The 144,179-nt window shown below is 42.6% G+C and overlaps 7 protein-coding genes, 1 long non-coding RNA gene and 2 pseudogenes across 9 annotated transcripts; 3 read left to right on the top strand and 7 right to left on the bottom strand.

Moving 5' to 3' along the window:
* Positions 1 to 744: 744 nt before the first annotated feature.
* On the bottom strand, positions 745 to 6,498 carry LOC129831233 (antigen peptide transporter 2-like). Its single transcript, XM_055894414.1, has 11 exons — positions 4,992 to 6,498; positions 4,778 to 4,892; positions 4,476 to 4,606; positions 4,019 to 4,224; positions 3,420 to 3,617; positions 3,081 to 3,209; positions 2,634 to 2,822; positions 2,319 to 2,492; positions 1,917 to 2,076; positions 1,691 to 1,827; positions 745 to 1,531 (listed from the first exon to the last, which is right to left on the bottom strand). Exons 1-11 carry the CDS (start codon positions 5,515 to 5,517, stop codon positions 1,325 to 1,327), a joined length of 2,172 nt encoding a protein of 723 aa, XP_055750389.1. The 5' UTR covers positions 5,518 to 6,498; the 3' UTR covers positions 745 to 1,324.
* Positions 6,499 to 7,540: 1,042 nt separating this feature from the next.
* On the bottom strand, positions 7,541 to 11,696 carry psmb9a (proteasome 20S subunit beta 9a). Its single transcript, XM_055894415.1, has 6 exons — positions 11,375 to 11,696; positions 11,048 to 11,115; positions 10,798 to 10,929; positions 10,464 to 10,593; positions 8,104 to 8,245; positions 7,541 to 7,954 (listed from the first exon to the last, which is right to left on the bottom strand). The coding sequence occupies exons 1-6, from the start codon at positions 11,426 to 11,428 to the stop codon at positions 7,827 to 7,829; spliced, it is 654 nt and encodes a 217-aa protein (XP_055750390.1). The 5' UTR covers positions 11,429 to 11,696; the 3' UTR covers positions 7,541 to 7,826.
* Positions 11,697 to 12,586: 890 nt separating this feature from the next.
* On the bottom strand, positions 12,587 to 16,339 carry psmb12 (proteasome 20S subunit beta 12). The gene is made up of 6 exons (XM_055894421.1): positions 16,218 to 16,339; positions 15,616 to 15,686; positions 14,081 to 14,212; positions 13,542 to 13,671; positions 13,309 to 13,453; positions 12,587 to 13,009 (listed from the first exon to the last, which is right to left on the bottom strand). The coding sequence occupies exons 1-6, from the start codon at positions 16,248 to 16,250 to the stop codon at positions 12,882 to 12,884; spliced, it is 639 nt and encodes a 212-aa protein (XP_055750396.1). The 5' UTR covers positions 16,251 to 16,339; the 3' UTR covers positions 12,587 to 12,881.
* LOC129831237 (proteasome subunit beta type-7-like) lies at positions 16,338 to 20,380 on the top strand. The gene is made up of 8 exons (XM_055894417.1): positions 16,338 to 16,488; positions 16,856 to 16,949; positions 17,160 to 17,257; positions 17,445 to 17,585; positions 19,145 to 19,260; positions 19,407 to 19,465; positions 19,674 to 19,825; positions 19,972 to 20,380. The coding sequence occupies exons 1-8, from the start codon at positions 16,427 to 16,429 to the stop codon at positions 20,081 to 20,083; spliced, it is 834 nt and encodes a 277-aa protein (XP_055750392.1). The 5' UTR covers positions 16,338 to 16,426; the 3' UTR covers positions 20,084 to 20,380.
* Positions 20,381 to 21,203: 823 nt separating this feature from the next.
* psmb8a (proteasome 20S subunit beta 8A) lies at positions 21,204 to 26,865 on the top strand. 2 transcript variants are annotated; one of them, XM_055894420.1, is made up of 6 exons: positions 21,204 to 21,625; positions 21,913 to 22,054; positions 25,263 to 25,374; positions 25,822 to 25,951; positions 26,161 to 26,365; positions 26,684 to 26,865. In XM_055894420.1, the coding sequence occupies exons 1-6, from the start codon at positions 21,500 to 21,502 to the stop codon at positions 26,770 to 26,772; spliced, it is 804 nt and encodes a 267-aa protein (XP_055750395.1). In that variant the 5' UTR covers positions 21,204 to 21,499; the 3' UTR covers positions 26,773 to 26,865. The 2 variants fall into 2 exon arrangements, with proteins under 2 accessions (XP_055750395.1, XP_055750393.1); XM_055894418.1 differs by lacking the exons at positions 21,204 to 21,625; positions 21,913 to 22,054 and adding exons at positions 24,044 to 24,460; positions 24,748 to 24,889.
* On the top strand, positions 22,083 to 23,215 carry LOC129831240 (proteasome subunit beta type-7-like). Its single transcript, XM_055894422.1, has 4 exons — positions 22,083 to 22,095; positions 22,242 to 22,300; positions 22,509 to 22,660; positions 22,807 to 23,215. The coding sequence occupies exons 1-4, from the start codon at positions 22,092 to 22,094 to the stop codon at positions 22,916 to 22,918; spliced, it is 327 nt and encodes a 108-aa protein (XP_055750397.1). The 5' UTR covers positions 22,083 to 22,091; the 3' UTR covers positions 22,919 to 23,215.
* A 1,016-nt stretch (positions 26,866 to 27,881) lies between the features above and the next one.
* Positions 27,882 to 60,433, bottom strand: LOC129831236 (BOLA class I histocompatibility antigen, alpha chain BL3-7-like). The gene is made up of 8 exons (XM_055894416.1): positions 60,052 to 60,433; positions 56,606 to 56,857; positions 30,728 to 31,003; positions 30,187 to 30,501; positions 29,842 to 29,955; positions 29,505 to 29,522; positions 29,176 to 29,253; positions 27,882 to 29,050 (listed from the first exon to the last, which is right to left on the bottom strand). Exons 1-7 carry the CDS (start codon positions 60,098 to 60,100, stop codon positions 29,204 to 29,206), a joined length of 1,074 nt encoding a protein of 357 aa, XP_055750391.1. The 5' UTR covers positions 60,101 to 60,433; the 3' UTR covers positions 27,882 to 29,050; positions 29,176 to 29,203.
* A 6,397-nt stretch (positions 60,434 to 66,830) lies between these two features.
* Positions 66,831 to 81,932, bottom strand: LOC129830595 (zinc finger BED domain-containing protein 4-like; annotated as a pseudogene).
* Positions 81,933 to 94,218: 12,286 nt separating this feature from the next.
* LOC129830596 (class I histocompatibility antigen, F10 alpha chain-like) lies at positions 94,219 to 103,779 on the bottom strand (annotated as a pseudogene).
* A 505-nt stretch (positions 103,780 to 104,284) lies between these two features.
* On the bottom strand, positions 104,285 to 119,662 carry LOC129830562 (uncharacterized). Its single transcript, XR_008755551.1, has 3 exons — positions 119,413 to 119,662; positions 106,255 to 106,344; positions 104,285 to 106,074 (listed from the first exon to the last, which is right to left on the bottom strand). It is a non-coding gene; the product is annotated as an uncharacterized LOC129830562 (long non-coding RNA).
* Between the last annotated feature and the right edge of the window lie 24,517 nt (positions 119,663 to 144,179).

A 144,179-nucleotide genomic window follows, 5' to 3' on the forward strand; every position in this document is an offset into this window, starting at 1 on the left:
ACTCGATGATGAATGTCTGCACCACTCGATGATGAACGTCTGCGCCACTCGATGATGAACGTCTGCGCCACTCGATGATGAACGTCTGCGCCACTCGATGATGAACGTCTGCGCCACTCGATGATGAACGGCTGCGCCACTCGATGATGAACGTCTGCACCACTCGATAGTTGAACGTCTGCGCCACTCGATAGTTGAACGTCTGCACCACTCGATGATGAACGTCTGCACCACTCGAGGATGAACGTCTGCACCAGGGGTCCTGTGGGGCTTAGTTGGTAGGACATGGTGCTTGCAAAGCTAGGGTTGTGGGTTTGATTTCCATGGGGGACCAGTACAAAAAAAAAATGATGCACTCACTACTGAAAGTCTATCTGGATCAGAGTGTCTGCTAAAGAACTTCAATGTAAAACATGTAGTGCTGCAGGTGCACAAAACGTGAAGATTGGTATGACAATTGACTGCTGCCATTTCATGGTGATAAAATGTTTGCCATTATCTGACCTGAGGTCTGTGTATATGTGTTATTGTTCTCCGATGGCGGATTGCTGACATCTTGTTGTGGTACAGCCAGGCAAACTGCCATAAACTTCGGCAATGAACAAGGGACTGGACTCCAGGGACTTTGTGCTCTGTGTGGTAAAATAACATTCATCCCGTAACACAACAAAATGTGCTCACGTATACACTCATGTGGACCAGACAACACCCAAAAGGTACATAAAAACTCATGCACAATAAAAATACTGGAAAACATTTAATCTCTAAGCCAATGCTTAGGCTACACTTTGCCACAAAATGGCTGTAGACAAGTCTGTCACACTGATACATACTACAAAAATACTATACTATACGACAAAAGCATTCACAACAATGGGTATGGAAGTGTACAGGAAATGTAAAACAAGCGTCAAATTAAATTAGAGGTGGTTTAGCGAGAGGTTAAAATGTTTAATAGATCATTTATTCCCTTGGGTAGACAACATAATAGACCTTTGCTCCAGAATATCATAAATGGTTTTATAATGTGGGTCACTCATTGCCCTTCTATTTCTTCATCGAACATTAAGAAATAGAAGAATAGTAAGAATACAATAAAATAAAAAATAAAACACTCCTAGAGTCATACAACATAATAAAATGTCACCAACAGAAGTGTCCATCTCCTATGAAGAAAAAATATATACCTAACTATATTCAATATTTAAATACATTTTTGATGTACATGTAATTTACAGTATATTGGGAGGTTGTGAGTATTGGTCAGAGTGAAAGTGAGAAAATGACATCAATATTTACAGTTCAAACAGTAGGATTTCTTTGGTCAATGTGACGTGTCATCTTCGGTGAAGAGTCTCTCTCTTAGTTTGTAGTAGCCCCCCTTCCTGTCCATCAACTCCTGGTGAGTGCCCTGCTCCAGGACGGTTCCCTGGTCAATCAGAATGATCTGATCTGCCCTCTCGATGGTCTTCAGCCTGTGAGCAATCACCAGCAGGGTCTGGGCTGGGCAGCTAGCCAGGGCCTCCTGGACCTGAGACAGAGGGAACATCTGAGTGAAACCGCTAGCTAGCGCTAACCCTATTGAGAATGTCAATGCTAGCTATTGCTACGTACGTGAAACGGCTAGCACTAACCATATGAATGATGGAAGGCTAAAGCTTTCTAGTTTATGTGTGGAGGGATGCCGTACCATGTGTTCGCTCTCAGTGTCCAGTGCGCTGGTAACCTCGTCCAGGATGAGGACCTGTGGCTCTCTGATCAGAGCTCTGGCGATGGCAATACGCTGCTTCTCACCACCGGACATCTGACCACCCCGCTCTCCTACATCTAATAGATGGACAAACAGTATATTTATCGAGTCTCGCCTTGTGGTCATCCATTAGTAATATATATAATATTCCTATTTGCCAGTGTACCTGTGTCATAACCCTTCTCCAGTTGGCTGATGAAGCTGTGGGCATTGGCTCTGCGAGCAGCTTCCTGCACCCTCTCCAGAGAGCAGTCTGCCAGGCCGTAGGCAATGTTGTCCTTGATGGACCCAGAGAACAGAACAGGTTCCTGGCCCACCATGGCCACCTGGTAGGGCAAAACCAATCATAGGGCAAAACCAATCACCAATCAGCCAATCAAAACCAATGCTATGTTTCTTCTCAAGCAAAAATGTCTATGTTGGTAGCCATACAGGCACGGTAAAGTAGGTTATCTTGACTGCTATGCTTTCCCTAGAGATGTAAATGTGTCAATATGTGTGTAGGTATAGTCTTATGACTTTGCTGTGCAGGTGTGTTGGTGGTGGTGCTGGTAGCTTTCTATATTACCTTCCTGTGTAGGTAGTGGTGCTGGTAGCTGTGCAGTGGCTGTCCATCCAATAGGATCTCTCCCTGCTGAGGCTGATAGAACCTCTCCAGCAGACTGACACAGGTGCTCTTCCCCCCTCCTGACGGCCCCACCAGAGCAGTCAGCTGACCCGGCCTCAGCTCCAGAGAGAATCCCTAAGACAAGCAGAGAGCCAATGACACACTACCTTAGCAATGGGTACATGTGAAGTCAAAAATGTGGTGATGGCGAAACTGCCAGTTAGGGTTTTCTCATGTTTCTGGAATTTTGCCACCCTTCTCCCAGGTGAGCTTTACCTGCAGTACTTTGCGCTCCTGGCGGGTGGGGTAGGAGAAGGAGAGGTTGTGGAAATGGACGTGTCCAGACAAGGTCTCTGGTTGGAGGGTCCCCTTGATGCTGACCTGGGGCTCTCTGTCCAGATACTCAAACACCTTACCAGCCGCCCCCACCGAGTTCAGCATGTCCCCAAAGATGTAAATCAAAGTCTGGAGAGGGCAGATGTATTATACAGATGTATAATCGTAACTCAATAAACAATAGTTTGACAAACTTTTCAACAGTATTTCAGACATTAAACATGTTTATTTTTTAATTCCCTAACATTAGTATTACTTGTCTCTTTAATCAAACTTTTCCATTACTATGTACTATGTAATGACAATATTACTATTGGTTTGTTAATATATTTGATTTGTGATTCTGTGCCTCGCCTTGCTCAAACAGTCACACTGATAGTTGCCTACCCTGATGTTGGTTCCCAGGTTAGACTGGTAGAGGATGAAAGAGACCAGGTTCCCAGTGCTCATCTGACCTCGCTGGATAAACAGTCTGCCATAGTACAGCATGGCCACCTGCATTACCAGCGCTGTTAGCTTTAACACACACACACACACACACACACACACACACACACACACACACACACACACACACACACACACACACACACACACACACACACACACACACACACACACACACACACACATAAGTACGTACACTGAAGATCACATGAAGATCACATCAGAAGCATTCAACTCTTCTGAGCCTAAGGGGATGGGGAGTGATCCCTGCATACTCACTCTTCTCAGGAGCAGGTACACTGCCCTGATGGTGTCCCGCCTGGTCTTGAGATTGTGGGTGTCCATCAACCTGTGGTCATAACGACCAGCCTCACTCCGCTCTGTGTTAAAGCTTCGCACGGTCCGGATTCCTGCTACTGTTTCTCCCGCTGCCTCGTTCGCCCTGGCCATGGAGTCCTGCACCTCCTTAGAGAGCCTCTGAGGAACAGTCAATACACAATAACATTTACTAGACTTTATTTTATAAAAAAATTTGCGGTCACCATCTCATGTACTGTATTTTCACACCAAACATGTCAGGGCCTTCTGCATTAGATCATTTCAGGGATTTATTTCAGGGTTCGCAGGGACCAATAGATCAGTTCAGGACCTTCTGATCTGGACACAAACAGGTCACTCTTAGAAAAAAGGGTTCCAAAAGGGTTCCACGGCTGTCCCCATATGTTAACCCTTTTTGGTTCCAGGTAGAACCCTTTTGGCTTCCATGTAAAACCCTATGTTGAAAGGGTTCTACCTGGAACCAAAAAGGGTTCTTCAAAGGGTTCTCCTATGGCGACAGCCAAAGAACCCTTTTAGGTTCTAGATAGATTGTACTATACCAGGTAATAGTTGTCATAGACGCGTTGCAGCAGGCCGGTGACGGGCGTCTCCATCAGCATGAGCAGAGTGAGCTTCCAGGACAGGCTCATCATGAGCGACAGCATACCCACAATCTTAATGAGGGTCCTCAGTAGGACGTTGACATTCAGGGCCACCGCCCGGGCCATCTTAGTGGTGTCTGTGGACAGCCTGGACGTGATGTCACCTACGAGAGTTCAAAGGTGAAAGTAAATTGTTGCAACTTCGTTGAATAACCAAGGAGCATAGAAGAACCAACTGATGGGGTGTTCAACAGATATTCAGCCACACATCGGAAGACAGAGGAAGTTCAATAGGAAGTGCATTCCAGTTACAGTCATTTCATGAACAAACAAGGAGGCCACACATTCCAGCAAGACAACAGATTGCATACTGATCATTAGTTCTTCTTTGGGGTAATCATAAACGTGTCTCTACCTGTCTTGATGGTCTCAAAGAAGCCAATCTCCTGCTTCACCAGGGCCCCAAACAGCTCTACTTTAATTCTGCAGGTGAAGCTGTTGATGGCACACATGAAGAGGCCTCCTCGACAGCCTGCACTGAAAGAGCTGAAACAGACACCATAAATTGCAGCAGTGTTGAAATAATCAATCTGATGTTGATGTTCACTTACAGCTTTACATACATACATTACACAAACTATAATATGTAATGTGCGAAATTGATGAAGGCCGTAGTGGTGAAAAATAGATAGGAAGCTCTCTTGTGTATCTGCTTACCTTCCCAAAGAGCAGAGGCCCATGAGGATGATAGCTGTGAGAAAGTCATTCCACTTGTACTGGGAAGCCAAGATGTCAATCACTTTTCCTGTATAGAATGGGATGAACATTTCACCTGAAAACGCACACCGCCGTCATCATCGTCGCCATCATCATCATAATGATCATCATCATATAATACTCAGTCATTTTGTCAAAACAATAAAATACTTACAGACGACAGCCAGTGACAGGAATATAAACGCTCCAGCCAAAAGGAGGGTGTCAGGTCTGTAGAAGTGGAGGACTCTCATGAACAGCACTCGTGCCTTCTGTTTCTTCTCTTTCCCGTTACTTTCTTCGTTGCTGTCAGGGGATGTTTTCTCCCAAAACAGGGCTGCTGCAGCTGCTGCCGCGGTACACAATAGCCACAAACTTGGACCCCCCAACGATCCATACGCGCTCTCCGGTGAACTTCCATGCAGCATCAGTCGCCCGGTCTCGTAGACCGGGGCAAGGAAACAGTGCACTGCTAACCAGCGCTTCAATACGGGTTTAATCGATCCTAGTGTGAGTAGCGATACACCAAATAGTAGAACTAATCGAATCCCCGCTACAACCCATAGACGCACCAGATTTCCGAAAACATCAAAACTTATTGGTCCAGTTTTGGAAATTGATGCGCCAAAACCCGTGGCGTAAAATGTGGTTATGTCAATGCATAGACCTACAGCCATGACGAACACGCACGTTCTAAGCATAATTTTTGTCGTCTATAATTGTTTTTAATCTACAACTTATTAATTAAACGGTGAGCGATGTCAAACCAGCGAATTCGCGGAGATCTTTCCACGGAATGGATTGTTTCAGTTGTTTTCAGTCTGCGTTTTAGTTTCAATTTCACATATGCCTTAAACAGAGGGGAAATTATTCTCCACAATATCAAGCACCTTTCCATTTAGCGTTTATTCTGTGCCACAATAAATACCAGACAATAATGCTTGCACACTTAGCATAGTGGTTAATAGATCCCCACAGTGGAGGTGTCATAATACCCATAAAACCTAGCATCGAACAGCATCGTTTTTCCACCATTCATTTTTTCAACCTGGTCTCATAGCATTTCATATTATTCTGTACATAAATCCACAACACTCAAATGGTATGTATTCATTTGTGGATTTCCATCACCCATTTCGTACTATATGTTACGAATTTGCTAAACGTATGATGTTACTAATTCTAGCTAGGTGGCTAACGTTAGCTGGGCTAGGGGTTAAGGTTAGGGTTAAGTTTAGGAGTTAGGTTAAAGGGTTTGGGTTAGGGGAAGGGTTAGCTAACATGCCAAGTAGTTGCTAAATAGCAAAAAAGTAGTAAGTAGTTAAAAGGTTGTCTATGAGGCCAGGGCAGTGTTTCCTGTAGGCTTACCCTGGGGTTACATTTTGATAACCATGTAAATCTCTCTTGGACAAGGTGACTTTTATCGATATATTCGGCTCTATTTACTCTCATATTTGAAAATGCTAATCAGCATTAAAGTAGACATAATGCAAAACTACAAATCCATGCAAGCTCCTGCACATCATATCTACCTGACACCTTTGTTTACAGGTATTATGTCAATTTAAAACTTGCACAAGACAGTTTACAGAATTGTCCCATTTAAAGAAATGTAGCCAATTTATTAATTACTACATTTAACTAACATTAGATAGATAATCCAGAGATTCTTACCTTTGCCTTGAATCGGAAGCCTTGTCCAGATCATCATGGCATTTGTAATTCTTTATGATAGCCACATTAGGGGGGGGGGGTAAATACACGTGAATACAGTATATTGATAAATGTCCCCTTGTCCTAGAGAGATTTACACAGTTAAAAAAACGTCCCGCCAGGGTAAGCCTAAATGAAACACAGCCCTTATTTTAAGTGTTTCTAAAATCCCCTATGGGAAATATGAATGGGGGAAAAGCGATTGGAACAATTTCACTGTTTGACCACTAGGTTTTATGGGTATTATGACTCTACTGTGGTACTCTATGGTAACAGGTTTACCCTACATTCTTAGAAAAAAAGTGCTATCTAGAACCTTAAAGGGCTCTTCGGCTGTCCCCAGAGGAGAACCTTTTGAAGAACCCTTTTGGGTTTCACGTAGATCCCTTTCCACAGAAGGTTCTACATGGAACCCAAAATAGTTCTACCTGGAACCAAAAAAGGTTATACCTGGAACCACAAAGGGTTCTCCTCCTAAGAACCGGTCGTGGCTTGAAGGAATCCAGCTTTTGTCAAATGAACGTCAGATTTGACTTTTCGTAGCAGGAGAACTTACGCAGCAGGTTAGGATAATTATTTTAAGCCCGGCTTCATATCCACTTTGTAACTGATGACTAATCACCTAAAATTAATACAATTTGCTATGAATATTCCCATGGCCTCACCAGTGCAACTGGGAACTCAGAAAAATACGAGGTGAAATCATGACGTCGGTGATCTTCAGGTCAGAAAGTTCGGAGCTCTAGAAAGAGGCCAGAGTTCCTGAGTTGGAATTCCGAGTTGGATGAACATTCAAAACGATTTTTCCCACTCGGAGCTAGTTTTTTTCCAAGTTCCCAGTTGTTTTGAACGCACTGAAGTCGGAAGTCAGAGATATCCGAGTTCCCAGTTGCTTTGAACGCGGCATTATATATGGTAGACATAATCATAATAACTCAAATGATCATAACTTTTGATGGTGGCAGAAGACTTATTGAATAGTTGTTTTGGGGTTGAAAAAAACATGCTGAGAAATATCCAAGGGAAGTTTAATTTACTTGTGAATCACCCAAAGACAGAATCACCCAAAATAAAATCAGTTGTTTTCAACAGAGGACATAACAATTATGAATAATTTTGAAAATGGCATGTGTAGTGAGAATATTTGACATTGTGCCAGCATGATTCATACCCCTATGCAAACATTCTATATCCTGTGTAGATTTAATAGTACTGTTTGTTCGTAAGGTGGCCATATGTCCACCCACTGTTTCATAACTACGACAACTTCAGTGTTACTGTTTTCACAACCCAGTTTTCACTGATCATAAAAAGTGGGCAACTCGTTGCCCAGGATGCATTTCTCCTCTGCACCCTTTTCATCAATAGTGACAAGGTAGGCCACACCTCCGCTGGAACCATCTCGACCCATGGCCAATGAAAGTGCTGAGAGAGGAGAGGTGAAGAAAGAGAGCGAGTGAGAGCATATTATTGACAAATGACACATCTTAATAGCTTCTAATTCATGCTGTTTAGGTTATACCTGTATATCAACACATTTATTTTATTTTAAAAGTACGCTTTTGGTCACTCACTGTTGACAACAAACTGTTGGCAGTCCTCTTTGCTCATGGCCTTCCGGTACTCTGCATCAACAAACCCATAGACATAGGAGCTTCCGGAGCCGCCGACCGCAAAGGGTTGTCTGGACAACAGTCCATTCAGGGTCACATAGACCTGGGAGGGGTCAACGAGAGGGGAATGCTTGAGCACAGCAACCTAGCAAACTCTGAAAAAGTTCAATATTATGTTGACTAGTGAAGAACTGTGAGTTTGGGGCAGCTGAGTTTGATTCTGTAATTGTACTCATGGTACATTTTGTTGAGCAAACATTCAAAACTATTACAAAAAAATTATATTTAAAATGACCTCTTCTAAGCTTCAGGGATCAGTTAAAATGTTCCAGATGCAAGAACATTTCCTGAAAGGGACACAAAAATCTATTAATACTGATTGGACTAGTGTTTATATTCTATTTAATCAGCCTTTTACCAACCCTTAGTCAACTTTTAGAAAGATTTGTGTTTGACCAGATACAATGCTGTTTTACAGCAAACAAATTGACAACAGACTTTCAGCACGCTTATAGGGAAGGACACTCAACAAGCACAACACCTACACAAATTACTGATGATTGGAAAAGAGAAATGTATGATAAAAAGATTGTGGGGGCTGTTTTGTTAGACTTCAGTGCGGCTTTTGAAATTATCGATCCTAGTCTGCTGCTGGAAAAACATATGCGTTATGGCTTTACACCCCATGCTATATTGTGGATAAAGAGTTATCTGTCTTTTAAAAAATATATATATCTTCCCTTTATTTAATTAGGCAAGTCAGTTAAGAACAAATTCTTATTTTCAATGATGGACTAGGAACTTGTTCAGGGGCAGAACAACAGCGTTTTACCTTGTCAGCTCGGGGATTTGATCTGGCAACCTCCCGGTTACTAGTCCAATGCTTTAACCACTAGGCTACCTGCCGCCACAGAGGGTGTTCTTTAATGGAAGCTTCTCCAACATAATCCAGCTGTTTAGGCCCCATACTTTAAAAAAATCTTTACTAACGACATGCCTCTGTCTTTGAGTAAAGCCAGTGTGTCTATGTATGCGGATGACTCAACACTATACACATCAGCTACTACAGTGACTGAAATGACCGCAACACTTAACAAAGAGCTGAAGTTAGTTTCAGAATGGGTGGTAAGGAATAAGTTAGTCCTAAATATTTCAAAAACATACAGCATTGAATTTGGGACAAATCATTTTGGGACAAAACCTCAACTAAATCTTATAATGAATGTGGAAATTGAGGCCTCCCGGGTGGCGCAGTGGTCTAAGGCACTGCATCACAGTGCTAGCTGTGCCACCAGAGACTCTGGGTTTGAGCCCAGGCTCTATCGCAGCCGGCTGCGACCGGGAGGCCCATGGGGGGTGCACAATTGGCCTAGCGTCGTCCGGGTTAGGTGACGGTTTGGCCTGCAGGGATATCCTTGTCTCATCGTGCACTACGACTCCTGTGGTTGGCTGGGCACAGTGCACGCTGACCAGGTCGCTAGGTGTACGGTGTTTCCTCTAGCACATTGGTGCGGCTGGCTTCTGGGTTGGATGCGTGCTGTGTTAAGAAGCAGTGCGGCTTGGTTGGGTTGGGTTGTGTTTCGGAGGACCCGTGGCTCTCCCGAGTCAGTGAGGGAGTTGTAGCGATGAGACAAGACAGTAACTACCAGCAATTGGATACCATAAAACGGGGGGATAAAAAATAATAATGTGGAAATTGAGCAAGTTGAGGTGACTAAACTGCTTAGAGTAACCCTGGATTGTAAACTGTAATGGTCGAAACGTATTGGTAGCTAAGATGGGTAGAAGTCTGTCCATAATAAAGCGCTACTCTACCTTCTTAACAACATTATCAACAAGGCAGGTCCTACAGGCCCTAGTTTGGGCTACTAGCACACAGCTCAGACACCCATGCATACCCCACCAGAGGTCTCTTCACAATCCCCAAGTCTATGGGAGGCGGACAGTACTACTTAGAGTATTGACTACATGGAACTCTATTCCACATCAGGTTACTGATGCAAGCAGTAGAATCAGATAAAAAATAAATAATAATACACCTTATGGAACAGCAGGGACTGTGAAGAGACACACACAGGTACAGACACACACATACGCACACAAATGCTAACTCAGGCACTCTACACACACGTACACTGTAATATTCTACATTTTGTAAATCTACATGTAGTATTGTAGATATGTAGTGGTGTAATAATGTAATATGATGAACTGTTTTATCTTTTGTGTTATGTGTGATGTAAGTGCCTTAATGTGTTTGGGCCCCAGAAAGAGTAGCTGATGGATCCCTAATAAATACAAATACCAATGTAATGACTAACCTGTCCCCCTGCTCTCTTGTCCCACCCGGCAACAATGAGATGTGCTGACAGCTCTTCTTTGTACTTGTACGAGATGTTTTTCACCAGAGTGGCAGCTGAACGAACTTGGGGATCCTCTCCAACCTCAATGCTGAGTTATTAAAGAGGTCACAAGTCACAGCTCAATAGCAGAATTCTTTAACTGCGTCTATATAAGCAAACCCCCATGAGAACACGTGAAAATGCACATTGTAAGCATAGAAACCTTTTCCATACATTTAACTCAACCAAATGTGTTACACATAGCACTAGAGCTATTGCCGACCACAATAAATAGCCATGCAGTGGGTAATACCTGTGCACATCCAGCTGGTAGTTGACCATCTCAGCGATGGTCTGGGCGTCCGCAGCCGAGCCTGACAGGGCGCAGTAGATCTTGTCATGGAGGAGAGAGAGCTTGTTCATCACCCGGTTCACCACAGTCTCCCTGTGAGGGATGGAGGGAAGAGGGAGGATGGGTGGAGGGAAAACTGAGGTTTGAGGGAGGACTTTTTTAATGTTCATAGTAAATGGTTGGCTCTCTAAGACTTGGAACAGCGACTTACCCAGCAGACACTCGAGAGTCAGAGCCCAGCACCACACCTCCATCAAACTCAATAGCAATGATGGTGGTCTGAAAGCAAAGCACAGACACAATTTTGATTAAGTGCTTTCCAAACTGGCTTGAGGGCCTAATTAAATGACTCAATTGAATGACTCAACACAGTTAAGTTCACTTTGACACTAACCATTTGGAAAAGGCAATAGACTGTGTTTATACGTTAATAAAAATAAACAAAAAACAGAATGCACATCCCAACATTTTACAATGAGAACACTTCTCTAGGCTAACATCAATTCCAGGTCCAAACATGTCATTAAATTATACTCACCCCAGTTTTGACTTCTTCGGATAGCCACCCTGGCTCTGATGATTCTTCTAACATATTGAAGCACTTTAGTTTTGCAAGCGATAGATAATAAGTGGCTGGTCGCGTTGATACCTGTGCTGTGCGCACGGTGTGTTAGAAGCCTACTGAATCAACGCGAAAAGAAAAAGAAAACCCCAAACGACGCCTCATTTAGGACATACACAAATTATTACTATTCAACAGTACTGTTGTATTAAGAATCAACTCTTAAATATATTTGAGCAAGGAGCCGTCATTTCTTTCTGTCTGGTCCACCATTTTCTGGAATAAACTGAAAATGAAAGTTACGTTGTCAGTCACAAACCTGCCGGTGAGAGGCTGATATAATTTCGCAAGAAACGTTTTAGTTTTTGGTTTGGCTCTGTACTCCAACAATTTGTATTTAAAATGATACAATGACTACGAGGCTAAAGTGTAGACTGTCCGCTTTCATTTGAGGGTGTTTTCATCCATATCGGGTAAACCGTTTAGAAATTACAGCACTTTTTGAACATAGTCCCCCATTTTAGGGGACCAGAAGTATTGGGACAAATTCACTTATATGTGTATTAAAACTATTAAAAAGTTAAGTATTTGGGCTCATATGTAATACACGCAATGACTACATCAAACGTGTGACTCTAAATGTGTTGGATGCATTTTCTGTTTGTTTCGGGTGTGTTTCAGATTATTTTGGGCCCAATAGAAATGAATGGTAAATAATGTATTGTGTCATTTTGGAGTCACTTTTATTGTAAATAAGAATAGAATATGTTTATAAACGTTCTACATTCATGTAGATGCTACCATGATTACAGATAATCCTGAATGAATCGTGAATAATCAGTGAGAAAGTGCCAACCTCCCCTGTTATTGTAATGGTGAGGGGTTAGCATATCTTGGGGGTATATGCTATTTTGTGCATCTGTAACTTTCTCACTCATCATATAAAAGTTTTAAGTTGTACCAATATGTATTAATTGTAATGATTTGTATGTTGCTGTCTTGTAAATATATAGGTTTAGATACAGACAGTTATGCATTAGTTATAACAGGCTTATAATATTTACTAATTATCTATTGCTAATGATGCCTCAAATTAAATAGGGCGCATTCCCTCAGACATAGCCTACTCAATTATAGTGGGGACCGTCAGATTTACATACTTATAATCAAACACACTTACATGCTGTGTAAACATATTTTTTCTTAAGATTTTATTGATTCCACCCAGAGGTCATTAAGTAAACAAAATATAATGCACATAAACAAAATGGACACCGTGTAAATTATGAAACACATAGGCAGAACCAGAGAAGATTTTCACATTGGTCTCTTGGAAATCATGACTGTTTTTCAATCCGCAGTCCCAAAACTGATGTGAATAGTCAGGCATATGAACACCAAGATCTGCATGTATGAACAACCGTGAATGATTGAGTGAACATTCATCTCACAGTGTCACTGATTGGTTGATTGTAGTGTCACTCTACTCATCGTGGAACTTGGGTAGCTTGTCTCCAGGGATGACCATATGCTCCACCCCCTCCTCGGTGATCACCACCAGGTGTGCCACGCCTCCGCTGACATTGTCTCTGCCCATAGCTAGGGCCAGAGCTAGGTGGGGTGAACAGGAGAAAAACAAAGGGGAGGAAAGAGAGGAAAATAGATCAGAAGGCAGATAGAGATGGGTATGAGACCATATCTGTCCACTTTTTCAGGAACAGCTCTCTTGTGTTCCAGTGCCAATAATCCCATAGCAAACCCATCCTACAATCACTCTCCTGTCCCACCGGAAGACGTTTCCAATAAAATAAAATGTCTTATCTGACGTCTTTTATCCTATATGAAAACAGTGCCATTCTAATAAAACAATGAAGCCTATGAGATTCTACAGGAAAAAAATCTACTTTTACCATTTGTAGCAAACTGCAGGCACTCCTCTTTGCTCATGTCAGGTTTGTATTTGGCGTCGGCGTAACCGTAGATGTACGTGCTCCCTGATCCTCCGATGGTGAACGGCTGACTGAGTAACATACCGCCCAAGGCCACCGTGTAAACCTACAGGTGAAATAACGGTTAGAAATGGTGTGTGTTCTATTCTATCGTGCTCTATTCTATGTCTGTTTGTTACGCCCCATGGCGTCACCTGTGGCCCTTTCTTCCTGTCCCAGCCTGCAGTGATGAAGCCGGCCTGCAGCTCCTCCTTGTTGTTGTAGCACAGCTCCTTCAACACGGACGCTGCTGCCTTCACCAGAGGAGGGGACTCCATCTGGATACTTACCACACAGGATAGACACAGAGAAGACATGTCATCATTCAGGATCAGGATTATTCCACAGTTTGTTTCTATGTCTATTGTAGTTCAAGAGGCAGTAGCCTAGAGGTTAAGAGATTTGGGCCAGTAACCGAACATTTGCTGGTTCGAATCCCTGAGCCGACTAGGTGAAAAAAATCTGCCGTTGAGCAAGGCACTTAACCCTAATTGCTTTCTGGATAAGAGCTTCTGGTAAATGTAGGCTGCACATTACTACTAAGACCAGTTCTAAAATGGAGGTCTCCCTATTGCTGTTAATAATACAAATCAATCACACATCAATCAAGCTTCATTCGTTTGATATGAACAATCATGAGCTATGTTGAACCAGACAAGGACAGAGACAGAGACAGGGACAGGGTGGTCCATACCTGTGAAAGGAGATCTGGAACTTGGCAGCCTTGGTGACAGCCTGAGCGTCTGCCAGGGAGCCGGCGATGCAGCAGAATATCCTGTCATGAACCTGGATCAGCTTGTTGATGGTCTTAGAGGACACGTAGCTCCTGTGGGTGAAGTGGCGATAGAGACACATTAGATAGAGACTCCTGGAGACACATTAGATAGAGACTCCAGGAGACACATTAGATAGAGACTCCTGGAGACACATTAGATAGAGACTTTTGGAGACACATTAGATAAGAGACTCCAGGAGACACATTAGATAGAGACTCCTGGAGACACATTAGATAGAGACGCCAGGAGACACATTCGATAGAGACTCCAGGAGACACATTAGATAGAGACTCCTGGAGACATTAGATAGAGACTACAGGAGACACATTAGATAGAGAATCCAGGAGACACATTAGATAGAGACTCCAGGAGACACATTAGATAGAGACTCCAGGAGACACATTAGATAGAGACTCCGGGAGACACACTAGATAGAGACTCCTGGAGACACATTAGATAGAGACTCCTGGTGACACATTAGATAGAGACTCCTGTAGACACATTAGATAGAGACTCCAGGAGACACATTAGATAGACTCCTGTAGACATATTAGATAGAGACTCCTGGTGACACATTAGATAGACTCCTGGTGACATATTAGATAGAGACTCCTGGAGACACATTAGATAAAGATTCCTGGTGACACATTAGATAGAGACTCCTGGTGACATATTAGATAGAGACTCCTGGAGACACATTAGATAGAGACTCCTGGAGACACATTAGATAGAGACTCCTGGTGACATATTAGATAGAGACTCCTGGTGACACATTAGATAGAGACTCCTGGTGACACATTAGATAGAGACTCCTGGTGACACATTAGATAGAGACTCCAGGAGACACATTAGATAGAGACTCCAGGAGACACATTAGATAGAGACTCCAGGAGACATATTAGATAGAGACTCTTTGAGACACATTAGACAGAGACTCCTTGTGACACATTAGATAGAGACTCCAGGAGACACATTAGATAGAGACTCCAGGAGACACATTAGATAGAGACTCCAGGAGACACATTAGATAGAGACTCCAGGAGACATATTAGATAGAGACTCTTTGAGACAGATTAGACAGAGACTCCTTGTGACACATTAAATAGAGACTCCTGGAGACACATTAGATAGAGACTCCTGGAGACACATTAGATAGAGACTCCAGGAGACACATTAGATATAGACTCCTGGAGACATATTAGATAGAGACTCTTTGAGACACATTAGATAGAGACTCCAGGAGACACATTAGATAGAGACTCCTGGAGACACATTAGATAGAGACTCCTTGTGACACATTAGGTAGAGACTCCCGGTGACATGTTCCAATGTATATATTGCTATAAGTGATGGCTGATTTATTTAATATGTTGCGTGTCACAGACTTGTATTTGATCATAAAGACATAGAGGAAAGGAGGGGCAATATGATTAATTTGGAAGATCCTCCTTACCCTCCGATGGACGCCCTGGAATCTGAGCCAATGATAACCCCTCCATTGAACGTCACCGCCAAGATGGTGGTCTGTAGGAGATTTTTTAAAATCATTAATAAATGAATAATCAGTTAGATGGGGTGAGCATACAATTACAATATAATATATAATAATATATTTGTAGGATAATATATTTATGACATATTTATAATACATTATCTAAGGTTAGTTTTCCTTATGATAAAGTTTACAGTCAATGGATAAACTATGGTTGGGATTTGGGAGGCTAAACTGATCCTAGATCAGTGGTAAAGTGTGAGCTAATTTCTACCCTGAGCTTGAGTTGCAGATGAATGACTCGAAAACGAAAGTAAATTCAGCACTTTGTTCGTCGGAAAATATTAAATACGTCTATTATTATCAAGTTAAATGTATAAACGTTTTCCTTGAAGGTTCAGCTTTAGGCGACTAAGATGAATCAATGACAAAATCAACAAGGCAACCTAGAATTAAAAGTGTAAATTCGGCTACGTGCGTCCCAAAATGTACTGTTAATCGCAGCTTCAATTTATGAAAATGTAACATTATCAGGTACAAAATATGAAAAACAATTAACTTACGCCTGTGCTAACTCCTTTGATTTGAGAGTCCATAAAGTGTCTTTCCAGTATTTCCCGAAAACCGATGAAAAATACGGATAAAACTGCGTCCCTCAGTCACATACGGTCACACAATGTCAAGAAAACAGCGACCTCTTCAGGGACTTGAAATGCGCGATTGTAGTGAAGTCAAAATCTAAGCACTGAGTGCAAAATAAGGTTCTTCAGGTATGGCGCTATCAAATGTTGTCGAAACACCTGCATCGGGATTTAATTTTGAGAACGTCTCCAGGTAGGATTTCCCTTTTATCTTTTAAGGATAATAGCATTTCGTATTTTTTGGGTAAATAGTAAACTTCGTATTTATTATTTATCTCTTCTCATACCAAGCCTATATCAAAAGTGAAAGTAACGTATCTTGTATAATCGTACAAATATTTTTTCTAAAAAGACCAGCAATTCTACATAATTGTAAAGGTTGAATTTGATTCTTTCTGCATTTTCTTCTAATGAAAGTCATACTTCTATGTGTTAATCAGCTGATTGTAATTTTATTGATCTGGTCATCATTAGATAGGGCTTTTCTTAGTAAGAATTTGTGGTACACTATTGGTATTGTGTTAAAGTGTGTTTGATTTGTCTATATCTTTATCAAACAGAAATGTTGCTCTGAAGGGTCTGCTGGAGGGAGGACATAGCAAGGCACCTAAGCCTATGAAGACAGGGACCACCATAGCTGGACTAGTGTGCAAGGTGAGAGCGATGTCCTCTGATAAAGGGCAGGCATCTCTAACAAGTGGAAGATTCCACATAGTGGGAGCATTTCAGTTCCTTTTACACAGTGATATATTATTATGATCCTTGCCTGTCGTTATGTGACTTAAAAAAAATACAATAATTATGGAAATGAATTGTGTTTACTGATAGTAAAATGGAGTGTTCTTTGGGTCCTTGTTTGTGCAGGATGGAGTGGTTCTGGGAGCAGACACGCGGGCCACCTCGGGTGAAGTCGTGGCTGATAAGATGTGTGCCAAGATCCACTACATCTCCCCCAATATGTAGTGAGTAGGCCTACACCTGTTTAAGGGATTGTCCATGTGTGACATGTTTAGAATGGAATTGATTGTCATGTGTGGAAGAGAGAAGTGAAAGAGTAGTGAACAAATGTAGGCTGTCACTTTAATTTGAGATAGCCATGCCCACACATCCATTGTTCTCCTGACCTCTCCTGTCTACTCCCTCGCTCAGCTGCTGTGGTGCAGGAACTGCAGCGGATACAGAGAAGACCACCGACCTGCTCTCCTCCAACCTTACCATCTTTTCTATGAACAGCGGCAGGAACCCACGTGTCGTGATGGCAGTAAACATATTACAGGACATGCTATTCAGGTGTGCGTGTGTGTGTGTGTGTGTGTGTGTGTGTGTGTGTGTGTGTGTGTGTGTGTGTGTGTGTGTGCGTGCGTGCGTGCGTGCGTGCGTGCGTGCGTGCGTGCGTGCGTGCGTGCGTGCGTGCGTGCGTGCGTGCGTGCGTGTGTGTATATCTTTAACACTCTCCATTACAGCAGTGGTTCCCAACTCCGGTTCTAGTGTATCCCCAACAGTATACATTTTTGTTGAAGCACCAGACAAACACACCTCATTCAACTTGTCAAGGGGTTGATGATTAGTAGAATCAGGTGTGTTTGTCCGGAGCCACAACAGAAATGTGTACTGTTGGGGGTACTCAAGAACCGGAGTTGAGAACCACTGCATTAGAACAACTGCAATCTGCAGTTCAAAAAACTAAAAAGCGGGCACCCAGCCGCTGATTTGGTAAACAGCTGGGGGATGGGGCTGGAGAAATGTAACCACTCTCAAATTCATACACAGAGCTATGGATGGAAGAACTGACCAAACCGTGAGGTTTTACCATGTCCTAGATTCAATCAGTTCAGCATTAACCAGCGATAACCAACAATCACATAGCATATAATTAAGGAATAAGTTCAGAGAAGGTGTGGTATATGGCCAATATACCACGGCTAAGGGCTGTTCTTAATCACGACGCAACGCGGAGTGCCTGGATACAGCCCTTAGCCGTGATACCGTATATTGGCCATATACCACCAAACTCCAAGGTGCCTTATTACTATTATAAACTGGTTACCAACATCATTAGAGCAGTAAAAAAAATGTTTTTGTCATATCTGTGGTATACGGTCTGTTATGTCAGCCAATCAACATTTAGGACTCGAACCACCCAGTTTATAATTGCAGAGCAATTCAGGCGATGTCAGAAGTGTAACTGCGTTGGAGCTGTCAAATCGGTGAGCAGCTGCTCGTGTGGTCGAATAGAAAATCACTAAACAAAATAATAAGGATTTTTATCAGCCTAATCAAGGAATAGAATAGATTACATCACACATTCCAGTGTTCAAACACGGCTGCATGGTATTTCTACTAATGCATCCTGTGGCAATGTCTGCCATATGTACAGTATAACGCCCGGTGCCGCTTCTGGGTTTGACAGCTCCAATGCAGTTACACCTCTGACATCGCCTAAACAAAAACAATGATATGCTATGCAGTTGTCGGTTATTGCGGGTTAAAGCTGAACTGATTGAATTTAGGCCCATGTTTTGAGGCTATTCAATGTTTATTTAGAATTACATTGTTTACAAACATTGGAATAAAAAAGTATTCTATTTTGGGTTCTGATACGGGTACGACAGTTGAACTAAGCTCATGAGGCATTTATAAGTTATATTCTTCAAGAATCAATGGGTACATATCATTGATTTAAAAGTCCAAAAATGGATGTAGCAAATGCAGATGGCCCCTTTAAACAAATAACTCACCTCATCCACCACTATAGCCGCTCCAATGTAACCGCCTTTCATGTCAGATAGGTTTGATTCAAAATAGTCATTCTTGTTTGTTCATAATGTATCTCATATGTGTATGTTTAGGTACCGGGGCCAGATAGGGGCCAGTCTAATCCTAGGAGGGGTGGACTGCACCGGCAATCACCTCTACACAGTGGGGCCCTATGGGAGCATAGACAATGTGCCATACGTTGCAATGGGTGAGGGACTGCTACTGTGTCAAGCATACATAAGCATACATCCATATACTGTTATTGTGTGGGCCATTATTAGTTGATTAATCGACTAGTCATGAATAATCTATAAATGATGACATTTAGTTGATTCCGATTTGTGTTTTGTGTAGGGTCTGGTGACTTGGCCGCTCTGGGGATTCTGGAGGATAGATTCAAACCTAATATGGAGGTGAGTGACTTTTCCTTAGGCAGGCTAGGGGTTGTCATGCATGTAGTTCATATGCCATCACATCGATAGACTTCAAGTCTCAAGAGTTAAGTCATTGGACTCACCATAAAGAAGGCATCAGATTTGTTTACATTAAGCTGGATGTATTACAAACCTACCTCCCCCATTCCAGTCCCTTCACTCACTCCTCATCCCTATGCCCTTCTAGTTGGAGGACGCTAAGAAGTTGGTCCGGGATGCCATCCACTCTGGCATCATGAGTGACCTGGGCTCAGGCAACAACATAGATATCTGTGTCATCACTAAACAGGGGGTGGACTACATCAGGCCATATCAGGAGTCAGAGTACAAAGACAAGAGGTAAATGATGTCACCATCCTCAGATTCTGCTTCAACAATTATTCTAGACAGCATATTTGAGAAAACTTTTTTTTTTGACAGAACAGTGATTCATTTCTATCTTATCTTCTCTCTCTCTCTCTCTCTTCTCTCTTTCTCTTACTCAGGCAGAGAAGATACAAGTATCGCCCAGGGACAACGTCTATTTTGACAGAGAAAATAGTCCCTCTGGAGCTGGAGGTAGTGCAGGAGACAGTCCAGCGGATGGATACCGCCTGAACCTGACCACTCAGAAACAACAAAGATACGGTCACACAGAGAGGCTTTTCACAATATTCAGACATAAAATCAGTGAATACAATACACCTAATAATGACTAGATGTGACTACTAGGTGACACTACAATGCAAAGCCATAAAAAACATTGTCACATAAAGATCTTAGTTCAATGAACTGAAGTCACCAATACATGTTGAACAGGTATAGTAGGTCTAGGCTATAGCTGTGTCTATAGGCACTGGGTGAAATATTGGAAAATGATTGATTGAATAAAAGGTCTACATTATTTTTCATGAATACGTGTTTGAGTTTTCCCTCCTCACTTTTAGCTTTCCACTTTCCTTATAGCAGTTTCAGCTCACAGAATCTTAATGTTTAAAAAATATATTATTTCCATGGTTCACCAATGAAGAATATGTCTGCAATTACAATCCAGGGGATTTAGATATTTAAAATGTAATACAGCATAACATTTATACTGAACAAAAATATAAATGCAACATGCAACAATTTCAATGATTTTGCTGAGTTACAGTTCATGTAAGGAAATCAGTCAATTGAAATAAATGCATTAGGCCCTAATCTATTGATTTCACATGACTGGGCAGGGGCGCAGCCATGGGTGGGAAAAAGCTCTGGTGGACATTCCTGCAGTCAGAATGCCAATTGCATGCTCCCTCAAAACTTGAGACATCTGTTGCACATTTTTTGTGACAAAACTGCACATTTTAGAGTGGACTTTTATTGTCCCCAGCACAAGGTCCACCTGTGTAATGATCATGTTGTTTAATCAGCTTCTTGATATGCCAGATGGATGGATTATCTTGACAAAATATAAAATGCTCACTAACATGGATGTAAACACATTTGTGCACAACATTTGAGAGAAATAAGTTGGACATTTTCTGGTATCTTTTATTTCAGCTCATGAAACATGGGACGAGCACTTTACATGTTGCATTTATATTTTCGTTCATTGTAGTTCTCTCCCTGACTCTTTGTGAGTGACTCCTTGAGCACGGTAAACCTCTAACAGGTAAGTCTTCATATTTACTGATGACGACCCACAAATGATGCTCTGCGATTGGCTAAATGTGTGAAACGTTTTCAGTCTGTACTGTACATTGTTGTGAACAATCATGTAAAAACGTAATGACTATTAACAATTGTTTATCCGTATGACTAGGGGTGGTTAGGCTATTGTCAAATAATAGTCGGAATGAGTACGCATATTATAAGCAACAGTTGGGTTACTTTTTCGATTAGGAATGAAAATGTGTATTTAAAACCCTTTCGGTTTCGTTTGCATTAGGACATATATTTCCTTGACGCGTCAGAACGAAGTCAAGTTGTATTTTCGCTTTCAAATTGTATTATTAAGATACAGTCTACATTCTTATATTTTATTTAATCATTATGGCACTTTTCGACGTAAGTGGTTATAAGTCCCACGCGGGACTTCGTGGGCAGATTCTTGGAACAGGAGTAGGGCATCTTATTGACCGACCGAATCAGGAATTTGCTGTCCCAGTTGGAGTGGATGTGAGTATTTTACGCGTCTTTCAATCTGCAGTTCGTTTCTGTTTCTTTTGTGACAATGATATGGTGATCTAATGTGTCCTATGTGAAGTGAACTATACCTTACTAAAACATGGTTCAATGGAGACTCACAACTCACCTCAAGCACATTTTTACGCACGCACAAACATACGCGCACACGCATGTATACCACCTGACAAAACGAAGACAAGAGCTGCTCTCTCACATTTTTAAAAGATTGGATCAATCTATTTCTCAGTCCCCCTCTATATTGCGCTCTTTCTCTCCAGCCTTCAGGGTTCCTGAAGTCATGCAGCCGTGAAGGTGGTGTGTCCATTGATCTGAACCACGGAACAACTACACTGGCTTTCAAATTTCGCCATGGCGTCATTGTGGCTGTGGACTCCAGGGCCTCAGCTGGCAGCTACATTGGTAAGATGTTATAGATGTTAGCGTGCCATACGTTGCAATGGGTGAGGGACTGCTACTGTGTCAAGCATACATAAGCATACATCCATATACTGTTATTGTGTGGGCCATTATTAGTTGATTAATCGACTAGTCATGAATAATCTATAAATGATGACATTTAGTTGATTCCGATTTGTGTTTTGTGTAGGGTCTGGTGACTTGGCCGCTCTGGGGATTCTGGAGGATAGATTCAAACCTAATATGGAGGTGAGTGACTTTTCCTTAGGCAGGCTAGGGGTTGTCATGCATGTAGTTCATATGCCATCACATCGATAGACTTCAAGTCTCAAGAGTTAAGTCATTGGACTCACCATAAAGAAGGCATCAGATTTGTTTACATTAAGCTGGATGTATTACAAACCTACCTCCCCCATTCCAGTCCCTTCACTCACTCCTCATCCCTATGCCCTTCTAGTTGGAGGACGCTAAGAAGTTGGTCCGGGATGCCATCCACTCTGGCATCATGAGTGACCTGGGCTCAGGCAACAACATAGATATCTGTGTCATCACTAAACAGGGGGTGGACTACATCAGGCCATATCAGGAGTCAGAGTACAAAGACAAGAGGTAAATGATGTCACCATCCTCAGATTCTGCTTCAACAATTATTCTAGACAGCATATTTGAGAAAACTTTTTTTTTTGACAGAACAGTGATTCATTTCTATCTTATCTTCTCTCTCTCTCTCTCTCTTCTCTCTTTCTCTTACTCAGGCAGAGAAGATACAAGTATCGCCCAGGGACAACGTCTATTTTGACAGAGAAAATAGTCCCTCTGGAGCTGGAGGTAGTGCAGGAGACAGTCCAGCGGATGGATACCGCCTGAACCTGACCACTCAGAAACAACAAAGATACGGTCACACAGAGAGGCTTTTCACAATATTCAGACATAAAATCAGTGAATACAATACACCTAATAATGACTAGATGTGACTACTAGGTGACACTACAATGCAAAGCCATAAAAAACATTGTCACATAAAGATCTTAGTTCAATGAACTGAAGTCACCAATACATGTTGAACAGGTATAGTAGGTCTAGGCTATAGCTGTGTCTATAGGCACTGGGTGAAATATTGGAAAATGATTGATTGAATAAAAGGTCTACATTATTTTTCATGAATACGTGTTTGAGTTTTCCCTCCTCACTTTTAGCTTTCCACTTTCCTTATAGCAGTTTCAGCTCACAGAATCTTAATGTTTAAAAAATATATTATTTCCATGGTTCACCAATGAAGAATATGTCTGCAATTACAATCCAGGGGATTTAGATATTTAAAATGTAATACAGCATAACATTTATACTGAACAAAAATATAAATGCAACATGCAACAATTTCAATGATTTTGCTGAGTTACAGTTCATGTAAGGAAATCAGTCAATTGAAATAAATGCATTAGGCCCTAATCTATTGATTTCACATGACTGGGCAGGGGCGCAGCCATGGGTGGGAAAAAGCTCTGGTGGACATTCCTGCAGTCAGAATGCCAATTGCATGCTCCCTCAAAACTTGAGACATCTGTTGCACATTTTTTGTGACAAAACTGCACATTTTAGAGTGGACTTTTATTGTCCCCAGCACAAGGTCCACCTGTGTAATGATCATGTTGTTTAATCAGCTTCTTGATATGCCAGATGGATGGATTATCTTGACAAAATATAAAATGCTCACTAACATGGATGTAAACACATTTGTGCACAACATTTGAGAGAAATAAGTTGGACATTTTCTGGTATCTTTTATTTCAGCTCATGAAACATGGGACGAGCACTTTACATGTTGCATTTATATTTTCGTTCATTGTAGTTCTCTCCCTGACTCTTTGTGAGTGACTCCTTGAGCACGGTAAACCTCTAACAGGTAAGTCTTCATATTTACTGATGACGACCCACAAATGATGCTCTGCGATTGGCTAAATGTGTGAAACGTTTTCAGTCTGTACTGTACATTGTTGTGAACAATCATGTAAAAACGTAATGACTATTAACAATTGTTTATCCGTATGACTAGGGGTGGTTAGGCTATTGTCAAATAATAGTCGGAATGAGTACGCATATTATAAGCAACAGTTGGGTTACTTTTTCGATTAGGAATGAAAATGTGTATTTAAAACCCTTTCGGTTTCGTTTGCATTAGGACATATATTTCCTTGACGCGTCAGAACGAAGTCAAGTTGTATTTTCGCTTTCAAATTGTATTATTAAGATACAGTCTACATTCTTATATTTTATTTAATCATTATGGCACTTTTCGACGTAAGTGGTTATAAGTCCCACGCGGGACTTCGTGGGCAGATTCTTGGAACAGGAGTAGGGCATCTTATTGACCGACCGAATCAGGAATTTGCTGTCCCAGTTGGAGTGGATGTGAGTATTTTACGCGTCTTTCAATCTGCAGTTCGTTTCTGTTTCTTTTGTGACAATGATATGGTGATCTAATGTGTCCTATGTGAAGTGAACTATACCTTACTAAAACATGGTTCAATGGAGACTCACAACTCACCTCAAGCACATTTTTACGCACGCACAAACATACGCGCACACGCATGTATACCACCTGACAAAACGAAGACAAGAGCTGCTCTCTCACATTTTTAAAAGATTGGATCAATCTATTTCTCAGTCCCCCTCTATATTGCGCTCTTTCTCTCCAGCCTTCAGGGTTCCTGAAGTCATGCAGCCGTGAAGGTGGTGTGTCCATTGATCTGAACCACGGAACAACTACACTGGCTTTCAAATTTCGCCATGGCGTCATTGTGGCTGTGGACTCCAGGGCCTCAGCTGGCAGCTACATTGGTAAACATCACATTCCATAGGGATTCGTTTTTAGTCTCTCGTTTCTGTCAGACACTTGTGTTCATCCGACAATACAGTGCCTATACACAGTAAGAAACTAGTAAACTAGTAAAAGCATTCTACTGTTAACTGCCTACTGTATTGTGAGTACTAAAACATCTACAAGTGGTAATTGTAAGATCATCCATTTGGATGTGATTTACCTTGGAAAGTTGATGTGATCAGCCTTGAGTTGGTCCATTAGATTTTTGTTCCAGCAGCAGTCGTAGACACATCCGACACGTCAGATGCAGAATGGATCTCGGAGATCTACAACCAAACATAAAGCAATCATTCTCTAACCCCTTTGCCATGCATTTGTCTTTCCCTGCAGCCTCGAAGGAGGCTAACAAGGTGATAGAGATCAACCCTTACCTGCTGGGGACCATGTCTGGCAGTGCTGCTGACTGCCAGTACTGGGAGAGACTGCTGGCTAAGGAGTGCAGGTCTGTTAGAGCTTGTCTCTGTTGGATTGAGTCCCGCTATACAGTTACATGGTGTTAATATCATAATCACTTATGCCTGTCTGGGTAAATCTGTCTGTCTGTCTGGCTTTTGCACAGGGGGAGGGCCAGCGGGGGTTGGATGGCCATAAAATGTACTAATTAATGTAATTTCTATACACTCAAAACAAATGCATGGGACATAAAGTAAGCAGCATACAACCAAATCAGTATCAACCAGTAACTTTGTAGTTACCATCTACTTTACGTTTTGGCCATAACGCTTATCTAGACTAGCCCTCTCCTGTATTGAACTTCTTGGTCTGCTTCCAATCCAAATGAATGCCTTCATGTCTCTGGGGTGTTAAAATGTATCTGGATGTAAACCACTGTTTCAGCACTCTGACTGCCTTGTCTCATACAGTGACTGACCATCTCTTTGTGTCTCAGGCTGTACAAACTGAGGAACAAGCAGAGGATCTCAGTGTCTGCAGCCTCTAAGCTGCTGTGTAACATGATGCTGGGATACAGAGGCATGGGCCTCTCCATGGGCAGCATGATCGTTGGCTGGGACAACAAGGTACAGGGAGGGAGGGAGTGGAGTTTGGGTGCATGTGTGGTGTGGTACGTGTGTGTGTGTGTTTGTGTGTGCGGATGTTTATTTGAAAGCCTTGTTTTATAGATTACATTTTCATCCTGATGCTACCCAAGATGTTTGAGTACCATTGGAGTGTCTCCAGTTCACATGTCTGTTGATGAGTATTGATATATTTGTGTCTTGCTGTCCAGGGCCCTGGTTTGTACTACGTGGACGATAACGCCACACGTCTCTCTGGTCGTATGTTCTCTACTGGTTGTGGTAGCAGCTATGCGTACGGAGTGATGGACAGCGGCTACCGTGAGGACATGACGGTAGAGGAGGCGTACGAGTTGGGCCGCCGTGGCATCACCCACGCCACGCACAGGGACGCATACTCTGGAGGAGTGGTCAACCGTGAGTGACCTTGTTCTGAACCTATACTCATTCTGTAACGATTCATTTGATTGGACTTAACTAAGTCAGTTCATGTGAGACCATGTGAAGAATAGATAGGTGCAGGATTGAGTTTGATGTATGTTGAGATATTGTTTGTTGTGTAAATTCCAGGTGTGAATTCCATTCAAGAGGTTATAACTAAATATACAATTATAATCTAATCTCATAAGGATTTATCCATATTAAAAAGTAGTCATATGCTGAATCCATAGGAAATTTAAATGTAAACAATACCTTTCAAAATGTATTTGTGTAACTGTGTCTGTGTTTGTCCAGTGTACCACATGCAGGAGGACGGCTGGATAAAGGTGTGTAAGGAGGATGTGTCAGAGCTGATCCACCGCTACAGGAAGGGCATGTTCTGATCATAGATCAGTTTCTACACCCACACAGACACACTGTGTTCTCTATCAACTGATCCCAGCACTGCTCCAAATAAAGACCGTTTTCAAACTGCATCCTCTGGATTGTTTAACCTGAAGGTCTTACATGCTGTCACAACTTGCTGCAACTGTTACCAGTCCTATTCAAATGTACAGTATTATAATCTACTAGTTATTTAGCAGTGCCGGTCATTGGAAAATATTTGTAGGATTGTTTAATACAATACTACAAACCCTGATTTTAATTTTCTCTGTAAAGTCTGTTGAGACTTGTGAAATACACTTGACAACTTTGTGACTTGAAGCGTTTTAGTCAAATGTTTTAGCCTACTAAACATTCAAATAACATAACCTCATAACCGACAGTTGGAGGAAGTAAAATGCAGAGTCCTTATTGTTTTGTCTGGCGTATCTGCCTCCAACAAACTGTTTCCTGAAACACAAATACATGTCCCAAACCAGTCAGATGTTTGCCTGGGTATCTTTTGGTTGGCATAGTTCTGTAAATGTCCACCTCAGTATAGGAGTTCACTGTACAAATTAAATTCTACAACCAAAATGTTTGTGATATCAGAGGAAGTTTTAAATTAATGGAATGAATTTGCCAAGAAACCTGAAGAAGCCTATTTTGCCCATATTATGTTCATTTTCTCAGCTTGATAAATGAGTCACTGGATATGAATAGTGTGTGCTGTAGTTACATGGGGAGTACTCTACAATTCCCAGTGGGTTATTATAAAGAATTACATCCCTTACAGAAACTACATTCCATAAAATAGTCTACCAACATAAATATCTGTTGCCAGGCAGGATTCTGTGCAACAGGTCTTGGTGAATACCATGATACATTTCAGCCCTAGAGGGCAGAAGTACTACTACAGCTGCTCTGTTCTCCCTGGCAGTTTATTGATCAATAAATATAATTGATTCATAGGCCAGAGTTCACCCACCTGTTTTTCCAGGTCTGAATCAGTCCCTCATTAGGAGAATGAACATGAGCAGTGATGTGGACCTCCAGACAAGTAAAGATACTGAACATGATTTATTCTGGTCTCTATCATATGATCATGTTCAGGACAAAAGAGACAGTGCAGAGATTATGCCCTATTTTAATAAGCATTTTATCTTTCATACAGGACAGCAACATTGTCTAGAATTACCTTTATTCAAAAGCCTATTATATCGTTACAAAATAATTATAAAAATAAATGTAAACAGTACCGCACCCAAAAGGAGTATTGACACCTAGACTCCATCGTTTTTCATACAGGTCATCAAAATATATATTACTTCTTAAGGCCATATACAAAATTCTATTGTTCCACTTCAAGACCTTTGCTGTTTAGAAAATATCTTACTGCGAACATTATTAAAAGGCCCAGTATGACACTTTCATTCCAATTTTGTGGACTTTATTGAGAAGTGTAAGAACATACAGAATACATGAATTTAGTCTCTAATATGTTTTGTTTGGCTGGTTGATTATGTAGCTCTTAAATGGGTCACATTTACAATTGCAATAAAATACTTGATCACTTGCCCCATCACCAACTTATTTCAACAGAACGTATAGTCAAAAAGTGTTATGCCCCATCAAAAATATCATGAAATTAAAACAGCTAGAAAAATAACACCACTTTCAGTAAAAGAGAAAAATGTACAAATTAAACATGTGGATAGGCCTTGACTGGCTTATGGCCATGCAATTAAACAAGTTATTGTGAGCAAAGTTATAACATGTCACACAATTACTGTATCTTATACCCCCAAAACCTACACGTGTTGCTACACTACACATTCAAACAACATAATTATGTTTTTCCAGTTTACATTGTTTTGGTGGCTTCAGTTAGGGGAAAATCAAGCAAATGTATGTTTTATTTGTATAATAATATACATTCAAATTTTTATTTAACATCGCACAACGAATGTATCCTTTCCATAAACACTTTCATGTTCCATTGATTCTAATATACCTGTAAGACTGAGATATGTCTATCACACAGTGGAAATATTTCATTTTATAATTCAACAAAATTACAGCACAACTTTTCAAAAGCAAAAAAAAAGGAATAAATGAAAGTACAACTGTTTCAAGGAAATCACCAAAGAACATTTCTGACAGCAGATATTTTTTATATATGGATTCTGTGTTTACATTGTCTGTGAGACTGATGTGTGTGTATGTACATGAATGTGTTATGTTTTCGGGAAGTTTGTTTGTTATTTCCATTTTGTTGCTGTCCTCTTCAGCTCCTTCCTAAAACACATGAGAAGAGAGGTTACACACATAAACACATTCCAAACAGTAGCAGTGTGTTCCAGTGTGGTAGTGGTTGTTTCTCTAGTTTGCTCATTAATATGAGGACACCTTAAGTGACTTACTCTGATGTTACAGAAGTGCAAAGGTTTATCAAATCTTCTGGGCACCTTTCCCAGAGTTCTCAGAGTCAGTGTCAGAAGCTAAAACAGAAATAAAACCTCAATGTTAGAAAGAGACTGATTGAAAGATAATGAGTCCAGGTTCATTATCAAGTTCCAAAAGCATAAATAAAACCTTCCATATTAACTAAGTAGCTACATCAATTCACATCTAAATTAGAACAAGCATCACAATCTACAAGGAATAGAGACACAACCACACTATAAAATGGATACAGTCAAAAACATGTAATCTTTTCAGAATAATGAACAATATTAAGGTCCCCACTTACTGCTGGCCGGAACAAACCCTGAAACAGAGATAAACATTGTGTTATTATTGATTCTGCTTTGGTGGAATATTACAAGAGAACATGTTTGACAGTATTCAGAGTCTTGTTTTCCTACTGCAGACATCACACAATATGAGTGACATGACTCTTTATTTACATGAATCAGATCAAATCAAACATACTTCTACCATCACTAACTTCACTGTACAATACTATTACTTGTAAACCAGTACTATGACTACTACTTCTAAACCACTAACTATATCACAGCTGGTAATATCTAAGATGACAGTGTAAGCTACATAGGACAATAGGAAGATTATATATAAAGATACACCTTTCTCGCTCTTCTTCTTCTTCCTCCAAATGACGACCCCAACAACAACAACAACGGCCAGGAGGAGAGCTACAACGACTCCAATGATGGGGGCGGAGCCAATGGTGTTCACACCTGTAATCATCAGAACAGAGCATTCAGACTACAGTTCTAGATGGTACATTTTCATCTAAAATGAACTCCAAGCAGCATCACTCAATGACAATAAAAGGTCAGGAGGTCAATGAGAACATGCAGTCAGAAAGGTAGCTTTACTAAGCAGATGAGTGAACTTAAATTAGGAATATTGGGCACATTCAGTAGGAGGTTGGGTATAGTGTATATTTAAATCTATATCCCTCTTACCCCTGTTGGTCTTTCCCCAGTTGGTCTGGATCTCAGACTCAGTCAAAACCGTGTTGAAGTCCTTCTTGATACCAGTGACCTGAACCACACACTGATACTTGTTGTTCTTCCACTCCTCAGGCGTCACTGTGAGGTGGGCGCTTTTCTGGAAGGTTCCGTCATCATTGGGGAGAGTCTCTCCATTCTCCACATCTTCATGTTGTTCTTGTCCGTCTTTCTGCCAGAACACCATGACTCCACTGGGGTAGAAACCTGTAGCGTGGCAGGTCACTGGAGAGGAGGGGTTCTTCTGGAGCAGAGACACTGAGGGAGGGACTGGAGAGAAGGAGAGAGAGAGAGATAGATAGAGATAAAGAGAGACAGATAAAGTGAACATTTTAATAAATACTGAATATACATAAATATTTGTCTATATCATAGTTCTACAACCATGTATGTAATGGACACCTTATGATGAAAGGGAGATATGTTTCATATTTGTTAACACTACCCAAGTTGTGTTCAGCTAAAAGGAAGAAGTTCCAAAGTGATTATACTGTACCTTTCCTTTCCAAAGTGTCTTTGCCGTAGTTGACATACGTCTTAATCCACTCAATGCATGTGTTTTCTAGATAATTCTTATAGATGTTAGCGTCAACTCCAGTTGCATCCCACTTAAGCTTGCTGATGACAGCTTTCTGGTTGGCAGCAGTCCAGGTACGAGAGCTCTTGTCCAGACTGAGGAAATCTGCGCCATCATAACCATACTGGAAGTATCCTCGAGTGATGCCGTCATCATCCAGCTCACAGCCATACATCTGCTGGAGGACGTGAACTCCTAGAGGGAACAAACAGGCATGTATGAGCTCACAATGTAATACACTCTAATAGTTAGCTGGCTGTAATTTGGGGTTGCGTTCCTGCCGGTGAAGCCTTCTCTTAGCGAGTGTTTCAGATCTGTGATGAGTCAAATGACTACAGGTCACACTAACCTAACATGATAAAGAAACTGATCCATGTGCCTCTGTCTGTGTTTGTCTCAATTTACTTGTACATTTTGAAGGAAAAAGGGGATTTCCGTGCTCAGATCCTGAGGACTACCTAAAATAAAAAATGTTACTCACAAATACAATACTAGTTATCTTAATGAATGCCACCTTGAGGAACAAAACGTTTCCTGTGTGTGTGTGTTCCCCTGATCCTGAGGGTGACAGGTGAGTGTGCCACACCGGCAGCCAAATTCCCATGTGACCGTTTAGTCACGGTAATTAGTCTTATCCAAGCTCTGATGCTGCTGCTGGTCATTAGTAGCCTACCAAACTTGCTAACTGCCTGGTACTCAGCACTCTATTGTCCCTGTAATCACTCTGACATCAATGCAAACATAATCAAAAATCTAATCAAACACTTAATGAGAGCCCATGTTCTCATGTTGGGCAACATTTCTATAGGCTATGCAATTAAACAGAGTGGTGGCCTCTATTAAAAATAGGATCTCATCAGCTTTCTATAGGCTAGGCTACTATATTTATTTCTCAACTTTCCTAATATTAAGCATATTGCTTCAATTTACAACAGGAGTATATCCTACCTGGCTGGCATGAAAATAAACCATGGGGAAAAGCGTCCTCCATTCACAATTTAAGTGCATAAATGACATTTCATAAGGTTTGTATCACAACTAACGTTGCCAAATAACTTCTTAAAATTAAGCACTTTAATCTGCTTTACAAGGGGTGTAGAACCTAACTGGCATACATAAGCAGCATGTGAGTTTCAAGTTTTGGGGGAAGATAATTTTCACCATAAAAATGCACCTTTATTATAAAAGCATTACATGCATACTTGCATTTGCGGTCACTTTTGAGAATGGTGTTTTCCAACTAATTGATTGCATTTTGCTTTTAGCCTACTGCCGTGCGCATTGCTGCGCTTGTAATATGAAGAAATAGCCTCATAGTTTATCAATATTTTAAGCTAAACGTTCTGATCTGTTGAGTCAGCCTCATTGCTTAATTTTTTTTTGTTATGCTAATGGTTGTATTAGTTTGGGATCTATCGCATCCCACAACTGTCCCAGACTCCGTTGCAGTTCTAGACCATTTCAACTGGGGGGGCCAAGCCGGGGCCAGTTGTACTGTTAGAGGGGCCAGTTGTACTGTTAGAGGGGCCAGTTACATTAGACGTTATTGTTGTCATATTGTTTTCTTCACTGCATTGCAGGCATTAGCAGGCAAAATACCATGTTCATAATCATCATCGTTGCCACTGTCTAATAACGGATGTAAAAAAAGAACGATAGCAAAAATTAGTTGATTTCATGATTTGGTATGATTTCATAACCACATTTAGGGGGGCCACAAGGGGGTCCAAAATTGTTGTCAGAGGGGCACTGCCCCCCCCAGAACCACTAGTGCCCAGATGTTTGGAATATTTATTTATTGCACTTAATAAAATAGGTCGACGTTTGTACTATGGGGGATAGTAAATTGACAAAGGCTAGTGCGTTTGCTGTTCGGGAAGCCTACTCATCTTGTTGACTGAAGAAATGTAAATGACGACAGTTCTTCCAATATCTTCAATATGCGCCTCGGAATTGGATAAGGACGCGTGCCGTGCAGTTGTGTCCCCGATGTGTCTGTCTTCACTTGTAGCCTGTGAGAAAGACCCGATCACGTGACGGGTATTGGCTAAGGAGAATTGAGCTTTCTAAGAGAGCCATGTCAGAGCCATATCCTTTCTATTTTATTCAGCTATGTTCAATTGTATTCTTCATACTACAAAATTATATCAAATAATGCCACGGAATTCTAAGCAAATCTTGTCTGCTAAGTGAACTAGTGTAGCCCACAGCCATATGGCATAGCCAGATCAGGACCTACATAAGGACAACTCAGAGTATGCTATTCTGTTCTTTTGAAATACACTACATTTTCTTCATATCATGTTTCTTTAGACCTGTCTAAAATAAATAATGGATTTTTTTGTGAAGGTGTATGCTATATTACATGGAGTTATTAGATGTTTTAAAATGTAGATGTTCCAAAGGTCTGCATCAGTGGCTTGTAGTCTGTGTGGAAGCCAGGAGATGCTGAATGTGTTTATGTTAATCAACGGTCAATTACCGTGCGACGGGCAGTTACGTGCTTGACAATCACCGGCTGACAAAATTTCATGACCGCCACAGCACTAGGCCTGATCAGCTCCAGCAGCAGACCCCACAGGGAGTCACTGGGAGCTTTGGTCCATTAGAGCAGAGAAGACCAAACATATCATCATTATCATCAATATCATCATCACTATCATCAGCATGTTCTACTCCTCTGCTTCACTCAGAGAGTGTGGATCTATTCTACACCAGCTGGTGTTGACTTGGTTCTATCTACTGTGTTGAAGATACACATTCTGTACAGTACAGTAGTGTTATTCTGACAAATGGTCGTTGTGTAGGACTGTAGTTCAGTGAGGTGTGTAAATGAATAAAACACTGTTGATAAATGAAGACTGTCCTCGAACTGCTTTGCTTTATTTTGGCCAGGTCGCAATTGTAAATGAGAACTTGTTCTCAACTTGCCTACCTGGTTAAATAAAGGTGAAATAAAATAAATAAAAATGTCAGAGATAGAGGAAGTGAGAGAGGATCCTCTGTTCAGTCAGGAACAACAGGAGAGATGGAGAGACTAACATGAGGAAGATTATCTCTCAATAATGTGAGCCTGCTGGAGCTATGTGTGTGTGACACCCAGATCCTGAAGGTGACAGGTGTGTGTGTGTGTGTGTGTGTGTGTGTGTGTCTAGAGAGTTGGGCTGTCCCCGACTAAAAACAATCTTGGTCGACGAGAGTAGTTTGATGCTTTAAACACACTGTTTGATGAAATAATTAAGACAAACAACTCAAGAGGGAGTCAGATGGCCTCCTCATCTGAGGAGGAGAAGTTTGAAGGATCGGAAGACCAATGCGCAGCGTGGTAAGTGTCCATAACGTTTATTTTAAAACAAACTGAACACTATGAAATACAAAACAATAAATGTGACCATGAACGAAACCGAAACAGTACCGAGTGGCAACAAACTCTCACACGGAAACAAACACCCACAAACCAAAAGTGAAACCCAGGCTACCTAAATATGATTCTCAATCAGGGACAACGATTGACAGCTGCCTCTGATTGAGAACCATACCAGGCCAAACTCAAAACCCCAACATAGAAAAACACACATAGACTGCCCACCCCAACTCACGCCCTGACCATACTAAATAAAGACAAAACAAAGGAAATAATGGTCAGAACGTGACACTAATGAATTTATTTGTATTGTGACTCAGTAAAATCTTTGAAATTGTTAAAAGCTGCGTTTATATTTTTGTTCAGTATATAAAGCCTTTATTACAACAAAGACTAAAAACAGTTGCATGCATTCGTGAATTGTGATTCATTTATTGTTTAGGCTAATTAATTCAAAGCTCCCTTTGACATTTAGTTTAAAAACTAAAACGCTTGATTGCATTTCAAAGCATGTATGACTTGTCTGTGTGATGACATGAACAAATTATTGATTGATACAGTAGCCTATATTGAAATGTAAGCCTAAGTAAGTTACGGTATTAACACATCTAAACAGGACGCGCCCTTAGGTCTACAGCTTGATGGAGGTTATACAATGTTGCTATACTAAGCCTACTAATGATAATGACTGTCACGCCCTGACCTTAGTTATTTTTTACGTCTCTATTTTGGTTGGTCAGGGCGTGAGTTGGGGTGGGCATTCTATGTTTGTTCTATGTTGTCCTTTTCTGTGTTTGGCCAGGTGTGGTTCGCAGTCAGAGGCAGCTGTCTATCGTTGTCTCTGATTGAGAACCATACTTAGGTAGCCTGTTCCCACCTGTGTTTGTGGGTGGTTGTTTTCTGTTTTGTGTTGTTGCACCAGACAGAACTGTTTCGTTTCGTTCACTCTCTTTGTTGTTTTTGTTGTTTCAGTGTTCAGTTTATTTATTAAATTTAAAATGAACACTTACAACGCTGCGTTTTGGTCTCCTCCCTTAGACGATCGTTACAATGACATTACTTATTATTATAATGATCACCATAATAATGCTTCAAACTAATTGTCTGCAACAGTGAAATGGGCTACTTCTATGTGAATTAATGAGGAGGTGGAACACACCTCAATTCAAACTGTTGTTACAAAATAAAACTTGTTAGAAAATAATTAGAAATTTGAAACAAGTTGTAACAGCCTACAGATAACGGGCAGGCAGCGTGCCTTGGTTTGAGGGAGGCGAGGGTTAACGCCTTGATCACACCAACAGCATCAATGCTGCGTAACATTTTGCGCAGCTAGGCAACTATATTGAATGCAGGTATCTATATACACACGTGTTGCAGACGGTCGCATGCCGTTGTTAGACACATGGAGGAGAGAATCATTTTCGCACTATCCACAAGACCATGTCTTTTAGACACAACTGCTGACAGCTACAGGGACATAAACACACGATTAGATTGCCAGGTCAGTTTAGTAGTGAGCTTGTTCTAGATGTGGCCAGCTAACTAACCTAGCCAATTAAGTCTGTGTGTGTGTGTGTGTGTGTGTGTGTGTGTGTGAAAAATAGTAATATAAATGATGGTAGTTACTACCCATGATCATTTGGCCAAATAACCATTTGTGTGTCTGTGTGTACAGTAGGTGACATGTCCATGACAGCTATCTAATAACTGTAGTTATGTTAGGTGGTGGTTTGGCTCATCATTGTCTATGTAGAAGAAGACAGTAGGAGGAAGTAGAGAGGACTCAGGGACAGGTATCAGAGAGAGAGAAGAAGAGGTCTGGGTCAGCAGCTTCAGGCCAGCAGTCTTGGCGCTTCTGCCACATTCTTTCTTTTCTGGATCCATTTATTGTGCCTAGGACAACAAGTGGCAATTTTACAGCCAGACCCTCTATGTCATCCACAAGTGGGACGCCACCGGTGCATCAAAACCATCTATGTCATCCACAAGTGTGACCAGCACCGCAACCGGTGCAGCGAGGCCCTCTACGACGTCTACGTCCTCCACAAGTGTGATCATCGCCGTCACACAATTGGCAGACCAGAAGGTTCTATCTGGACCTCGAAACATTTCTCAGAAATAATTGTTAATTAAATACTGATGTACACGTACTGCACTGGCTCAGCACAGTTGGGAAGGTCCCAGATAGCGGCCCATACTACTGTGTGTTGTCCAATCACGTGAGTTATTTAAATCACTTCACGAAACTCAGCCAATCAAAGTGAATGTTTAACATGCATGTTAGGAGACTGATGTTGTCAGAGAGAGAGACAGCGAGAGAAGCAAAAATGGAAGCGAGAGGAGAAACTAATGGCGTGCACAAAAGTCAGGACACCCGATACAGAAAACCGAGGTTTCAAAGAGGAGTGGACAGACAAATATGCCTTTATCCTTCCCGCAGCGAGTGTCAAACCACTCTGCCTGATATGTTCAGAGACCGTGGCTCTAATAAAAGGTGCCAACGTGAAGCGCCACTACGAGACAAAGCACAGATCTTTTGAACAAACATATCCACAGCAGTCTGAGGTGAGGACACGCAAAATAAACTAACTCAAAGCCCAGTATGATCGGTTCACTAGAGTCCTCTCCCATGCATTCACTGCCCAACAACGTGCAAGTGAATGTTCACTAAAAATTGCTTGGATTTTGGGTCAACACCAAAGGCCATTTACTGACGGGGGAGTGGTGATGGAGTGCGTGAAAGCTGTTGCTGAAACTTGACGGTAAACAAAAAGACGAGCTGTGTGAAAAGATCAAGCAAATCCCAACGTCGCGTACAACAGCAGCAAGAAAGAGTGAAATACTAACAGAGGACGTATTAACACAGCTTGATGGAGCTATACGGAGTGCACCATGCAGAGCATTATGCTGTTGATGAATCTACTGATGTGAGTGATAATGTCCAGCTTCTGGTGTATGTTAGATTTTCTTCTTCTAATTGAGAATCCATTCCTCATCACAGATGTCAGGTGATTTTCAAAGGAGGTGACACAGACCTTCAAGTGGGCCCATGCTGGATCTCTACAGATGGAACTGATTGATCTGCAAGCAAATGTTGCACTAAGAGAGCACTTTCAACTAACTGATCATTACACTTTCTGGGTGCAGGCCGTGTCTGAGACTGTGTTCCCCTGGTCGACCCAAAGTAGCACTACACACCTTGATCATGTTCGGCTCCACATACAGTTGTGAATCTTCTTTCTCCACTATGAACATCATTAACAATAAGTACTGTTCTAGACTCACCAATGAGCACCTACATATGTGCATGACAATGACACTGACTCCATTCCAGCCAAGGTTCAAATGACTGGCAGGACAAGAAACAGCCCATTTCTCTCACTAAAGAGAGATGGAGAAGTGAAGTGGGAGAGAGTAGGAACGATAAATATTAAACCTGTGGTTTCTTATTTGTTAATTTTTTTGTGAAGATGCAGTCTTGTTTTGCTTGAAATGAGAACATTTGTGATTGGCCTACTTTTATTTATGATTAAGCTGCATATTTATTTTACCTCATGTTTAATGTGTCTGCATTGAAAATGCGCAATACATATTGTTGAAATGTTATTGAAATGTAGTACTTTTGTTTATTAGCTATACATTTACAAGAACTACATATGCCCCCAAATCATAGCGCACGTTAGACATTTTAATGGTTTGGACCTTTTCGGGGGAGAAAATGTTAGTCACTGGACCTCTTTGAACTCTAATTGTGCACCCCTGCTCTACGTCATCCACAAGTATGACCACCACCAGTGCAGTGAGACACTCTACGATCTCTACGTCATCCACAAGTATGACCACCACCGGTGCAGTGAGACCCTCTACGACCTCTACGTCATCTACAAGTATGACCACCACCGGTGCAGTGAGACCCTCTACGACCTCTACGTCATCTACAAGTATGACCACCACCGGTGCAGTGAGACCCTCTACGTCACATATGTCAGAGTCAAGGCCCGCGGGCCACATCCGGCCCGCGAGAAGGTTTTTTACGGCCCCTGGGATGATCTTGATTTATTATTAGAACCGGCCCGCAGACCGCAGCAAGCCGGCAGCCCGCAGATCTTTTACACGCACCAATACTACATTTCCCACAATGCAACGGTGACGCACCGAGCAGTAGGCTGCTTCATTTCAATATTTATTGGCACAGCAGTCGTCAGCATCACAGTAAAATTAACTTTCAGATACCCATCAAAAATGGCAAAACGGAAGGTGGACACTGAGAACCGGGGGTTTCAAACAAGGTGGGAGTCGGAGTATATGTTCACGGAGGTAGCTGGAAAACCTGTGTGTCTTCTGTGTGGAGAAAGTGTGGCGGTACTGAAAGAGTATAATCTGAGACGACATTATGAAACGAAACACGCGGACAAAAACAAGAATATGGACATGGAACAAAGGCTACAAAAGGCAGAGGAATTAAAACGAGGCCTCAAATCTCGACAGGCTCTGTTCAAAAAAGCCAAATCACAAGGCCAGGCTGCTGTCAAGGCCAGTTTTATTTTGGCAGAAGAGATCGCTAAATCAGCCCGGCCATTTACGGAGGGGGATTTCATCAAAAACTGCATGATTAAAGTTTGTGACGAAGTTTGCCCAGAAAAAAGGCAACTCTTTTTAAATGTGAGTCTGAGCAGAAACACCATTGCCGAGAGAGTAGACCAGTTGTCCATCAATCTAAAAGAGCAGCTTGTGAAAAAGGGAAAAGATTTCATTGCATATTCCTTGGCTGTGGATGAGAGCACCGACATTTCTGACATTGCCCAGTTGTCAATTTTCATCCGCGGAGTGGACTCCAGCCTAAGCGTGACAGAGGAGTTTTTGGCTTTACGTCCTATGCATGGCACAACTACGGGGCATGATTTGTATGAAGAGGTGTCAAGATGTGTAAATGAGATGGAGCTGCCTTGGGAAAAACTCGTGGGTTTGACAACCGACGGAGCACCTGCGATGTGTGGACACAGGAGCGGACTGGTGGCGAAGATACGGGAAAAGATGCAAGAGGAAAACGCGACAGGTGAGCTGACAGCTTATCATTGTATCATACACCAGGAAGCGTTGTGCGGTAAAGCCTTGAAAATGGAGCATGTAATGAGCATCATCACGCGCACAGTTAACTTTATCAGAGCCAAAGGTTTGAATCACCGCCAGTTCAAGGCATTTCTGACGGAGTTAGAAACGGAGCATGGTGATTTGCCTTATCACACAGAGGTGCGATGGCTAAGCCAGGGAAAGGTGCTTCAAAGATGTTTCGAGCTTCGTGAGGAGATTTGTCTGTTCTTGGACAGCAAAGGGAAAGACACAACACAACTCCGAGACGAAATGTTTCTGTGTGAAATGGCTTTTCTGTGTGACATTACGAGTCATCTGAATGCAATGAACTTGCAGCTGCAGGGTCGGGATCATGTCATCTCTGATATGTACAGTACAGTGAAGGCATTTAAAACCAAACTGACTCTGTGGGAGACGCAGATGCGGAAAGAAAATTTGAGCCACTTTCCCAGCTGCCAGACCATGAAAGAGAAGCTCTCTACCAGTGCGTTCCCGAGCGCACAGTTGGCTGATAAAATAGGTATGCTTGCCGCTGACTTTCGACGCCGATTTGCTGACTTTGAAGCACAAAAAAGCAGGTTGGAACTGCTCGGTAACCCATTTGCTGTTGACGTGGAAAGCTCACCACCAAACCTCCAAATGGAGTTGATTGACCTCCAATGCAATGATGCACTGAGGGCAAAATATGCGGCAGTGGGTGCTGCGGAGTTCGCCCGTTTCCTCCCCGACACAATGCCCCAGCTGCGCATCCAGGCTGCTCAAACGTTGTCTATGTTTGGCAGCACATACCTGTGTGAACAACTGTTTTCTTTGATGAACCTGAACAAAACATCACACAGAAGTCGACTTACTGCTGAACACCTCCACTCAATTCTGAGGATTTCCTCAGCTCAGAGCCTTACCCCGAACATTGATGAACTTGTGGAAAAGATGGGACACCACCAAGTATCACCCTCAACCTCAAACAAGTGAACATTACTGTGCAATCACATATTTAGAGTTTTTACTCAGTTCAAGTTTAAAAGTTAAAGTTTAATATTTGTTTTCACTGCATGTTACTTCTCCTTAAACAAAGTGTTGTTTTTGATTAATAGATTTTTGCACTTTATTTTATTGTATTTCAATCCAATTATATTTTAAAAATATTTCAGTTGAGTGGATGATAGAAAATTGCTATTATTGTTTTTTTCTTTGAAGTAAATTTAGCCCACTTTTGCTAAAATAGAAAATATAGGCTACTGATGGTGCCTTGAATACCGGTTTCTTTCATTTAATGTTCATGTTATGGGGATTTTTATATAAAGGAAATTTGTCTTTTGTGTCTGTTGAAAATTAAAGATTACTGACAGAGCCATAAGAAAATATTGCTTTATTTATCTGATCATATTGGAATATATTTGTTAGGTTTTCAGTAGGTTCAATTAGGTTCACTAGACTATATGCGTCATTTAAACATTTTTCAATGAACATTCGAACAGTCCGGCCCTCGGCTTGTAGCTAAATTTTTTATTTGGCCCTCCGTCCATTTGACTTTGACACCCCTGCTCTACGTCATCTACAAGTATGACCACCACCGGTGCAGTGAGACCCTCTACGACATCCACAAGTATGACCACCACCGGTGCAGCCATGGAAGATGCTGAAATGGAGGAAGCACCTGTGGATCGGAGACCCGGTGATTATTAAGACCCTCACGGAAGTGACCACTGAGGACCTTGTTGAACAGGATGTGGCCGTGGAGACAAATGAGGAAACAGGGAGAAACGAAGAGGAACAACGTCACACCAGGCGTCATCAGAGGTATAGTACCAGCCCCCAGATCCACTCAACTCATTTCAGCAGAGGCTCCTCCAAGCCGTCGAGAGGGATGCAGCCCAACCTGATGCCCAACCACAGAGAGGAGGGTGAAGAGACCCTTGTTGCCATGCCAACCCTGACGAGGCTGCCTCAGCCAAGAAAAGCAGCAGTCAAGGTTCAAATTCATCAGCTGCTTTTCGAAGCCGAGTTCAACGGTTCGTTTCCCCCCCCCCCCCCCACAACACAGGTAGTGTCATAAGTACTGAGATAGTGAAGTGAAGGGGGTCATTTTTACAGTATACTCATGTAGGCTAATTGGTATTTCAGATCAAAGTATTAATATGAGGCAAATGTATAGCTGTTGTTTCTGGGTTAGAAAATATCATAAAACAACAGTTAGCTGTCTAAATATTTGCCTGTCATATCCATCTTTTGATCTGAAATACAAATTCCTTGAGTAAACCGCAAGAATGACCAAATTTACCACACTGTTCCAATATTTATGCCATTAACTACACTATACAAGCAGTATTTAGTTAACACACATCTCACCTTCTATGGTGTTATACTATGTAATGAGATGGAGATGGAGTCAAATTAGCCGAGCAGCTCACAGGAAGGACAGGAAGAGGAGAGGTGTCTGGGTGTTGTTTAGACCTCCCTTACTGTACCTTTCCTTTCACACGTGTCAATCTGTTTCAATTCAGTCAATTCATCAAGTCAATTGTAACAACATATTTAGGATAGCATTCATTATTAGTGTTACATAGATTTCTGAATTGACTGAATTGAAACTCACACACCGGAGAACTCACAGATGCTCTTGTTGGTCTCTTACAAGACTAAAGTTGAAAGTATTTCTTTCATTTAAAACCACCTGAAAACCATGGTGTTGAAACGTGCTGTGAAGTTATGTTCCATGGACTGGTCCATGACGTCCAGGGACTATTCGTTTGTTTAGCTGTGTTATGGCTACACGTTATTTTCTTTTTTTCAGAGACTGAGACTCTGTTCTTCTCCTCGAGGCACCTCACATGTCCAGTGCCCCGCCCTTTTATCTCCCTCTGCCTGAGGAGGCTGTTGACATGAATGGTGGTGGGTAACCATAGGGATGGAGCAGAGGCAGGTAGAGGGGAGAAGGCAGGCAGACTGGTGAGGGGGTAGGTTGACTGTCTGTATTACTATCTCTCTCCATGGGAGAATCTAAACTGTATTTCCTTGACTCATGTAAGCTCTCCTCGCCTCCTTCTCAAAGCCCATTTGAGGAGAAGGTCAGAGAGAGGGAATGTCAGGTTCCTTCACGCTGACCTTCTCCTCCAATGGGTTTTGAGCGGGAGGTGAGGAGAGAGGACGTGAGGAAACAATGAAATGCAACTGAGTTTTTCCAAATGTCCTCAATTGAGATTTTCCAACTGTCCTTATTCTGCTTATTATGTCCTTATTATGTCCTACGTTTTTGAGTACAAAATTCATGGAATTCATAAAGTAAATAGTTACTCTATAGTATAGCATCCATTATTCGTTGTACATAGATTGCATGAAAATTGACTGAGTTGAAACTCACACAGCAGAGAATTCAGATGATCTTGTTGTTTTTCAAAAGGTGACATTTGACACACACACACACACACACACACACACCTCTCCACTCATCTCTCCACCTCAGATCTCCAGTGCCCTGCCCTCTCTCTCTTTATGTCTGAAGACCCCTACTACGTCTAGGCTTTATGAGTTGTCCCTGTATCTGTCTGCAGTTGTGCCAAAAATACATGATCTTGTTGTTCTCTTACAGATTACAGGTGATTTGTGTGTTTAGCTACACATACATTTTTGTATTTTTAGACGCACATACATGCACACACACACACACACCTCTTTCAATACTTTTTATTTTTTGTAAACATTTTGATGAGTTCTGACCAAAACCTGGAACACTGTTAATTATCAGGTATCCTATTGAAATATTGAGGGCTATAGTCTAGGGTCTACACCAGAAGTGAATGGGTATCTGTAGGAGGAGTGTATATGGTGGAGGCAATTACTTCTGGAATGTATTGTTTAAAGTAAGGGTGATCCCACGTGGCAGGAACTGAAAAGGCTAGAGAGATATGTGAGAAAGGGGGTCAAGGTCAGGTCACGTTAAGAGAGAAGGAACAGTTTATTGCTCGAACCACTTTACATCTCTATGGCTAGGCAGGAAGTTATGTTTAAAGAGAAGGAGGAGACACCACCCAAACTGGGGTACATATACTACCACTGATGGAAATATGTTTTTGTCTTATGCAGTTGTATGACCCAATGGGTGAATAAACTTGGTTTAAGCTTTACTAATCGTCTGTGAGTTTTACTCGGTTCATTTAGAACCTAACACCTGTCATGTTCTTTCCCATTTTTTCAAAGGCAGTTTCATTTGTTTATTAGTATCTCGTTTAGACCTAATCTTCTTATTTCCTCCCTACACCTTTGCAGATCTAAGCAGTGGTGGAAAAAGTACCCAATTGTCATACTTGAGTAAAAGTAAAGATGCCATAATAGAAAAAGACTCAAGTAAAAGTGAAAGTCACCCAGTAAAATACTACTTGAGTAAAAGTCTAAAAGTATTTGGTTTTAAATATACTTAAGTATCAAAAGTAAATGTATAAATCATTTCAATAATTCCTTATATTAAGCGAACCAGACGGCACCATTTTTTTTTTAAATTTTTTTTAAATTAACGCATGGCCAGGGGCACACTTCAACACTCAGACATCATTTACAAACAAAGCATGTGTGTTTAGTGAGTCCGCCAGATCAGAGGCAGTAGGGACGACCAGAGAAGTTCTCTTGAGAAGTGCGTGAATTCTACCATTTTCCAGTCCTGCTAAGCTTTCAAAATGTAATGAGTACTTTTGGGTGTGAGAGAAAATGTATGGAGTAAAAAGTACATGATTTTCTTTAGGAATGTAAAGAAGTAAATGTAGAAGCTGTCAAAAATATAGTAAAGTAAAGTACAGATGCCCCAAAAAATACTAAAGTAGTACTTTAAAACATTTTTACGTAAGTATTTTACACCACTGGATCTCAGAAAATATTAAAGTAAAAACCCATTCTCTTCCTAATTAGTTTTTTCTCCACCTGCATGTTGTCAGACCAGTGAAGCTGGTGGAAAACTGTACTATTTGTATGGACCCTAGGTTAGCCTTTCCCATTGTTATCATACTAACTGTATGTCCTCTAACCTTAAATTAGAGCTCCTGCTCACCTGATGTAGCATGCCAGGTGTGTATAATACTGATGTTAATGGGACTCCACCTGCCTGCTATCGGGACTTCAACCATCCCTGGACCCACACAGACCTGCGCTTTCGGCGAGGCTGGTCCCGGTCCAACAGCGCAATCAAGACCACCTTCCTCAACATTGGTCTCATTGTTGAAAGAGCCTACTCTCTGCTATCTAGACTATTTATCATTGCAATTCCCTCCAAAACGATGCATTTGAGAGAAATTATATTATAGGCTGTCACAATAAATGCGTAGATGTCATTGAATAAATAATATGTATGCTACTTGGCAAATGTATTAATATAAAATTCAAATAAATATTTGTTTTATTATGTAATCTATTATATGTTTTACTGGATATGTGTGCAACAAAAGTTCAACCTTCACATTTTGCTACTTTCTGTCAAGTCCAGACATAGTTTTATGCATACGTTGGATAAATCCAACGTATGCACCACACAGAACGTACTGCAACTGCCCCTGTAACGAAATGCTCCATTGGAAATGAATGTACTTCTGGTGTACCAAAACACAATGACGCAGTCAGTGTGATCGAGGCGTAACTGTCCTGTTGCTTAACAATCACGTTTTGGAACAGTGAGTGCATTCTGACTTCACACACATAAAAAAAGATATTTGGAACTCACACGTGAAAAGGTTAGGCGCACTGTTTCATGAAATATTTAAGACAAATAAATGACTCAAGAGGGAGTCAGATGGCCACGCTGTGTTAAATAAATGACAGTGAGTGCCTGTGACTGGCGCACGCTGTCTCCTCTCCTCCCTGCTGCAGCAAACAGGCACCACAACACAGCAAGTGTTTATCACGCTGTCCGTGGTGCTGAAGCTGAAACATAATTACAGTCATTTAGTTTCTTACTTGTTTCTCTGACTGAAAAGTTGTTACCGAAGACCCTCATTAGTTTAGGAAAAACATTCCCTATACCCTGAACCCCTTGCTCTCTTTACGTGAAACAGGTATGCATCGCATGGACGTGACCAATAGGACCTGACCTATAGCCAATCATAGGGCTGGGCGATATGGACTGAAAATCATATTGTGATTTTTTTCAAACTTATTGGCAATTCACAATATACATCAATATTTTTGATGTTGTCTCTTAATATGCGTTGTTGTACAATTAGAGGTCAAATACAGTGCATTTCAAACAGTCAGCAGTGATCTAATGAACTCAGGGCTTGTGAAGTTATACCTGGGCCTTTCACAAGCCTTTCACAACCATAAGACCCACTAATAATTTTATTATTTTATCAAAATAGTTTAACTTGCTTTTTTGTTGTTGCAATAATCACTGATCTGGCTTTCAAGTCTGTCTAATAAAATGCAATTTTTTGTTACAAATGTACCTAGAACCATGCATAATGCACATTCACTATTAATGACTAACTTCTTGTAGCAGGCATTAGGCTGTAGAACATAAACACAGGTCTCATCACATGTCTCTCAAGCCCATGTGCCAGTGATTAACCAGCTAATCTTTATATTTCAAGATTATCCAACTTGGATCTATTTGCTAGCTAACAAGGTAGAACAGTTGAATTGTTATGACCACACCCTTCTGTCCGTCTCCAACTGTTTGAACAGCATGTTAGCCTGTCCACTTTGTTCAGATGTTGAAATCAAGTTGTCTACCTTATTTCTCAGAATGAGAACGGGTTGCCAATTCCTTGTATAATTGTGTTTGATGGTTATTGCACATTTATAAAACACAGACTAGACAGCTAGTATAACAGTCTCTGGCTAAAATGCTGCTAGCGGTACACCAACGCAGCACGCGACAAACTGAGCATTCATTTTCCAGAATCAACGTTCATCGATACACTCGTTTTAGTAATGTCTGCTCTGTGTGCAATTTGAGTGTTGAGACATAAAAAGGGAATCGTTAGAGAAGTTGACTTCTCCTCTACTACAGTAATGTCTCAATGTGCTTTAGTGTCCATATGACCGATTCTGTTGGACCAAAACTCAAATGCAAATTGCGAGTTGAAACCGCTTGTCAGAGAGGAAGATGTGATCTCTCATCTCTGTTGGCGTGAGAGGCAGGGGGGAGGGGGGGCTTGGTGTGTGTGTAAACAGAGAGGAAGAGGCAAAGCGAGAGGTTTCACTCCCGATAAAATCTGTCTAAAATAAGCCCAATGAGTTTCTATGGGCTTATTTTGGACCTAAGCTCGTCACCTGCCTTCCCGCCTTTGGGACAACGACTCCCATTGCTAGGGCGGAAAGATGTGCATCTCTTCAGTATATACAGATCTCTGGTGTAAATGGGGAGGTGCACACAGCACAGAATGAGTGAAAGAGACCAAAAATACAACAAGAACAAGCGGACAAACGCTCATAAAAACGAAAAAGAACAAAACCTTGGTTCTTGCGATACAGGCATTTGGAATACCGCGCAAAAACATACATTCGAGTTAATAAAATTAATTAGATATATCACCCAGCCCTAGCCTATCATAATCCCATCAACAAATTGGTTATAACAAACTCCAAACACAGCAAAATGGATGTGGAGGACATGAAAAAGAAACTTGAAACAGGGGAATGTTTACTGTTTGCTCTGATGGGAAAGGGGAAGACAGACGTGTGGAAGACTTGACTTAGTTGTGGAAACTACTGCAGATGATGAAAAAGGAGGGTAGAGGAGCAAGAACTGTCTGAGTATTATGTGTGACAAACAGGTGCTGTTAGATTACAATATTATTTTTCCTGACCATTTGGGACAACACTAAATAAATTATAAGTGTACCAGAGGGTCTGTTCTAACGAGATAAATAAATATATAAAGCCTTTATTACCACAAACACAAAAAAACAGTTGCATGCAATCGAGAATTACGGTTTATTTCTTGTTTAGGCTAATTATTCAAAGCTCCCTTTGTTATTTTGTTTTAAAACAAAAATGCTTGATTGCATTCAAAGCACGAATGACTCGTCTGTGTGATGACATGAACCAATGATTAATTGATACAGTAGCCTATATATTGAAATAAGCAAGTTACGGTATTAATAATAAACAGGATGCTCTTAGCCCTACAGCTTGATGCGATTATACATATAATGATGATAATGATGATCATAATAATAACAACGAGGAGGAGATCAAGAAAAGGAGGGTATAGGAACAAGAGCTGCCTGCATATTGTGTGACAAACAGGTGCCGTTAAATTACAATGTAATTGTTCTGCCCGTTTGGAACAGTTTTGATGGATCCTATTAAAATGTAACATGTTTCAAGTTAAACTGTAGTTAGTTTGTATCCTGTTTAGTGAATGATTACTGGGAGTATTAATGGAGTTTAGACCATGAAACTGTGTGAATACTAATTTAGAAAGGTTGACCTAATCAGATATGAGGAAACTGCCTAGGATCAGAGAGCAGGGTCAGGCCCAGGACAATGAAGATGGATGGGGTGTGATTCTGACATCTAGCTAAACAAAGAGAGGACCATGGACATTCCACAGGGGAGATAAGGGAAACTCATTGGGGTCATAAAATGTCTAGCTGGGGATGTGACACCTATAAGGGAAGAGAATAATAAAATGTATAGCTGGAGAGGTGACACCTACAAGGGAAGAGTATAAAATGTGTTGTGAATTTTCTAAAAGTATGCATTCAACTGACTGTATCCTTGGTATTAAACACTTGAAACTTCTCTTGATCTTTTGGTCTCAATTCCTTATTGCAAAGAGGTTGCAATAGCATGTTTCTTTTTAACAGTTGGCGTCGGACGAACAAGGATTCATCCTTGAGAGACAGACTTGGTGGGAAGGAGAATCGGTAGTGGAGGTGGCTTGCCTAAAATAAAAAAGGTAAGCTAGTTTCTTAGCAATACCTCCTGTGCCCTATAAGGATCATCTACCCTTTCTGTTTGATCCCTCAGTTATGTTTTTTGAAGTTGCTGAATAAAAAAGTATCTGTAGGAGAGTGAAGTTTACATTTGTTTATGTGAAACCATTGTTGGTGGGAGGGGCACCCCGAAAGAGAGTCTGGTCAACATAAGGTAGTAGTTTTGAATTTGGGGGAAGGACTGTGACTAGGACATATCCGGACTGTCTAGCAGTCCGTTGTTGTACCATCGTATGGTCTGGGGCGGGGGCCGAGGTGCTCCGGTGAGGGCATTACAGTTGGGTTGTACCATCGTATGGTCTGGGGCGGGGGTCGAGGTGCTCCGGTGAGGGCATTACAGTCGGGTTGTACCATCGTATGGTCTGGGGCGGGGGCCGAGGTGCTCCGGTGAGGGCATTACAGTCGGGTTGTACCATCGTATGGTCTGGGGCGGGGGCCGAGGTGCTCCGGTGAGGGCATTACAGTCGGGTTGTACCATCGTATGGTCTGGGGCGGGGGCCGAGGTGCTCCGGTGAGGGCATTACAGTCGGGTTGTACCATCGTATGGTCTGGGGCGGGGGCCGAGGTGCTCCGGTGAGGGCATTACAGTCGGGTTGTACCATCGTATGGTCTGGGGCGGGGGCCGAGGTGCTCCGGTGAGGGCATTACAGTCGGGTTGTACCATCGTATGGTCTGGGGCGGGGGCCGAGGTGCTCCGGTGAGGGCATTACGGTCAGGTTGTACCATCGTATGGTCTGGGGCGGGGGCCGAGGTGCTCCGGTGAGGGCATTACGGTCAGGTTGTACCATCGTATGGTCTGGGGCGGGGGCCGAGGTGCTCCGGTGAGGGCATTACGGTCGGGTTGTACCATCGTAGAGAATATATGTACGGTTGTGCCGTGTTCGCCGCAAAGACAGAGTTCAGGGGAAGGGGGATTCAGGAGTGGAGACGTGTACTTAATATAGGTGAAAACAATGACTTTGTGTGCTGGTTTTCATGGGTTAGAGATGTATTTAATGCAAGCATCCACAGGTGAATATATACAGTATATATATATATTTTGGAATTTGTGGAAATAAGTAGATAAATAACTGGAACATTTGTGAGAAGAAAATAGTAACAATAGTTAAAAGTGTGGGTGCAGAGATTTAAACACCCTGGATACCGTCAGGAGAGGTTTAAACCCTAAATTAGTAGATGTACTCAGCTGCAAAAGACTGGGTAGGTGAGTACATTGATAGAATGTATACATCTGCTTTGATGGCAGGTTTGAAACCTGTTATCAAAACAGCAGTTGCAGAGGGTAGTGGATGAAATAGAGCAGGATGCTTTGAGAGTGGAATGTAACTCCGCTCACTGTGCAGTCGTGCGAGGGGTTAATACAGCCACAGTGAAAGTCACTAATGGTGGTTTAATGGCCAAGGTAGGACAAAGAAACATGGAGGCAAAAGAAGCGAAAAAACATCAAAGTGTAAGGCGACAGATCCCTGTTTTAGATGTGGGGCCGTTGGTCATTGGAAGAATGAGTGTAGAGTGATAATGGAGCCTACTGCACCCGGTGCATTCGGGGGGAATGCAGCAATGCAAGTGTTTGCATCTTTGACAAAAGAACAGCAGCAAACACTGTTAAAGGCAGCGGGGCAGGAAACTTTCAAATAGCGGTGTATGGCCTCAGTTCGATCAATAGTGGTACATAGAGATGACAGTTTCTATGTGAAGGGAGACATAGGAGACCACATATCACGCAACTTTCTAATAGATGCCTTGAATCAAATATCACTGATTCCTTACGATGAGATATATGCTAAATTTGCGACAGGAAAAATTATTACATTTAGCAGGGTAATAGGGGCATCATCTAAGGCGATACAGCTATTACACTTCTTTGAACATAGGTCCAGTAACAATACCCAGATCATTTTACATGGATAGAAGTGGAGCCGATTTTGGGGGTTGGATAATCCTTGCGAGAATCAAAGACAATGGAGTCTAAAAGGTAACAAGTTAGAACCGGAACGGAAAAATACTCCTTGCAAACTCAGAAAACCTTGGGGGTTTTTAATCTCGTGACACATTTTATTTAGTTTTATTCTGAAATAGATTTACAGAAAAATGTTGTAGTGCTGTGGTTATGGAAAATCATGGATTAGAGAGACCAGTCATTACGGGAGTGAATTGTTGGACTCGGTGGAGAGATAAATGTGGCTGTGTATAAGGGTAGTACATGCTAAATTAAGGGCACATAAACAATGGGGTGGATTAAAACAAACCATTAATGATTGGAGGGAGGACAGTGGATTTATCATTATCGAGTTTGGTTTGTAATTAAAACGTACAAGTTGCTGATTAAGATGTAGCATAGCGAATGCTAACGAAATGTACACTTTCTCTTCCAGGAGAGGAGGGGGTGTCATTTTCTTTCTCTTTGGAAGGTTTTCCGAGGCTATGGTCTTGGGAGAGCAGTTAGTGAAATTCTGCAGTGTTGTAAGTATAAAGGTATGCAGATTATGCTGTAAAATGAGCTCCCAGATAAGTAAGGTCTGGCCATGTGTGTTTTCGCCATACGGTTTATCACACACACACACACCAGCACGCAAACACAACGTACCGGTTATGAATATGGGTTAATGGTGTTAATACCATGGGATTTATTGTGTGAGGTCTTTTCAATGTGGTTTTAAACTGGGTACGCAGAATGATTGAAATGTTTTAAATGGTTTCTGAAGGAAAGAGGAAAAAAGGGAAAGGAAATACTTAATGGTGGTGAATGACCTTTGTCCTGACTTTCTGGTGAGGCCTGATCAACCTTTATAGAAATAATGGACAATATGATTGTTTATGCGTAGTCTATTTTACCATTACCTTATTGGATACAATTATTTCCTCATGAAGTCATCAAGAGTTGTAATTCTAATTGGATGTTAATACTCGAAGTTGTTTATCTTTGATTTAACAGGCAGTGTTATTATGTTGGTTAGTGTTTCTGTCACCAGATTGGGGATGTTGTATTGTTGGGATTTCTCCCGAGAGTTTAGCGATATAACTCCCTGACCCGGTATCTGCTGTGAGGTAGACACAGCAGATACCGATACTGTGTGGTTATGCTCTTTGAAATGAACGTTATATGGAATTGGGAGAGCGGAATGGAATGTGACTGGGGGTGGCTCATAAATTAAGGAAGTGGGTAATAGAGTCTCTGGGATAGATCGTAGGAGAGGACCGCTAGCTGCACAATACAGAATATAGAGACTAGTATGAAGTAAATTGATTGTCACACAGACCCAGATCATGGTGATAGTAGCACAGATAGTGTTGTAATTTCAGACACTATTGTCAACATTCAATGAGGGGTTTGTCAAAGAACGTAATAACACTTGAAAGGAAAGCCACAGATTCATCTATACAGGAAGCCACATCACCGGAAGGGAAGTTCTCTGTAATAATAGCATCACATCTGAAGAGTGTGATTAAAAAACGGGACTCTGAGTTTTATTAGGTTGGATACTCTTCCAACGCCACCACAGGACTCCACATGAAGTGGTAACTAACTGGGAGACCAATGGGAGTACCAGGTGCTGTTATTCACGTCACAAATTAGTCATCTGGCCATAATGGGAGAGTCTATGTTGTCCTAATGTCAGGAAATTATCCATGCGTTGGCAGTGTGTATCTTCCCAGGTGAAAAAGACCCACCGTAGGAGACGAGGTGTACTTGAAGGTCCATCAACCGGGTACCTTTCAGCCCAGGTGGACCGGACCCCACACTGTCCTACCAGTGACTGGCACAGCAGTAAAGGGGTCAGGAAGGAAGGCCTGGATCCACGTGTCCCAGGTGAAAGCTGAACCAACACCTTGGGAGACTTGGGAGAGGCCGAGCAAGAGGGAGAGGCTAGAACAGGTTTTGATAGAGGAGGTAATGATGGAAAAACAGGAGGAGTGTAGATCACACTGTAAAAGGGCAATAATGTGGGGACTAGGGACATTTTTAGTTGGGGTGGTGTTTGTAATCACTACAACTCCAAGGGGAGAAAATCAAATAACACTTTATATAGAGTGGATAGCTCGATACGGAGATACTCGGGTTCATTGGGAGAGGGTAACATCTAAAGTTGCTGAAGACGTGAGAGTAACTAATCATAAGGGCATGGTAATATAGGTGGCTCCATTAGGAAATGTCTAGGTCTAGTGTCATAGACGTAGGATGTTCTGATAAGGGAATGGTTCTCTTACAAACAGGAATTTGGAAAGAACGCAAACAGATAGTTTGAGGAATGAAACCAGATTCTCGTCCCTCCCTCAACTTGGCATTGTGTGCAATAGACTGCAGTTAAAATAAAAGCAGATAGTAACCTTTAAGTTAGTGTGGGCAGAGGACAAAACTTCAGAGAGTTCTACGACACCAGACGTCAAGCCAGGTGAAGCTAGACACGAAAGAGATGGGATTATATTGGAGCAAGAGGTTTTACATACCTGTCACTCCGTATTACCCAACACCAACAGGAATGAAATGGTCTGGGAAGATGTTAGATAGTGAGAGACCGAGGACCTGGGGAGAAATAGCTTGTTGGGGCAATCAGACCCTGGACGATATTATGCAAAGAGAGTTTAATGACCAGATAGTCCTTGTTGTTAAAAGACATGAGGAAAGTGAGAGATATGAGCAGATGAAGGCTTATTTATAGGCTCGGTTAGCCCCTACTTTAGTTCATGAGACAAATATACACCAATGTCTGTGGCAGAGTGGGGAAAGTACAGGACATTCCTATGGAGTGTTGGTGTCGGATGTGGGGGTAACACATGTTACCCTCTCCAGGGTAACACATGTTACCCTCTCCAGGGTAACACATGTTACCCTCTCCAGGGTAACACATGTTACCCTCTCCAGGGTAACACATGTTACCCTCTCCAGGGTAACACATGTTACCCTCTCCAGGGTAACACATGTTACCCTCTCCAGGGTAACACATGTTACCCTCTCCAGGGTAACACATGTTACCCTCTCCAGGGTAACACATGTTACCCTCTCCAGGGTAACACATGTTACCCTCTCCAGGGTAACACATGTTACCCTCTCCAGGGTATCTCGAATACCAAGGCCATAGTCTTTACAGGTACAGGAAATAGAGAAATAAATGTGACAGAGGCGGAGGGATGCCTCGCCTATAAACTAAGAAAATGGGTGATAAGACTCATTAGAGAATGATACCACTCCACTGTGTAGAGTTATACAGGGAATAATGTGCAGTGTGGGAAAGACAGTGGTCTGTGCCGAGTGGAAGGACTCTGGGAGGCTGAAATAGTTGTATCATTTCAGACTTTAATAGCCACATATGGAGAAGGTTTTACTGATGAAAGGACAACAATTGAGAGGGTTGCCACAGACCCATGTATACAGGAAGCTGTATTCCCAGAGAAAAAGCTTGCAGTAGTGGTGGCAGCCCATCTGTTGCAGGGGACGATCAGGAAGCATGTGACCCAGAGATATGGAGAACTGGACACTCTCTCAACCCCACTGCTCTCTCCTCCTGTAACGGTTCTCCTCCTCCTCTTCATCCGAAGAGGAGGAGCATGGATTGAACCAAGGCGCAGCGTTGTGATAAGACATGATAATTTATTAAACAAAACAGACGAAGACAAAAACGAACTATACTTGATATAACTAACAAAACAACAAACGATGTAGACAGACCTGGACGTAAGAACTTACATGTAACACGAAGAACGCACGAACAGGGAAATGACTACATAAAAACCGAACGAACAAAATGAACAAACAAACCGAAACAGTCCCGTATGGTGCAACATAGACAGACACTAACACAGGAGACAACCACCCACAAACAAACAATGTGACACCACCTACCTTAATATGATTCTCAATCAGAGGAGATGAAAACCACCTGCTTCTAATTGAGAACCATATTAGGTACCCATTAACCAACATAGAAACAGAAAACATAGACTGCCCACCCAAACTCACGTCCTGACCAGCTAACACATACACAAACTAACAGAAAACAGGTCAGGAACGTGACACCTCCATATCAAAGGGCAGATAATGACATACCTGCCAGAGAACTGGGACCAACACACGTTAACAGGAATTTGTTGAGGGATTGTGGGAAAACAACTTTCAGGCCCTAAAACCTATGTCACACACAGGGTTTTCACAGGGGGGTGGGGGATGGGGATGCCGTGGGATGAGAGATGTGATCCAGATCTGAGTCATAGTAATTATTACCCGCCAGTCTCTACTGTAGCACAACATAAGGAGGCAATAGATAAGCTGGTCAGGAAAACGTTAGGAGAGGACTGGGAAAGAGGCAGAGAATATCTCAAACTCAATCGTAGATCTAACGGTAAAGCCGGTGATGAAAGTTACTGACAGTGACAGAGTTAAAGCGGTAACAATACTTACTGCTGTTACATTGGGAGTAATAACGCCGCCAAACTCACCCTAGTGAAACTGACTATCCTACCGATCCTCGACTTCGGCGATGTCATCTACAAAATGGCTTCCAAAACTCTACTCAGCAAACTGGATGCAGTTTATCACAGTGCCATCCGTTTTGTTACTAAAGCACCTTATTCGACCCACCACTGCGACCTGTATGCCCTAGTCGGCTGGCCCTCGCTACATGTTCGCCGTCAGACCCACTGGCTCCAGGTCATCTACAAGGCTATGCTAGGTAAAGTGCCGCCTTATCTCAGTTCACTGGTCACGATGGCTACACCCACCCGTAGCACGCGCTCTAGCAGGTGTATCTCACTGATCATCCCTAAAGCCAAAACCTCATTTGGACGCCTTTCCTTCCAGTTCTCTGCTGCCTGCGACTGGAACGAATTGCAAAAATCTCTGAAGTTGGAGACTTTTATCTCCCTCAACAACTTTAAACATCTGCTATCCGAGCAGCTAACCGATCGCTGCAGCTGTACATAGTCCATCGGTATATAGCCCACCCAATTTACCTACCTCACCCTCCCCATACTGCGTTTATTTCCTTTTCTGCTTTTTTTGCACACCAGTATCTCTACTTGCACATGATCATCTGATGATTTACCACTCCAGTGTTAATCTGCTAAATTGTAATTATCTGATTTATTGCCTACCTCCTCATGCCTTTTGCACACATTGTATATAGATTCTCTTTTTTTCTTTTTTCTACCATGTTATTGACTTGTTTATTGTTTACTCCATGTGTAACTCTGTGTTGTTGTCTGTTCACACTGCTATGCTTTATCTTGGCCAGGTCGCAGTTGCAAATGAGAACTTGTTCTCAACTAGCCTACCTGGTTAAATAAAGGTGAAAAAAAAAAAAAAAAAAAAAAATAACAAGAGAGACTTTTAAGGTTGTGGGAGATGCTGTAGGAACAGCATGGTATTGGACTATTGATCAAATAAGGTGGATTTTGGAGTATGCAGCATGGGCAGTGTTGGCAGCGGGGGTAGCTCTGGTGGCATTGTTTGGATTCCATATAGTAAAAGCTTTGTTGTTGAAATGCAACTATAGTGTGGATCTGTCACAAGAGGAGGTGAAATTGATTCAGGCTACGGCTCGTGTCTTTAGGGTAGCTTTAGGAGGTGAACGCAGTGAGGAGGACTTGGCTGAAAAACATCTATTGTGATCCTGTAGACCATGATAGAGGACTGAGGAAAAGCATAATACACTCAGCTGAATGTATCCTTGGTATTAAACACTTGAAACTTCTCTTGAGCTTTTGGTCTTAATTCCTTATTGCAAAGAGGTTGCAATAGCATTTTTTTTAACAGTTTAATTAACACTAAATCAATTGTAAGTAATACCAGAGAGTCTGTTCTAATGAAAAACATTTTTAAAGCATAGCAAATATATATTTTTAAATTACATTTCTTTATCAGACATTTTGGGGCTCCATCTGTTCTCCAGATTCAGTCTGCCAGTGGGATCTCTATCATCATGTATTAGTTGTTCAACCAGACGGGAATAAAACAGATCAGCTCAGACCTCTACAGTGTGATGATGATGTCACACCTTCACCACAGAGACAGAGGTGATGAAGAGACTCAGAGTGTGGATCTATTCTACACCAGCTGATGTTGGAGATACATCTACTGTGTTGAAGATACACACTGTGTTCAGTACAGTAGTGTACTGTTGATAAATGAAGACTGTCCTCTAGTGATGATGTCAGAGATAAATAGAGTAAGTGAGAGAGGATCCTCTGTTCAGTCGGGAACAACAGGAGAGAGAGATGGAGAGACTAACATGAGAAAGATTATCTCTCAATAATGTCAGCCTACTGAAGCTGTGTGTATGATCCCCAGATCCTGAGGGTGATAGGTGAGTGTGTGTGTGTGTAGAGTTCCCCTGACACATCATTATCACGATCATCACTACCATCATCATTAACACACATGCGCACACACAATGAATATATGACTACACGGTTTCTTACCTGTTGTCTGGTTGAAACGTGGCATTATGATTTTGACACCGGCAATAAAGCTTTGCTGAATGACCTTTCTTACGTCTGTGATTCTTTTTTCATCACGTGCCCCCTCCATCCAAGACTGCTTCAGAATATTCTTCTCAGACACACTATCAAAGTAGTCAATGTTCATTCCATCTACGATGCCCACTGCAACAAACTGTGGTAACCCCTTAATGCCAGTACTTCCAGTGTAGAAATATTTCAGAGAGTGGGTTACTGCAAGAGAAAGAAGAACACTCCTGAGATTCTCATAGAAAGTTACATTGTAGTACAGACAATTGTGAAATAATGGTTATTTAAATGTTATTTACACCCTAACTCTTGCCCTGCCACTGCTCTACTAAGCTATATGGAATTGTTTTAAGAAGATCAAACCAAGGATCATTTAGCTATTTGATTTTGAATACTAAGATCCCTTGAAATATAAAAAATATTTATGTACAAATTAATTATTTGTTGGTATTAGCCGATACAAACACATTGAATAACATATTCACTACAGTGAACAGGAAGTCCTAAAAAAAGATCAAAAGGAAGTTTGTTCTTTAGTGTCCCTCCTATATCTGAGATAAGGAAACATAAAAAAAAAAAATGTTTTACACGTACAAAGCGTTGGTCCCGTGTTTCATGAGCTGAAAAAATCCCAGAGTTGTTCCACACGCACAGAAAACTAATTTCTCTCAAATTTTCTGCACAAATTTGTTTACATTCCTGTTAGTGAGCATTTCTCCTTTGCCAAGATAATCCATCCACCTCACAACCGCATAGCACGCCAGCCCACGTTTGACCACGCATATCCGGCTTCTTCACCTGCGGGATCGTCTGAGGGGGGGTGGGGGGTTCTGAGGAGTATTTCTGTCTGTAATAAAGCCCTTTTGTGGGGGAAAACTCATTCTGATGAGCACAAGGACCTCTACTCCGACAAATAATCCACTCATAAAACGGCCAACCGAATCGTTTCTAGTCATCTCTCTTCCTTCCAGGCTTTTTCATCTTTGAACTTATATGGTGATCGCATCTAAACTTTCATTGTATTCCCACGACAACCGGCAACAAAGTTCGTCTTTCAATCACCCACGTGGGTATAACCAATGAGATGGCACGTGGGTACCTGCTTCTATAAACCAATGAGATGACTTTCAGCGCGATCTGCGTCAGAAATAGGAACGACTTCTATTTTAGCCCTTGGCGTCGCAGACGCTCGTTGGCGCGCACGAGCAGTGTGGGTGCAATAATTGAATAACATGAATTTCTCAATCTATTTTGCAATGCTCGCGCACGCGACGTGTCCGGTCAGCATGTCAGTCATCACAGGCGTAGCACAATTATTGAGGAGAACTCAACTAGGCAAGATAGGTTCAGTAGGCCTACATACTGTACTTTATAATCATTAGTACTGTATGCTGGTGTGATCTTGGTAGTGTTGTGGTGCCACCTAATATATCATATATCTGAAGCTAAGCAGGGTTGGTCCTGGTCGGACCCTAGATGGGAGACCAGATGCTGCTGGAAGTGGTGTTGGAGGGGCAGCAGGAGGCACTCTATCCTCAGGTCTAAAAATAATTTTTAAAAAATAAAAAAATATCCCAATGCCCCAGGGCACTGCCCTGTGTAGGGTGCCGTCTTTTGGATGGGACGTTAAACGGGTGTCCTGGCTCTCTGTGGTCACTAAAGATTCCATGGCACTTATCGTAAGAGTAGGGGTGTTAACCCTGGTCTCCTGGCTAAATTCCCAAGCTGTCCATCATACCATCACGATCACCTAATCACCCCCAGCATACAATTGGCTCATTCATCCCCCTCCTCTCCCCTGTAACTATTCCCCAGGTCGTTGCTGTAAATGACAATATGTTCTCAGTCAACTTACCTGGTAAAATAACAGTCAAATACAATTTTTAAATAAAAAATATTACTGGGATTGCATGCCTTATCAGCAAAACTAAAGGGCTAAAGTGGACACCCCCTCCATACAGTGGTGTAGAGTACTTAAGTGAAAATACTTTAAAGTACTGCTTAAGTAGTTTTTTGGGGTATCTGTACTTTACTATTTATATTTGACTACTTTAACTTCCCTACATTCCTAAAGGAAATAATGTACTTTTCCCCCTGCCACCCAAAAGTACTCATTACAGTTTGAATGCTAAGCAGGATGGGGAAATGGTCCAATTCACACACTTATCAAGTGAGCACTCCTTGTCATCTCTACTGCCTCAGATCTGGCGGATTCACTAAACACAAATGCTATCATTGTTTATTATGTCTGAGTGTTGGAGTGTGCCCCTGGCTTAGAGGTCACCGATTAATCGGCATGGCCGATTTCAAGTTCTCATAACAATCGGTAATCAGCATTTTTGGACACTGATTATAGCCCGATTACATTGCATTCCACGAGGAAACTGCATGGCAGGCTGACCACCTGTTATGCGAGTGCAGCAAAGAGCCAAGGTAAGTTGATAGCTAGCTATAAACTTATTTTATAAAAAACAATCAATCTTCACATAATCACTAGTTAACTACACATAGTTGATGATATTACTAGGTTAACTAGCTTGTCCTGCGTTGCATATAATCAATGCGGTGCCTGTTAATTTATCATCGAATCGCAGCCTACTTCAACTTCGCCAAACAGGTGATGATTTATCAAAAGCGCATTCGCGAAAAAAGCACAATCGTTGCATGAATGTACCTAACCATAAACATCTTTTGCCTTTCTTAAAATCAATACACAGAAGTATATATTTTTTAAACATGCATATTTAGTTAAAATAAATTCATGTTAGCAGGCAATATTAACTAGGGAAATTGTGTCACTTCTCTTGCGTTCATTTTTAAACAAGACAATTGTGCCATCTGGTTTACTTAATAAGATATTTGAAATTATTTATACTTTTGATACGTAAGTATATTGGAGCAATTACATTTACTTTTGATACTTAAGTATATTTAAAACCAAATACTTTAGAGTTTAACTAAAGTAGTATTTTAATGGGTGACTTTCACTTTTACTTGAGTAATTTTCTATTATGGTATCTATCTACCTTTACTCAAGTATGACAATTCTACCACTGCCTCCATATGACAAAAACGTACTGTCATCAATCAAGGGGCATAACTAATTTCTAGGCAGGACCGAGAAAACCATGTTACCAAATGACATGTCTTCATGTTTATACATTGCAGTTAACATTGGGTTATGGTCACATAATTAAATAGAATTGCTATTATACTGTATCGCAATGGTTAAAGTTCTACTAAACTCATTAGTCATTTTATCAATTACAGTAGCCTATTATTCACGTATAAATAAATTATTACTGCCCTGTATCTTCGAAGCAACGGTTTAGAAGACATTGCGTAAAAAGATTATACTGAAAATGAGTAAAAAAATATATAACAATTCGTCTACTGACCTGCAGATGCTACATTAATTCCCAAGAACAAAAGTATAAAAGGCTTCATATTGAAGTTGGCCCGTCAATGTTGAAGTGTTATATAATTCGCGACGTTTTCTCCGGCAATCTCACTTTGTTGAGCAGCAGGCATAAATGACGAGAATATTGTCTCTCGCCGAGTTGAAATTATATTATGGATGGTTTTAGAGCCAATCGGAATTCAGCTAACTCAAGCGTCAGTCAAATCTAGGATGAACTAAACAGCAAAGGTTCGGTTCCCGAAACTGAAAGTAAGAACCATAGACAATATCAGTTCAGTTCAGGGTTCTATGATTAACGTCCAAACACTTAAAAGACACACCCTATCCCCTCAATCCTCAAATTAAGTGGACACTTCTGTTGCACTATCATGACGCCTGACGAGTATACACTTGCAGGGCAAGGGGCGAGGGAGGAAGGAATGGTTTTTAAATGGACCACCCTGGCCGGAAGTTCGTCACTCGTTCATTCCGCGATGGTTGTGTTTTCAGCCACTTGTGGGTGCTTTATATGCGCTACAGTCATTTATGAGTCCATGTCTACTTATATTAAATATATAATTATTAATATACGCCTACTGTATGATAGCTAGCAAATTAAATAACTAACTAACTTTAGCCTGCCTAGCTGGAACTTCTGAAGAAGGAAACTGTTTTATTTCTACAATTTCCAAAAGATAACCAAACAAAAACATATTTACTTTTTACGTAATAGTGTCACGTCCTGACCATAGTTCTTATGTGTTTTGCTTGTTTAGTGTTGGTCAGGACGTGAGCTAGGTGGGAATTCTATGTTGTGTGTCTAGTTTGTCTGTTTCTGTGTTCAGCATAATATGGTTCTCAATCAGAGGCAGCTGTCAATCGTTGTCCCTGATTGAGAATCATATATAGGTGGCTTGTTTTGTGTTGGGGATTGTGGGTGGTTGTCTTCTGTCTTTGTGTTCTGCACCAGATAGGACTGTCTTGGTTTTCACATTTTTGTATAGTGTTCAAGTTATTGTCTCTTCTTTATTAAATCATGTTGAACACTAGCCGCGCTGCATTTTGGTCCTCTCCTTCCCAGGAAGAAAGCAGTTACAAGTAGCAACATTTTAAACTTATTTGCATTCGTTTTTACTTACACTTGTATGTTTACTTCTCCATTGATGTTATTTTAATGTTTCCCCTGACTTTTCTTAGCGATGTACAATCATCGAGAATTTAATTATGAGGGGGTTTCAGGCCCGGAGTGAACATAATTGTACACTCGCAAAGCCGCCTAAAAACGAGCGCTGAGGGGCTTACATAATTGTACACTCGCAAAGCCGCCTAAAAACGAGCGCTGAGGGGCTTACATAATTGTACACTCGCAAAGCCGCCTAAAAACGAGGGCTGAGGGGCTTACGTTGCAAACTTTCCTTTCTTGGCTAATCATTTGGACCATCCTCCAAGATGGCAACAGGGATTCCTCAAGGGCATAAGGAGAGGGGAAGTGGACGAGGGTGTGTCTTTTAAGTGTTTGGGCCGCATCCTATACCTATATCTATGCAATCAACCATGTTGGGTCTAGAGGCTTGGTAGTCGATACACGGCTTGGTCATTGCAGATAACTTCTGTGTCTACATAGTGCATTCAGTTTTAGTTATAGTGCGAAAAGGCATATAACCAAAGCCTTTTCTTATTTTTTTATTAAATAAATAGACATATTTTAAAGTGTTTGTCAAAGCAAATATTTTATATTATATAGTATGCCTTCAATCTGATTTTACTGAAATTATGCAATATTTATGTGGCCTCCGCCCAGTTAGGGGGAGTGATGAGCTCTACAGCAGAGTCTCACAATTCAATCTTTTTTGAAAACATTTTTGTTTGCCCCTACCAAAATATAGAATTTGTCAATAAATTGACCTCTTTCTGGGATTCACCCACAAACAAGACTAAGCCTGGCCTGCTGAGGAGTGACGGACTCCATCCTAGCCGGAGGAGTGCTCTCATTTTATCTATCAACATAGACAGGGCTCTAACACCTCTGGCTCCACAATGAGTTAGGGTGCAAATTACGGACTCCTCTTCGAATCTGCATATTTCTCCAAAACTCAGTTGTCCTGAGTCTGCACAGAACTGCCAGGATTTAAGATTAATCGAAACACTCAAGTGTTTTAATCCTGTATCTCTTGAAACATTCACGAAAATAGCCATGGCCTCTAACCTTCCAGCTGCCTACTAGACCCTATTCAAACTAAACTACTGAAAGAGCTACTTCCTGTGCTTGGCCCTCCTATGTTGAACACAAAAAAACGTCTCCCGGATGTGTACCAAACTCACTAAACGTGGCAGTCATAAATAAATTGGCATTCATAAAGCCTCTCCTGAAAAGCCAAACCTTGACCCAGAAAATGTAAAAAACTATCAGCCTATATCAAATCTCCAATTTCTCTCAAAATGTGGTGGTAAATTACCTTTTAATGATGTCAGACCAAGGCTCTGTTCTGTCCTCGTGCTCTTAGACCTTAGAGCTGCATTTGCCACCATCGATCACCACATTCTTTTGGTGAGATTGAAAATCCTAATTAGTCTACACCAGGGGTGTCAAAGTCAAATGGACGGAGGGCCAAATAAAAAATTTAGCTACAAGCCGAGGGCCGGACTGTTCGAATGTTCATTGAAAATTTTTTAAATGACGCATATAGTCTAGTGAACCTAATTGAACCTACTGAAAACCTACGGCAATGGTGTTTCTGCTCAGACTCACATTTAAAAAGAGTTGCCTTTTTTCTGGGCAAACTTCGTCACAAACTTTAATCATGCAGTTTTTGATGAAATCCCCCTCCGTAAATGGCCGGGCTGATTTAGCGATCTCTTCTGCCAAAATAAAACTGGCCTTGACAGCAGCCTGGCCTTGTGATTTGGCTTTTTTGAACAGAGCCTGTCGAGATTTGAGGCCTCGTTTTAATTCCTCTGCCTTTTGTAGCCTTTGTTCCATGTCCATATTCTTGTTTTTGTCCGCGTGTTTCGTTTCATAATGTCGTCTCAGATTATACTCTTTCAGTACCGCCACACTTTCTCCACACAGAAGACACACAGGTTTTCCAGCTACCTCCGTGAACATATACTCCGACTCCCACCTTGTTTGAAACCCCCGGTTCTCAGTGTCCACCTTCCGTTTTGCCATTTTTGATGGGTATCTGAAAGTTAATTTTACTGTGATGCTGACGACTGCTGTGCCAATAAATATTGAAATGAAGCAGCCTACTGCTCGGTGCGTCACCGTTGCATTGTGGGAAATGTAGTATTGGTGCGTGTAAAAGATCTGCGGGCTGCCGGCTTGCTGCGGTCTGCGGGCCGGTTCTAATAATAAATCAAGATCATCCCAGGGGCCGTAAAAAACCTTCTCGCGGGCCGGATGTGGCCCGCGGGCCTTGACTCTGACACCCCTGGTCTACACGGACAAGTTCTTGTCTGGTTTAGATCTTATCTGTTGGAAAAATATCTGTTTGTTTATCTTCTGACAAATCAATTGTACTGTACGTTTTGGTGTTCCTCAAGGTTCCTGTTTTGGACCACTATTGTTTTCACTATATATTCTACCTCTTGGTGATGTCATTCGGAAACACAATGTCAACGTTCATTGCTATGCGGATTACATTTCTGTACATTTCGATGAAACATGGTGAAGCCCCAAAATTGCCTAGCCTGGAATCCTGTGTTTCAGACATAAGGAAGTGGATGGTGGAAAACTTTTTGCTTTCAAACTCAGACAAAAAACATAGCATTACATGGACTTGCTCCTACCTATCTCTCTGATTTGGTCCTGCCGTACATACCTATGGTCACAAGACGCAGGCCTCCTTAGAATCTCTCTCTAAGCAAACAACTGGAGGCAGGGTTTTCTCCTATAGCGCTCCATTTTTATGGAACGGGCTGCCTATCAATGTGAGAGACGCAGACTCGGTCTCAACCTTTGAGTCTTTACTCATCTCTTCAGTAGGTCCTATGATTGAGTGTAGTCTGGTCCAGGAGTGCGATGGTGAACGGCAAGGCACTGGAGTGACGAACCGCCCTCACTGTCTCTGCCTGGTCGGCTCCCCTCTCTCCACTGGGATTCTTTGCCTCTGACCCTATTATAGGGGCTGAGTCACTGGCTTACTTGTGCTCTTCCATGCCATCCCTAGGAGGGGTGCGTCACTTGAGTGGGTTGAGTCACTTACGTGATCTCCCTGTCCGATTTTGTGCCGCCTCGGGCTCGTGCGGTGGAGGAGATCTTTGTGGGCTATACTCAGCCTTGTCTTAGGGTAGTAAATTGGTGGTCTGCTGATATCCCTCTAGTGGTGTGGTGGCTGTGCTTTGACAAAGTGGGTGGGGTTATATCCTAGCTGGTTGGCCCTGTCCAGATGTATTTTCGGACAGAGCCACAGTATCCCCGACCCCCCCTTCTCCAGTATCTACGCTGCAATAGTCTATGTGCCGGGGGGCTAGGGTACGTCTGTCTTATCTGGTGTCCTGTGTGAACTTAAGTATGCTCCCTCTAATTCTCACATCTCTCTCTCTCTCTCATTCTCCCATCTCTCTCTCCCTCTCATTCTCCCATCTCTCTCTCTCTCTCTCTCTCTCTCTCTCTCGCTCTCTCGGAGGTGGAGGAGCATGACCTGATCCCTAGGACCATGCCTCAGGACTACCTGGCCTGATGATTCCTGGCTGTCCCCAGTCCACCTGGTCATGCTGCTGATCCAGTTTCTACTGTTTTGCCTGTAGCTATGGAACCCTGACCTGTTCCCAGACGTGCTACCTTGTCGTGCTGCTGCACCAGTTTCAACTGTTCTTTCTGCCTGCGGCTATGTAATCCTGACCTGATCACCGGACGTGCTACCTTGTCCCAGAACTGCTGTTTTAGACCCTCTCCCTCTCTTACTCTCTCTCTCTCTCTCTACCGCACCTGCTGTCTCGACCTGTCACAAGTGTAGAGAGGAGTAGGCAGGAAGGAGTTGCAGGTTGAGAACTACTGAATTTATTAAAGCACCATACGTATATAAAAGCTGGACGAAACCCAAAGTGCAAAAATAATAAAGTACTCAGGAATTGTAGAAGAGATTCCTCTCAGTAAAACAAGCAACATATACAATGACTGACAAAGACAAATAACAGAGGGAGTATATATACAGATAGAGTGTGGAATGGAACCAGGTGTGTGTAATGATGATGAGACAAGTCCGGGGTTGATGAGTGAAGGGCGTTTGCCAGCAGCAGGTTCGGCAGCAGGTTCGGCAGCAACTAGAAGGCCGGCGACGCTGAACGCCTGAGCTGGACAGGAGGGGGAGCCAAAGCGAAGGTTGGTGTGACACGACCTCTGAATTGTCAGCTATGAAAAGCCAACTGACATTTACTCCTGAGGTGCTGACCTGTTGCACCCTGTACAACTACTGTGATTATTAGTTGACCCTGCTGGTCATCTATGAACGTTTGAACATCATGAAGAACAATCTGGCCTTAATGACCATGTACTCTTATAACTTTTAACATGTCACATGCCCCGTAAAATTGTCTCTAGGCATACATATTCATTTTCATGGCCATCGGTATTAGTTTGAGGCTGTTCTCCATATCTGTTCTCTCTGTTACACTGATATCATGTATATAAACAGAGCAGCGCCCCAAACAGCATTACCCAGAGCACGGATATGAGTTTGTAGGTTTCAGTATTGATGTGTCATGAAAACACAGCACATGTTTGTTGTAGGACCAAGGACACTCACATAGGATTGAGGAGCAATACAAAATCCTAAATGTCAGACAAGCCAACTAATTGAAAACTTTATTTGGTCTGAAAATGGCTGATTACAGTCATGTAATTACACCAAGTGTATGATTGGCATATAGCGTTAATTCAGAAACATACAGTAAGAGGCCACCACCTCACTGAGAGGTCCCTACACTCTTTAGAATGATTCTGTATTATGGCCAGACTTGTGAATGAGAAGCCATATCTTGATCTTTGCAAGGTTTATGTAGTTGCAGATTCCCATCATTGAAATTCACCACAAAGTATTGGCATATATCAGATGTATTGGGATAAAAGAAAAAGAGTAAAAGTCTTTGTGATAATTGACAATAAATGTATATATTTCTAATCTAAAACAAGCCAATCTAGATCCTGCAAGTGTATTGTGGTAGACCTAAATACAGGAAGGTCTTGCAGCAACCTGCTGCTGTAGGTTTAGTTCTTACAATGGCCTTAAATCAATAACATGGAAGGAGAATAACTTTGATGTGAAAGAGGAACAATCTATTCTTCCTATAGTATTCTCAGAGGGCTTGCTGTGGTTTGGGAGGATGACACATTAGAGCTATCTCAGGCTAAGGTCTATGGAGCTTTATTTGGCAAAATGTATACAGTATGACCCATTGAAGGAGGTGCATCGTGTTGGATATCGCTCCATTTGATATAAAATAGTTGTATAGCATTACATTTGTAAGGACCGACGCCGGAGATGAGAAGCAGGTACGGGGAGTTGACATTTAATTATGAACAGACAAAGACCAAGACAGAAACAGCTTCAGCACCCGGATACACAATGACAAATGACAAACAATGCAGCAGTGGGGAACAGAGATGGGGAACTGACAAATATAGGGGAGGTAATAAACAGGTGATTGAGTCCAGGTGAGTCCAATAATACGCTGATGTGTGTGACGGGGAAAGGCAGGTGTGGTTACTGATGGTGACAGGAGTGCGTAATCCTTCGTGCGCCAGGGAGCGGCAGCAGGCGTGACAGCCACCCCCCTCTAGGGGCGCAACCCGGCATCCCACATGGGCGAGCCTGACGGCCGGCCAAGGCACGGGCGCTGGACAAACCGGCTGGGTGTAAAATCCCGATGAACCGGCTGAGGCGTGGGAGCCTGGCGACCCGGTTGAGGCGTGACAGCCTGAGGATCCCGCTGGGCTAAGGGAGCCTGATGAGCTGGCTGAAGTGTAGATGCCTGGCAAGCCGGCTGAGGCGTAAAACTCTGGCGATCCGGCTGAGGCCTGACGTGGGATGGGCGCAATCCGAGTCAACCGGGGCAAGAAACCTCTCGAGCCAGCTAGGGCATGACAGCCTGACAAGCTGGCTTAGGCACCCCCGTTTCCATCGGTGGCGGCCCCCGGACCCGACGTCACCACCAACCGGTCACAAGGTTACTAATAATTTACAGCAAACAGTATCTTCTGTAAATACTGGCCCTAGAGCCATCTCCTCCTGGTACCCCAGTACAGAAACATTAACTTATGCTATGGAATGCGGTCTTGTTAGGCTTATCACTCAAAGACATCGTAAATCTTCTGTCAGTGTTGAATCTCCCAGAGGCCAATCCTCAGTAGAACACACACAGATGAAAGTTTTCCTATACCCCCTATTCTGTTGCATAAAACAACCATTTAATGGAATACCAGTATTATAACATAATCTTGTAATTTCTCCACCATAATACCAACCCACACCAGGTTTAAATAAATGTGGGCTTCTCCAGGCTTCTTCAACTCTGTATGTGACACTGAGACAGCTTGAGAAATATTTGTAATGTACTGTACTCAGTCCCATATTATTTCTGTTCTTGCTCACCTGTCCTCTTCCTGTTCCACATAATAAACCCAGCTATGGTGATTAGGGCAGGGAGGATGACAGCTACCACTACTCCAATAATGATGGGGCCAGATTCAGGAGGCTTGACTGAGTTATGAACGTACACGCATGCACACACAGTGAATATTACTGTAAATCACTGAATTCTCTGTCATCATGTAAGATATGAATCCTCTTACCACTGTTTGTTTTTATCACAGACTGATCCAGTTTGATGGTGCTGATGTTTTCTTTGTGTTCAACCACACAGGTGTAGTTGTTGTTCTCACACTCATCACAGTCCATTGTGAGGTGAGCACTTTTCTGGAAGGTTCCATCATCGTTGGGGAGAATCTCTCCATGCTCCACATCTTCATGCTGTTCTTGTCCATCTTTCTGCCAGACCACCATGACTCCTCTGGGGTAGAAACCTGTAGCGTGGCAGGTCACTGGAGAGGAGGGGGTCTTCTGGAGCAGAGACACTGCGGGAGGGACTGGAGAGAGATAAGAGATAAGTGATCTTGTAATATCATACAGTATGGAGCTGTTGATAAAATATTATAATTATATGATTGACCATGTAATATCATACAGTATGAAGCTGTGAATAGAATATTATAATTATATGATTGACCATGTAATATCATACAGCATGGAGCTGTGAATAGAATATTATAATTCAATAATGTAACATACATGATCTGCGAGTCTTTGTAATTTCTGACATGTTTGTAAAACCCCTATCGGCAATTGATTGTATACCTACCGCTCGGCCTATGTTTAAACACAGATCCTCACTCTACAATGAAATGTAGTAAACATGTCATTTAGTCTGGAGACTAAGAACTGCCCAAGTAGTTTTCTGAAGTTCAAATAACTAGCAACATAATTCTAGCAACACTGTATCTGTACTGACCTGCAGAAGTTATAGGAATCCAGAGAAACTAGAGACTGGAAGAAATCATTTCTTTATCAGTTTAGATGAGACTGAATGGTAACTGTCACGCCCTGACCTTAGAGATCCTTTTTATGTCTCTATTTTGGTTTGGTCAGGGCGTGAGTTGGGGCGGGCATTCTATGTTTTGTGTTCTATGTTTTCTATTTCTGTGTGTTTGGCCGGGTGTGGTTCTCAATCAGAGGCAGCTGTCTATCATTGTCTCTGATTGAGAACCATACTTAGGTAGCCTTTTCCAACCTGTGTTTTGTGGGTAGTTGTTTTCTGTTTTTGTGTCTGCACCAGACAGAACTGTTTCGGTTTCGTTCGTTCTCTTTGTTGTTTTGTTACTTAGTGTTCAGTTGTATTATTAAATCATGAACACTTACCACACTGCGCTTTGGTCCACTTCTTCATGCAACGATGACCGTTACAGTAACGCTGGGTTGAACAACACAACTGTATAATTTTCTTTCAATAATCTCTCCAACATGGCCAACAAACGGGGTCATAACTTGTTTATGTTTTGTTATCAAGTTTAATCTTTAACGAGTGACACAATGGTGCATAAAACACCTTCTGTTATTCAACAAAGACAACAAGGACTAATTAAGATAGTTTACAATTCAAATATTTTCATGTTCTTGCCGTAATGTCATAATGAGTTTTATTCTGTCTGATGTGCACTGTTTTATATTTTATGTCCCTGATGGGTTGCCATAGATGACTGTTGGGTACGAAGTTGTAGGTGAAATGAAAACACACCAGTGGAGGAATTATGATCCAATAGGAGATGAAAGAAGTACAATGTCATAATTTTACATTTTAGTCATTTAGCAGACACTCTTATTTAGAGCGACTTACAGTTAGCGCATTCATCTTAAGATAGAGTAGCTAGGCGAGACAACCACATATCACAGCCATAGAAGAACATTTTTCCTCAAAAAAGTAGCTATCAGCAAAGTCAGAGCAAGTAAGAAAAAAATAAAGTGAAGTGTGAGTGTTAGTTCATGAAAGAAGGGGGGTGAGAAGGGGGTGCAAGGGGTGGGTGCTGTGGGATTATTGAAGATACTATTTGAAGAGGTAGTGTTTCAGATGTTTTTGGAAGATCAGCAAGGAATATGCTGTCTTAGCTTCAGGGGAAGCTGGTTCCACCATTGGGTTGCCACAACAGAGAAGAGTTTTGACTGGGCTGAGCGGGAGCTGCTCTCCCGTAGGGGTGGGAGGGCCAAGAGACCAGAGGTGGCAAAATGGAGTGCACGGGTTCGGGTGTAGGGTTTGAGCAAGTGAACTGAGCAACATATATTGAAATAGAAAGTCACATAGGCTACAGTGAAGGATGAATAATACCACAGTGCCATCTATAGGTAGATGGTAACTCTCCTCACCACTGTCTCAGAGAAATCACCTGATGAGTCTCTTGACTTTTGTGTATCTCTGTTGCTCCGGGGTAATGTTTCCCCTAGGTACAGATCTAGGATCATCTTCCCCTCCCACTGTCCTACCTTAACTGTGGGTGGTGAAAGAAATCTTACCCTGTATAAACTTCTGCCAACATAGTTAATCTTTATTGTCAACAGAGAACTGGCATTTGATTGGGCACACATCGGGAAATAAGATAAGCAGAGCAGAGGCCATAGCCTGCCTTGTCAGATAAATCAAATCAAAGTGTATTTTTCACATGCGCCGAATACAACAGTGAAATGCTTAGTTACAAGCCCTTAACCAACAATTCTTTAAGAAGTTTTAAGAAACATAAGTGTTAAGTAAAAAATAGATAAAGTAAAAAATAGAAAATCAAAGTAACAAATAATTAAACAGCAACAGTAAAATAACAATAGCGAGGCTATATACAGGGGGTACCGGTATAGAGTCAATGTGCGGGGGCACCAGTTAGTCGAGGTAATTGAGGTATGTACATGTAGGTAGAGTTAAAGTGACTATGTGTAACCGGTGTGAAATGGTTAGCGGGGTGTGCGAGACCTTGAAGTAGTTGTTCCCCTTGCTCTGCCGTTACCCATCGCTTTTGTGGAGCAGTGATGCACCCACTACCCTCTGTAGTGCCTTGCGGTCGGAGGCCGAGCAGTTGCCATACCAGGCAGTGATGCAACCAGCACAGGATACTCTCGATGTTGCAGTTGTAGAACCTTTTGTGGATCTGAGGACCCATGCCAAATCTTTTCAGTCTCCTGAGGGGGAATAGGCTTTGTTGTGCCCTATTTACGCCTGTCTTAGTGTGTTTGGACCATGATAGTTTGTTGGTAATGTGGACACCAAGGAACCTGCTCCACTACAGCCCCGTCGATGAGAATGGGAGCGTGCTCGGTCCTCTTTTTCCTGTAGTCCACAATCATCTCCTTTGTCTTGATCACGTTGAGGGAGAGGTTGTTGTCCTGGCACCACACGGCCAGGTCTCTGACCTTCTCCCTATAGGCCGTCTCATCATTGTCGGTGATCAGGCCTACCACTGTTGTGTCATTGGCAAACTTGATGATGGTGTTGGAGTCGTGCCTGGCCATGCAGTCATGAGTGAACAGGGAGTACAGGAGGGGACTGAGCACGCACCCCTGAAGGGCCCCCGTGTTGAGGATCAGTGTGGCGGATGTGTTGTTACCTTCCGTTACCCCCTGGGGGCGGGCCGTCAGGAAGTCCAGGATCCAGCTGCAGAGGGAGGTGTTTAGTACCAGGGTCTTTAACTTAGTGTTGAGCTTTAATGGCCCTATGGTGTTGAACGCTGAGCTGTTGTCAATGAATAGCATTCTCACGTACAGTTGAAGTTTACATACGCTTAGGTTGGAGTCATTAAAACTCATTTTTTAACCACTCCACAAATTTCTTGTTAACAAAATATAGTTTTGGCAAGTCGGTTAGAACATCACTTTGTGCATGGCACAAGTAATTTGTCGAACAATTGTTTACAGACAGATTATTTCACTTATAATTCACTGTATCACAATTCCAGTGGGTCAGAAGTTGACATACACTAAGTCGACAGTGCCTTTAAAAAGCTTGGAAAATTCCAGAAAATGATGTCATGGCTTTAGAAGCTTCTGATAGGCTAATTGACATCATTTGAGTCAATTGGAGGTGTACCTGTAGATGTATTTCAAGGCCTACCTTCAAACTCAGTGCCTCTTTGCTTGACATCATAGGAAAATCAAAAGAAATCAGCCAATCAGCCAAAATTGTAGACCTCCACAAGTCTGGTTCAGCCTTGGGAGCAATTTCCAAACGCCTGAAGGTACCACATTCATCTGTACAAACAATAGTACGCAAGTATAAACACCATGGGACCATGCAGCCGTCATACCGCTCAGGAAGGAGATGTGTTCTGTCTCCTAGAGATGAACGTACTTTGGTGCGAAAAGTGCAAATCAATCCCAGAACAACAGCAAAGGACCTTGTTAACATGCTGGAGGAAACAGGTACAAAAGTATCTATATCCACATTAAAACGAGTCCTATATCGATATAACCTGAAAGGCCGCTGAGCAAGGAAGAAGCCACTGCTCCAAACCCGCCATAAAAAAACAAAAATAGAACTGTTTGGCCATAATGACCATCGCTGCAAGTGACTGGAACATTTGCAAAAATCGCTGAAGTTGTAGACATATTTCCCTCAAGAACTTTAAACATCAGCTATCTGAGCAGCTAACCGATCGCTGCAGCTGTACGTAGCTCATCTGTAAATAGCCCACCCAATCTACCTACCTCATCCCCATTGTCACGTTCCTGACCTATTTCTGTTAGTTTGTTGTATGTGTTAGTTGGTCAGGACGTGAGTTTGGGTGGGCATTCTATGTTGTGTGTTTCTATGTTGGTTTAGGGTTGCCTGGTATGGCTCTTGATTAGAGGCAGGTGTTTGGCGTTCCTCTAATTAAGAGTCATATTTAGGTAGGTTGTTTCACTGTGTTCGTTGTGGGTGGTTGTCTCCTGTGTCTGTGTCGATGTTACACCATACGGGACTGTTTGCGGTTTGTTCATTTCATGTAGTCTGTTCCTGTTATTTGTGTTCTTCACGTTATATGTAAGTTCGTCGTTTCAGGTCTGTCTACATCGTTTGTTGTTTTATTAGTTATCAAGTATAGTTCGTTTTCATCTGTTTTGTTTGTTTAATAAATCATGTCATCATACCTCGCTGCACATTGGTCTTCAGATCCCTCTCTCCTCTCCTCGTCTGAGGAGGAGGAGGATTTAGAGTATCGTTACAGAACCACCCACCAATCCAGAACCAAGCAGCGTAATTTCGAGCAACGGGAGAGTATACAGGACTTGTGGAGTTGGTATTTAACGGAGAAGGACCATGGGCTAAAGTGAATAACAGTCCATGGGAACAGCTGGAGGCAGTTCGGAGAGCGGAGGAAAAGAGAGAGAGGAACCGGCGTTATGAGGGGACGCGTCTTGCACGGAAGCCCGAAAAGCCCGTGAGTAACACCCAAAAATTTCTTGGGGGGGGGCTAAGAGATAGTGGGCCTAGGGCAGGTAGGAGACCTGCGCCCACTTCCCAGGCTTACCGTGGAGAGCGGGAGTACGGGCAGACGCCGTGTTACGCAGTAGAGCGCACGGTGTCTCCTGTACGTGTGCATAGCCCGGTGCGGGTTATTCCACCTCCCCGCACTGGTAGGGCTAGATTGGGCATTGAGCCAGGTGTCATGAGGCCGGCTCAACTCGTCTGGTCTCCAGTGCGTCTCCTCGGGCCGGCATACATGGCACCTGCCTTACGCATGGTTTCCCCGGTTCGCCTACATAGCCCGGTGCGGGTTATTCCACCTCCCCGCACTGGTCGGGCGACCGGGAGCATTCAACCAGGTAAGGTTGGGCAGGCTCAATGCTCAAGAGAGCCAGTACGCTTGCACGGTCCGGTATTTCCGGCGCTACCTCCCCGCTCCAGCCCAGTACCACCTGTTCCTCCTCCACGCACTCTCCATGTAGTGCGTGTATCCAGTTCGGTGCCTCCAGTTCCGACAACACGCACTAAGCCTCCTGTGCGTCTCCTGAGTCCTGTACACACTGTTACTTCTCCCCGTACTAGTCCTGATGTGCGTGTACTCAGCCCGGTGCCACCAGTGCCGGTACCACGCACCAGGCACAGAGTACGCTTTGAGAGTCCAGTGTGCCCTGTCCCTGCTCCCCGCACTAGGCTTGAAGTGCGTGTCTCCAGTCCGGTGCTTCCAGTTCCGGCACCACGTACCAGGCCTACAGTGCGTCTCAGCCGGCCAGAGTCTGCCGTCTGCCCAACGGCGCCTGAACTGTCCGTCTGCCAAGCGCCGCATGAACTGCCCGTCTGCCATGAGCCTGCAAAGCCGCCCGTCTGCTATGAGCCTACAGAGCCTTCCGCCAGACTGGAGCCGCTAGAGCCTTCCGCCAGACAGGAGCCGCTAGAGCCTTCCGCCAGACAGGAGCAGCCAAAGCCTTCCGCTAGACAGGATCAGTCTGAGCCATCCGTCTCCGCAGCGCCATCTGAGCCATCCGTCTCCGCAGCGCCATCTGAGCCATCCGTCTCCCCAGCGCCATCTGAGCCATCCGTCTCCCCAGCGCCATCTGAGCCATCCGTCTCCCCAGCGCCATCTGAGCCATCCGTCTCCCCAGCGCCATCTGAGCCATCCGTCTCTCCAGCGCCATCTGAGCCATCCGTCTGCCCAGTGCCATTAGAGCCGCCCGTCTGTCCCGAGCCGTCAGAGCCGATCGTCAGTCAGGAGCCGCTAGAGCCATTCGTCAGTCAGGATCTGCCAGAGCCGCCAACCAGACAGGATCTGCCAGAGCCGCCAACCAGACAGGATCTGCCAGAGCCGCCAACCAGACAGGATCTGCCAGAGCCGCCAACCAGACAGGATCTGCCAGAGCCGCCAACCAGACAGGATCTGCCAGAGCCGCCAACCAGACAGGATCTGCCAGAGCCGCCAACCAGACAGGATCTGCCAGAACCGCCAGTGAGCCATGAGCGTCCAGAACCGCCAGTGAGCCATGAGCGTCCAGAGCCGTCAGCCAGCCATGAGCGTCCAGAGCCGTCAGCCAGCCATGAGCGTCCAGAGCCGTCAGCCAGCCATGAGCGTCCAGAGCCGTCAGCCAGCCATGAGCGTCCAGAGCCGTCAGCGAGCCATGAGCGTCCAGAGCCGTCAGCCAGCCATGAGCGTCCAGAGCCGTCAGCCAGCCATGAGCGTCCAGAGCCGTCAGCCAGCCATGAGCGTCCAGAGCCGTCAGCCAGCCATGAGCGTCCAGAGCCGTCAGCGAGCCATGAGCGTCCAGAGCCGTCAGCCAGTCATGAGCTGTCCCTTAGCCCAGAGGGGCTATTTACCCAGAACTGCCCCTCAGTCCAGAGCTGTCTCTCTGTCCGGAGCTGCCTTTCAGTCCGGAGTTGCCCCTCTATCCTGAGCTACCTCTCTATCCTGAGCTACCTCTCTATCCTGAGCTATCCCTCTGTCCTGAGCTATCCCTCTGTCCTGAGCTATCCCTCTATCCCGGGGCTGCCCCTTGTATTGATGTTACCCAAAGGATTAAGTGGGTGTAGTATGAGGGTGGTCATTTGTAGGGGGAGATGGAAGCTGGGATTGACTATGGTGGGGTGGGGACCTCGCCCTGAGCCTGAGCCACCACCGTGGTCAGATGCCCACCCAGACCCTCCCCTAGACTTTGTGCTGGTGCGCCCGGAGTTCGCACCTTATGGGGGGGGTTATGTCACGTTCCTGACCTATTTCTGTTAGTTTGTTGTATGTGTTAGTTGGTCAGGACGTGAGTTTGGGTGGGCATTCTATGTTGTGTGTTTCTATGTTGGTTTAGGGTTGCCTGGTATGGCTCTTGATTAGAGGCAGGTGTTTGGCGTTCCTCTAATTAAGAGTCATATTTAGGTAGGTTGTTTCACTGTGTTCGTTGTGGGTGGTTGTCTCCTGTGTCTGTGTCGATGTTACACCATATGGGACTGTTTGCGGTTTGTTCGTTTCATGTAGTCTGTTCCTGTTATTTGCGTTCTTCACGTTATATGTAAGTTCGTCGTTTCAGGTCTGTCTACATCGTTTGTTGTTTTATTAGTTATCAAGTATAGTTCGTTTTCGTCTGTTTTGTTTGTTTAATAAATCATGTCATTTCACTACGCTGCGCCTTGGTTTAATCCCTGCTCCTCCTCTTCGGATGAAGAGGAGGAGGAACGCCGTTACACCCATACTGTTTTTATTTACTTTTCTGCTCTTTTGCACACCAGTATCTCTACTTGCACATCATCATCTGCTCATTTATCACTCCAGTGTTAATCTGCTAAATTGTAATTATTCGCTCCTATGGCCTATTTATTGCCTACCTCCTCATGCCTTTTGCACACACTATATATAGACTTTCTTTTTTTCTACAGTGTCTTTGACTTGTTTATTGTGTTATTGGCTTGTTTATTCCATGTGTAACTCTGTGTTGTTATCTGTGTCACTGTAACGCTCGTCTTCCTCCTCGTCTGAAGAGGAGCAAGGATCGGACCAAAACGCAGCGTGGGTTGAATACATAATAATTTTAATAATAATAACGATGACGAAAAAAACACTTGAACAAACTACAAAATAATAAACGACGTTAACAGACCTGAACTTGAGAACACATAAAACATGAACGCACGAACAGGTAGGAACAAACGAACGAACGAACGAACGAAACGAAACAGTACCGTGTGGTGAAACAAACACAAACACAGACACAGCAACAATCACCCACAAACAAACAGTGAGAACAGTCTACCTTAATATGGTTCTCAATCAGAGGAAACGTAAAACACCTGCCCCTGATTGAGAACCATATCAGGCTTGTTGACAATGAACCCAACATAGAAACACATAACATAGAATGCCCACCCAGCTCACGTCCTGACCAACTAAACAATACAGAACAAAGGAAATAAGGTCAGGAACGTGACAGTACCCCCCCCCCCCCCCCCCCAAGGTGCGGACTCCGGCCGCAAAACCTGAACCTATAGGGGAGGGTCTGGGTGGGCATCTGTCCACGGCTCTGGCTCTGGCTCTGGACGTGGCCCCCACCCCACCATAGTTAATCCCTGCTTCCGTGGCCTCCTTTTAATGGCGACCCTCCATATCAGCAGCACCGGACTGAGGGGCAGCACCGGACTGAGGGGCAGCACCGGACTGAGGGGCAGCACCGGACTGAGGGGCAGCTCCGTACTGAGGGGCAGCTCCGGACTGAGGGGCAGCTCCGGACTGAGTGACGGCTCTGGCAGGTCATGGCTGGCTGACGGCTCTGACAGGTCATGGCTGGCTGACGGCTCTGACAGGTCATGGCTGGCTGACGGCTCTGACAGGTCATGGCTGGCTGACGGCTCTGGCAGGTCATGGCTGGCTGACGGCTCTGGCAGGTCATGGCTGGCTGGCGGCTCTGGCAGCTCCTGTCTGGCGGGTGGCTCTGGCAGCTCCTGTCTGGCGGGCGGCTCTGGCAGCTCCTGTCTGGCGGGCGGCTCTGGCAGCTCCTGTCTGGCGGGCGGCTCTAGCGGCTCCTGTCTGGCGGACGGCTCTAGCGGCTCCTGACTGATGGACGGCTCTAGCGGCTCCTGACTGATGGACGGCTCTGAAGGCTCAGGACAGATGGGCGGCTTTGAAGGCTCAGGACAGATGGGCAGTTCAGACGGCGCTGGGCAGACTGCAGACTCTGGCCGGCTGAGGCGCACAGTAGGCCTAGTGCGTGGTGCCGGAACTGGTGGTACCGGGCTAAGGACACGCACCTTAAGGCTAGTGCGGGGAGCAGCAACAGGGCGCACAGGGCTCTGGAGACACACAGGAGGCTTGGTGCGTGGTGCCGGAACTGGTGGTACCGGGCTGGAGACACGCACCACAGGGCGAGTGCGTGGAGGAGGAACAGGGCTCTGGAGATGCACTGGAAGCCTGGTGCGTGGTGTAGGCACTGGTGGTAATGGGCTGGGGTGGGGAGGTGGCGCCGGATATACCGGACCGTGCAGGCGTACTGGCTCCCTTGAGCACCGAGCCTGCCCAACCTTACCTGGTTGAATGCTCCCCATAGCCCGACCAGTGCGGGGAGGTGGAATAACCCGCACTGGGCTGTGTTGGCGAATCGGGAACACCATGCGTAAGGCTGGTGCCATGTATGCCGGCCCGAGGAGACGCACTGGAGACCAGACGCGTTGAGCCGGCTTCATGGCACCTGGCTCAATGCTCAATCTAGCCCGGCCGATACGAGGAGCTGGAATGTACCGCACCGGGCTAAGCACACGTACAGGAGACTTTACCGCATAACACGGTGTCTGCCCGTACTTTCGCTCTCCACGGTAAGCTCGAGGAGTTGGCGCAGGTTTCCTAACTGCCTTCGCCACACTCCCTTGTAGCCCCTCCCCAAGAAATGTTTGGGCTTGACTCTCAGGCTTCCAGCCTCGCTTCCGTGCTGCCTCCTCATACCACCGCCTCTCGGCTTTAGCTGCCTCCAGCTCTTCACGAGGGCGGCGATATTCTCCCGGTTGTGCCCAGGGTCCACCGTTGTCCAGAATTTCCTCCCAATTCCAAAAGTCCCGCGATCGCTGCTCCTGCTGCTGCTGCCGCTTACCACGCTGCTTGGTCCGAGTGTGGTGGGTGATTCTGTAACGCTCGTCTTCCTCCTCGTCTGAAGAGGAGCAAGGATCGGACCAAAACGCAGCGTGGGTTGAATACATTGAATACATAAGACGAAGACGAAAAAAACACTTGAACAAACTACAAAATAATAAACGACGTTAACAGACCTGAACTTGAGAACACATAAAACATGAATGCACGAACAGGTAGGAACAAACGAACGAACGAACGAAACGAAACAGTACCGTGTGGTGAAACAAACACAGACACAGCAACAATCACCCACAAACAAACAATGAGAACAGCCTACCTTAATATGGTTCTCAATCAGAGGAAACGTAAAACACCTGCCCCTGATTGAGAACCATATCAGGCTAGTTGACAATGAACCCAACATAGAAACACATAACATAGAATGCCCGCCCAGCTCATGTCCTGACCAACTAAACAATACAGAACAAAGGAAATAAGGTCAGGAACGTGACAGTCACACTGCTTTGCTTTATCTTGTAAATGAGAACTTGTTTTCAACTAGCTTACCTGGTTAAATAAAGGTGAAAAAAAATGTATTGTTATGTTTGGAGGAGAAAGGGGGATGCTTGCAAGCCGAAGAACACCATCCCAACTGTGAAGCACGGGGGTGGCAGCATCATGTTGTGTTGGTGCTTTGCTGCAGGAGGGACAGATGCACTTCACAAAATAGATGGCATCATGAGGGAGGAAAATTATGTGGATATATTGAAGCAACATCTCAAGACATCAGTCAGGAAGTTGAAGCTTGGTCGCAAATGGATCTTCCAAATGGACAATGAACCCAAGCATACATCCAAAGTTGCGGCAAAATGGCTTAAAGACAAAAAAGTCAAGGTATTGGAGTGGCCATCACAAAGCCCTGACCTCAATCCCATAGAAAACTGAGTTTAAATGTATTTGGCTAAGGTGTATGTAAACTTCCAACTTCAACTGTAGGTGTTCCTTTTGTCCAGGTGGGAAAGGGCAGTGTTAAGTGCAATAGAGATTGCATAATCTGTGGATCTGTTGGGGCGGTATGCAAATTGGAGTGGGTCTCGGGTTTCTGGGATAATGGTGTTGATGTGAGCCATTACCAGCCTTTCAAAGCACTTCATGGCTACAGACGTGAGTGCTACGGGTCGGTAGTCATTTCGGCAGGTTTCCTTAGTGTTCTTGGGCACAGGGACCATGGTGGTCTGCTTGAAACATGTTGGTACAAACTCAGTCAGGGACAGGTTGAAAATGTCAGTGAAGACACTTGCCAGTTGGTCCGTGCATGCTCTGAGTACATGTCCTGTTAATCCGTCTGGCCTTGTGGCCTTGTGAATTTTGACCTGTTTAAAGGTCTTGCTCACATCAGCTACGGAGAGCGTGATCACACAGTCGTCCGGAACAGCTGGTGCTCTCATGCACTTCAGTGTTGCTTGCCTTGAAGTGATCATAAAAGGCATTTAGCCCGTCTGGTAGGCTCGCGTCACTGGGCAGCTCGCAGCTGGGTTTCTCTTTGTAGTCCATAATAGTTTGCAAGCCCTGCCATATCTGATGAGCGTTACAGCCGGTGTAGTAGGATTCAATTTTAGTTCTGTATTGACTAGAGGTCGACTGATTATGATTTTTCAATGCCGATACCGATGCCGATTATTGGAGGACCAAAAAAGCTGACTTATAGATTTATAATATTGACAATTACAACAATACTGAATGAAAAATGAACACTTTATTTTAACTTAATATGATACATAAATACAATCTATTTAGTCTCAATAAATAATGAAAAGTTCAATTTGGTTTAAATAATGCTAAAGAAACAGTGTTGGACAAGAAAGTAAAAGTGCAATATGTGCCATGTAAAAAAGCTAACGTTTAAGTTCCTTGCTCAGAACATGAGAACAAATGTTAAAATTATTCACCAGCTTTCAGGAGTCTTCAATATTCCCAGTTAAGAAGTTTTAGGTTGTAGTGCAGAAAGCAGAGCTTGTCTGCATGGTCCCCTGTCAGTCTGCTCCTCCGCTTATCATAAATGATCCCCACCTCACTGAACACTCTCTCGCTTGGGACCGAAGACGGTGGAGGACAGAACAACTTATTTGCCAGTAGAGCAAGTGATTGAAGTCTGTCCTCATTCTGCTTCCACCACACCAAAGGCAAGCCACTCTTTCTGTCAATGACAGGCTCTGTGAGGTAACGCTCCAACTCAATTTCAAAACTGCACTGGACTTCAGCCCTGCCCTCTTGGCTTCCAAGGATTCTAGCATAGAGGCTGTCCACCAGACTGGGTGGCTGATCTACCCGGACTCTTTGCCTTTTGCACCTGGATCTGGGTCCTCCTCTTCACTCGTCCCATATGCTGTGGCTCTGGGATTTGGTTTCCTTAGTAGGTCAGATTCCTCCTTCAGCCACTCGTTTGCTGTCTCTAGTGCTGTCCCTGAGGTGAAGGCGTAGCTCTTGTAACGTGGATCCAGGACAGTTGCCAGCACCAGGCACTTGGTCTCCTCGGCCTTGGAGAACCGCCTTGTCAGACTGTCCAACATGGTCTTCCGTAAAGTTTTGATGCCTTGAGTAGAAGAACCCTCCTGCTGCAGCATCAGCTTCAGCACCAACACACTGGGGATGAGGCATGCTGCTGTAGAGTTGGAGTGGCTCATCTCCAGTGTCACCTCCTCCATAGGTGCCAGAGTCTCAATTAGGTTAGAGACAATGTCCAACTGTGCAGCAGACAAACTGCTGATGTGTCCGTATTCACCTGCATACACATTCAGTGCACGCCTCTGTTCAAACATCCTCTGCAACATGTGTTGAGTTCCAGCGAGTTTGAACTGCTTGGATGATGCTGTGTTTGGGAAGGCCAAGCTCTTCCTGAATAGCCCTCAGCCTCTGTTTGGCCAGTACATAGTGGTCAAAGGGAGTTGCACAGCTCTTCAACATGGCAATAATGTCTAGCACAGCTCTCTGACTGGATAGTCCATCATTGATTACAAGCTGTAGGGTGTGTGCACTGCAGCTGACGTCTGGAAGCTCTGCCAGTCTCATACCTTTCACCATGTTTGCCCCACTGTCCCTGAGGACCAGCACTACACGTTCTGTGGGGATTTCCCAGTATTCCAACATGGTCAAAAACATCTCTCTGATGTAGTTTCCTGTGTGTGATCCAATCATAGTCTTGACATTCAGCACAACCTGCTTTCTTGTCCAGACACTGTCAATGAAATGTCCAGTAAGGCTCATCAGGGACTCTGTAGTGCCTGACCAGCAGTCAGTTGTGAATGCCATGTGTGGAGCGTTCCCTGCTGCCACCAGATTCTTCACTTTCATCACAACTCTTTCATGTGTTTTATCTAGCATTCCTGTGCAAAATAATTTTTCATCTTTGATCCTGTACCGTTGAGCAATAGTAATCAGCCGCTGAAAACCAACGTCAGACACCACTGTGAATGGCTGGTTGTCAGTGGCAATCATCTCAATAATTGCTTCATCCATCTTCTTGGCCCTTGGGTCTTTGTCCTGCCATTTTGCTTGTTTATTAAAAAGTTGAAAGATTGTAGTCTGCGATGTCTGTGAACTGTCTGTATCACTTTTTCCTAGTGAAGAATTTGCGTTAGCTTTTTTCATTATTGCTTCCTTATGGGCTTTTGGATGGCTGTTCCTAAGGTGATTCCACAGGTTGGTGGTACTTTTTTTTATTTATCCGTTGCTGACCCCATGCTTACATCTTTATCACAAATAAGACACCTTGCTTTCCCTGGTGCCAATTCAATGTAATAGTCCCACACTGGTGCTCTGCTTTTCTCTGCCATCTGTAAAATGTATATAATCGTACACACACACACACACACACACACACACACACACACACACACACACACACACACACACACACACACACACACACACACACACACACACACACACACACACACACACACACACACACACACACACACACACACACACACACACACAAACAAACACAAGAGGGGTGGAGTCCAACAGTGTTGAGGTAAGTATCACGCCCTTTCCTGTAAGAGGGTCAGCATGCAGCCATCTTGTGTCTATCTATCCTCCATCATGAGACGGCTGACACACTGACCCATCAACTAGTTCTAGTAAACATGGTTTTTCATCTCCATACCGCTGAGTGGGATGCATTACATTGATAAAGGTTCTGTTTGTTATTGTCATGAACATTACAATCTTGCCATTCAACCAGGGTTTTTGTATCACTCCATGTAAACACTTATGCAAAATGAAATACAGTGGCAGTAGATAAAAGAGAACAGTAGAAAAACTCTTTTACCATCGATGTAAAGTAACTACATCGCTAACCAGTTCAAATGTTTTTGTTCACCAATAATTACTCCAATTCTCTCCCAGATGGAACCATGTTCTGGAATTCTTTAACACTCCCACAGTGTGTTCTGGTATGTGTGTGGAGGGGATAACCACATCAAGTTCAGTTAACTAATATGTCTGTGAATGGAAAGTCCCTGATAAGAATCATGAAAGGGACAAACCATCAGTCACAAAGGCTACAGTGAAGGATGAACAATGCCACAGTGCCATCTACAGGTAGACTGTAACTCTACTCAACACTGTTTCAGAGAAATCACCTGATGTCTCTGCCTGCCATGCTGAAAGAAGAAGTTCCCTCTCACCACAGATCTTAGATCAGATTACTCTAACCCCATCCTAATATAAACCATTTGATGGGTAAAACACATCCGACCCTGTATCAGTGGTTAAGGCAACTTTTACCAACTCCCTCTGTCATAGTCGCCTTTATTGTCAACAGAGAACTGCCATTTGATTTGGCACATACACCAGGAAGTAAGACAGACAGAGCAGAGGCCATAGCTTGTTTATCAGATAAATGTATCGGGTCATGGAATCCATCTTGTTACCTTTTTATCTGCATTCTGCAACAATCAGGACATTCTGTGACATTCCGACTCAGGAAGTACAATCTATTGAAAATGCAGTTGATTTAATCTGTTGACTTTATACACAAAACATGTTAAGCCATATATGAATGGCATTAGAAGTAAAACGTTTTTTTTGCCAATAAAAACATCAAAAATAAAACAGAATGGAAGAAGGAGTGACTGTTGGGTATGAGGTTGTAGGTGACATGAAAACACACCAGTGGAGGAATTATAATCCAATAGGAGATGAAAGAAGTACAACGTCATCAGGCACCAGAGTGAAATGAGCAAAAATAAATTGAAATAGAAAGTAAAAGTAAATGCCATTGATTATTGACATGTTTTAATGGTGACACTGATGAATAAATCACATTATAGCTTGTTTATATTTATATTATAGCAGTAACAAATATGTTAAACGTAGGCCTCACTAATTCTAACATAGCCTTCACCAGTTCACTAGTCTTCCTCCAGTAGGCAACCGGTCATTCAAATCCTGTCTTTGACATACAAATGTAGGATCTTGTTTGAGACAGTTTGCTACAGCAGGAAAATAATCCTGCTGCAACAGGAAATGGGAATTATTATGTGGATTATAATTCATGGGAATCACGTCTGAAAAGTCAAAGTGGAAATTACAATCTTCAGACGCCTTTTTAAACCTCAAATACACTACACGTTTAACATTTCCTGCATTTCAGGAAAGTTCTCCTGCAACAGGGTGATCAAATTAAGATCCTACATCTGTAGGTCCGGCTTGTCTGCCATGTTTGTTCCCATGGGTGAACTATAATGAGGGTTGTAGTTGTGTTTTTTTCCATACATATCTTATTAGTGATTACAGTAACTGTGGCTGAACAGCTCTGCTGGTGACTGGCCTGAGGTGTCAAAGGTCATGTAGTATAGATGAGAGGACTACAGTATAGCCTATGTACCAAAGATTTAAGGGGAGGATATCTGATGAGGTGTGATGTCTAGTATGAAACATCTGCCCATTCACAGTAACAAACGCTAGTGAATTACTGTAAGTCTCTTCAGCACTAAAGAATGTGACCAGGGTGCATGTTTTCTGTTTGGCTCCTGATTGAAGTTCCTCAAAGCTCAATATGAAGCACAAAGACACATTTAGTAAGTTAGCAAGCATTTGTTTCTGAAAATCAACTGTCAAATAAAAAATGTAATCACACAAAAAATATAACTTACCTCCTCCAACATAGCCTGAGTGCCGGTTGGTTTCTGCTCTCTTTCCAACTCCTTGGCATGATAGCAGACAGTGAAAAGAAAAGGGAAGGGAAAGGGGATATCTAGTCAGTTATACATCTGAATGCATTCAACTGAAATGTGTCTTCTGCATTTAACTCAACCCCTCTGAAATCAGAGAGACAACATACTGGCACTCAGGCCACCTCCAATATGTCTGTTATAAAACTGTAAAGATCTGAGAAAATAATTTGAATACCATTGTTAAGAATAAAACTGCTATTGAATGATGTAGTAGAGCATTACTGAACACCATGGAGTACGGATCACAAAACCCCCGGGATACATGGGGTCTAAAAAGGTGGCATCATTATAGTTTTATCACTAGTTTTATCACTGATGTTAACACTTCCAGGTTTACCTGTGTAGCAGAAAGATAATCCAAAAGCTCAGAAGTTTTTGTTATTGTCTAATTATTAAGACAATAGTGATTCTCCTTATTCCAGGATGTTGACAGTGTGGCACATCATAGCTTTAGAACTTAGTTTGTAACATCTAACAACTTCACTGCTTCAGATTAGCAAAAGTTGAAATAACACATTTTCAGTAAAAACCCATGTTTTTGATTTTCAAACTATTTTAAAACCTATAAACCCAAAATCAGACCCAGTTATTGTAAAAAAGAAAAGAAAAGATTTTTGTTATTGTAGATTTTAGTTGTGCAGTTATTAGTTACAAGAAGTGGTAACAATTTCCTTGACACCCAGCGTCATAACACATTATGACAGGGTCATGACCATGTCATAGTATGTCATAACCTGTTATAATATGGTCATAACACTGTCATGACACATTGTTTTAGGGCGTGTTGATATGTATTGCGTTATTTTATGGCTGGTTGTGACACCTACATAAGACTGTAAAAACCCGCACAACCTACCACACAATGCTAAACATTTCACTACATCGTAGCCTGTGTGTCAACAGTATGTTTCTGATATATATATTTTAAATTGACCATATTAAATGATCATTGTAATTGTGCACAAATTGATGTCAGACATGCACCTACCCCTATGCTCTGTTGCTGATGAATGGGATGAATTCAGGAGCAGATTTCAGAAGCAGGACAAGGCACACTATTTTTGACTGGTGACTGATATAAGGGCATATTTGTGATAGGCATATTTGGCTTATATGATTATGATGTTCATAATGCTTCATGACAGTGTCATAAAGTGTATTTTCTACAAGTTATTAAAAATATTATCAAAAAAACATGACTGAAAGAATTCATTACATCAAAAACAAAGGATTTAAGAGACAAACTTTCAAACAAAAGGAAACATCTTGGTAATGAAAATAATGATTGTAGGTGTCATAAACAGCAATAAAATAACGCAATATATGTCACAACAGGTGTAAATATATGGGTCATGACAGTGTTATGACCATATTATGACAAGTTAAGTCAGCTGTTATGACATATTATGACATAGTTATAACATGTTATGACACTGGATGTCAAGTAAAGTGTTACCCAAGAAGTTATCACCAGATATTGCTGTTTTAGAGAAATGTGTCTTTGTGGCTGGGTGAACATTACTTTGACTCAAACTTCTAGAAGAGTTTTCTGTCTTTCTTTTCTTGTCTCTGCTTCTCTGCTGTAAAGACAGACAGACAGACAGACAGACAGACAGACAGACAGACAGACAGACAGACAGACAGACAGACAGAGGTCAGTGAATAAGATGACTGAAGCTAATACAGCATATTCCACTGAAAAGACTTGAAACAAATCCTTTTTTTAAATATATATATTTTTTAAATGCTACCCCCTTTTTTCTCCCCAATTTCATGGTATCCAATTGGTCGTAGTTACAGTCTTATCTCATCGCTGCAACTCCTGTACGGACTCGGGAGATGCGAAGGTCGAGAGCCATCCACCACCCAACCAAGCCGCACTGCCTCTTGACACAATGCACATCCAACCCGGAAGCCCCTCTGGCAAACTCCCTCTGGCATAGTCTATCTTTATTGTCAACAGAGAACTGGCATTTGATTGGACACACACCAGGAAGTAAGATGGCCAGAGCAGAGACCTAGCTTGCCTTGTTTATCAGATAAAAGTCCCAGGTCATAGAATCCTTCTGGCCACCTTGTTTCTCTGCATTCTGCAAACAGTCAGGAAATGATGTGACATTCCAACTCAGGAAGAATAAAAACAAGATATTTTCTATTGAAAAGCAGCTGATTTCTGTTGACTGGATATACAAAACATATTAAGCCATATCTCAATGCCATTAGAAGTAAAAAATAATAAAAAATAAAAAAAATCTATAAAAGTATTTAGGGTTAAAATCTTTGCTATGGTATTTAGCTTGTTATTTCACACATAAAAAAGAACACATCATGGAATAATGAGTGACTGTTGGGTATGATGTTGTACTGTAGGTGACATGAAAATACACCAGTTATTTTTTATTTTATTTGTATTTATTCATATTTTTTACCTTTATTTAACTAGGCAAGTCAGTTAAGAACAATTCTTATTTACATTGACGGCCTAGGAACAGTGGGTTAACTGCCTTGTTCAGAGGCAGAATGACAGATTATTACCTTGTCAGCTCGGGGATTCGATCTCGCAACCTTCCAGTTACTAGTCCAACACTTATGATCCAATAGGAAATGCTAGTAAATGTCATTGATTATTGAGATGTTAAATGATGATACTGATAAAAATAATTTTATAGCTTGTTTATAGTTAGAACAAATATCTATATGTCTCAAGCTATATCATGGATGGTCAATCCTTACATCCATAGCTCTGTCTATGAATTTGAGAGTGGTAACATTTCTCCAGCCCCATAGCTTTTTACCAAAACAGGGACATGGACGTCCCCTTATTGTTTCTACTGCTTCATATTGTAACCTGCAGTACGCTGTCTATTTTAGTGCAGTTTAATGAAAAGACTGGCCCCTACTACCCTGACCAAGGGCTTTTGGTCTTGCTGGCAAAAGCTAATGTTAACGATCGTCCTGGGAAGAAGGAGAGGACCAAGGTGCAGCGTGGTAAGTGTTCATGTTATAATTTAATTAAGACTGAACACTAAACAAAATAACAACGAGGAAGAACGAAAACGAAACAGTTCTGTATGGTGAAAACACGCAACACAGAAAACAACTACACACAAACAGAGGTGGGAAAAGGCTACCTAAGTATGGTTCTCAATCAGAGACAACGATTGACAGCTGCCTCTGATTGAGAACCACACCCCGCCAAACACATAGAACACAACATAGAATGCCCACCCCAACTCACGCCCTGACCAACCAAAATAGAGACATAAAAAGGATCTCTAAGGTCAGGGCGTGACAGCTAATTCCCTGTCAGTTAGACCAAAGGACTGAAGGCTCTAGTTGAAAGACTAGAGCCTTGTATGTAAGAAACACCTACATACACCCATGTTACAATTTAATATTTCATATATCTTTGTTGTTGTTGATGTAGGAAGACACCTCATAACGGCTAACATCAGGGGTACCCTTGTGTCATGAACGGGGTATGAAAAGGAGGTCCTCAGCCCCGATGACAGCGGCTGCTGCTGTTACAGGACTACATGTGTCTGTAGTTAAGGTATGGGTGGGGAGTGAGATAGAGGTGGAATTAGGGACATGTTGTCACGTCTGCTCCTCCCCTCTTACTTCGCCAGAGTACTAGCCACCAGTCCTGGGATTCATCATTACGCTCACCTGTTATCATTATGACTCCATTACCTTCCTCATCTCCTCCCCTTTATATGTCACTCGTCCCATGTTCACTCACCAGTTGGTATTGTTCTTGTGTATCGGCATTCTGCCTTATGTTAGTGTCATGTTCTTGGTTTTGTTGTTTTATTAAAATGTTTCACCTGCTTCCGACTCACCGCCCCATCATTACACATGTGACGACAGGGATGGTGGATTTTGAGGGGTCAGTGACAAAAGGGGTTAGGGGGACAAATTGATTTATGGGAGAGTGGGGAAAGAAATAGGCTGCGCTCCAATACCCTGCATCCAGAAGTGTTCACACTTTCATTTGACCTCATGTATTTAAAAGCATTGGATTGGTGCAAACATAATATGGAGACATTCCACCACAGCACAAGACCACTGGACGACCCCAGGCCAAGTGTTTGCTTTCCTAACCCCCTGTTTAATTTGAATATTGTGAAAAAATAATAAACAATTCACCACCTAAAACACTGCAGATGAGGCAGAATCAGGCAACAGTGTAAAATCATGTTTAATTACAAATCAAATCTTATTTGTCACATGCACCGAATATAACAGGTGTAGACCTTACAGTGAAATGCTCACTGTAAACGGCATTTTATTAACACAGAAGTTAAACAGTGTTATGTTTTAATGTTTTTAGTTGAGTTACATCTAATGACAATGCTTTCCTTTCAAATTACAGAACCAGATTGGAAACTATGGGCATTCACTTAATGCCTCCTGCAGCACTCAGCGCCGCAAAGCTGCTGGTTATAAGCGCAGTGCGTAACGGTTTTCGTTGTCTGAAGAAGAGGAAGAGGAATCATCGGACCAAAGCGCAGCATGGTAAGTGTTCATGCTTTTATTTTTAACTGAACACTATAACAAAAATAACAAAGAGAATAACCGAAACAGTCCTGTAAGGAGCAAAACACCAAACAGAAATGAACTACCCACAAATACTATGTGGGAAAAAGCTACCTAAGTATGGTTCCCAATCAGAGACAACGATAGACAGCTGTCCCGGATTGAGAACCATACCCGGCCAAAACAAAGAAATACAAAAACATAGAAAAAAAGAACATAGAATGCCCACCCTAATCACACCCTGACCAAACCAAAATAGAGACATAAAAAGCTCTAATGTCAGGGAGTGACACAGTGTGTCTGCATGTAACTTGTTTTGCTCAGAGGTGCTGAAGGGGAAAGGTATGTATTCTCCGATGAATGTGTATCCCAACATAGAAAATGTAGTCCTACATTCAGATGTGAAATGTTTAGAATCATTTTCATCTCTCCATTCTATGATGAGTCTTTCCACAGTATTCCTTTTTTAGTCAGAAAAATATGATATATTCCTCATTTCAAATCAAATCAAATGTATTTATATAGCCCTTCGTACATCAGCTGATATCTCAAAGTGCTGTACAGAAACCCAGCCTAAAACCCCTAACAGCAAGCAATGCAGGTGTAGAAGCACGGTGGCTAGGAAAAACTCCCTAGAAAGGCCAAAACCTAGGAAGAAACCTAGAGAGGAACCAGGCTATGAGGGGTGGCCAGTCCTCTTCTGGCTGTGCCGGGTGGAGATTATAACAGAACATGGCCAAGATGTTCAAATGTTCATAAATGACCAGCATGGTCAAATAATAATAATCACAGTAGTTGTCGAGGGTGCAGCAAGTCAGCACCTCAGGAGTAAATGTCAGTTGGCTTTTCATAGCCGATCATTAAGAGTATCTCTACCACTCCTGCGGTCTCTAGAGAGTTGAAAACAGCAGGTTTTAAATAAGACTGTTTCCTGCTGGATTCTTTTTTAAAAGGGGTTTTAAAGTAAAAGTATTATTTAAAAACTATATTAACTGCCCAACGACAATAATCATAATAATAATCATTCATTTTAATTTGGCGGACGCCTTTCAGGACACTCAAGGACATCTTACATTAAAAGGAGGCCTACATAAAGTGAAGTGTGATACATGAAGTCATAAAATCAAGTGCATCAATCAACAGTGGAATATAACATCTAAATAATCTAAATTCAAAGGACCAGACAAAACAGGACAGATCAAAAGAGAAGGGAGGGGTTGGGAAGAGGATACACACCTGGTTTAGGGTAAGGGTTTGGTTTAAGGTGGTAGGGTTGGTTTAGGGTAAGGGTTTGGTTTAAGATGGAGAAGGAGAGTTGGAGGGCTGGAGGTCATACTTTTGCCATATTTATGATTCAACTTCTTCTCTTGTCCTCTCAAGGCATGCCAACCTTTACAAATAATGGGAATCTTCTGGCCACTGGGAAACACTGGCAATTTATAGAGAGAACCCCACACACCAATAACGAGACACACCTGGGCACAATCACAGTTAGGTGACGGATTTCACACCAATAAATAATCGACTTGGGTATTCCACAATGTTCAATTAGAGAACAATTTAAAAGTTAATTGTTTTATTACACATGTACTCTTCATTTCATAAAGCAATTTGTTTTCCAACATACAGTGGGGCAAAAAAGTATTTAGTCAGCCACCAATTGTGCAAGTTCTCCCACTTAAAAATATGAGAGAGGCCTGTAATTTTCATCATAGGTACACTTCAACTATGACAGACAAAATTAGAAAAAAAAATCCAGAAAATCCCATTGTAGGATTTTTAATGAATTTATTTGCAAATTATGGCGGAAAATAAGCATTTGGTCACCTACAAACAAGCAAGATTTCTGGCTCTCGCAGACCTGTAACTTCTTCTTTAAGAGGCTCCTCTGTCCTACACTCGTTACCTGTATTAATGGCACCTGTTTGAACTTGTTATCAGTATAAAAGACACCTGTCCACAACCTCAAACAGTCACACTCCAAACTCCACTATGGCCAAGACCAAAGAGCTGTCAAAGGACACCAGAAACAAAATTGTAGACCTGCACCAGGCTGGGAAGACTGAATCTGCAATAGGTAAGCAGCTTGGTTTGAAGAAATCAACTGTGGGAGCAATTATTAGGAATAGAAGACATACAAGACCACTGATAATCTCCCTTGATCTGGGGCTCCACGCAAGATCTCACCCCGTGGGGTCAAAATGATCACAAGAAGGGTGAGCAAAAAGAACCACACGGGGGGACCTAGTGAATGACCTGCAGAGAGCTGGGACCAAAGTAACAAAGCCTACCATCAGTAACACACTACGCCGCCAGGGATTCAAATCCTGCAGTGCCAGACGTGTCCCCCTGCTTAAGCCAGTACATGTCCAGGCCCGTCTGAAGTTTGCTAGAGAGCATTTGGATGATCCAGAAGAAGATTGGGAGAATGTCATATGGTCAGATGAAACCAAAATATAACTTTTTGGTAAAAACTCAACTCGCCGTGTTTGGAGGACAAAGAATGCTGAGTTGCATCCAAAGAACACCATACCTACTGTGAAGCATGGGGGTGGAAACATCATGCTTTGGGGCTGTTTTTCTGCAAAGGGACCAGGACGACTGATCCGTGTAAAGGAAAGAATGAATGGGGCCATGTATCGTGAGATTTTGAGTGAAAACCTCCTTCCATCAGCAAGGGCATTGAAGATGAAATGTGGCTGGGTCTTTCAGCATGACAATGATCCCAAACACACCGCCCGGGCAACGAAGGAGTGGCTTCGTAAGAAGCATTTCAAGGTCCTGGAGTGGCCTAGCCAGTCTCCAGATCTCAACCCCATAAATCTTTGGAGGGAGTTAAAAGTCTGTGTTGCCCAGCAACAGCCCCAAAACACCACTGCTCTAGAGGAGATCTGCATGGAGGAATGGGCCAAAATACCAGCAACAGTGTGTTTAAGTCTTCACAAGGTTTTCAGAAAACGTTTGACCTCTGTCATTGCCAACAAAGGGTATATAACAAAGTATTGAGAAACTTTTGTTATTGACCAAATACTTATTTTCCACCATAATTTGCAAATAAATTCATTAAAAATCCTACAATGTGATTTTCTGGAATTGTTTTTCTCATTTTGTCTGTCATAGTTGAAGTGTACCTATGATGAAAATGGCCTCTCTCATATTTTTAAGTCGGAAAACTTGCACAATTGGTGGCTGACTAAATACTTTTTTGCCCCACTGTATTTAGAAAGAGGTTAAGCTACGCATGACTAAATCGCTTAAGTGTCTGTTTAATGCTGTATATTACCATATATTATATGTGGACTATATCTTTATAATACTGAAACAGTCATGGGTCACGTGTGTTTTATAACCTACTGTCATGACGTTGCCTGCTTGGGTATAGCAAGCCCCATCCCCCTCTCCCTGCCCCCTACAACTAGGCTGCTGTGGTCACAGAGAGACGTTGTAAATTCCTGAGAATCTCCTCATGGCCAAACAGTATTAGAGAGAGGGTACACTTTCAGAACAAAGGGATTTCTTCCACGTCACAGAACTTGAGGTACGAACACATTTCATGTTCCTGAAAAAGTATAAAGGATCGGTGAAGATTCCAGCTATTAACTGGTCCGTTTGTCACAACTTGGGAGACTGTGTGGCTACAGTACCATACCACTGTTTATATAATAGCCTCAGATATGAGGTTTACATCTAATTGTTGTATACGATGAATGAGTGAGTATGATACTGTTTGTATAATTGTGTAATATGATTTTGGACTGTTTAATGAAGAAAAATCCAATCCCTTTTGATTTGAACTAAATCTGAGGACCCGCCCCTGAGCCCAGTTGGGTAAGACATGCTGGGACAGCCCCTTTCTGCAATTCCTAATAAAAACTCAACTTGAGAAATTATCACTAGACCATGTTTTTTCTCCATTAGGAGGAGAACGAAGGTTGTGTACCACTGCTGAATCTGTTAACCATACCACGTGGTTAAACTCTTAGACGAATAAGAACAAGTCTTTGATATTGACTACTAGTCTGCAGCTAGGAATTCGGTATCATTGAACGCGAAGAACGACAACCGCCGAAACATCCATTCTATAACGAATGTCACTCTGAACTATCTCCTCTAACCAAGACAGAGAAAGACGGACGAAACTCTCCAACAGAAACAAACTTTTCTCCAGCGATCAAGACGACACACTGAGCGTAAATATATATATATTGATTGCAGTTGTTCCCTAATGAGTGAGCGTTCATGTGTAAAGGATTAGCATGTCAATTGTTATAATTATGAACTCTGTAGTAACTTCTTAGTCGAACAAGCCGCCATGCCGGTTCAGCCCACTAGGGCTTATTCTCCTACCATTTCATGTAACCATTTTAAGTTTGTTTGTTTGCTTATGCATTTCTGTGAATTACTTAGTTAGTAATAAATAAATGATTTAAGACAATTGATGTAGGGATGACTCATAGTGAAGACTGGGTTCGTGCAGATAACCAACAATTTACGACGTTTGGAATGAGACTAACGTGAGGTAAAGTAAATAATTAATTCAAAGACTAATTGATCAGATAAAATATCTGAAAAGTTATTTTAGGAAATGATAACTTTGTAATCTGAATATTTTTCTTTGGTGCCCCAACTTCATAGTTAATTAGTTACGTTATTAATCAGTTAATCAGTTAATCAGTTTAATAACTAATTACAGAGAATCTTTGATAAAAACTATAAGTCTTCAATTTAATGATAGTAAAGACACGACACTACTGTATCTGGCCTGTTAGTCAGTTGAATATCTGGTTAAAAAGTGAAACAGCATGCGCCTTAGCTCTGTCACAGTAGAACTGTAGCCCGTGGAGCTGGAGAAAGAGCACTCATTGTCTTGTACCACCACATCTGTACAAGAACTGGAGATTTGTGCCAGTTTTTATACGTTTTTGTGTGATATTTTGGGGGGCTGTCAAAGTGGTGCTCCTGAGTGGCGCAGCGGTCTAAGGCACTGCATCTCAGCGCTAGAGGCGTCACTACAGACCCTGGTTTGATCCCGCGCTGTATCACAACCGGCCGTGATTGGGAGTCCCATAGGGCGGCTCACAGTTTGCCCAGCGTCGTCCGGGTTAGGCCGGGGTAGGCTGTCATTGTAAAATAATAATTTGTTCTTAACTGACTTGCCTAGTTAAATAAAGGTTAAATAAAAACATTTAAATAAAATAAAGTCTGGGCGTTCCACGTTGTAACGGGATAAGGCAAAATTAACACAGCTCCTGCAGCGTTTAAAACGTTCAATAGGACCTCCATTTGAGACTGCAGAGCCAACTAGGCTATCTCTCTCTTTACATGGAATCTGGCAGGATCAGACAGTTGCGTTCACAGCAACTGAGCCCAAGTCGTGGGATCCAAAATCTAAAAGTATATCAAATCAAACTTTACAAGGAAACAGACACAACTTTACAAAAACAATAAACCGAGGTCTCTTGTTCAACGTTCAACATACGTCAGGCTCTGATGGCATGAAGGTCCCCACATACAGCTGTCTGGAACAAAGCCTGAAACAGAGATAAACGTCATGTTATTATTGACTCTGGCTTTGTTGAAATATTACAAGAGAACATCATGTATGACAGTATTCTGAATCCTGTATTCCTACTGCAGACGTCACACAACATGACTCTTTATTTACATGAATCAGATCAAATCAAACACACTTCTACCATCACTAATTAGACTGTACAATAGTATTACTTGTAAACCAGTACTATGGCTACTACTTCTAAACTACATCACAACTGATAATATCTAATATGACAGTGTATCCTACATATGACAATAGAAAGAGGTCTTTCTCTCCTCACACCTTTCTCGTTCTTCTACATCTTCCTCCACATGACGACCCCAACAACAACAACAACAACGACCAGGAGAGCTACAGCAACTCCAATGATGGGGCCGGAGCCAATGGTGTTTGGTTCATTTGCACCTGTAATAATCAGAACAGAGCATTCAGACAATAATGCTAGATTATACATTTTTATCTCAAATTAATTCCAAGCAGCATCCCTCAATGTTGATAAAAATGTCAGGAGGTCAATGAGAACATGCAGTCAGACAGGTAGCTGTACTGAGCAGATGAGTGAACAAATGAGGAATAATGGGTACATTCAGTAGGAGGGTTGGGTATAGTGTACATTTTAATATCTCCCTCTTACCCCTGTTGGTCTGGATCTCAGACTCAGTCAGAACCTTGATGAAGTCCTCCTTGATACCAGTGACCTGAACCACACACTGATACTTGTTGTTCTTCCACTCCTCAGACGTCACTGTGAGGTGGGTGCTTTTCTGGAAGGTTCCATCATCGTTGGGAAGAGTCTCTCCATTCTCCACATCTTCATGGTGTTCTTGTCCATCTTTTATCCAGACTACCTTGACTCCACTGGGGTAGAAACCTGTAGCGTGGCAGGTCACTGGAGAGGAGGGAGTCTTCTGGAGCAGAGACACTGAGGGAGGGACTGGAGAGAGAGAAGGGGGGAACGGAAGAGAGTGTAGTGTAATGTTGAGAGGGGTAATAGACAGACTGTCACGTTCCTGACCTGTTTTCTGTTATTGTTGTATGTGTTAGTCGGTCAGGGCGTGAGTTTGGGTGGGCAGTCTATGTTATGTGTTTCTATGTTGGTTGATGGGTGACCTGATATGGTTCTCAATTAGAGGCAGGTGGTTTACGTTTCCTCTGATTGAGAGCCATATTAAGGTAGGTGGTTTCACATTGTTTGTTGTGGGTGGTTGTTTCCTGTGTCTGTGTATGTTGCGCCACACGGGACTGTTTCGGTTTGTTTGTTCGTTCTGTGTAGTCATTTTTCCTGTTCGTGCGTTCTTCGTTACATGTAAGTTCTTACGTCCAGGTCTGTCTACATCGTTTTGTTATTTTGTTTAGTATCAAGGATAGTTCGTTTTTTGTCTTGTTTAAATAAATAATATGTCATTTCACAACGCTGCGTTTTGGTCGAATCCCTGCTCTTCGGATGAAGAGGAGGAAATCCGTTACACAGACGCACACAGATAGAGATGGGAAAGAAAATGAAAGAGAGGGTAGCAGTAGAGAGAAAATCACAGACAGGTTAGCAGTAGAGAGAAAATTACAGAGAGGGTAGCAGTAGAGAGAAAATCACAGACAGGTTAGCAGTAGAGAGAAAATTACAGAGAGGGTAGCAGTAGAGATAAAATGACAGAGGGTAACAGTAGAGAGAAAATGACAGAGATGGTAGCAGTAGAAAGAGAATGACAGATAAATGATACATGTTTTTAAAGATAATGCTAATCTCATGTGACTTAAAAACAACTGATTTTGAAATGATTCCTGAAAATGAAATATCACATAATTCCTGTCAGTGGAGTTCCGTCACGTCATGCGTCTCTGTACCTGTCCTCTTCAGAGTGCTCTTCCCATAGTCCAGATACTTCTTCAGCCAATCAATGCAGGTCTGGGTGAGGTAGCGTTTCTGCTGCTCATTGTAAGCTATGTCTCTGTCCCACTTGTGTTTGGTGATGACTGCCTGTGGTGTTGGAGCGATCCATGTCTTGGTCTTCAGGTCAAATGCCACACAATCCTCTCCATCATATCCAAACTGCATAAACCCCTCTGTGACTCCAGTGTCCTCGTCCCACTCACAGCCGTACATATTCTGAACAATATGCACACCTGAGAGACAGAGGGGGGAGGATCATTAACACTGTGCATTGCTCCATCTGTTCTTCAGATTCAGTCTGCCAGTGGGATCTATATCATCATGTATTAGTTGTTCAACCAGACTGGAATAAAACAGATCAGCTCAGACCTCTACAGTGTGATGATGATGTCACACCTTCACCACAGAGACAGAGAGGTGATGAGGAGACTCAGTGTGGATCCATTCTACACCAGCTGATGTTGGCTTGGTTCTATCTACTGTGTTGAAGATCCACATTGTGTTCAGTACAGTAGTGTTATTCTAACAAATGGATGTTGTGTAGGACTGTAGTTTTCAGTGAGGTGTGTAAATGAATAAAACACTGTTGATAAATGAAGACCGTCCTCTAGTGATGATGTCAGAGATAGAGGAAGTGCAAGAGGATCCTCTGGTCAGTCAGGTACAACAGGAGAGAGAGATGGAGAGACTAACATGAGGAAGATTATCTCTCAATGGCGCACGTTGTCTCCTCTCCTCCCTGCTGCAGCAAACAGGCACCACAACACAGCAAGTGTTTATCACGCTGTCCGTGCTGCTGAAGATGCAACATAATTACAGCCATTTAGTTTCTTACTTGTTTCTCTGACTGAAAAGATATGAAATCGTTTAGAAAAAACATTCCCTATTCTCTCAACCCTTGCTCTCTTTACGTGCAACAGGTATGCTCGGCATGCACGTGACAAATAGAGCATGACCTAGCCTATCATAATCCCATGAATAAATTGGTTTTCACAAACTCCGAACACCAAAACACAGCAAAATGGATGTGGAGGACGTGAAAAAGAAACTTGAAACAGGGGAATGTTTACTGTTTGCTCTGATGGGAAAGGGGAAGTCAGATGTGTGGAAGACATGTGACTTAGTTGTAGAAACTACTGCAGATCATGAAAAAGGAGGGTGGAGGAGCAAGTACTGTCTGAGTATTATGTGTGACAAACAGGTGCTGTTAGATTACAATATTATTTGGAACAACACTGAATAAATTATAAGTGTACCAGAGGGTCTGTTCTAACGAGATAAATAAATATATAAAGCCTTTATTACAACAAAGACTAAAAACAGTTGCATGCATTCGTGAATTACGGTTTATTTCTTGTTTAGGCTAATTATTCAAAGCTCCCTTTGTTATTTTGTTTTAAAACAAAAATGCTTAATTGCATTTCGAAGCACGAATGACTCGTCTGTGTGATGACATGAACCAATGATTGATTGATACAGTAGCCTATATGTTGAAATAAGCCTCAGTAAGTTACGGTATTAATAATAAACAGGACACGCTCTTAGCCCTACAGCTCGATGGTGATTATACAAGGATACTACTTTACTAAGCCTACTAATGATAATGACATTCGTATTATAATGATGATCATAATAATAATAGTAATAATAACAACGAGGAGGAGATCAAGAAAAGGAGGGTATAGGAACAAGAGCTGCCTGCATATTGTGTGACAAACAGGTGCCGTTAAATTACAATGTAATTGTTCTGCCCGTTTGGAACAGTTTTGATGGATCCTGTTAGAATGTAACACGCTTCAAGTTAAACTGTAGTTAGTTTGTATCCTGTTTAGTGAATGATTACTGTGAGTATTAATGGAGTTTAGACCATGAAACTGTGTGAATACTAATTTAGTAAGGTTGACCTAATCAGATAAGAGGAAATTGCCTAGGATCAGAGAGCAGTGTCAGGCCCAGGACAATGAAGATGGACAGGGTGTGATTCTGACATCTGGTTAAACAAAGAGAGGACCATGGACATTCCACAGGGGAGAGAAGGGAAACTCATTGGGGTCATAAAATGTATAGCTGGTGTAACGCTCTGGGTGTCGGGGGGTGTGAAGTCAGACGCAGGAACAGCAGAGAGTTCAATATAGTGCCTTTTAATGCACAACCGGCAAAACAATGTCCACACGGAAACACTGGGTGTACCAAACAAATGTCCCAATACACAGTCCAAAATACAATCGAGGAACGATACAAACACGTTCATCTACTCCCGAATCCAAAACTACAACTGAACAATCCCGCACAAAGAAACGTACGGGCTGGCTGACTAATAAAGCCCAACTAATTATAATTACCTAAACACAGGTGCAACAAATAAACACAAAAGGAGGGGGAGTAAAAAGAGTCAGTGGCAGCTAGTAGGCTGGTGACGACGACCGCCGAGCGCCACTCGAACGGGAAGGGGAGTCACCTTCGGTCGGAGTCGTGACAGTTGGAGAGGTGACACCTACAAGGGAAGAGTATAACAAAACGTATACCTGGGGAGGTGACTCCTACAAGGGAAGAGTATAATAAAATGTACAGCTGGGGAGGTGACGCCTACAAGGGAAGAGTATAATAAAATGTATAGCTGGAGAGGTGACTCCTACAAGGGAAGAGTATAATAAAATGTACAGCTGGGGAGGTGACGCCTACAAGAGAAGAGTATAATAAAATGTCTAGCTGGGGAGATGACGCCTACAAGAGAAGAGTATAATAAAACGTACAGCTGGAGAGGTGACGCCTACAAGGGAAGAGTATAATAAAACGTATAGCTGGAAAGGTGACGCCTACAAGGGAAGAGTATAATAAAATGTCTAGCTGGGGAGGTGACGCCTACAAAAGAAGAGTATAATAAAATGTCTAGCTGGGGAGATGACGCCTACAAGAGAAGAGTATAATAAAATGTCTAGCTGGGGAGATGACGCCTACAAGAGAAGAGTATAATAAAATGTCTAGCTGGGGAGATGACGCCTACAAGAGAAGAGTATAATAAAATGTATAGCTGGAGAGGTGACGCCTACAAGGGAAGAGTATAATAAAACGTACAGCTGGGGAGGTGACGCCTACAAGGGAAGAGTATAATAAAATGTATAGCTGGGGAGGTGACTCCTACAAGGGAAGAGTATAATAAAACGTATAGCTGGGGAGGTGACGCCTACAAGGGAAGAGTATAATAAAATGTATAGCTGGGGAGGTGACTCCTACAAGGGAAGAGTATAATAAAACGTATAGCTGGAGAGGTGACGCCTACAAGGGAAGAGTATAATAAAACGTACAGCTGGGGAGGTGACGCCTACAAGGGAAGAGTATAATAAAATGTATAGCTGGGGAGGTGACTCCTACAAGGGAAGAGTATAATAAAACGTACAGCTGGGGAGGTGACGCCTACAAGAGAAGAGTATAATAAAATGTCTAGCTGGGGAGATGACGCCTACAAGAGAAGAGTATAATAAAATGTCTAGCTGGGGAGATGACGCCTACAAGAGAAGAGTATAATAAAATGTATAGCTGGAGAGGTGACGCCTACAAGGGAAGAGTATAATAAAACGTACAGCTGGGGAGGTGACGCCTACAAGGGAAGAGTATAATAAAATGTATAGCTGGGGAGGTGACTCCTACAAGGGAAGAGTATAATAAAACGTATAGCTGGGGAGGTGACGCCTACAAGGGAAGAGTATAATAAAATGTATAGCTGGGGAGGTGACTCCTACAAGGGAAGAGTATAATAAAACGTATAGCTGGAGAGGTGACGCCTACAAGGGAAGAGTATAATAAAACGTACAGCTGGGGAGGTGACGCCTACAAGGGAAGAGTATAATAAAATGTATAGCTGGGGAGGTGACTCCTACAAGGGAAGAGTATAATAAAACGTACAGCTGGGGAGGTGACGCCTACAAGGGAAGAGTATAATAAAATGTATAGCTGGGGAGGTGACTCCTACAAGAGAAGAGTATAATAAAATGTATAGCTGGGGAGGTGACGCCTACAAGGGAAGAGTATAATAAAATGTATAGCTGGAGAGTTGACACCTACAAGAGAAGAGTATAAAATGTGTTGTGTAAACATTTAGAAAGTTCTCAGCTGACTGTATCCTTGGTAGTAAACACTTATCTTGAGCTTTAAGTCTGAATTCCTTATTGCAAAAAGGTTGCAATAGCATTTTTCTTTTTAACAGTTTAAACACTCATTCAATTATAAGTAATATCAGAGAGTCTCTTCTAATGAAAAACATTTTTAAAGCACAACAAATATTTAGAGACTTTTTTTAAATTCTGACATTTTGCAGTTGCATGAGGCTTGGTGCTCATGGAATCAGTAGGCTATTAAACAAACACTCAAACAGGCAAAGGAATTTGTATCTGTCTTATTTATGGGTGATTTATGAAGTAAAGAAACATTTAAAAGTTAGGATATTGATTATAGACCTAATTAAGTTAGGGTTTCCTTTCTCCTCAATTTTGTTAGACAATTAAGGCAGGGCCTGTTTCCTCATCTCCTCTGCATGGTTCTCAACACCAATATGCTGGTTAACTTTGCTATTATGGATATAGCAACATATAGGGAAAGGCGCCAATTCAACAGCACACGTTTCAGAATCCTGGAATGCGACCGCTCTCCAAAGCGGGAGAAAGAGCATTTGTTATAAAATAACACTATATTTATTAGTGTTGCACCATTATTCTTAGATAATAGAAACATATACAATTTCAGTAACACATGTCTTTGATGGACTGTGCCATCACCCAATGGATGAGTCTACTGAGACAGGAGCCAATCAGACAGGTGGTTTGTGCAACATGAAAAAAACTGCTTGAATAAAGAAATCTCGGTCAACCAAAAGCCTTTCGACCAAACAGTCGACTAAAATGGGGTAAGCCCTTAGAAGAGAGTTCCCCTGAGAGACCTGATCAGCTCCAGCAGCAGAGCCCACAGGGAGTCACTGGGAGCTTTGGTCCATTAGAACAGAGAAGACCAAAGACATCATCATCATCATGTACTAGTGCTCTGCTTCTCTCTACTGTCCCATCAGATCAGAGAGACACTCAGAGGCTGAGGAGACTACAGCTCTACTGCGGGGGCCAGAGGGGGAACACACGGCTGAGCCGTGTGGATAACACAGTTCTACAGTAAGTGGGGGTCTATTTATCTGATCTACTGTCCCACAATGCAACCCTGCGGACTAAAGCATAAGACAACTGACTGAGCACACCTAGCGCTATAATAAAGCATCCGCTTAGCTATCAAACAACCCACCACTTTGAATAAACAAACAAATTAGTTTAACACTTACAGTATTACTACTGTAATAACCAAGAAAAACAGTCCAAATAATGAATACATTTATCCCCAAAAACATAGTTAGGGTTAACTCACCTCCAGTCTGATTGAAGCGTTGTTTTAGAATCTCTACGTCAGTTTTAAAGACCTGCTGCGATCCACCAAAAATCTGTGCATTTCTCTTCCAGAAGTCTGCATCAACTGCTCCTTTCACCCACTCCTGTCGGGGGATCACCTCCTTGATTTCGTTGTCAAAGTAATTGACCTGTTGCCCATCCACTGAACCCACAACTACAAATTCTGGAAACTCTGGTATTCCAAATGTTGCTGTGTAGATGTACTGATAGGAATGTACTCCTGGAAAAGAGTAGTGTACGAGTCACTCATTATGATATGCTCGCTATTTACCATTCCTTTTTGATTTAATGCAATGCCTAGTGTTGCATTTGCAGTTGATTCCCTATTTGAACTCCACCTACCACAGTACAAGCTCCTGAACTGATTAAAAGGGTGGCAATAAACCGATCTTAACTGAATGGTTTAGCATGTTTATAAATGTATCTAAAAGTACAATTTTATTTGAAGCTTTTAATTCGCCAGGGTTTGAATAGCTTGCACTACAATTGTTGAAAGATTAAAACAAAGTTAAAAATTATTTCCCCCTTGATACAGTATCATACCAGAAACACCTGGTTGGACATGACTAACATGGTCACCAGGAGGGATCAGCCAATGAAGTTGGAATTCCCACGGCAGGTAGTCTAGTGGTTAAGAGTGTTGGGCCAATAACCAAAAGGTTGCTGTTTTGAATTCCTAAACCGATTAGGTGAAAAATCTGTCAATGTGCTCTTGAGCAAGGCAATTAACACTAATTGCTTCTGTAAGTCGCTCTGGATAAGAACGTCTGCTAAATGACTCAAATCTAAATGTAGTTGACTACATTAATGATGGAATCCTTCAATCGCGCTGACAATGCTAATATGACCTTTTGGACACTAGAGGCCTCTATCGTTCTCTATGGGTCACAATGACTGAAATTAATTTTGTGGTGCAGTAGTGGCCATTGTTGGTACTTGGCATTAAACTCATAGACATTAAACAGAGTAACGTTACCGCTGTATGTTTCACTGCAAGTACAGATCATTGGGAGTAATGTGTTTATTAAACATAATTACAATTCGCTTACACATAATGAGCCATGAAACGATTTGCTCCTCTGAGTAAATTAATGTCATTTCCTGATTATAAACTTCTGGCAGAACACGTTGTTGGCTTCTAATGTAAAACACATAAGATTCTCACTTACGTTACCAACCAAGACATACATCTGAGAAAACAAATGTATCCCACAGAGTCTCAATTCTATGTCATATGCAGCATTTAAGTTATATTCTTCAATAATCAATAGGCCCATTGAAATATTAATTGAACAGCAGTATTGTAGGCTACCTTAATTAAAGGGGTATATTAAAAACAGGGTAAAAATGACCGAATGCCATCATGACCTTCTAAAAACATTTGATGGCACCTTGTTTTCACTGGACACATGTATCTAAACATCTAGGCCTTAACTGGTATTAGCATTGACTGTGTAACACTGTATATGTAATAACGTTAGTTGTGGATTATCTCTTCGGGAAAATTATGACATCTAAACAAAAACGTGAGGTGCAAACAACACATTCATCTAATTTTAAATGTGACATTTTAAAGCAGAATTATAGCCTAGGCTATATACTTTACCTGCATATGCCGCGTGAACGAAAAATAGTAGGCCTATGCCTAAAACGACAAAGCTCCTCATCTTGATTCGTTGTTGAAAAATATTAAATTACATTCAAGTGAAATTGCGTCCTATACTCCTGAGCACCTTAGTCCTCCGCCGATGTTTTGCGCCGAAAGCAACTAACCAGGGACAGAATGGCTTGGCATTAATATACTATTACTTTTGAGCCAATGAAAATTCAGTAGTCAGCTGCATCATTAAAAACTAGGATGGGTGAAGCTTCTTAAGTAGAATCTCGAAACTGAAAGTATTATCCGGAGTGTGTAGCCTGCATACAATTAAAGGGGCAACTTGCGATTTGTACATCAATTTATGGTCTTTGAAATTAATTTCTAATAGTCCTACCCCTTGATTGATCCATGCCTCATAAGCTTAGTTCAACTCTCATACCTCATCAGAACCCATACATGCTTGTTTTACTTTACGTAATTGTAATCAAACACTGTGTAGCCTGAAAACGTGGCTAAAACTAATTTTGATATCATGGATGGACAGTCCTTGCATCCATAGCTCGGGTCTATGAATATGAGAGTGGTTAGCTTTCTTCAGCCAAATTGCCAAAATATTGGCTTTATTATTGGTTGATCGCAGATTGGCCCTTTAACATCAATTAGAAACTGGTTTCTAGCAGATTATTTGGAGTATTATGTGTGAGTACATCAATGAAAAAGAAACAAATTCAATGTGTAAAATATTTCTGTAATGGCTGTATATCTCTTCATCCTCATCTGACTAGGAGAGGCGAGAAGGATCGGAGGACCAATACGCAGAGTGATAAATTTCCATGTTTTAATATAATCCACGAAAACAAGACACAATACAAAATAACTAAAGAAGTAACCGAAACAGTCCCTTGTGGCGACAAACACTGACACAGAAGACAAACACCCACAAACCAACAGTGCAAACAGGCAACCTAAATATGGCTCCCAATCAGAGACAATGCAAAACACCTGCCTCTGATTGAGAACCATATCAGGCTAAATGAACAAACCTAAACATAGAAACAAATAACATAGACTGCCCACCCCAACTCACGCCCTGACCATACTAAATAAAGACAAAACAAGGGAAAATAAAGGTCAGAACGTGACAATTTCAGTGTAGAATTAACAGTAACACTAGGCCTACATAGCCTAATATAGGGCTTTTTCTAATAAAGTTAATTACTTCAGATACTTTTTATTCAGTTAATTCATATTATAATGTGTGACCGATTTAAGTTAAAAAAAACATTGATCAAATATCATCAGTCTGACAGAATAATGAAATACCCCTTGGACTGGAGTAACTTCCAGTAGGCAGTCCTGAGTCACTTCGGTGTTGATATGTCAGAGCATGTCCTCTTCAATGCTCTGTGTGGCTGTTACATTGAGATCATGTACAGTGCCTTCAGAAAGTATTCACACTCTGTCACGACTTCTACCGAAGTTGTTGCCTCTCCTTGTTCGGCGGTCGACGTCACCGGTCTTCTAGCCATCATTGATCCATTTTTCATTTTCCATTGGTTTTGTCTTGTCTTCCTACACACCTGGTTTCAATCCCATTCATTACCTGTTGTGTATTTAACCCTCTGTTTCCCCTCATGTCTTTGTCAGAGATTGTTTTTATGTCAGTGTTGTATCTATGTCTGTATAGGTGACGGGTCCTCGTACCCACTTTTGTATTTGGCGTATGTTTAGTGGACTGCTAATTAAAGAGACTCCATTACACTCCATTTGACTCTCCTGCGCCTGACTTCCCTGCCACCTATACACACACGACTCTGACACACTCCTTGACTCTTTCCACATTTTGTTGTGTTACAAAGTGGGATTCAAATGGATTTTATTACATTTTTGGTCAATCTACACAACACTGTCAAAGTGTTAGAAAAATTATAACATTTATTACAAATGAATGAAAGGTGTGATAGAAACATCTTTGACAGTGATTACAGCTGTGAGTCTTTTTGGGTATTGTACAATATTTGCCCATTATTTTTAGAATTCTTCAAGCTCTGTCAAGTTGGTTGTTGATCAATGCTAGTTAGCCATTTTCAAATCTTGCCGTAGATTTTCAAGACGATTTAGGACAAGAACTGTAACTAGGCCACTCAGGAACATTGTAGTCGTGGTAAGCAACTCCATTGTAGATTTGGCCTTGTGTTTTAGGTTATTGTCCTGTCTATTGGAAAGCAGACTGAACCAGGTTTTCCCTAGTCCTTGCCGATGATAAGCTTACCCATAACATAATGCAGCCACCACCAGGGGCGGACTGGGACCAGAAATCGGCCCTGGTATTTCTAACACACCAATCACTTTAGTTCCTTGAGGCCCCCACACCGGCCAATTTTATTTCCCCTTGAGTCCCCCAGTATTAGCCAGATAATGATCATATTATGCAAAAAACCCAAGTTAGACAGGCCCACTGGCCACCACCATGCTTGAAAATATGAAGAGTGGTACTCAGTATGATATGTTTTGTTGGATTTTTTTATACTGCATAAACACAGTACTCAGCTGTTATGAATGGCATATTCATGTTAGCTGCGATGCCAGATTTGAGCAGACATCATATTATATTCATCATGACATGTAACATCCAATCAGTCGGAAGTCATTTTCAGCTGGCCTCACTGTTCTTCAATAAAATACCGATTTTCTCTGCTTCTCTCCTGTGAGACAAATAAAGAGATAAACAACAGGATAAACAAACACTGACATTCCTGCCCCAATCCCTAATTGTGTCCGGTGTTGTTCCTAAAACATAAGAACAGTGACAGATGTGACAACATCTGTAATCAATACTGAAATGATATGCTTAGATTATTGATACAATGGTTACAATGGTTTACCTGGAAGAGACTGACCAATTTCTGCCATTTCCCTGTTTGCCTCTGTTGCAACTTCTGTTGCTCGGGAGAGAGTCCTTGGGAGAGAGTCCACTAAAACAAAAAAACTGGAAATGTTAGGAACATCACTAGAGTCAACCAGCATCAAGTAAATTAATAACAATTCCAGGAGTACTTTTATTTTTTTATTTAACCAGGTAGGCTAGTTGAGAACAAGTTCTCATTTACAACTGTGACCTGGCCAAGATAAAGCAAAGCAGTGTGACACAGACAACAACACAGAGTTACACATGGAATAAACAAGCCAATAACACAATAAACAAGTCAATGACACAATAGGAAAAAAAGAAAGTCTATATTCAGTGTGTGCAAAAGGCATGAGGAGGTAGGCAATAAATAGGCCATAGGAGCGAATAATTACAATTTAGCAGATTAACATTGGAGTGATAAATGAGCAGATGATGATGTGCAAATAGAGATACTGGTGTGCAAAAGAGCAGAAAAGTAAATAAAAACAGTATTTTATTTATTTATTTTTTATTTTACCAGGTAAGTTGACTGAGAACACGTTCTCATTTGCAGCAACGACCTGGGGAATAGTTACAGGGGAGAGGAGGGGGATGAATGAGCCAATTGTAAACTGGGGGTTATTAGGTGACCGTGATGGTTGAAGGCCAGATTGGGAATTTAGCCAGGACACCGGGGTTAACACCCCTACTCTTACGATAAGTGCCATGGGATCTTTAATGACCTCAGAGAGTCAGGACACCCGTTTAACGTCCCATCCGAAAGACGGCACCCGACACAGAGCAGTGTCCCCAATCACTGCCCTGGGGCATTGGGATCTTTGTTTAGACCAGAGGAAAGAGTGCCTCCTACTGGCCCTCCAACACCACTTCCAGCAGCACCTGGTCTCCCATCCAGGGACTGACCAGGACCAACGCTGCTTAGCTTCAGAAGCAAGCCAGCAGTGGTATGCAGGGTGGTATGCTGCTGGCAATGGGGATGAGTATGGGGATGAGGTAGGTAGATTGGGTGGGCTATTTACAGATGGACTATGTACAGCTGCAGCGATCGGTTAGCTGCTCAGATAGATGATTTTTAAAGTTGGTGAGAGAAATAAGTCTCCAACTTCAGCGATTTTTGCAATTCGTTCCAGTCATTGGCAGCAGAGAACTGGAAGGAAAGGCAGCCAAATTAGGTGTTGGCTTTGGGGATGATCAGTGAGATATACCTGCTGGAATGTGTGCTACAGGGTGTTGTTATGGTGACCAGTGAACTGAGATAAGGCGGAGCTTTACCTAGCATAGACTTATAGATGACCTGCAGCCAGTGGGTCTGGCGACGAATATGTAGCGAGGGAGCATACAGGTCGCAGTGGTGGGTGGTATAAGGTGATTTGGTAACAAAACGGATGGCACTGTGATAGACTGCATCCAGTTTGCTGAGTAGATTATTGGAAGCTATTTTGTAGATGACATCGCCGAAGTCGAGGATCGGTAGTATAGTCAGTTTTACTAGGGTAAGTTTGGCGGCGTGAGTGAAGGAGGCTTTGTTGCGAAATAGAAAGCCGATTCTAGATTTTATTTTGGATTGGAGATGTTTAATATGAGTCTGGAAGGAGAGTTACAGTCTAACCAGACACCTAGGTATTTATAGTTGTCCACATATTCCAGGTCGGAACGTCCAGGGTGGTGATGCTAGTCGGGCGGGCAGGTGCGGGCAGCGAACGGTTGAAGAGCATGCATTTGGTTTTACTAGCGTTTAAGAGCAGTTGGAGGCCACAGAAAGAGTGTTGTATGGCATTGAAGCTCGTTTGGAGGTTAGTTAGCATAGTATCCAAGGAAGGGCCAGAAGTATACAGAATGGTGTCGTCTGCGTAGAGGTGGATCAGGGAATCGCCATCAGCAAGAGCGACATCATTGATGTATACAGAGAAAAGAGTCGGCCCGAGAATTGAACCCTGTGGTACCCCCATAGACACTGCCAGAGGTCCGGACAACATGCCCTCCGATTTGACACACTGAACTCTGTCTGCAAAATAGTTGGTGAACCAGGCGAGGCAGTCATTAGAAAAACCAAGGCTATTGAGTCTGCCGATAAGAATACGGTGATTGACAGAGTCGAAAGCCTTGGCCAGGTCGATGAAGACGGCTGCACAGTACTGTCTTTTATCGATGGCGGTTATGATATCGTTCAGTACGTTGAGCGTGGCTGAGGTGCACCCGTGACCGGCTCGGAAACCGGATTGCACAGCGGAGAAGGTACGGTGGGATTCGAAATGGTCAGTGATCTGTTTATTAACTTGGCTTTCAAAGACTTTAGATAGGCAGGGCAGGATGGATATAGGTCTGTAACAGTTTGGGTCTAGGGTGTCACTCCCTTTGAAGAGGGGGATGACCGCGGCCGCTTTCCAATCTTTAGGGATCTCGGACGATACGAAAGAGAGGTTGAACAGGCTGGTAATAGGGGTTGCAACAATGGCGGTGTATAGTTTTAGAAAGAGAGGGTCCAGATTGTCTAGCCCAGCTGATTTGTACGGGTCCAGGTTTTGCCTCTGGCATATCCTTTTCCAATGGTGGAGAAAGGCAACAGTCAGGAAGTCAATACGATGGGATGGCGTCATCTCTTTGGTGACCTTCCCAAAGCTACGATCACATCTGCTCCCCATCTGCAGTCAAGCACCTTCAACAAATCATGTGTTGAATTTCATCTAGAAATATAAAATCATGTCATACCATGGTAAAATGGTTATTCATTACTACATTCCATCAGAGTAGACCATCAACACTCTGATTCATTACTGCATTCCATCAGAGTAGGACATCAACACTCTGATTCATTACTACATTCCATCAGAGTAGAACATCAACACTCTGATTCATTACTATATTCCATCAGAGTAGACCATCAACACTCTGATTCATTACTACATTCCATCAGAGTAGGACATAAACTCTGATTCATTACTGCATTCCATCAGAGTAGGACATCAACACTCTGATTCATTACTACATTCCATCAGAGTAGAACATCATCACATTCAGCAAATGCATCTTTACATACAAGTAGCACATGGTTTCTATGACACATCTGTTCATCAAAACAGGATTTTGGTTATGAACTTTTGCAGACAAAGATGACATATTATGGAATCAGATTATAAAAGTGATTACTTCCTGTAATATGAGGAAAATGTAATGACAGGCATATGGTCCTCAGTGAAACACCACTCTCAAGCTGCAGGCTGGTTATTCACCTTGAGTAGTGAGCAGACCACTGCAGTCTGAGGCTGGTGGGCTGTGCAAGGCCAGAGCATGTACCTGACCAATGACATTGCTTCCTGCTCATGTACCTGACCAATGACACTGCTCCTAGCTGATACTGGCAGAGCTCTACTCTCACATCATGCACTCAGCCTGAAAGAAGAAAAATTGTTAGACTGTGATGCGTAAAGGCACAATCCGCAGTCTGGAATTCAGTTGCACCATCATTTGGGGTCAACAAAGTAGAAAACTTAGCATTTCACATTGTAAACATAATCAACAAGCTTAAGCAGTTTAGGTTTGGTGAAAAATGTATGGGAAATAACATTACCTCTGGGTGCATTATAATTAGCATTGTCCCAGCCATGACAGCCCATAGGGCAGAAGCCTATCTCCTGTTTCATTAGCGTGAGGCAACTTGATACACAAGTATACCCCCTGGACAGGAGGCTAGTCTATCACAATGCCTTACCCCGAATCCATCTGCTTAATGCGGAGTGCCAAGCAGAGATGTATTAGGCTCCGCTTTTTAGAGTCTTTGGTCTGACTAAACTGGGGATGTAACCCAACCTTCCAATCTCAGGGCCGACACTAACCCCAAGGCCACTGAGTTGATGGGTGCATTCTGGTTTAAATAAACAACATCCGCTGCTGATTGTCAGCTGCTGTAACTAAAACATTTGGTTTTAGGTTTTCTCCTTCAATGATTTCACCTTAAAACGAGTTGTTTGAGGGCAAACGCTTACTGAAACTGTCTCGTTCACTTTTAATATCTGCAAAACCATGCCTTCTGAGTTGTAAAGGGGTGGCCAGCCACATTATTTGTTTTTAAAAGTCTCCCATGACATCAAAAATATCCCATTGACTATATCCAGTAATAGTTTCTTATTGTTCTAGTTATGATACCATAACAGTTACTCTACTACAATGAAGGCATGAGCCATAATCAAAGAGTATACACTGAGAATACCAAACATTAGGAACACCTTCCTAATATTGAGTTGCACCCCCCCTCCCTTTTGCCCTCAGAACAGCCTCAATTCATCAGGGCATTGACTCTACAAGGTGTCGAAAGTTGGCTCATGTTGACTCCAATGATTTCCACAATTGTATCAAGTTGGCTGGATGTCCTTTGGCTGGTGTACCATTCTTGAGACACACAGGAAACTGTTGAGCATGAAAAACCCAGTAGCGTTGCAGTTCTTGACACAAACCGGTGCGCCAGACACCTACTTCTATACCCCGTTCAAAGGCACTTACATTTTGTTGTCTTGCCCATTCACCCTCTGAATGGCACACATACAAAATTCATGTCTCAATTGTCTCAAGGCTTACATTTTTTTATTTAACCTGTCTCCTCCCCTTCATTTAAACTGATTGAAGTGGATTTAACATGTGACATCAATAAAGGGTAATATATTTCACCTGGATTCATCTGGTCAGTCTATGTCATGGAAATAGTTTTTATTCTTGATATTTTGTATATTCAGTGTATATCATTTGAAAATGCAAACAAAATTGCCTTAACCTTTTTAGTGTTTTTCAAAATGTTCATGTAAAGATGAAGTTGAAAGGTTTTTGTTTACTGTAAGATATTACACAAAAATGCTTTATTTCTTACCAAAGTCATCAAATACCCCCAGAAGTCTTCTGTCGTAGAGTGAGCACTAATGGCCATCTCTCTGACTCCAGTGCCATTCGAAAGCAAATGGGAAGGGCCCTGGGAAGGGTCCTTTTAAATTGACCATCCTTAAGAGGAACTGTATTGGTTAAGAGTTGGGGCTTGGTTTCAATAATTTAGCCATTGCTAAAAAAGCACAACCTGGTGAAAATAAGTAAATTGTGGGTGGAAATATGTATCAGATAGACAGACAGAGATATACATGTTGTGTATGATATACCCTTTTCTATCTCTGAATCTCTACTTTGTGAAAAACACAATTTCAAATTTTGCTTCATAAGACCGAATCGAGCCGGTCGGCCACAAAGGTTAGGATTGGGTTAACTTCTTATGGCTGAAGGGGCAGTATTGAGTAACCTGGAAAAGGGTGCCCATTTCAAACGGCCTCGTACTCAATTCTTGCTCGTACAATATGCATATTATTATTACTATTGGATAGAAAACACTCTCTAGTTTCTAAAACCGTTTGAATTATTTCTCTAAGTGAAACAGAACTCCTTCTGCAGCCCATTTCCTAACCGGAAGTGAGTTTTCTGAACGTGAGGTCTCTGTTCAAGCGCTTGTCTATAAATGGGCATTAGACTTAGGAGTCTACAGACACGTCATACACCTTCCCCTGGATGTCAAGCGGAAGTGAGAGCAGAAATTAGTTGATTATCTTGTTCTGAGGTTGAACTTGGAGTGAGAGGACCACCATTTTTTTTTTTTTTCGAAAGTGCGTAGTTGAACCTGGAATCGCCACCTGGAAACCTGTCGTTATGGGCGAATACAATCTCCGGTTTAGATTTTATTTGATACATGTTACAATATCATCCTAAAGTATGTTTTTTCAATATAGTTTCATTAGATTTTCGAAATTTATTCGGGACATTAGGCGTGTTGCGTTGTCTGGTTTTGGTCAGGATGGACAGCTTAGCGCAGCATGGCCAGTGTGCTTGCTAATTCAAGAGGGAAAGAGGTGGTTCTGAATCCAAACAAAGACGGTTCTGGACAAAGGACCCCTTGTACAACATTCTGATGGAAGATCAACAAAGGTAGAACCCAATTTGGGATGCCATTTCATATGTCTGTCGAACTGTGCTATCGCTTACGTTTACCTTGATTCGATGTTGTTGTGTGTTGGCTATTGTAGTAAGCTAATATAACGCTATATTGTGTTTTCGCTGTAAAACACTTAAAAAAAATCGGAAATATTTGCTGTATTCACAAGATCTTTGTCTTTCATTCTCTATACACCATATATTTTTCAGAAATGTTTTATGATGAGTAATTAGCTATTTGACGTTGGTCTCTATAATTACGCTGGCTGCTTCCGTGCTATTTTTGACGGTAGCTGTGATGGTAGCATCAATGTAAAACTGATTTATAGCTCAAATATGCACATTTTTCGAACAAAACATAGATTTATTGTATAACATGTTATAAGACTGTCATCTGAGGAAGTTGTTTCTAGGTTTGTTTGGTTCGATCTTGGATAGTTAGGTTGGCTTTGTGCATGCTACCTGTGCTGTGAAAAATGTCTGTCCTTTTTTGTATTTGGTGGTGAACTAACATAAATATACGTGGTGTTTTCGCTGTAAAACATTTAAAAAATCGGACATGTTGGCTGGATTCACAAGATGTTTATCTTTCAAATGCTGTATTGGACTTGTTAATGTGTGAAAGTTAAATATTAAAAAAATATATATTTTGAATTTCCGCCCTGCACTTGAGCTGGATGTTGTCATAGGTGTACCGGCCTCGGGCTTGCAGCCTTAACAGGTTTTAAGGGAAGCTGATCCTCGCTCTGTGGTTAGGGGCAGTGTCTTTAAGCCTACTAAGATAATTTCTGATATGCAATTATGTTGATCTGAAAAGTCAAATAAATTTGACTTGATACAACACAACTGATCCTGAGTATGTCTTAAATTGACTCCCTCGCTCTTCACCCCAATCAGGTGTCAGTGCTCCCTCCATTGAGGACTATATGGCGATGGTTGCTGTGGCCCTGGGGATCTATGGTTTGATCAAGGTCGTCTCCTGGACTTTTAGCTCTGGTAACTACAATCAGTTTCAACTAAGATACACAAAAACTACACTAATGTAACGTAAGATGTTGAAGCCGTAAAGCGACTGCCCATCCAAAGAATGAATTTGGATCTTGTTTGTCAATCTAATGCTTGTCCTTTTCTTGTCTTTATAGGGTTTGATGATGCTAACGCACAAGAGAAGGTAATTACGCTTTCATAAATGTTGTCAGACATATTTTGTAGTTACATGTAGTTACATGTATACACTGAGTGTAAAAAACATGAGGAACGCCTGCTCTTTCCATGACAGAATGACCTGGTGAATCCAGGTGAAAGCTATGATCCCTTATTGATGTCACTTAAATCCACTTCAATCAGAGTAGATGAAGGGAAGGAGACAGGTTAAAGAGGCATTTTTAAGCCTTGAGACAATTGTGACATGGATTGTGTATGTGGGCCATTCATAGGGTGAATGGACAACATATTTAAGTGCCTTTGAACGGCTATGGAAGTAGGTGCCAGGCGCACCTGTTAGAGTGTGTCAAGAACTGCAGCGCTGCTGGGTTTTTCATACTCAACAGTTTCCAGAGTGCATCAAGAATGATCCATCACCCAAAGGACATCCAGCCAACTTGACACAACTGTGGGAAGCACTGGAGTCAACATGGGCCAGCATCCCTGTGGAATGCTTCGAACACCTTGTAGAGTCCATGCCCCGACGAATTGAGGCTGTTCTGAAGGCAAAAGGGGGTACAACTCAATATTAGGAAGGGGTTCCTAATATTTTGTACACTCAGTTACCGGCAGGGACGGACTGGGAATGAAAAATTTACTTTTTGATTCAGACCGGCCCACCAAAACCCCCCCAGATATACACCACCACCCATGCCACACTTTATGAAAACAAGATTACTGAACAATATTTATAACAATAACTTTATTAAAATATATGTAAAATAGAACAAGGGGAATATGTTGCTCTTAGGAGGAGGCTGGCTAGAAGGAGCACATATTGGCACAATGGCACTGGCAGCAAGGTGGCAAGAATCTCTGGAACCATCTGACCAGTAAAATAAATAATACAGGAAGAAATTTGTTGGTGAAAAGACTGGTAAGTAGGCAAGTCAGAATAAAATTAAAATAAACATATTTCCTACCTCCTTAGATTAGCAATTTCTGCAGCAGCTCACTTCTCTCAGCAATGCCATCTATAACCAGGTCACTGTCCAGGGCCATTAAAACATCTTGCTTAGTAGCCATGAGCATAAAAGCCTCCAGCTGCTGTTGAGATAGAGGAGAGTCTACTCTTCATGAATTTCAAAGTAGAGAAGCTCCGCTCGCAAGTTACCTGGGTTACTGACAGGGTAAGTAGGAATTTGTAAGAAAGGCCCAGGATGTTGTATGCGTCAGTCAATAGGTTGTACTGACTAAGAATACCGTAGCAACACACTGGACAGTCCTTGCAAGATGAACAGCTCTTGTTCACCATCTCCACCTCGTCTTAATTTCCTTCAGGTCCATGATCCTCCATAGTCCTGGTTGTTTATTTTTCAAATCCCAATTGATTTAACCTAGTACACTGTTCAGCCAGACCCATGAGCTCACCCTGTAAATTGGCCACTGTCGCTCTGCTGTCAAATTTGATCAAACATTTGCTTAGTTCCTGAAGGGCTGTCTGTGGAAGGTGTTACGTTCCCCAGTTCCTGTGTTGTGGTTTTGTTTGTATGTGTGTGTTTCAGGAAAATGTCTTCCTGGATTCCCCCAAGCAGCTGATTTGTCAGCCCCAATGATGATTGGAGAGCTGACCCCGCCCCCTAGTCAGGATACAGCTGTATCCCATTACAGACTCCTTCTCCAGCTATATAAGCCAGTGTTCTGTTGCTCAGAAGAGGGATGATGAGTGTGTCCTGTGTTGGTTGTTGTTAGGAGAGAGATTTGATATGTCCTGTGTTGTTTTTTTGCTGAGAGACACGTTTTTGTTAATTCCGTTGTAGCTGCTGCTTTTAAGGTATGTGTGTCCCCATAGGAGGCAGTGTTTTTGATTATTGAAATTGTTTACTTACGTTTGTATTCTGTTTTTGTTTCCAGGGGGAAGAGGAAGGCACCTAGGGAGTGCTTAGGCAAGAGGCCTGCAGGTATACATAACCCGTAGTATTTACTGTCTATACTCCAGGTAAGACCTGGGTGGACCACCCCCTGTATTTTGGATAGCGCACCAGGTGGTGCTAAGCTAGGTAAGTAGTGGGTAGGCAGGTAAGGTAGGAGAGGGGGCTTTGACATTTACTTTCTTTGCTTTGGTTCCTTTCAGCCCCTTTTCCCCAAATTTACCGTGTAAAGGAATACATTCCCAGTAAACGGTAAATTCTCTGCCTCTGTCATCCTTACTCGCACCTACAATCCCATACCTCTTACTCCACGGGGAGTTGAGTTGTAGCAAGGTGTTGCGTTCCCTCTTCCTAGAGGCGTACGTAACAAAGGCCACTGGCACTGGATGGTAGCTGACTAAAGTTTTTAGGGTCCAGAAGAGCCATGTCGGCATACAAAGTGCCACTACTCAGAAATCGTTGATGGATGCTATCTATAACTATATCCAGAATGGACACCAATCCTGTACACACTCTCTGCCCCAGTAAGTCTTATCTTGTGCCAACTCTCCAGGCATGGGTTTCTTCTTTCGAGCCCTTTTCATTGGCAGAGTGGTCTCTAACTCCAGCTCTGTTTCCTCATCCCGTTCCTGTAACTTCCTGTTGGCCCACTGAACAAATGTGTCTACAGCTGCCTTGACTCTTTCAATCTTTGCCATTCCTTCAGCTGCTCCTCTGTAGACACAACCATACGATGCTCAGACAGAATGTCCATTCCACTTGTTTAAAGATATTTTGAGACTGGTGAGGTGACCTGAAATATTCTGAGGAATATCTGAGCTGTAAGTATTGTTTCATACTTCAGCAACCCCTCAATGTATCCTTGTGCCTTGACCCGTGCAGTAGTGTTGATGTTTTTCTGATCTTATATGGTTGAAAAAGTGAGAAGGACATCAACATACAGACCCTCATCTGGATTTCCAAAAGCTCCAAAGACCTTTAAGGCTCTGTCTTTAGCCCACCAGCGTCTCATCAATTTAAGCAAGACGTCTGTATCTTGGGTCCTTGCTCTCCTTCTCCCAAATGTTCATCCTCTGGTAGGATTCACGGAATAAAACAGATTTTGTTGTTACTTGCCAAGACACTCTCTGTTGTGTCTGCCAAAACAAGGTTCAAAATGTGTGCATAGCACCACACATGCACTTGATTGGTGGACTTTGCAGAGAGCAGGGCAGAGAAGCCTTTACACTGGCCTTGCATACTGGAGGCTCCATCAGTGGAATTGCCACTGCACTTGCTGATGGCAAGCTTCATGTTTTACAAAGTATTGTCCACTGGATGCCTCCCATTTCACCACAGCCACAAGCCTCATGGATGATGTTCGTCACATATCTATGACAGAGCATTGATCTTGTGTTGTAATGTCCTGCGTAGTATCAATCGGGCTTCCTGGATTTCACTTGCTATGGTCAATCAATCAAATTGATTTATAAAACCCTTTTTACATCAGCCGATGTCAAAGTGCTATACAGAAACCCAGCATAAAACTCCAAACGGCAAGCAATGCAGATGTAGGAGCGCGGTGGCTAGAAAAAAACTCCCTAGAAAGGCAGAAACCTAGAGGGGAACCAGGCTCTGAGGGGTGGCCAGTCCTCTTCTAGCTGTGACGGGTGGAGATTGACCATCTTGGCCATGTACTGTTATAAATGTTCATAGATGACCAGCAGGGTCAAATAATAATCACAGTGGTTGTAGAGGGTGCAACAGTGTCAGCACCTCAGGAGTAAATGTCAGTTGGCTTGTCATAGCCAGCAGCATACCACCCTGCATACCACTGCTGGCTTGCTTCTGAAGCTAAGCAGGGTTGGTCCTGGTCAGTCCCTGGATGGGAGACCAGATGCTGCTGGAAGTGGTGTTGGAGGGCCAGTAGGAGGCACTCTTTCCTCTGGTCTAAACAAAGATCCCAATGCCCCAGGGCAGTGATTGGGGACACTGCTCTGTGTAGGGTGCCGTCTTTCGGATGGGACGTTAAACGGGTGTCCTGACTCTCTGAGGTCATTAAAGATCCCATGGCACTTATCGTAAGAGTAGGGGTGTTAACCCCGGTGTCCTGGCTAAATTCCCAATCTGGCCCTCAACCATCACGGTCACCTAATAATCCCCAGTTTACAATTGGCTCATTCATCCCCCTCCTCTCCCCTGTAACTATTCCCCAGGTCGTTGCTGCAAATGAGAATGTGTTCTCAGTCAACTTACCTGGTAAAATAACGAATAAATAAAAAATAAAAAATAGCCAATCATTCAGAGGTTGAGACAGCAGGTGCGGTCGAAAACAGGATATCCGGGACAAAATAGCACGTCCGGTGAACAAATCAAGGTTCCATAGCCGCAGGCAGAACAGTTGAAACTGGAGCAGCAGCACGAACAGGTGGACTGGGGACAACAAGGAGTCATCAGGCCAGGTAGTCCTGAGGCATGGTCCTAGGGCTCAGGTCCTCAGAGTTAGAGGGAGCATACATGACACCGGAAAAGACAGGAGAAATACTCACAGAAATAACACACTGACCCTAGCCCCCGACACAAACTATCGCAGCGTAATTATGGGAGGCTGAGACAGGAGGGGTAAGGAGACACTGCAACTTCGTCCGACAATACCCTCGGACAGGGCCAACCAGGCAGGATATAACCCCACCCACTTTGCCATAGCACAGCCCCCACACCACTAGAGGGATATCTTCAACCAGCAACTTACTACCCTGAGATAATGCAGAGTATAGCCCACAAAGATCTCCCCCAAAGCCCGAGGGGGGTGCCAACCTGGACAGGAAGAACGCCAGTGACTCAGCCCCAGTAATAGGGTTAGGCAGAGAATCCCAGTGGTGGCTTGCATTGTGTGTTGGATGGTTGTAATGACGTTATTGATGGTAGTCTTTGATAAGAGTGATTAGAGAGCCTCTGCCCCCTCTTGACCCAGACACATGCAGTGTTTTACTTTTCTCTATGCAGGCAGTGAGATGCTCTTTCCTACCCAGGTCGTACTTTCTCAGCAGAATGATCATCTCTATAAAGTTGCCATGGTCAATGCTGCTGTCATCTAGCGTATAAGCTGCTTCAGACTGCAGGCCTCTGGCTCAGATCCCTCTTGCCTTTGACTTTAACAACATCTATAATGGGCTCTACCACTTGCCTTCTGTTCACTTGCTCTCTATGAGCAGACATCAGACTGCCGATGAACAGGCTCTCAATGATACCTTTGGAGGACCTTAAAAGTAGGCCTCAGCATAACCTCTATGCATAATGCTCTTTTCATGCATTCCACTCTCTGATGGATATGCTTCCAGTCTGTCATTCCATTCATGAAAGGGCTGTTCTCTATGGGCTTTGCAAATGCCATACAAATTAAGCAGAATAAAGCATGGTTCTCTTCACTGTATGACAGCCACTTCCTGTTGGTCCCATCTTTACAAAAGAAAACCTTCTGCACCACAGACTTTTCACACTTTTTTGGGAGGCTGAAACTAAAAAAACATATCTAGGTCCCCTGACTTTGGCTTCTTAAAATAAACAACAATTGGGGTGGCAGTGGCATCCTGGCTCTGGCTCAATCTACATCTGTCCACTGCAGATGCACTATCCTCAATTTGGATGAGTAATTAGTATAATATTAGAACATTAAATAAAAAGTAGAATGTTAATATAATAGTGTAATGTTAGTATAATATTAACTATGTTAGTAATTTCATATAATAGTATATTGTATATCACTCGTATAATATTAATTCAAATTGGACAATACAGCAGTTTAAGAAATACACAACCAACATTTATAATTTTTGTAGGTTTTGTTCTGTCATTAAATCCTTGTGCGATAAATTTTCTAAATTGCTGGTTAGTCTCTAATGTGTTAATGCTAAGTACTAACTTGTCAATCATAACCATTCATGCCTAACAATGAGTTCAACATTTCGAAGGTTTGCTGTAGCACGTCAACCTTTTTTTAATGTCCCGCCTCATCCAGGCTATGATTGGTCGGTTCACGAAAAGTGACATTGACGAGCGCTTGTTTCAACAAAAATAGCCAGCTAGCTAAACACAAACATTGCTTAACTCACCCCTCTTACCGATTCAGCTGCAAAACCTTGACTAACAGTTGAACTGGTATCGCCGGGCTCCTCTCTCTCTCTGCTGCCAGTGCCTTCAGGCTCACTAGGCTGAGATGATTGACTGGTAACGCCGCGAAATTAATAATTTGTTATTTTAAAACATTTGGCTGCATCAGCCTCAAGGGACTTCAACCTCTTCTCTCTCCGCTTTTCTGCACCACCTTTACGTTTCCTCTTTTTGTTTGTCCATCTTGCTCCACTCCACTATTTATCCAAATGTCACCACTTAACAAAGATGGGAAGGGGCGGGGCCCAAGTAATGTTAGAATGGACTGGACCAAAAGTAATTGGCTGGGAGAGAGAGGCTGACCGATGTAATACCCAACCGCAGTGGCAGTGGGCCGCAGCACAGTCGCCTGGGCCAGTCAATTTATTTCTCTCAAGCTGCGTCCCTCTAGTTAAAACTCCAACCGGTGGATTACTATGTAGTATGATGACATATTTTATGTATTAGTGGCCAAGAATAAAGCAAAGCAATTCGACACATACAACAACACAGAGTTACACATGGAATAAACAAACAGTCAATAATACAGTAGAAAAAATGCATATACAGTGTGTGCAAATGAGGTAAGATAAGGGAGGTAAGGCAATAAATAGGCCATGGTGGCGAAGTAAATACAATATACCAATTAAACACTGGACTGGTTGATTTGCAGAAGATGAATGTGCAAATAGAGATACTGGGGTGCAAAGGAGCAAGATAAATAAATAAATACAGTATGGGAATGAGGTAGTTGGATGGGCTATATTACAGATGGGCTATGTACAGGTGAAGTGATCTGTGAGCTGCTCTGACAGCTGGTGCTTAAAGCTAATGAGGGAGATATGTGTCTCCAGCCTCAGTGATTTTTGCACTGAGCGTGTGCTACGGGTGGGTGCTGCTATGGTGGCCAGTGAGCTGAGATAAGGCGGGGCTTTACCTAGCAGAGACTTGTAGATGACCTGGAGCCAGTGGGTTTGGCGACGAGTATGTAGGGAGGGCCAGCCAACGAGAGCGTAGTATATGGGGCTTTGGTGGCAAAACGGATTGCACTGTGATAGACTGCATCCAATTTGTTGAGTAGCGTGTTGGAGGCTATTTTGTAAATGACATCGCCAAAGTCGAGGATCGGTAGGATGGTCAGTTTTACGAGGGTATGTTTGACAGCATGAGTGAAGGATGCTTTGTTGCGATATAGGAAGCCGATTCTAGATTTAGTTTTGGATTGGAGATGCTTAATGTGAGTCTAGAAGGAGAGTTTACAGTCTAACCAGACACCTAGGTATTTGTAGTTGTCCACATATTCTAAGTCAGAACCGTCCAGGGTGGTGATGCTGGACGGGCGGGTAGGTGTGGGCAGCGATCGGTTGAATAGCATGCATTTAGTTTTACTTGCATTTAAGAGCAGTTGGAGGCAACGGAAGGAGAGTTGTATGGCATTGAAGCTCGTCTGGAGGTTAGTTAACAGTGTCCAAAGAAGGGCCAGATGTATACAGAATGTCGTCTGTGTAGAGGTATACAGTGTCGTATGCGTAGAGGTGGATCAGAGAATCACCAGCAGCAAGTGCGACATTGATGTATACAGAGAGGAGTCGGCCTGAGAATTTAACCCTGGGGTACCCCCATAGAGACTGCCAGAGGTCCAGACAACAGGCCCTCCGATTTGACACACTGAACTCTATCTGACAAGTAGTTGGTGAACCAGGCGAGGCAGTCATTTGAGAAACCAAGGCTGTTTAGTCTGCCGATAAGAATGTGGTGATTGACAGAGTTGAAAGCCTTGGCCAGGTTGTTGAAGACGGCTGCACAGTAATGTCTCTTATGGATGGCGGTTATGATATCGTTTAGGACCTTGAGCGTGGCTGAGGTGCACCCATGACCAGCTCTGAAACCAGATTGCATAGCAGAGAAGGTACGGTGGGATTCGAAATGGTCGGTAATCTGTTTGTTAACTTGGCTTTCGAAGACCTTAGAAAGGCAGGGTAGGATAGATATAGGTCTGTAGCAGTTTGGTTCTAGAGTGTCTTCCCCTTTGAAGAGGGGGATGATCGCGGCAGCTTTCCAATCTTTGGGAATCTCAGATGATACGAAAGAGAGGTTGAACAGGCTAGTAATAGGGGTTGCAACAATTTCGGCAGATACTTTTAGAAAGAGAGGGTCCAGATTGTCTAGCCTGGCTGATTTGTAGGGGTCTAGATTTTGCAGCTCTTTCAGAACATCAGCTATCTGGATTTGGGTGGAGGAGAAATGGGGGAGGCTTGGGCAAGTTGCTGTGGGGGGTGCCGGGCAGTTGACCGGGGTAGTGGTAGCCAGGTGGAAAGCATTTTTAAAGAATAACCAGGCATCCTCTACTGATGGGATGAGGTCAATATCATTCCAGGATACCCCGGCCAGGTCGATTAGAAAGGCCTGCTCGCTGAAGTGTTTTAGGGAACGTTTGTCAGTGATATGGGGTGGCCGTTTGACCGCAGACCCATTACGGATGCAGGCAATTAGGCAGTGATCGCTGAGATCTTGGTTGAAAATAGCAGAAGTGTATTTGGAGAGCAGGTTGGTTAGGATGATATCTATGAAGGTGTCCGTGTTCACCGATTTGGGGTTGTATCTGGTAGGTTCATTGATAATTTGTGTGAGATTGAGGGCATCAAGCTTAGATTGTAGGATGGCCGGGGTGTTAAGCATGTCCCAGTTTAGGTCACCTAGCAGCACGAGCTCTGAAGATAGATGGGGGGCAATCAATTCACATATGGTGTCCAGGGCACAGCTGGGGGCAGAGGGTGGTCTATAGCAAGCGGCAACGGTGAGAGACTTGTTTCTGGAAAGGTGGGTTTTTAAAAGTAGAAGCTCGAATTGTTTGGCTACAGACCTGGATAGTAAGACAGAACTCTGCAGGCTATCTCTGCAGTAGATTGCAACTCCGCCCCCTTTGGCAGTTCTATCTTGGAGGAAAATGTTATAGTTAGGGATGGAAATTTCAGGGGTTTTGGTGGTCTTCCTAAGCCAGGATTCAGACACGGCTAAGACATCCGGGTTGGCAGAGTGTGCTAAAGCATTGTACAAACTAGCGAGAGCTCTCCGAGCTAAAGGTAGCTGATGACCGCTAGCAGTGGTTAGCTGACTACTAGCTAGTAGCTAGTTAACTGGCAAGCTTCTGTTGGGGTTCCGATTCAGAGGTAAAGAAAAATACTTTAGAAAAAGCAGATCCACACCACATTGGATGAGGTGGGTTGCAGGAGAGTATTTTGAAGATGAGGTTTAGAAAAAAGATATGCGAAGAAAAAGATTTGCGAAGAAAAAGATATTAAAGATATATACATGGGACACCACAAGACGTCTGACTGCTACGCCATCTTGGATAATAAGCACAAATGTACAGTATATGAGAATCTACTAGTTATTTCCTAGTGCCAGTTATTGGAAAACATTTGTAGGATTGTTTCATATAAACCTTTAATTTTCTCTAAAGTGTGTTGAGTTGTGACTTGACAACTTAGTAACTTGAAGAGGTTTAGTCAAATGCTTTTGCATACTAAAAGGTCAAATAACAACTTCATAAGCAACAGTTTAAGTAGGAAGTAAAATTCAGTCTAACCAACTGTTTCCTGAAACACACATACATGCCCCCAACCAATCGGATGTGTTCGCCCATATATCTTTTGGTTGGCAACATACTGTACATTTCCACCTTAATGTAGGAGTTCATTGTACAAATTCTACAAACAAGATGTTTGTGCTATCAAAGGACTTTTACTGTGACATGTTCTAATTAGGAGCTTAAATTAATGGCATGAATTTGCCATAAAACCTGATGTGGCCTATTCCTCCTGTAAAATGTTAATTTTCTCAGGTTGATAAATGAGTCACTGTGGATATGAATAGTGTGGCAGTAGTTACATGAGGAGTATACTATAGTTCCCAGTGGGTTATTATAAAGATAATTACATTGGATGTTTATATATACTATATATATAAAGGTTCTCTCTGGCAACCTCACTCTCCTGAGTGCCAAGTTAAAATGAGCATGTATATTGTTTTTGAGCCAATGACAATTTAGCCAGCTCAAGCGTCATTAGAATACGGGTGGAACTAAGCAGCAAAGGTTGACTTACGAAACTGAAAGTAAGTTGTGTTTCATCATTCATTCATTAAGCCCAAAATAGTGATCTCATTGGGGCTGGGGGCCTGGATATAGAGGAAGGTCTTGCAGCAACTTCCTTCTGTAAGTTTAGTTCTTAAAATGACCTTGACTCAAATCAATACCATGGAAGGAGGATCACTTTGATGTGAAAGAGGAGGAACAATGTATTCTTCCTATAGTATTCTCAGAGGGCTTGTGTGGATTGGTAGAATGGCATAATAGAGCAACATGTATCTCAGGTTAAGGTCTATGGAGCTTTATTTGGCGTACTGTATATGACCCATAGGAGGTGCATCATGTTGGATCTAGCTCCATTTGATATGATCTTTTATAGCATCACATTGAAAAACACAGCAATAAAATAATACAGCATAGAAATGCAATGAAAAGTAGCTCACACGCGCACACACACAAGAGGGGTGGAGTCCAACAGCGTTGAGGTAAATTCTATACCCTTTCCTGTAAGAGTCAGGATGCAGCCATCTTGTGTCTATCTATCCTCCATCATGAGATGGCTGACACACTGACCCATCAACTAGTTCTAGTAAACATGGTTTTTCATATCCATACTGCTGTGTGGGATGCATTATCGTGATACATATTATTTGTTTGTTATTGTCATGAACATTCCAATCTTGCCATTCAACAAGGGTTTTTGTCTCACTCGATGTAAACACATATGCTAAATGAAATAGTGGCAGTAGATAACTATTTTACCATAGATGTAAAGTAACTACATCGCTAACAAGGTCACATGTTTTTGTTCACCTATAATTACTCCAATTCTCTCCAAGATGGAACCATGTTCTGGAATTCTTTAACACTCCCACAGTGTGTTCTGGTACGTGTGTGGAGGGGATAACCACATCAAGTTCAGTTAGCTAATACATCTGTGAATGGAAAGTCCCTGATAAGAATCATGAAAGGAACAAACCATCAGTCACAAAGGCTACAGTGAAGGATGAACAATGCCACAGTGCCATCTATAGGTAGACTGTAACTCTACTCAACACTGTTTCAGAGAAATCACCTGATGTCTCTGCCTGCCATGCTGAAAGAAGAAGTTGCCTCTCACCACAGATCTTAGATCAGATTACTCTAACCCCATCCTAATATAAACCATTTGATGGGTAAAACACATCCGACCCTGTATCAGTGGTTAAGGCAACTTTTACCAACTCCCTCTGTCATAGTCGCCTTTATTATCAACAGAGAACTGCCATTTGATTTGGCACATACACCAGGAAGTAAGACAGGCAGAGCAGAGGCCATAGCTTGTTTATCAGATAAATGTATCGGGTCATGGAATCCATCTTGTTACCTTTTTATCTGCATTCTGCGACATTCCGACTCAGGAAGTACAATCTATTGAAAATGCAGTTGATTTAATCTGTTGACTTTATACACAAAACATGTTAAGCCATATATGAATGGCATTAGAAGTAAAACGTTTTTTTTGCCAATAAAAACATCAAAAATAAAACATAATGGAAGAAGGAGTGACTGCTGGGTATGAGGTTGTAGGTGACATGAAAACACACCAGTGGAGGAATTATAATCCAATAGGAGATGAAAGAAGTACAACGTCATCAGGCACCAGAGTGAAATGAGCAAAAAAAATTGAAATAGAAAGTAAAAGTAAATGCCATTGATTATTGACATGTTTTAATGGTGACACTGATGAATAAATCACTTTATAGCTTGTTTATATTTATATTATAGCAGTAACAAATATGTTAAACGTAGGCCTCACTAATTCTAACAGCCTTCACCAGTTCACTAGTCTTCCTCCAGTAGGCAACCGGTCATTCAAATCCTGTCTTTGACATACAGATGTAGGATCTTGTTTGAGCCAGTTTGCTACAGCAGGAAAATAATCCTGCTGCAACAGGAAATGGGAATTATTATGTGGATTATAATTCATGGGAATCACGTCTGAAAAGTCAAAGTGGAAATTACAATCTTCAGAAGCCTTTTTAAACCTCAAATACACTACACGTTTAACATTTCCTGCATTTCAGGAAAGTTCTCCTGCAACAGGGTGATCAAATGAAGATCCTACATCTGTAGGTCTGGCTGGTCTGCCATGTTTGTTCCCATGGGTGAACTATAATGAGGGTTGTAGTTGTGTTTTTTTCCATACACATCTTATTAGTGATTACAGTAACTGTGGCTGAACAGCCCTGCTGCTGACTGGCCTGAGGTGTCAAAGGTCATGTAGTACATTTACATTACATTTAAGTCATTTAGCAGACGCTCTTATCCAGAGCGACTTACAAATTGGTGCATTCACCTTATGATATCCAGTGGAACAACCACTTTACAATAGTGCATCTAACTCTTTTAAGGGGGGGGGGGGGTTAGAAGGATTACTTTATCCTATCCTAGGTATTCCTTAAAGAGGGGTTTCAGGTGTCTCCGGAAGGTGGTGATTGACTCCGCTGACCTGGCGTCGTGAGGGAGTTTGTTCCACCATTGGGGTGCCAGAGCAGCGAACAGTTTTGACTGGGCTGAGCGGGAACTGTACTTCCTCAGAGGTAGGGAGGCGAGCAGGCCAGAGGTGGATGAACGCAGTGCCCTTGTTTGGGTGTAGGGCCTGATCAGAGCCTGAAGGTACGGAGGTGCCGTTCCCCTCACAGCTCCGTAGGCAAGCACCATGGTCTTGTAACGGATGCGAGCTTCAACTGGAAGCCAGTGGAGAGAGCGGAGTAGCGGGGTGACGTGAGAGAACTTGGGAAAGTTGAACACCAGACGGGCTGCGGCGTTCTGGATGAGTTGTAGGGGTTTAATGGCACAGGCAGGGAGCCCAGCCAACAGCGAGTTGCAGTAATCCAGACGGGAGATGACAAGTGCCTGGATTAGGACCTGCGCCGCTTCCTGCGTGAGGCAGGGTCGTACTCTGCGAATGTTGTAGAGCATGAACCTACAGGAACGGGTCACCGCCTTGATGTTAGTTGAGAACGACAGGGTGTTGTCCAGGATCACGCCAAGGTTCTTAGCACTCTGGGAGGAGGACACAATGGAGTTGTCAACCGTGATGGCGAGATCATGGAACGGGCAGTCCTTCCCCGGGAGGAAGAGCAGCTCCGTCTTGCCGAGGTTCAGCTTGAGGTGGTGATCCGTCATCCACACTGATATGTCTGCCAGACATGCAGAGATGCGATTCACCACCTGGTTATCAGAGGGGGGAAAGGAGAAGATTAATTGTGTGTCGTCTGCATAGCAATGATAGGAGAGACCATGTGAGGATATGACAGAGCCAAGTGACTTGGTGTATAGCGAGAATAGGAGAGGGCCTAGAACAGAGCCCTGGGGGACACCAGTGGTGAGAGCACGTGGTGCGGAGACAGATTCTCGCCACGCCACCTGGTAGGAGCGACCTGTCAGGTAGGACGCAATCCAAGCGTGGGCCGCGCCGGAGATGCCCAGCTCGGAGAGGGTGGAGAGGAGGATCTGATGGTTCACAGTATCAAAGGCAGCCGATAGGTCTAGAAGGATGAGAGCAGAGGAGAGAGAGTTAGCTTTAGCAGTGCGGAGCGCCTCCGTGACACAGAGAAGAGCAGTCTCAGTTGAATGACTAGTCTTGAAACCTGACTGATTTGGATCAAGAAGGTCATTCTGAGAGAGATAGCAGGAGAGCTGGCCAAGGACGGCACGTTCAAGAGTTTTGGAGAGAAAAGAAAGAAGGGATACTGGTCTGTAGTTGTTGACATCGGAGGGATCGAGTGTAGGTTTTTTCAGAAGGGGTGCAACTCTCGCTCTCTTGAAGACGGAAGGGACGTAGCCAGCGGTCAAGGATGAGTTGATGAGCGAGGTGAGGTAAGGGAGAAGGTCTCCGGAAATGGTCTGGAGAAGAGAGGAGGGGATAGGGTCAAGCGGGCAGGTTGTTGGGCGGCCGGCCGTCACAAGACGCGAGATTTCATCTGGAGAGAGAGGGGAGAAAGAGGTCAAAGCACAGGGTAGGGCAGTGTGAGCAGAACCAGCGGTGTCGTTTGACTTAGCAAACGAGGATCGGATGTCGTCGACCTTCTTTTCAAAATGGTTGACGAAGTCATCAGCAGAGAGGGAGGAGGGGGGAGGAGGGGGAGGAGGATTCAGGAGGGAGGAGAAGGTGGCAAAGAGCTTCCTAGGGTTAGAGGCAGATGCTTGGAATTTAGAGTGGTAGAAATTGGCTTTAGCAGCAGAGACAGAAGAGGAGAATGTAGAGAGGAGGGAGTGAAAGGATGCCAGGTCCGCAGGGAGGCGAGTTTTCCTCCATTTCCGCTCGGCTGCCCGGAGCCCTGTTCTGTGAGCTCGCAATGAGTCGTCGAGCCACGGAGCAGGAGGGGAGGACCGAGCCGGCCTGGAGGATAGGGGACATAGAGAGTCAAAGGATGCAGAAAGGGAGGAGAGGAGGGTTGAGGAGGCAGAATCAGGAGATAGGTTGGAGAAGGTTTGAGCAGAGGGAAGAGATGATAGGATGGAAGAGGAGAGAGTAGCGGGGGAGAGAGAGCGAAGGTTGGGACGGCGCGATACCATCCGAGTAGGGGCAGTGTGGGAAGTGTTGGATGAGAGCGAGAGGGAAAAGGATACAAGGTAGTGGTCGGAGACTTGGAGGGGAGTTGCAATGAGATTAGTGGAAGAACAGCATCTAGTAAAGATGAGGTCAAGCGTATTGCCTGCCTTGTGAGTAGGGGGGGAAGGTGAGAGGGTGAGGTCAAAAGAGGAGAGGAGTGGAAAGAAGGAGGCAGAGAGGAATGAGTCAAAGGTAGACGTGGGGAGGTTAAAGTCACCCAGAACTGTGAGAGGTGAGCCATCCTCAGGAAAGGAACTTATCAGGGCGTCAAGCTCATTGATGAACTCTCCAAGGGAACCTGGAGGGCGATAAATGATAAGGATGTTAAGCTTGAAAGGGCTGGTAACTGTGACAGCATGGAATTCAAAGGAGGCGATAGACAGATGGGTCAGGGGAGAAAGAGAGAATGTCCACTTGGGAGAGATGAGGATCCCAGTGCCACCACCCCGCTGACCAGAAGCTCTCGGGGTGTGCGAGAACACGTGGGCAGACGAGGAGAGAGCAGTAGGAGTAGCAGTGTTATCAGTGGTAATCCATGTTTCCGTCAGTGCCAAGAAGTCGAGGGACTGGAGGGAAGCATAGGCTGAGATGAACTCTGCCTTGTTGGCCGCAGATCGGCAGTTCCAGAGGCTGCCTGAGACCTGGAACTCCACGTGGGTCGTGCGCGCTGGGACCACCAGGTTAGAGTAGCAGCGGCCACGCGGTGTGAAGCGTTTGTATGGTCTGTGCAGAGAGGAGAGAACAGGGATAGACAGACACATAGTTGACAGGCTACAGAAGAGGCTACGCTAATGCAAAGGAGATTGGAATGACAAGTGGACTACACGTCTCGAATGTTCAGAAAGTTAAGCTTACGTTGCAAAAAATCTTATTGACTAAAATGATATAGTACTGCTGGCTGGTGAAATAGGCTAGCTAGCAGTGGCTGCGTTGTTGACTTTGTTTGAAAGTGTAGCTGGCTAGGTAACCTCTAACTGGCTAGGTAACCTCGACAATTACTCTAGACTACACAATTATCTTGGATACAAAGACGGCTATGTAGCCAGCTAAGATCAAACAAATCAAACTGTTGTACTGTAATGAAATGAAATGTAATACTACCTGTAATACTACCTGTGGCGCAAAGCGGAATGCAACTACTCGCTCCAAACCAAACCGGAAGTGCGTATCGTAGAGGGAGAGGCAATAGAAGTGTTGTTTCTTGTATTATTGTCTTTTGTGTCTTTAGAGGACTGCTTCACCTTAATGTCCCCTTTCCCTTTTCTTCTGTCCTTATTTTGTCCCACTTTGTCCCTTCTTTGTCCCTTCTTCTCTTCTGCCAACTAGACACTCCTTGTTAGCTAGCTAGCTTCTTTCAGGAATGTCCCTAGCAACTGCCTAGCAACAGGTAAACAACTTAGCTAGCTAAGAAAACGGTATAATTTTATGAAAAATTGTTACTTTTTCAAAAGCCTTTCTTCTTTGTTTGCTGCTTGTTTGGTCTCCTATTCAGTTTGCAGTTTTCTTTTGATTTTTTTCGATGTACTTTACTCTAAAAAAACATTTAAATTTCAATATTTGTAGGAGCTCATCTTTTCAGCTGCTGCTGCTTAATTTGGAACTCCAAATTCAGTTTGGAATTTAGTATAGATGAGAGGAGCACAGAGAGTACTACAGTATAGCCTATGTACCAAAGATTGAAGGGGATGGTACCTGAAGGATGATGAGGTGTGATTTCAAGTATGAAACATCTGCCCATTCATAGTATTAAACACTAGTGAATTACTGTAAGTCTCTTCAGCACTAAAGCATGTGACCAGGGTGCAAGTTCTCTGTTTGGCTCCTGATTGAAGCTCCCCAAAGCTCAATATGAAGCACAAAGACACATTTAGTAAGTTAGCAAGCATTTGTTTCTGAAAATCAACTGTCAAATAAAACATTTAATCACACAAGAAATATAACTAACCTCCTCCAACATAGCCTGAGTGCCAGTTGGTTTCTGCTCTCTTTCCAACTCCTTGGCATGATAGCAGAAAGTGAAAAGGGAAGGGAAAGGGGATATCTAGTCAGTTGTACAACTGAATGCATTCAACTGAAATGCGTCTTCCGCATTTAACTCAACCCCTCTGAAATCAGAGAGACAAACATACTGACACTCAGGCTACCTCCAATATGTCTGTTATAAAACTGTAAAGATCTGAGAAAATAATTTGTACACCATTGTTAAGAATAAAACTACTATTGAATGATATTGTAGAGTATTAATGGACACCATGGAGTACGGATCACAAAACCCCCGGGATACATGGGGTCTAAAAAGGTAGCATCATTATAGTTTTATCAATAGTTTTATCATTGATGTTAACACTTCCAAGTTTACCTGTGTAGCAGAAAGATAATCCAAAAGCTCAGAAGTTTTTGTTATTGTCTAATTATTAAGACAATAGTGATTCTCCTTATTCCAGGATGTTGACAGTGTGGCACATCATAGCTTTAGAACTTAGTTTGTAACATCTAACAACTTCACTGCTTCAGATTAGCAAAAATTGAAATAACTCATTTTCAGTGAAAACCCATCTGTTTTTGATTTTCAAACTATTTTAAAACCTATAACCCCAATATGAGACCCAGTTATTGTAAAAAAAAAAATAGATTTTTGTCATTGTGGATTTTAGTTGTGCAGTTATTAGTTACAAGAAGTGGTAACAATTTCCTTGACACCCAGCGTCATAACACGTTATGACAGGGTCATGACCATTTCATAATATGTCATAACAGCTGACATAACTTGTCATAACCTGTTATAATATGGTCATAACACTGTCGTGACACATTGTTTTAGGCCTGTGTTGATATGTATTGCGTTATTTTATGGCTGGTTGTGACACCTACATAAGACTGTAAAAACCCGCACAACCTATCACACAATGCTAAACATTCCACTACATCGTAGCCTATGTGTCAACAGTATGTTTCTGATATATATATTTTAAATTGACCATATTAAATGATCATTGTAATTGTGCACAAATTGATGTCAGACATGCACCTACCCCTATGCTCTGTTGCTGATGAATGGGATGAATTCAGGAGCAGATTTCAGAAGCAGGACAAGGCACACTATTTTTGACTGGTGACTGATATAAGGGCATATTTGTGATAGGCATATTTGGCTTATATGATTATGATGTTCATAATGCTTCATGACAGTGTCATAAAGTGTATTTTCTACAAGTTATTTAAAATATTATCAAAAAAACATGACTGAAAGAATTCATTACATCAAAAACAAAGGATTTAAGAGAAACTTTCAAACAAAAGGAAACATCTTGGTAATGAAAATAATGATTGTAGGTGTCATAAACAGCAATAAAATAACGCAATATATGTCACAACAGGTGTAAATATATGGGTCATGACAGTGTTATGACCCTATTATGACAGGTTAAGTCAGCTGTTATGACATATTATGACATAGTTATAATGTGTTATGACACTGGATGTCAAGTAAAGTGTTACCAAAGAAGTTATCACCAGATATTGCTATTTTAGAGAAATGTGTCTTTGTGGCTGGGTGCACATTACTTTGTGGATTTTAGTTGTGCAGTTATTAGTTACAAGAAGTGGTAACAATTTCCTTGACACCCAGCGTCATAACACATTATGACAGGGTCATGACCATGTCATAGTATGTCATAACAGCTGACCTAACTTGTCATAACCTGTTATAATATGGGTTATACAATAAAATTGGTAGTAGTTACAGTCTTATCTCATCGCTGCAACTCCTGTACGGACTCGGGAGATGCGAAGGTCGAGAGCTATCCACCACCCAACCAAGCCGCACTGCCTCTTGACACAATGCACATCCAACCCGGAAGCCAGCCGCACCAATGTGTCGGAGGAAACACCGTACACCTGGCGACCTGGTCAGCGTGCACTGCACCCGGCCTGCCACAGGAATCGCTAGTGCGCGATGAGACAAGGATATCCCTGCCGGCCAAACCCTCCCTAACCTGGACGACGCATGTCGCCGCCCCATGGGCCTCCCGGCTGCGACAGAGCCTGGGCTCAAACCCTGAGTCTCTGGTGGCACAGCTAGCACTGCGATGCAGTGCCTTAGACCACTGTGCCACCCGGGAGGCTGACTTGAGCCAAATCCTACCTTGAGATACACCACATATACAGAAGTATGTGGACACCCCTTCAAATGAGTGGATTTGGCTATTTTAGCCACACCTGTTGCTGATAGGTGTATAAATCAAGCACACAGCCATGCAATCTCCATAAAAAAACATTGGCAGTAGAATGGCCTTACTGAAGAGCTCAGTGACTTTCAACCACTTACTGTTGGCCTGAACAAAGCCTGAAACAGAGATAAACATGCTGAACATACATGCTGATGTTGAGGGTTCAGTTTCAGTGTTTAGGGTTTGATCACCTGTCAGCTTTTCACACAGAGTGTTCTGTTCTTCATCCCTGTTCTGTTTCTGCTCTGTTACACACAGTGTTCTGTTCTTCATCTCTGTTCTGTTGCTGCTCTGTTACACTAAGATCATGTTTCTAAACAGAACAGCATCCCAAATAACATCACTCCTCTGCTGAGCTGAGCTGATTGATTGAATAGGACGCCATGTGTCTCAGACAGTGTCTCTGTACCTATCCGCTTCAATATGCTGCTGGCGAAGTTCAAATACTTCTTCAAAGTGTCAATACACTCCTTAGTGAAGTACCATTTGAGATATTTCAGATCCTTGCTGTTGTTGTCCCACTTCTGTTTGATGGTGTCTGCCTGCTGTACGAAGGTTATCCATCTTACGGTCTTCATGTCCAATGAAATGAAATCCTCACCATCGTATCCGTAGTGATGGAAATAATCTTTGAGTTCAGTCTCATCATTCCACTCACACCCGTACAAGTTCTGGATTGTGTGAACACCTGAGAAAGAGAGAGAGAGGTCTATCTACAGTAAACATGTATTACCCGGGCAACGGCCACTAGATATAAACTACTTTATTCATTTGTGTGTGTGTGTGTGTGTGTGTGTGTGTGTGTGTGTGTGTGTGTGTGTGTGTGTGTGTGTGTGTGTGTGTGTGTGTGTGTGTGTGTGTGTGGTAACGCTGGGTTGAACAACACAACTGTGTACTTTCTATCACTATTCTCTCCATCATGGCAAACAAACAGGGTCATAACTTGTTAATGTTTAGCCATCAAATGTAATCTTTAAGGAGTGACACAACAGTGCATAGAAGACCTTCCGTTATTCTAACATGATGAGTCACTTGACTTTTGTGTGTCTCTGTCGCTCCGGGGTAAAGTTTCCCTTAGGTACAGATCTAGGATCAGATTCACCTCCCACAATCCTGACCTTAACTGTGCGTGGTGAAAGAAATATCTGACCCTGTATCAACTTCTACCAACTCCCTCTGGCATAGTCTATCTTTATTGTCAACAGAGAACTGGCATTTGATTGGACACACACCAGGAAGTAAGATGGCCAGAGCAGAGACCTAGCTTGCCTTGTTTATCAGATAAAAGTCCCAGGTCATGGAATCCTTCTGGCCACCTTGTTTCTCTGCATTCTGCAAACAGTCAGGAAATGATGTGACATTCCAACTCAGGAAGAATAAAAAACAAGATATTCTCTATTGAAAAGCAGCTGATTTATCTGTTGACTGGATATACAAAACATATTAAGCCATATCTCAATGCCATTAGAAGTAAAAAAAAATAAAAATAAAATAAAATAATTCTATAAAAGTATTTAGGGTTCAAATCTTTGCTATGGTATTTAGTTTGTTATTTCACACACAAAAAATAATACATCATGGAATAATGAGTGACTGTTGGGTATGATGTTGTACTGTAGGTGACATGGAAACACACCAGTTATTTTTTATTTTATTGGTATTTATTTATATTTTTTACCTTTATTTAACTAGGCAAGTCAGTTAAGAACAATTCTTATTTACATTGACGGCCTAGGAACAGTGGGTTAACTGCCTTGTTCAGAGGCAGAATGACAGATTATTACCTTGTCAGCTCGGGGATTCGATCTCGCAACCTTCCAGTTAACTAGTCCAACGCTTATGATCCAATAGGAAATGCTAGTAAATTTCATTGATTATTGAGATGTTAAATGATGATACTGATGAATAAATAACATTATAGCTTGTTTATAGTTATAACAGATATCTGTATGCCTCGAGCTATATCATGGATGGTCAGTCCTTACATCCATAGCTCTGTCTATGAATTTGAGAGTGGTAACATTTCTCCAGCCCCATAGCTTTTTACCAAAACAGGGACATGGAAGACCCCTTATTGTTTCTACTGCTTCATATTGTAACCAGCAGTACGCTGTCTATGTTAGTGCAGTATGATGAAAAGACTGGCCCCTACTACCCTGACCAAGGGCTTTTGGTCTTGCTGGCAAAGGCTTATTCCCTGTCAGTTAGACCAAAGGACTGAAAGCTCTAGTTGAAAGACTAGGAAACACCTACATACACCCATGTTACAATTTAATATTTCCTATATCTTTGTTGTTGTTGTAGGAGACACCTCATAACGGCTAACATCAGGGATACCCTTGTGTCATGAACGGGGTATGAAAAGGAGACAGTCAGTCTTGGTGACGGAGGCTGCTGCTGCTACAGGACTACATGTGTCTGTAGTTAAGGTATGAAATGGAGGGAAGAGGTGGGTGGGGAGTGAGAGGGAGGTGGAATTAGGGACATGTCACGTCTGCTCCTGCTCCTCCCCTCTGACGTTGCCAGAGTACTAACCACCGGTCCTGGGATTCATCATTACGTGCACCTGTTAATCATTATGATTCACACCTGGACTCCATTACCTTCATCATCTCCTCCCCTTTATATGTCACTCTCCCATGTTCACTCACCGGTTGGTATTGTTCTTGTGTCTTATGTTAGTGTCGTGTTCTTGGTTTTGTTGTTTATTAAAATGTTTCACCTGCTTCCGACTCACCGCCCCATCATTACACATGTGACGACAGGGATGGTGGATTTTGAAGGGTCAGTGGCAAAAGGGGTTAGGGGGACAAATTGATTTATGGGAGAGTGGGGAAAGAAATAGGCTGCGTTCCAATACCCTGCATCCAGAAGTGTTCACACTTTCATTTGACCTCATGCATTTAAAAGCATTGGATTGGTACAAGCAAAGTATGGAGACATTCCACCACAGCACAAGACCACTGGACGACCCCAGGCCAAGTGCTTTCCTAACCCCCTGTTTTATTTGAATATTGTGAAAAAAGAATAAACAATTCACCACCTAAAACACTGCAGATGAGGCAGAATCAGGCAACAGTGTAAAATCATGATTAATTACAAATCAAATCTTACTTGTCACATGCGCCGAATATAACAGGTGTAGTAGACCTTACAGTGAAATGCTCACTGTAAACTGCATTTTATTAACACAGAAGTTAAACAGTGTTATGTTTTAATGGTTTTAGTTGAGTTACATCTAATGACAATGCTTTCCTTTGAAATTACAGAACCAGATTGGTAACTATGGGCGTTCACTTAACGCCTCCAGCAACACCCAGCGCCACAAAGCTGCTGGTTATAAGCACAGTGTGTCTGCCTGTAACTTGTTTTGCTCAGAGGTGCTGAAGGGGCAAGATATGTATTCTCAGATTAATGTGTATCCCAACATAAAAAATGTAGTCCTACATTCAGATGTGAAATGTTTAGAATCATTTTCATCTCTCCATTCTATAATGAGTATTCCTTTTTTAGTCTGAAAAATATGATATGTTCCTCATTTCAAATAAGACTGTTTCCTGCTGGATTAAAAAAAAAGAGGTTTTAAAGTAAAAGTATTATTTAAAAACTATATTAACTGCCCAATGACAATAATCATAATAATAATTCATTTTAATTTGCCAGAAGCCTTTCAGAACACTCAAGGACATCTTACATTAAAAGTAGGCCTACATAACATTAAGTGTGATTTTTTTAAAGGTTTTAAAGTAAAAGTATTATTTACTGCCCAAGGTGGTAGGGTTGGTTTAGGGTAAGGGTTTAAGGTGGTAGGGCTGGTTTAGGGTAAGGGTTTAAGGTGGTAGGGTTGGTTTAGGGTAAGGGTTTGTAAGGTCATAAAAAGCCATAAAATCAAGTGCATCAATCAACAGTGGAATATAACATCTAAACAATCTAAATTCAAAGGACCAGACAAAACAGGACAGATAAAAAGAGAAGGGAGGGGTTGGGAAGAGGATACACACCTGGTTTAGGGTAAGGTTTGGTTTAAGGTGGTAGGGTACACAGTTTAGGGTAAGGGTTTGGTTTAAGGTGGTAGGGTACACGGTTTAGGGTAAGGGTAAGGGTTTGGTTTAAGGTGGTAGGGTACACGGTTTAGGGTAAGGGTAAGGGTTTGGTTTAGGGTAAGGGTTTGGTTTAAGGTGGTAGGGTACACGGTTTAGGGTAAGGGTTTGGTTTAAGGTGGTAGGGTACACAGTTTAGGGTAAGGGTTTGGTTAAAAGTGGTAGGGTACACGGTTTAGGGTAAGGGTTTGGTTTAAGGTGGTAGGGTTGGTTTAGGGTAAGGGTTTGGTTTAAGGTGGTAGGGTACACGGTGTAGGGTAAGGGTTTGGTTTAAGGTGTTAGGGTTGGTTTAGGGTAAGGGTTTGGTTTAAGGTGTTAGGGTTGGTTTAGGGAAAGGGTTTGGTTTAAGGTGGTAGGATTTGTTTAGGGTAAGGGTTTGGCTTAAGGTGGTAGGGTACACGGTTTAGGGTAAGGGTTTGGTTTAAGGTGTTAGGGTTGGTTTAGGGTAAGGGTTTGGTTTAAGGTGGTCGGGTTGGTTTAGGGAAAGGGTTTGGTTTAAGGTGGTCGGGTTGGTTTAGGGTAAGGGTTTGGTTTAAGGTGGTAGGATTTGTTTAGGGAAAGGGTTTGGTTTAAGGTGGTAGGGTTGGTTTAGGGTAAGGGTTTGGTTTAAGGTGGTAGGGTACACGGTTTAGGGTAAGGGTTTGGTTTAAGGTGGTAGGGTTGGGAATAGGAGCTAAAGGCCTGGGCACCCATGGTGGAGAGGTGGAATGGGGGGAGACAAGGAGGCCAGCAAAGGAGGAGGGAGGGAGCAGGAGAGGGCATAGACTGGGAGAAGATCAGAGAGGTAGGTGGGTGCCAGGTTGTAGAGGGCTTTGTAGCTGAGGAGGAGTGTTTGAGGATGGGTTTGATGTGTTCGGTTGATCTGGTATGGGTGTGGATTCTGGCAGCAGAGTTCAGAACCAGTCTATTGATGAGTTTGGTGGGGATCCGATGAGAAGAGTGTTACAGTGGTACTGGGTCAGGAAGTAACAAAAGCATGGATGAGGGTTTCGGTGCTGGAGTGTGACTGTGAGCGGCGAAGCCTGGACACATTGCGGAGGTGGAAGAATGCTGTCCGGGTGCTGCTTTTTATGTGGGGTTCGAATAGAGAGGGAACTATCCAGGGAGACACCGAGGCTTTTAACTTGTGTTTACAGAGGGACTGGGGAACCAACAATGGTGATGCTTGGAGAGAGTGGATTTGGAGCCGATGGGCATGACCTCTGTCTTGTTGCTATGGAGTTTGAGGAGGCTCATGCTCATCCAGCTCTGGATGTCTTGAAGGCAGCTGATGAGGAGGAGGGAGGGAGGGGAGTGGTGGGTTGGGTGGAGAGGTAGAGCTGTGTGTCATCAGCATAGCAGTGGAAGTGAACTTTGTGATGTTAGATGATGTTGCCCAAGGGTAGGAGGTGTATGGATTCTTCTGACAATAAGCATTCATGGTTGAGGAAGGTATTTGCACATTAATTAGTGATTAACAGGAATGAGGATTGATGAGGTTTGAATCATAAGCAAAATGTATTCAGAAATCCATTCCTTAAAACGATGCGGTTCACTACAAATCATTTATCCACATTCATAATCATTCAGCAACTGTGAGATGGATGCCTATTTAAGTAGTAATGACAGTGTATCTAGTCCCACTACATCAAGCTGCCCTCAAACATAGACATCTAATACACAGTAATAAATGCAGTATCAACTTTGTTCTGAAACATGTTGGTTGTTATCTAACAACCAATACCAACTGTAATTACATAGCCGTTACATAGCAGTTATTATGTAAGTACAAAGTACCATGTTTCCTCATTTGTTTCCAAGTGAACAGTAAGAAAGCATTTTCATCCAGCCCGGCACTATCACACCTGATACAGCCTAATGCAGTTAGTTGTATCTGCCTGAGATAGATTTCAAATAGACAGCAGATTTATTTTCTGAAGCACCAATATCTTTCAGCGACAATATTATTGAGTCACATCTCTATAATCATCATTGGAGCGCTCCGCAATAATATCACACAATCTTCAGCTTTGTGGTTTCTTCTGGGTATCCTGCTGTGGAGACTTTTCTGGTGGGTCCACTTCTCTTCGCTCCCATGAAAGGCCATATATTTCCTTATTATCCTAGCTGGTTCAGCTAGTAGTCCACTACACCTGTCACTAGTATAAACAACCCTGAACCATTACAGATGTTTGTATTCAAGACCAAACCTTGACTGAAGTAGCCCACAGCGTCCGAATCTCCAAGTAGAACGCAATTTGCATGTAAATAATTTGCTAATGTTGAGCTGAACGCATTCCTAGCTGTATTTTGTCTAACCCAGAAATGTATATATTCCTTTTTAGCTATGTTGTTCTTTATGACATCTTTCAGCAGTTTATATTTCCTTATTGGCTCTTTTTTTTACCAAGCACCTTGACTGAGAACACAAGCTGTATTACAGCAACATACTGGGGACCATTTGCGTGCATGGAAAGGTGAGGGGTAGAATGGGCCAAAATGAGGTGTACAAAAATCAACATGTCTTCTCTTGTGTTCTTGGGGGGTAGGGACTGCCTGTCTTGCCTGGACCCCCCGGCCCCCCAGGTCCTGCATTTGCTGGGTGAGTGGGACCAATCACTGACACTCTTGCCCAGGCCACACTGGTGTCAGATGTAAGCCCTAAAAATGTGGTTGTTTGCCTTGTTTATAATGGTGGGGATTGAGTCACAAAAATATCTTGAAATGAAGTGTCCAGTATATTGAAATGAAATGCTTCCATCATATGAGAATAATCTACCTGCTGTTTATGTGAGAAAGAACAATGAATGAAAGTAAAATGAATTGCTTTATGTATGTGTTGTACATGTGATAGTATTTAACTGCATGGCAGTACATGTTAGTATTTTAGTCAATTTTATAACTTTACATTAAATATGCAGTTGGTTATAATGAGTCCTAATACATACATTTGTGTTACAGATATCCCCAGACACCCTGGTGACTTTGGACATCTCCCAACTTTATGAACATTTCAAATAAAACAAATATTTCTATTTGTTTTTTCATATTTTGGTTGTTAATATAGGGTTAACAGTCAAGTTATCTACTTTGTCCACTTCTCACTTGCCACCGCATTTTTTGCAGTAAGGCTGCAATAAGTTGGTTTCATATATGTATACATCCTATTCATAATATTATAAATAAAGATAATACATTTTTTTAACAATCTGCCCATTCTTTTTTTAAATTAGTATTCAGATTGCTCATACCAACCGAACCATATTGTAATGATCTTCTTCGTCTGATGAAGAGCGTGGTACGTGTTCATGATATTTATTTTAACTCAGAACACTAAGATAAAATAACAAAAAATAGACCAACACGAAACAGTTATGTCTGGTGCAGACACAAAGACAGAAAACAACTACCCACAAAACCCATGTGGGCAAGAGCTACTTAAGTATGGTTCTCAATCAGAGACAACGATAGACAGCTGCCTCTGATTGAGAACCACACCCGGCCAACCAACAAAGAAATACAAAACATAGAACACAGAACATAGAATGCCCACACCAACTCACGCCCTGACCAACCAAAATAGAGACATAAAAAGGATCTCTAAGGTCAGGACGTGACACATATGATTAAAACTGTCAGCTCTGTCATCCATGGTCCAGAGAGAATGACATTTTACTGTAAACGTTTCTTATAATCATCTTAGCTGAATAAATTCTGGAAGCAGTAGGCATATCACACATGCATACTACCTTTACTCCGATCACTGTCCTTATTGTCATTACTTAAAGGACTGTGAAAACAATGAAAATGTCACAATATATTTAGGGATGCAAAAACCAGATATGAATCATGTGTTGATCTATTGTGATGGACGTAACATCTTCCTTTCCCAATCCATTGACTAATGACTTTAAACTGCATGTTTCTCACATGATGATTTAGGATGTTAACTAATGGGCTGTAAATGACAATCTACAATATCTACATCTCACCAGATAAAGGGTGTGCTGGAGTTCTCTCACTGAGTAGTAGAAGCAGATCATTCAATCAACTTTGCTTCTGATCCTAGACTATGGAGATATTGTCCACATAAGCAAGTGTGTATGTGTGTGTGAATTATTTTGCTGTATAAAGACATTTCTGCCCATTGCAACACTGTACAATAACACCTTTCTAAAATGTGTCTCGCGTTTTGGAGGGGCTGAATGTTGCTACAGCCGGGAGCGCGAGCATCCCGTTGGCCTACTTTCCCCTGATGAATTGGCATTTGGGTATGAAAGACAGACAAGAAGTCAGAGAAACATACAACGTCAAGCAACGTCAATAAAGGATGATAAAGACTAATTATCACCTAACATCCTAAACATGCAGCTGCACAACAGAATGAACACCTGGTAGACCACTTTCCATTGTATTAGACTACTTGTAGAAATTGTAGTCTACTTAAGGGCAATATGTTTCATCGATTCGTAACAGGGAACAACAGTCAATCTATTAAAAGGCCGACTTACCTTCAAATAGCACTGCCTTGCTCAAATATTTATTTCTCTCAATCTGTGTCCCTCTAGTTAAAACTCCAACCCGTGGATTACTATGTAATATGATGACATTATGTTTTATGTAACAGTGAATTTGAATCAGGTATTTCAATTTATCCTTGTGTCTGTTCTTGTTAGTTTACACACATTTGGCTCATCCTTATCCTCTCTCAATTACAGGCTGTGAAGTAAATGTGGAAACACCTGGGATTCACAGGGGAAAGTGTAATGGAACAAAGCTGGAATTTCAGGAATAAAATGTTACCATTGTGGAAGGTGGTACATGTACAGTATATCCTGAAAGAAGATATTGAATGTCTGACAGCAGTTGACAATGAATCATCTGACAAAGGATATGTTAATATGAGACCGATTCAAATATTGACAAATTAAAACACTGTCTGTTTGAGAATTAATCTCTAGAGGAACTCAAAGGATTTGTGTACGTGGATGCAGATAATTGTGTGTTGTGTAATTAGTGGCTCTTTTGTGTAATTAAAGATTGAACCCTGTCATTGCTTTCTATTGATTCGGATGGTACATGTGAGTATAAGACAAAATTCAATTGGAATATAATTTTTGTGTTTCAAGAAAATGTGTTGTATTTATAAAAATTCCCTGGAGGTATGTGTCATGGGTTTCACGTTTCTTAGGGACTTGACATGGTACTTCCAGCCAACTTGACACAACTGTGGGAAGCATTGGAGTTAACATGGGCCATCCCTGTGGAACACTTTCAACACCTTGAAGAGTCCATGCCCCGAAGAATTGAGGCTGTTCTGAGGGCAAGGGGGGGGGGGGTATTCAATAATTTATTCAATAATTTTTGATATTGAATACTCTGCTGTTGGATTAAGCTTGCAAGTTAAGCATTTCACTGTACTTGCATGTGGCAATAAAACTAGAAATATTGTTTTCATTTAGTTTGTTTTTAATATTTTGGTTACGGTTTATCTTGCCTTCTATAGGCTATTTTTAATGAATGTTTAAAAATGTTTTCTTATTGATGGTCTTACCATCAGAGCTGTTAGATTAGTGTATTGTCAGGAATGAGCAACAACGTTGAGCAAATTAGGACTTTTTGTGATGGGATGTAATTAAGTATTTGTTCATCTTCAAAACAGTGTTGAAGGAAACTAACAAGGTGATAGAGATCAACCCTTACCTGCTGGGGACCATGTCTGGTAGTGCTGCTGACTGCCAGTACTGGGAGAGACTGCTGGCTAAGGAGTGCAGGTCTGTTAGAGCTTGTTTTTGTGGGATAGAGTCCCGCTATGCAGTGGTGTGTATTCATGGATGCCAAGGGAGTACAGCCCCCCCCCCCCCCAACATCACATCAATCCAAACTTATTTTGACAGAAAAGAAACTTGAATTGTTGCACCTCGTTGTGTTGTTGTCCTGCGGTGGCTAGCTAGCTAAAATTGTCCCTTTCCTAAATTAGCCATGGATGGAGATAGGGATTTGAACTGGTGGTTTTTCTTAATTCTCCGAACTGGACAATGATTATAATGTAAATTCTGATCCAACCATATATTCATACATTGTGCCTCTGGCCTGAGAGGATGTTCCGTATCAAATCAAGTTTATTTGTCACGTGCGCCGAATACAACAGGTGTAGACCTTACAGTGAAATGCTTACTTACAGGCTCTAACCACCAGTGCAAAAAAGGTATTATGTGAACAATAGGTAAGTAAAGAAGTGAAAAATAACAATAGCGAGGCTATATACAGTAGCGAGGCTGTAACAGTAGCGAGGCTGCATACAGACACCGGTTAGTCGGGCTGATTGAGATAGTATGTACATGTAGATACGGTTAAAGTGACTATGCATATATGATGAACAGAGAGTAGCAGTAGTGTAAAAGAGGGGTTGGCGGGACACAATGCAGATAGCCCGGTTAGCCAATGTGTGGTCGGGCCAATTGAGGTAGTATGTACATGAATGTATAGTTAAAGTGACTATGCATATATGATAAACAGAGAGTAGCAGCAGCGTAAAAGAGGGGTTGGGGGGGGGGGGGCACACAATGCAAATAGTCCTGGTAGCCATTTGATTACCTGTTCAGGAGTCTTATTGCTTGGGGGTAAAAACTGTTGAGAAGCCTTTTTGTCCTAGACTTGGCACTCCGGTACCGCTTGCCATGCTGTAGTAGAGAGAACAGTCTATGACTGGGGTGGCTGGGGTCTTTGACAATTTTTAGGGCCTTCTTCTGACACCGCCTGGTGTAGAGGTCCTGGATGGCAGGCAGCTTAGCCCCAGTGATGTACTGGGCCGTACGCACTACCCTCTGTAGTGCCTTGCGGTCAGAGGCCGAGCAATTGCCATATCAGGCAGTGATGCAACCAGTCAGGATGCTCTCGATGATGCAGATGTAAAACCTTTTGAGGATCTCAGGACCCATGCCAAATCTTTTTAGTTTCCTGAGGGGGAATAGGCTTTGTCGTGCCCTCTTCGCGACTGTCTTGGTGTGTTTGGACCATTCTAGTTTGTTGGTGATGTGGACACCAAGGAACTTGAAGCTCTCAACCTGCTCCACTACAGCCCCATCGATGAGAATGGAGATGTGCTCGGTCCTCCTTTTCCTGTAGTCCACAATCAGCTCCTTAGTCTTGGTTACGTTGAGGGATAGGTTGTTATTCTGGCACCACTTGGCCAGGTCTCTGACCTCCTCCCTATAGGCTGTCTCGCCGTTGTCGGTGATCAGGCCTACCACTGTTGTGTCGTCAGCAAACTTAATGATGGTGTTGGAGTCGTGCTTAGCCATGCAGTCGTGGGTGAACAGGGAGTACAGGAGGGGACTGAGCACGCACCCCTGGGGGGCTCGAGTGTTTAGGATCACCGTGGTAGATGTGTTGCTACCTACCTTCACCACCTGTGGACGGTCCGTCAGGAAGTCCAGGATCCAGTTGCAGAGGGAGGTGTTTAGTCCCAGGATCCTTAGCTTAGTGATGAGCTTTGAGGGTACTATGGTGTTGAACGTTGAGAGCCATTACCAGCCTTTCAAAGCACTTCATGGCTACGGACGTGAATGCTACGGGTCTGTAGTCATTTAGGCAGGTTGCCTTCGTGTTCTTGGGTACAGGGACTATGGTGGTCTGCTTGAAACATGTTGGTATTACAGACTCAATCAGGGACATGTAGCTAGATGTAGTAGATAATCATTGTCCATGCATGAAAGGAAATTAGGCTAGCGAGCAAGCA

The sequence above is a fragment of the Salvelinus fontinalis genome, chromosome 32 (assembly GCF_029448725.1).
Source record: "Salvelinus fontinalis isolate EN_2023a chromosome 32, ASM2944872v1, whole genome shotgun sequence".
Classification (NCBI taxonomy): Eukaryota; Metazoa; Chordata; class Actinopteri; order Salmoniformes; family Salmonidae; genus Salvelinus; species Salvelinus fontinalis.

Bases quoted from the DNA above. Each gene is read 5' to 3' on its own strand.
- psmb8a (XM_055894420.1), top strand. From the start codon at position 21,500: ATGGCACTTTTCGACGTAAGTGGTTATAAGTCCCACGCGGGACTTCGT. The intron at 25,952-26,160 runs GTACAGGGAGGG...CTTGCTGTCCAG, and splicing joins TCGTTGGCTGGGACAACAAG to GGCCCTGGTTTGTACTACGT. The intron at 26,366-26,683 runs GTGAGTGACCTT...GTGTTTGTCCAG, and splicing joins CTCTGGAGGAGTGGTCAACC to TGTACCACATGCAGGAGGAC.
- LOC129831237 (XM_055894417.1), top strand. From the start codon at position 16,427: ATGGCGCTATCAAATGTTGTCGAAACACCTGCATCGGGATTTAATTTT. The intron at 19,261-19,406 runs GTGAGGGACTGC...TGTTTTGTGTAG, and splicing joins TGTGCCATACGTTGCAATGG to GGTCTGGTGACTTGGCCGCT. The intron at 19,826-19,971 runs GTAAATGATGTC...TCTCTTACTCAG, and splicing joins TCAGAGTACAAAGACAAGAG to GCAGAGAAGATACAAGTATC.
- psmb12 (XM_055894421.1), bottom strand. From the start codon at position 16,250: ATGGACTCTCAAATCAAAGGAGTTAGCACAGGC. The intron at 13,454-13,541 runs GTGACGCCATGG...TTTCACCTGTAG, and splicing joins ACAGGAAGAAAGGGCCACAG to GTTTACACGGTGGCCTTGGG. The intron at 13,010-13,308 runs GTAAAAGTAGAT...CACCCCACCTAG, and splicing joins CCTGCAGTTTGCTACAAATG to CTCTGGCCCTAGCTATGGGC.
- LOC129831240 (XM_055894422.1), top strand. The intron at 22,301-22,508 runs GTGAGTGACTTT...ATGCCCTTCTAG, and splicing joins GATTCAAACCTAATATGGAG to TTGGAGGACGCTAAGAAGTT. The intron at 22,661-22,806 runs GTAAATGATGTC...TCTCTTACTCAG, and splicing joins TCAGAGTACAAAGACAAGAG to GCAGAGAAGATACAAGTATC.
- LOC129831236 (XM_055894416.1), bottom strand. From the start codon at position 60,100: ATGAAGCCTTTTATACTTTTGTTCTTGGGAATTAATGTAGCATCTGCA. The intron at 56,858-60,051 runs GTCAGTAGACGA...TTTCTCTTGCAG, and splicing joins AATTAATGTAGCATCTGCAG to TAACCCACTCTCTGAAATAT. The intron at 31,004-56,605 runs GTAAGAAACCGT...TGTTCCCTCTAG, and splicing joins ACGTTTCAACCAGACAACAG to GAGTTCACGTCCTCCAGCAG.
- psmb9a (XM_055894415.1), bottom strand. From the start codon at position 11,428: ATGTTAGAAGAATCATCAGAGCCAGGGTGGCTATCCGAAGAAGTCAAA. The intron at 10,930-11,047 runs GTAAGTCGCTGT...CATCCCTCACAG, and splicing joins GACTCTCGAGTGTCTGCTGG to GGAGACTGTGGTGAACCGGG. The intron at 8,246-10,463 runs GTTAGTCATTAC...GACCCCTCCCAG, and splicing joins ACAAGAGAGCAGGGGGACAG to GTCTATGTGACCCTGAATGG.
- LOC129831233 (XM_055894414.1), bottom strand. From the start codon at position 5,517: ATGCTTAGAACGTGCGTGTTCGTCATGGCTGTAGGTCTATGCATTGAC. The intron at 4,607-4,777 runs GTAAGCAGATAC...TGTCTGTTTCAG, and splicing joins GGCCTCTGCTCTTTGGGAAG to CTCTTTCAGTGCAGGCTGTC. The intron at 2,077-2,318 runs GTAATATAGAAA...TTGCCCTACCAG, and splicing joins ACCACTACCTACACAGGAAG to GTGGCCATGGTGGGCCAGGA.